At 42.4% G+C, this 141,924-nt stretch overlaps 8 protein-coding genes, 1 long non-coding RNA gene and 3 other non-coding genes across 20 annotated transcripts in view; 5 read left to right on the forward strand and 7 right to left on the reverse strand.

Moving 5' to 3' along the window:
• Positions 1-19,583: 19,583 nt before the first annotated feature.
• trnah-gug (transfer RNA histidin (anticodon GUG)) lies at positions 19,584-19,655 on the reverse strand. Its single transcript has one exon. It is a non-coding gene; the product is annotated as a tRNA-His (tRNA).
• Positions 19,656-19,986: 331 nt separating this feature from the next.
• Positions 19,987-20,058, reverse strand: trnah-gug (transfer RNA histidin (anticodon GUG)). The gene has a single exon. It is a non-coding gene; the product is annotated as a tRNA-His (tRNA).
• A 344-nt stretch (positions 20,059-20,402) lies between these two features.
• On the reverse strand, positions 20,403-20,474 carry trnah-gug (transfer RNA histidin (anticodon GUG)). The gene has a single exon. It is a non-coding gene; the product is annotated as a tRNA-His (tRNA).
• A 3,573-nt stretch (positions 20,475-24,047) lies between these two features.
• On the reverse strand, positions 24,048-24,609 carry LOC146246692 (uncharacterized). Its single transcript, XR_014732248.1, has 2 exons — positions 24,333-24,609; positions 24,048-24,152 (listed from the first exon to the last, which is right to left on the reverse strand). It is a non-coding gene; the product is annotated as an uncharacterized LOC146246692 (long non-coding RNA).
• On the forward strand, positions 24,456-35,798 carry alpk3b (alpha-kinase 3b). Of its 3 annotated transcripts, none has more exons than XM_084682095.1 (15): positions 24,456-24,561; positions 24,839-25,088; positions 26,141-26,179; positions 26,379-26,500; positions 26,624-26,741; positions 26,836-28,768; positions 30,492-32,658; positions 32,980-33,127; positions 33,251-33,378; positions 33,467-33,502; positions 33,603-33,877; positions 34,030-34,118; positions 34,215-34,432; positions 34,535-34,583; positions 34,746-35,798. In XM_084682095.1, the coding sequence occupies exons 2-15, from the start codon at positions 24,955-24,957 to the stop codon at positions 35,053-35,055; spliced, it is 5,766 nt and encodes a 1,921-aa protein (XP_084538221.1). In that variant the 5' UTR covers positions 24,456-24,561; positions 24,839-24,954; the 3' UTR covers positions 35,056-35,798. The 3 variants fall into 3 exon arrangements, with proteins under 3 accessions (XP_084538221.1, XP_084538220.1, XP_084538222.1); XM_084682094.1 differs by having other exon boundaries at positions 24,471-24,708; XM_084682096.1 differs by lacking the exon at positions 26,141-26,179 and having other exon boundaries at positions 24,479-24,708.
• A 4,944-nt stretch (positions 35,799-40,742) lies between these two features.
• sec11a (SEC11 homolog A, signal peptidase complex subunit) lies at positions 40,743-43,229 on the forward strand. Of its 2 annotated transcripts, XM_084681998.1 has the most exons (6): positions 40,743-40,918; positions 41,540-41,649; positions 41,916-42,065; positions 42,243-42,362; positions 42,686-42,743; positions 42,833-43,229. In XM_084681998.1, exons 1-6 carry the CDS (start codon positions 40,868-40,870, stop codon positions 42,881-42,883), a joined length of 540 nt encoding a protein of 179 aa, XP_084538124.1. In that variant the 5' UTR covers positions 40,743-40,867; the 3' UTR covers positions 42,884-43,229. The 2 variants fall into 2 exon arrangements, with proteins under 2 accessions (XP_084538124.1, XP_084538125.1); XM_084681999.1 differs by lacking the exons at positions 40,743-40,918; positions 41,540-41,649 and adding an exon at positions 41,693-41,812.
• A 1,395-nt stretch (positions 43,230-44,624) lies between these two features.
• On the forward strand, positions 44,625-45,891 carry nmbb (neuromedin Bb). Its single transcript, XM_084682642.1, has 3 exons — positions 44,625-44,871; positions 45,065-45,252; positions 45,359-45,891. The coding sequence occupies exons 1-3, from the start codon at positions 44,706-44,708 to the stop codon at positions 45,413-45,415; spliced, it is 411 nt and encodes a 136-aa protein (XP_084538768.1). The 5' UTR covers positions 44,625-44,705; the 3' UTR covers positions 45,416-45,891.
• Positions 45,892-48,689: 2,798 nt separating this feature from the next.
• On the forward strand, positions 48,690-51,382 carry LOC146246696 (tetraspanin-3-like). The gene is made up of 7 exons (XM_084682817.1): positions 48,690-48,826; positions 49,319-49,510; positions 49,620-49,694; positions 49,835-49,936; positions 50,025-50,177; positions 50,284-50,367; positions 50,563-51,382. The coding sequence occupies exons 1-7, from the start codon at positions 48,764-48,766 to the stop codon at positions 50,653-50,655; spliced, it is 762 nt and encodes a 253-aa protein (XP_084538943.1). The 5' UTR covers positions 48,690-48,763; the 3' UTR covers positions 50,656-51,382.
• On the reverse strand, positions 51,235-57,458 carry LOC146246697 (proline-serine-threonine phosphatase-interacting protein 1-like). Its single transcript, XM_084682816.1, has 15 exons — positions 57,335-57,458; positions 56,572-56,672; positions 55,962-56,036; positions 55,746-55,780; positions 55,551-55,657; positions 55,211-55,273; positions 54,741-54,842; positions 54,405-54,450; positions 54,230-54,309; positions 53,890-53,988; positions 53,673-53,769; positions 53,010-53,100; positions 52,767-52,846; positions 52,499-52,611; positions 51,235-52,390 (listed from the first exon to the last, which is right to left on the reverse strand). Exons 1-15 carry the CDS (start codon positions 57,365-57,367, stop codon positions 52,259-52,261), a joined length of 1,254 nt encoding a protein of 417 aa, XP_084538942.1. The 5' UTR covers positions 57,368-57,458; the 3' UTR covers positions 51,235-52,258.
• A 57,023-nt stretch (positions 57,459-114,481) lies between these two features.
• isl2b (ISL LIM homeobox 2b) lies at positions 114,482-118,731 on the reverse strand. Of its 3 annotated transcripts, none has more exons than XM_084682307.1 (6): positions 118,600-118,731; positions 117,950-118,139; positions 117,175-117,437; positions 115,949-116,232; positions 115,446-115,613; positions 114,482-115,195 (listed from the first exon to the last, which is right to left on the reverse strand). In XM_084682307.1, the coding sequence occupies exons 1-6, from the start codon at positions 118,655-118,657 to the stop codon at positions 115,079-115,081; spliced, it is 1,080 nt and encodes a 359-aa protein (XP_084538433.1). In that variant the 5' UTR covers positions 118,658-118,731; the 3' UTR covers positions 114,482-115,078. The 3 variants fall into 3 exon arrangements, with proteins under 3 accessions (XP_084538433.1, XP_084538431.1, XP_084538430.1); XM_084682305.1 differs by having other exon boundaries at positions 115,949-116,235; XM_084682304.1 differs by having other exon boundaries at positions 115,937-116,235.
• An 807-nt stretch (positions 118,732-119,538) lies between these two features.
• LOC146246699 (electron transfer flavoprotein subunit alpha, mitochondrial-like) lies at positions 119,539-129,338 on the forward strand. Of its 4 annotated transcripts, none has more exons than XM_084682300.1 (12): positions 119,539-119,685; positions 120,388-120,537; positions 120,830-120,911; positions 121,028-121,140; positions 121,754-121,853; positions 122,545-122,655; positions 122,789-122,890; positions 122,987-123,055; positions 123,215-123,297; positions 126,116-126,181; positions 127,828-127,908; positions 129,088-129,338. In XM_084682300.1, the coding sequence occupies exons 1-12, from the start codon at positions 119,647-119,649 to the stop codon at positions 129,124-129,126; spliced, it is 1,035 nt and encodes a 344-aa protein (XP_084538426.1). In that variant the 5' UTR covers positions 119,539-119,646; the 3' UTR covers positions 129,127-129,338. The 4 variants fall into 4 exon arrangements, with proteins under 4 accessions (XP_084538426.1, XP_084538428.1, XP_084538427.1 ...); XM_084682302.1 differs by having other exon boundaries at positions 121,028-121,110; XM_084682301.1 differs by lacking the exon at positions 129,088-129,338 and adding an exon at positions 128,263-128,393.
• A 1,625-nt stretch (positions 129,339-130,963) lies between these two features.
• The window catches only part of LOC146246700 (transmembrane protein 266-like), a 29,747-nt gene continuing 18,786 nt past the window's right edge, over positions 130,964-141,924 (reverse strand). Inside the window, exons 4-11 of the mRNA XM_084682338.1 lie at positions 140,539-140,693; positions 139,621-139,694; positions 138,791-138,847; positions 138,463-138,601; positions 135,909-136,024; positions 134,704-134,920; positions 132,590-132,652; positions 130,964-132,494 (exon numbers count right to left, since the gene is read on the reverse strand). Of these exons, the coding sequence (XP_084538464.1) occupies positions 131,815-132,494; positions 132,590-132,652; positions 134,704-134,920; positions 135,909-136,024; positions 138,463-138,601; positions 138,791-138,847; positions 139,621-139,694; positions 140,539-140,693 (1,501 nt within the window). The 3' untranslated portion in view covers positions 130,964-131,814. The remainder of the gene's footprint in view (positions 132,495-132,589; positions 132,653-134,703; positions 134,921-135,908; positions 136,025-138,462; positions 138,602-138,790; positions 138,848-139,620; positions 139,695-140,538; positions 140,694-141,924) is intronic.

Raw genomic sequence — 141,924 nt, forward strand, 5'->3', positions numbered from 1 at the left:
TAAGCCACAGAGTGAAATTGTGTCCTGTAGCCTGAGCCTCTGGATACCTTGGCAACCTTGAATATATTATGTATATACTGTATATTGCAAAGGTGTTTCTCAGGTCATTCAGCATATAGCCCCAAAAAATTTGTATAACTCGAAAAGATTAAATAAAAGTCAAGTTGTCTTAAAATATTTTTAGACGTGACATCATGTCTGTGAAGTAAATTCTCTGACATTCTACAGCCTATCATGTCTTTCTAGAAGTAGTCATATAGTAAACTAGTTGAGATCCCATTGGTACAATTACCTCACAATATCCAGTCTTAAAAGTAATTCGATTATTTTTGTGGCAAAAATGAGCGGCTGCCCTAACAATGCAGTGAGGCTAACGGGAGCAAAATGCCCAAGGGGCACTTTAAAAAACAATTACACTCCGCGTTAGGCAGTGTAATGACAGTCCATTTAAAAGATTAACTCAGGGATCATTTCAAAAAGAAGCTATTACAAAGCTGAGTGACTACCTCTTCTTCAATCAATGCTGAGGCTTTCAAACATACCGTTAAGCGTGACACTTGATAAACAAAATGCAGTTAGCAGTTCTGTCCGACTTGCCTGTCAATCCATCAGGAATTTTATTTCACTGCATTGTAGTTAATTCCATAATTAGTTTCCCCCACTTCTCATAATTAGTACATAATCTATTCACTGTGCCTCTACAGCAGCACCTGGTTAATCTACAGTCGTGGCCATGCATTTTGGCAATGACAAATGTGTTTTGCAAAGTTTGCTGGTTCAGTATTTGAGGAAAATGTTTTCACATGTTTCTATAGAATACTGGAATACAATAAGGCACATTTCACATTTTTAAAAGCTTTTTTGGAGCAAAAATGTTCAATATATGCAAATGGTCCCTTCTTTTAAAACAGTCAATCTGCTCTTAAAATCCAATCAGAATGATAGAGTGATTTCACCTGGCTAGAACTAGTTCACACTTTCCCCTGAGTTGATGATATGACTTAGTGAAATTATGTTAGCCGTCATTTTAAGCCAAGGCCCAGCAAGCTTTGCAAACACAAAATATAAGTCGCTCCCAATACTTTTGGCCACGGCTGTACATCTGAGAGCACTGCAACTAGAGGCTGTCTGACACAGTAGAGGTCCTTCCTCTGTAAAAAAAAAGAGCCAGCAGTCAATAACATTGCCCTGACAGAGCAGTCAGCAGGTCAAACATGTTACTGATCACAGCCCATGATGGAGAGTGCCCCCGCATCTGCTGTGCTTGCAACCTGACAAGGAGCCAGAAGGACATGAGAGCCAAACCACCGGCCCCAGATCCAACAATCAAACACTCTCTGAGGAACAAAGAGAAACATCAACTCTTTTTTTTCTGCACAGGCTGTAATTATTTTGGGGGAAAATTCCCTCTACAAAATAACATACTGTATCTTCAGCAATATCGGTAGTACAAGGACGTATGCTGTTCAGTTGTATCTACAGCTGATCTTGTCCCATCTTTCTGTGGACAGTGTGAATGTCAATGCATTGTCTAATACTCGGGGACGCTGCCAAAACATTCATTGTGGGGAAACTGAGCCAGAGCAGCAGTGAAACAATTTACACTCTTGCACCAATCTATTACAGGGTGCTGTACATGGAATTGTAATAGGTGGGGAAACCTGAGAAAAATTACCTTGTACCTTCAGGAAGTACACACAAGCTTGAGCAAAGGGCATCTGTTTTCTACTCTTCTATCACTTCAATAAATTTGCTTCAAAAGTCCAATTCATATACAGATTCATACACAGATTAGGTTATGTATATTGAGAACCGTTTTGCCTCAACATGAACTTATGTAAATGTGTGATTTGTAATATAAAGACAGACATTACAATGGTAGAAAATGGATGTGTGGCTTTTATGAACAGTGAGTTTGGGCACAACTGAGCCAATTGCCTTGCGGTTAATATCAACCACTTGTGTGGGTGTGAATAGCAAGAGTCTAAGGAAGATTGCTGCCCTGTGTGTATCTCCATGAAGTAAAAAAGACTAATAACCCAGATGAACTAAAGCCTACGCACCACTCTGCATGACCCACAACCATTCAAAAGTGTGGTAGCGTTGTTTAATCAATCATTACTTTTATCTGTAGACAGTCTTCTTTAGTCTTTTACAGATGAAAGTCTAAGAATTTCACTTAGGAGATTCTGTCAGTGTAACGCTAATGGTTTGTCTAAAGCCATGGTGACAACCTAGACAGGAGAGTAAGGCACATTCCTTCCAGAATATGACTTGACCATTTGTTATATGTACTTAGTAGTGTGATGTGATAGTGTGACCTGTTGTTTCCTTGATGCCTTCAAAAACAATATGTGTCTCAGAGATTTTTTCTCATCAGCGGATCTCAGTGAACCAAATGCGCATGTTCATTCTTTACCTCAAATTTTAACCATGCGTAACTTCATCCTCGAGTACCAAAAGAAAGCCAAGGAAACATACACTAGCCACGATTTAGTACTGTCTATTGTCTGTGAAACTGCTGGCAAACTCACCCATATGACTTCCGTGCTGACTGGAATAATAATAACCACCCACACAAGACCTTTAACACTGCATATGGAACATAGTCTTTTTTGAGGCTAGCAAAGCACCCAGTCTTTGAAAAGTAGGATAGTGTAGTATCTGGAAGCACTACAAACCTGAGGTTGATCAGAAAAGCCGAATGGCGAACATCCAACATGAAACTAACTTGATCTAGGTCAGGTTTGAGGAGGATTGTTCCAGTAGGCTGGCGGTCTTTCCTGCATGCTCACTGTGTTCTACAGATTGCGTTTCCCCAGATTCCTCAGATCGGGAATGCTACTTTGCAAACAAACAAGGAATAAACGAAACAAACGTACATGAAATATGTACAAATTTAAATACATGGTCTAACTATACTAAGGATACATAAACTAGCAATACTAAGTGGAATACAATTAAAATAAAATATACAATAAAATGAATAATATGATCAAGAATACCGGTAGGCCTATGTGATTTACGGTAAGATTATGTTACCATGGCACGTGATCCTCAACATCAAACACCTGCTGTGCCTATATGGAGCCCCAGATAAGCACAGGTCTTTGTGCCCAGAAGACAAACACATTATCAAAGCACTTTTATTCTCCCTTGCATTTTGTTGAGCTGTTTGTGGGCATCCAAATCTTCTTGCCCTCATTTCAGAAGTATGCCGAGGGGCACTGCTCTGAACATAAAACCTTTTTCCAACCAGGCTTCTGGAGTTGTATCGTCTGGTTTATTTTAAGACACGTTGTGTATTATTTCCTGATATCCTTGGTGTGCCTTCTTACGTACAGAAACAACATTCCATTTAACACTCCAGCACTCTCATTTGTCTCTGTGCTTACAGTACGACAGGAGAACAAGTCAATGTTGAGGTCGAAGGGAGAGAATGTGGCGAGGGTATGACAGGATGACCAAAACCTTGCCTTGTCGTCTCCAGGGAATCAAAGCAGGGGAAAGAGGCAGAACCTGTTCGAGGACAGGGTCAGTGCTCAAGGAGCTGCCAAGAGGGGAGACGTATTGCTTCTGCTTGGCACGCTCCAAACAGGGACCTGCTTGAAAAGGCGCTTTATTTAATCTGGGTGGTGGGGGTGGGGGACTCTGCCAGTTTGTGGGTAAACAGAAAAAAGCCAAAGACGCGATCAAGCGAGAAAGGGGCACTGTCTCCCCTCTTACGTTCTGAAGCCTGGGAATAACTTCACCTAGCAAAGAGCCGTGCGCAGTGAGCGCCCAGTTTCCTTTTGAAATTCAGGAAGAGGGTGGCATGTACTTGACATGCTTGGGAGAGCAGGGTTCTATCACTGTAACATACACTGCCACACTGTGCTGTAGTCAAAGAAAGTGAGTCCATTTTGTTCTTTCTCATTTGTTGGACCAGAGTTGATTTTTCTCTATCTCCTTCCAGCTCCGGGCTTCTTCCAACACTGTCACATTTCATCCATAGCTTACTGCATATCTTTGATGACAAGGCTTCCTCCAAATCATGTCGTCTTACAAGATAAAAGTCAAGTCGAATTTTGTCAATATATCCAACATGTTAAATAACATTAGTGACTTGGTTTGAGATGTTTCAATTTTAAATTACGTGCTCACCCAACTTATTCAGGAATAAAGTTGAAATTAAGTTAGTCTGCCTACAAGTAACTAAACTCTGCCTCAGATTTTCTATATAATTCAACAAAATTCATAAAAAAAACAGCATGAAATGCCAGATTTCAACATTGGTTGAAATCCGAACCCCCACATCCCTTGGTATACAGCAAAAATAAAAACCAAACATGCACTGACGCAAGCCTCTGAAAACAAGGTAAAGGAGAGGGATGATTGGGTCCCAGTTGGTTGACATCATGTCTCAGTGTCCATTATCACACTCTTCAGTGGTCCTGGCCAGTGCTGGTGGTGTATGAGGATAACAGGAATGGACCTGCCTCTGTGCCTGAGACGTTTAATAATGAGAGCGGAGCTGGCAGGCCCACAGAGATTTATCTGCGCATACTCCACTCCGCAGCCCATAATGAAGAGTGACACACGGGAGGAAGACATGCTCTTAGATTAGCGGCACAAAATGATCTTGCCTCACAATGGTGCTCTTCTGTCACCATTGAGAGATAAATTGTGTTTTTAAATGAGCAGTTCAAAAATAAAGGCAACTCCATCTGGAGCTCAAAGCCACAGCAAGTTCCCCTTTGAACAAAGCATTTCCATAAAGTATCCATCATCAGAGATAGGTGTTATAACTTGTCAGCTAAGGTCCCAAAACCTGATAAGTATGAATTAATATATTCTGGTATGCTAGCAAGTAATTATGCTGGAGTACCTTTCTATTGTTTATCTGTCATACAGCCTGGGCTCCAGTCAACGAGAGGCAGTTTTGGAAATAATTAAGAGACGTTTAAGAGACGTTTGGTTGAGCCGTAGTGTTCCGCTACATTCCCCAAAGGACAACCTAGAACACCTTCAACAAGTTAAAACAATATCCAAGCCACAATAAAATGAACATTTGTCTGTTTTTTAAGGCAAACTAAAATCCATAAAAACGTTATTACATTTTATACTATGCATTTTATTTTAGTTTTAGTGTCCTCAATTCAATTCAGTTCAATTCACCTCATTAATCCTAAAGGAAATTCACACCTTAATAAAATAATTAACACAAAATATAATATACACAATATCATCTATCAAATTTCAACATAATTGAAGTGTCATATTCTGAAAACATTTTCTGAAAAAATGTTGGCCATACAGAATATATACTTTTATATGTTTAGAGAGGTAGTAATCTAGACATAGTAATTACATCAGGAGGTCCTTCTGTCTCTGTCTCTGTTTGATTGTACATTACATATTGGTCTGAAATGGATTAATTCAACTGGAATTGAATCCGAAGAACCAGCTTCACCCAAGTATTCTGCCAGCTGGCTTCAGGAACAGGGCACTGCCCAGCTGTTTCCCTGCCATAGCAATGTGAATTGGATGTTTCTGTACAGGCACAGACCCCCACCCCCCACACACACACACACACACACTCAAGAGCAAAGCCAAATTGTGGCAGTTAAAACTCCACCGAAATTCCAAACGCGAATGCTATAGTCCCAGTAGACCTCAACAGAAATGACAGACAGGTAAAACAGGCACAAAACCCAATTTATTTTTCCAGAAGGAAAATGGGACGGTTCCAGAACTGAATTCATTTGTGAGGGGATTCTTTCCTGACACATCTTGTCATAGTCTCTCATATCTATCTGACAAGTTAATATCTAATATGTCACTGCAAAGTTAAAGGCAATAGTTTCAAGGCATCTGATTCCCCATGCTGTTTTCAATAAAATCCCTTGTGGATAATGGAAGACGAGTAGCTAGGCTCACGTCACCAACTAAAGGGAAGTGCAATCACTGTGAGCAGGCACTCCATTAACGACAGACACTTAGAACACCTTTCAATTAACAACTCCAATACCTCTAAGACTGCAGTCAGTGGACAGAAGGAGGATTGAGGAGAGGAAAGGAGAGGAGAAGAGAGTTGGGTAGTACTGTAGCTAGGCCATATTATATCCATGCCATGTTACAAATGTGTAGTTATTTCGGCATAATACAGAACTAGTGTTATACAAAATAACGAGTCAGTGTAAACCCCCCCACTTAAGAATCAAGAACATGAAGCACATTATGAGGCAAAGTACAAATAACAATGAAAGTCCTGTCAAAATGAAAATGTTTCACCTAAAAACACATAGCTAGAAGAACATCTCATATATCATTTTATAACAAACTTCACAAGCCAAAATTATTATGATTGTCACAGTCCGCCAGACAAAGAGCTTGCCAATTCAACAAACCATGAATCTGTATGGTTTTCTGTCTTCTTCTTCTACTTCTTTTTCTTCTTATGTCTTTGGCCAGGCTGTGACATGGGGAACCTACAGAGTTTGTCCTCATCCAGTAAGTAATGAGGTTTGAAGGTGCTTTACTGATGAGCTCAGATGTCAGATGAAGGGACTGTCAGGGACCAATCATGCTCACCTAAGCAGTCTCCTTAGACAGGAGCCAGATTTCTCCCATAAGCACTTTCATGGTAGTCAGACTCCATACGAGAACAAATCAATTTTCCATCTGTCAGGCACATTTGGAGGTGTAGGGAATCTGGAGGGGGGTGTTGCCATTTTGCATGGTCAGCTTACTCTAGCGTTTGGCATGAGACACTGACCTCAGCGTGTGTGCTCGCCTCACTTATTGTAAGCCATGTTCAATAATTTCTGTATGTTCACACGGAGACAGAAAATTCACACTGAAGATACCCAGAAAATCCAAATGTGCCAGGAATTTAAACGCTATGATACATATTTCACATCATTCAGACAAAACTAGACTGCGGTCCCTGATGTGTGACATTGTGAGTCAAACAGTACATTCAAGTAGGAGACACAGTACGCACATGTACATTTTGCGAGGTATTTTGCATTTTGTAACCAAAGACAAGACCTTCTATTGCTTTCAGGAACAATTCTTTGCATGCCATTGACAGTTGTGCAACCACAAGGTTTTCATCAGGTCTCCAACAGAGTCTCACCACAGCCTTCCTTACAGGTAGGCCTGAAGAGAACGTTCTAGTTATTTAATTGCTGGGTTATGCTTCATTACAGCAGTGGATGATATCTACACAGATAAGACATGTTACCCTCTCCTCATTACAGATGAGCTGTGTTCACCTGGAGGTGCAGTCCATAATTAACACATCTATCCATTTCCTCCCCAGTACAACCAGAATATAGAACAGTAATAGGCTTATCCCCAGACTAACTCTACTAAGGTCCATCTATGCTTCAATGAAGCAGTCCCATCTGTGATTGATGACTGGGTGATGGATTGATTTTAGAGGATGACTGAGGAGCTTTAGACTTTAGACACTGACGCAGGACGTGTGTGGGTTATTAATGGTGGATATTTATATCCGGTTTGGCTATATCTTTATCTGTCTGGGAGTCAGGTGGCTGAGCAGGTAGAGCATGGGGCTAGTAATCTGAAGGTTGCCAGTTCAATTCCTGGCTGGTGCACACATGTCATTGTGTCCTAGGGCAAGGCACATCACCCTACTTGCCTTTAGGAGAATGTCCCTGTACTTACTGTAAGTTGCTCTGGATAAGAGTGTCTGCTAAATGTAAATGTCTCTCTCTTGGTTTGCTTGACACTCTAACCATGGAGACAGGGGCGAGGGCTGACATAGGCCTGCATGACACAGCCCTCCACATTCTCTTTGTGCTGCTTTATTCTCCTCTATCAGGCCATTTTTATACATTTTTAATTTCCCCCCCATAATTCCCCCTCGCTGCAACCACACATGCTGACACCCCAGGTTTTTGTGGGGATTTTTTTTGCTAAAACATCAGAACCTGGGTTACATAAGCTGTGGATGAACGAGACGTAAGAGATCTTTCCTGTCATCAGAGCCCCACACACTCACACTAATAGGGGTTGTCTGAGGTCCCAAGGCTGAGGTGAGGCTCCATCCGACACAGCTCACCTGGCTTGGGTCTCCTCCCGGAGCCTGCAGCAGCTGGACGCAGAACACTCTGTGCACATGAATGGTTCATGAGCAGAGAAGGCGTGGTGAGGACAGTGTCCAGTCAGGCAGCAAGGTCGCAACGACCTCCACAGAGGAGGGATGCATGAGGAGCCCTTTGGGGAGGAAGTGTACTGTCAGAAGGATGATTGGCAAGAGCAGAGGGCGTGAGACAAAGAGGAAGTTCTCAACCTTGCTTGATCTTGAACGAGCAACCAGCCCCGGTGGGTGCAATACACAGTCTTCAAATCTGAGGTTCCAGACAGCCAGACAATCTCTGTCTGTACGGGAGAATAACACCACCACACCCTAATAGAACCTCTCTCACACAGACATCCATCAAGTCCCCTCTGTGGGGAGGCAACCCACTGGAAATTGGGCTACGACAGAACATTAACCCCATTTAGGAAGTTGTTCATTTAGGGGCTAACCTTCCCCGAGGAAAGATCCAAGTAGATAAACTGGAGCACCAGACTCTCGGCACAGATGACGGTTTCGCTGCTCAAATGCTGTTGATGGGTCATGGGGAACATGTGCTAAGCACATGTATTATTTGAGTGGGTGAGTAGGCTATGACTACAGAGTTGTGAGGTGCAGTCGTCAACATCAGGAGGGCCAATATGCCTCAGTGTGTGGCTGAAAGAGGCTGCCAGATTAGGCCATATTAGGATGGCGGGGTGCTTGGCATGCACGGTCTTGTGTGAGCAGCATGTCACCGCTGGGCGTCCGCAGAGTCTGGGCTTATAGCAGTCTGACGAGAGCAGCTGGAGAGCAGTGACGTATTAAGCTTGTTGCCATGGAGACCTGTGGTTCCCCAGCGTCACTGAAATCCAAGGACAGGACAATGTCATCATCACAGCCTGGTATCTTGGGAGGCATAACTGTGACAAACTGATTAACGTTCACTCAAACAAACTGTAAACGTTATATTGTGCCATGGTTTATTCATTGGATATTGTTGTAAGCTTATCTTCAAGCTACAACCTCCATTATGCAATCCAATACAAAGTTATCTGAACTGTCAAAAACGTAATTATTTCATTAGACAACACTTAATGCAATGTTTACAAGAGCTTGCGGGTAATGTTTGTCATGGAATGAATTTGCTGTAGCCACCTCAATCTGTTCAGTGAGAACCTTATATAAGGTTTTGTCAAAGCATCATAAACGTCATGTTTTTCTCTTCTTCACCCAAGGTTTTCTGTTCATATTGCATGAGAGCACCCTGCCATGTTAATAATATCACCATACACAGCAGTCACAGCACCCCTGTTAACTCACAGCACTCCTGTTAACTCACAGCACTCCTGTTAACTCACAGCACCCCTGTTAACTCACAGCACTCCTGTTAACTCACAGCACCCCTGTTAACTCACAGCACTCCTGTTAACTCACAGCACTCCTGTTAACTCACAGCACTCCTGTTAACTCACAGCACCCCTGTTAACTCACAGCACCCCTGTTAACTCACAGCACTCCTGTTAACTCACAGCACTCCTGTTAACTCACAGCACTCCTGTTAACTCACAGCACTCCTGTTAACTCACAGCACTCCTTAACATCATCATCATCCCTAAAATACTTTAGACACAACATCAATTGTCTCGGCCCAAGAATCAAACCGGCAACCTTCAAATTAATAGCCAATTCTCTTACCGCTCAGCCATCTGACTACTTTGTTTAGTTTATGTTTTTTAGTCTTCATGCTGTTTTGTTTGAACCCTGTAAGGCCGGGCATGAGGCTCTTCTGTTGTAGAGGCTAGGATGAAGTGTTTCTGTGAAGCTCATTTGAGAGCCAGATGGGACTGGAAGACGGGGACAGCCATGGACAACATTGCCTTGAATGTCATTACTGTACCAATGGAAACATTAAAATTAGGTAAAGAAGGGGGTCTCATGTTACTGTTGATGCTATGCAGACCTGGGAGGATTCATTTGAAAAAGTCTGTTACATTCATTCAAATGCTGGGCAAGCCTGTTTCATAACAAAGTATATAGCCCGTTGTTGTACAAACCCATGTTTGGAAATCACAATATAGAACTTGGCTGTTCATGAAACTACTCTTTAATATACTGCAGTCGAATGGCTGGAATATAATGGAGGATTCAAAAATAACTTATATAAACTTACAGTAATAAAATATCAATAACTTGTTAGTTTCCTTCTATCACTCTTGTTACATGATGTTCTTCAAAAATCACAAAGAGAGAAATCCACCGCAGCACAAATTGCATTACATTGCAACACATTATTACTGATCAGTGCGGTGCCAATCTATCCAATTTCTGTGGTGCCTCCCGATCTATATTTGATACCGTGGCCTGCAGTAGCTGCAGTCATTAAGGAGATGATGGAGAACGTGTCTGGAATGTATTCACCCCCAGCTATGGCACTGATGATTTACAGTCCAACTATTGTGTCTCTGTGTAAGGAGGAGGCTGGAAGAAGTTATGGAACAGCCAGAGACACACACGTACACACATAAGTGCACACTCTCACACACATACTTACACAAATACACTCACATCTACACTACAACTCCAGTACTCCGACAGGTTAAGCTACACCTTAGAATCAATACCATGACTGTACTTAGCAGATATTGGAATGACAAATAAAGTAAACTGCTTGATCTAGTCTGCTGTATACTCCTTTATGCACCTCAACAGTATGTCATACAAAATGTCAACATGTAAAAAAGGGAAACGCCAATACAGTACTGTATATTACAATAAAGAACCAAGTAAAGCTGTCTGTGACTGTGAGTCATTCATGCCATCCACCTATCTGAGCTGAAAGAAGAGGATCTTCTACAGGCCCGGCAGACAACCACCCCCTCCCCTTTCATCTCCTGCTCCACGCTCACTCCCACTACACACACACACGCGCACACACACACACACACACACACACACACACACACACACACACACACACACACATGCAAGACAAGAGAGTGGCTAAGCAGCCTATATAAACTCCCTCTCCCAGGGAAGTTTGGGTGTTACGAAACAAGCCCCTCTCCTTATTCAATGCAGGGCCTGTAGCAGGAATAGGCGTGGGAGAGACTAGCCAACGTGAGAGACAAGACACATTGACAAAGAAAGAAAGACAAAGACAGACATAAAGAGAGACAGAGAGAGTGGGGGTATGCAATGAGTGGGGGGAGGCCTAATAAGAGAAAGATAAACACAGAGAGAGACAAAGTGAAGTGTCTGTGTGTATGGAAGTTGGATGGGTGAGTTATATCTATTGAGGGTTGGTTAGGGAAGTTCCTAGCTAGACGTGCCTTTGTAGCGCACCCTAAGATAAAAACAAATTTAGCAATGGTGAGCCCCAAGTCCACATATTATTACAGAAATATTATTAATCGTCCCCATAATCATGCAATGAATAATTGGGTATAATGGTTCCAACACACTGGGATTGCAAACAGGGATCTCTATACATTGAGCTTTGTACAGTGAAGTAACACTGCCTAAGAATCCAAGCACTGGAGAAGTTTACATTGGCACACAAATTAAACTCAAAATACACATTGTTACAAATTATTTATGTAAAATTAGGGAATCGGGCTAGTAATCTGAAGGTTGCCAGTTCGATTCCCGGCCGTGCCAAATTATGTTGTGTCCTTGGGCAAGGCACTTCACCCTACTTGCCTCAGGGGAATGTCCCTGTACTTACTGTAAGTCGCTCTGGATAAGAGCGTCTGATAAATGACTAAATGTAAATATAAAATAGAGGCAAAAAGACAACAACAAAAAAACGATACACCCCTATACAGTATAATATCTTGCCAGAGTGATGATTTTTCACGTATTGACTTATTCCTTGCTCAAACCACCAGGGTCCACCCAAGATCCAACCAAAAATGTCATGCAATGCCTCGGACACTGTGTGGGAAAAAAAAAACGGAATTGATCTATGTACCAACTGCAAGCAGAAGTAGAGCCTTTCCCTGCTGAGTTTGGGAAATCTCAACACAGAAAACTGAGCAACTTAAGAGGAGTGTTTCAACTTGCGTTCATTACGTTTCCGAGGAGCGGCAGCTCCAGATGCCAGAAACACTTAATCCTAGCCTCGACAACAGAAGCCAGAAACACTTCATCCTAGCCTCTACGACAGAAGAGCCACATGCCCGGCCTGACAGGGTTCAAACAAAACACCACGTAGACTAAAAACATAATTTTAAAAAAGTAGTCAGATGGCTGAGCGGTTGGAGAATTGGTTATGAGTCGGGAGGTTGCTGGTTTGAATCTCGGCTGAATTGATTTAGGGTAATAGGAAGGAAAATGGATGGTGGGATCTTGTCTTGGGTAAATGGAAAAAAGATAATTTGTAACTCTGTGAGAAAAACAGCTCTCATGCTTTCCATGTTAATCAGTTGAATATTCACACAGATGAGGATCATGAGCATGACCACCAAACAGACTAAATCCTCAAAAGGCCCAACATATTCAGATCTGATGAATTAAACATGAAGCGCGCAGAAACAACACTATTTTCAATTTCAGTAATATTGCCACCATCATTTCAGAATCACCACTGTCTCTTAGCTGTTTTCCAATTTTCAAAGACACTGTCCTCCACAGCAAATTGCAGCACCCTCCAATCCGCCCCGTCACTCCTTTCAAGTTCAACATGAAAGCAAGCGCCTCGGCTGTATCGCCGAAACACTAACACTGTACTACACTATGGGATAATATGTCATTTCTTTTTGCAAAATGGAACCACTGAATGCATTTTAAGATGTTCTAATGTGCTTTAATTCCACCACTGAAGGACAGTCTTTCAATTAATGCCAGTCGTGGTGGGAATCTGCTGTCCACTTCTCCAGCAGTCTGATCGCTATCAGTCTCTGAAGATCTGCAAAACCTCTAACAAACACTCACCTTGGTGAAATCTAGTTTTGTCATCCTCAGTACCATTACATATTGGTCTGGATTTATGTCTTTTGGGGTTTATGTCATTTTCAGTTTCTGCTTTTGCTTCACGAAAACCTCTGTCTCCAATGGTGTGGAACAAATTATATTTGGAAAAACCAAGGTTCATTAAACGAACCCAATACATAAGACCTTGCTTTTTTGGCAGTATTTTAGGCAATAAAAACATCCCCACGTCTTTTTTAGGACACAACTTGAGAAAAACATTCGTCAAGCGAATGACCCTTCCACTCCAAATGCTTCGGTTTAACAGGAGGAATGTCGGACCAGTCTCTGTGATGGATAGGGACACGTACTCTGGTGACAGAGAACACGGCCTCTTTCTCTAATAAACCATACAGTGGGAGGGGACATCAATGGAGCTTCCATAACCTACATGTAACCAGGGACTCAGAAGCCAGCTTCGAGGCTCTGACAAGGTTGGCACAGGAGCTAACCAAAAATGAAATTAAGTTTTATTTCTAGGCATGTGTACAGAGAATGCATGATATGAAAAGGAAGGGAAAGGGATGACAATAAAAAAGTCAAGAATCGCAAGAAAGAATTTAATATAAAAGCGAGTGTGTTTCTGTGAGAAAGAGAGAAGTCATTACAGCATAAGAAGTAATCCGTTGCTCAGATTTTCACAGACCTGCAATAGGTCTGTAATCTTTGAGATGCAACAGTTCTCATAAGAGCCCAGAGATTGTTTAGCAGTTCTGCTGGTACTTTTTCCCATTTTCTCTTGCATGCTTCCCAACATAAGAAATACATTTGAACATCAGCTGGTGAAATGAGCCAGGGAGTTAGATGCTTATAAGGTAGTGCACCAAATCAATAAGTAATAACTATTGTAATTACATTGCATGAAAATTTAATTCACTAACCCCTTCACCAAAAAATGTATTATTTGGACTAAACTGTTCGGCATGTAATTGTGAGCTTGTGATTGGATCACCTATGTGTAATCACGTTGCCAGACTTCCACAGTGTGTGTCACTGAGCATGTGTGTGTCAGCACACACGTTTTGAAGTGTGTGTGTGTGTCTGTTCATGATGAATGATAACAGTGGGACAATGTCAATAGTGATGAGGACCACCATGGTCCCGAGCCAAACATAGGCCATCTGTTTGGGCCGGGCTGGAGAGGAAACAGTCAGAGGGAGGCCAGGTATTCTGGGTCACTGGCACACAAAGCTCTACGAGGATGGAGACTGGCCCCAAGAACGGCATAACACAAGAGTAGGCAGGTCATGTGATTTATGCATACATATATTAAGGGTTATATACAGTATATTTATATCATTTATGAACTATATATACATGCACTTGCTTTATTTGATCGTATCGGAAGTTATGTTTGACAAGAGAGTAGATTTTCCAGCCATAGCTTTGGTTTGAGTAATGATATATGTCCTCAGTGAACAGCACGCAGTGTCTTTATTGCTGTGTCATGTACAGTGTGTGTGTGTGTGTGTGTGTGTACTGTAAAGTCCTGTGGTGTCAGGTTCTCTGTAGGATGGCTCATTAATCTGCAGAGCCGCAGTGCTAGAGAAGAGAGAGGAGGAGGGGGTGAGACAAAGAGAGGATTCTCTGGTGCTCAGGGGCCAGCCAGGGACCAGGATCTTAGGGACGGCGAATGGGAGAGGGTGACAAAAGGGGTAAGGAGGTTTGGTGTGACTAAGTTTCCAACTGTAAGTGAAACTTTCCTTAGCGTTATTCATATCTCAAACGTACACTCTGCTATGGGGACGTTTATTGGTATGACGTGTGCCTTGCCTTATAGTTAGTCTAGAGAATGTCAGACAAGACTAATTAACCCCTGAAAATGATGCAGACAAGTCTATTTTTCTCCAAATAAATGGGCACCTCTTTTGCTGCTCTGTGAAAGTACAGTACAAACCGCCACTGCTGACTGCTGAATCCTTTAGGCAGTGCAGCAAAGCTGCCTCTGTGACATCACCATGTAGGAGCTGTTGCAGAATGAGGAGGCAGATTATCCTATTGCTGCTGCATCCCAGGCTCAGTGTAAACACCACCAGCAACATGTGTGCTATCGTAGCACTCGAAGTTAAGGCCCCATTAAAAATGTACTCCTGGCACACATTTTAATAATTAATGTCCGGCAAAGCAACAACGCTTGAACCCTTTAGCACGCTTTTTTACCTCACTCTCAGCCATAGTTGCTGAAAAAAGCATGACAAACAGCTAACTGTTATTTGTGTTTTGTGTTTGTGTGTGAGCACATACTGTACATGGACATGTAGTAGGAAGCCTTTGGCTGTCTTGAAATGCTTCTGGATCATCAGGGAATGTGTGGTTAAAGGTTCCCTTCTGGTATGTTGGCAAAATATGAAGGTTTAAGGTTTCGCATTTTTTGTCTTCCCCAAAGCTGGCACTAAACCAGGACGTTCTCGATGTAGTCTTGTGTGCAGATACAGTCTGCAGCTCAATATTAAGACAGAGCACAAATCTCTTCAGATGCATTTTTGTAGAATGAGGAAAACTGTATTCACGTATCAGTGGCTTCAGGACCAAATACCCTGAGTGGTGAACACACCACAATTAGCAACATGTAGCACCAAACACGCACTATACAGAAATCTGGGAAAAAAAAGGTGAAAGGTCACAATTCAAACACATACACATAAATAATAAATAAACTAGGAAAAATAGGATGTTGGGGGTGGGGGTTTTGGCTGAGATCAACATCCCGAATTTCAATAATTTCTAATAATCAGAGCATATTTGCTCAATGGAGATCCCTGGGCATCATCAGTACAAGTTACAGAAGTGACATCTTTAGATGTACACTGATGCACATCCAATATGTAGGAGATTGTTTTTCTTTTTCTACATTATGGATTAATATGTTATTTTGTGGGGTACCTTCAAATCTAAAAGACACGTATTTACCAAATCTCAGCTCAACAGCCTAGCTGGCTTGTCTAAAGCACATCCTACTTTTATTCTATATTAAGCCTGAGTGGTTAGAAAAAATCAATTTAAGGGTTCGGCATTAGCAGTCCATGGATTATTACGGTCAAAACGCTCCCAACTGAATACCACGTTCATGTGATATATAGAGTGAATATGATCAACGAGGCGAGTTTTTCGGACAAGTATATGCTGAAATGGATGACAGACAAAGCTGAAGTAGAATATGAGTTTTAAAAGTTTAACAAGACTTCTCAAATATTGGTAACATCCATCAAGATTAAAAATGGGAAGAACCCATTTAGAAGACAGAAATCCATTTCAATAATGCCTTCAGAATCCTAATGATAGAAGCTCCTTCCAATTTTGGCATTTAGCTTTCAGAGAAGTCGTAATTCTGTTTGTGCTACATAGACTGAGTCTTGACTGTGCCCTGTCATTTCTGCGCAAGGTGACTCAGTTATATTGATGTGCATTGCCTCTGTGGGATCAATATTACAACTGAGGCATAATTAATTTAACGGTGTATCCATTTATGAACTCTAATATCAAGCAACAGTACAAGGCCTCAACATTGCATGGAAATACATTTCATTTGTTCTAGTTTGACCAATGTAAAAAAAGAATAATAACAATAATAATGGAATTCTAGAATGTTTCCCTGTTCAAATTCTATCATTCTTAAACTGGTTGTTTCCATACTTGATTGTGATTGGCTATATCGCGTTCCATACCGTTGTAAAATCCAGCATAACCTTACAGATTGTCCTCATAACATTCTTTAACGTTCCATATTACTGCGCATTGAATATTTCCAATTAAAAAAGACGGCAAAGGTGTCCATCTGGCTGTTGCGTGGCAACGATTTATTTAGGAACTATACTTTGTAGTGGCGGAAGAATGACGGTTTATTATTAAACTATTTTGTTTGTAATTGTTTTTATATATGAAAACATATCAAATATTTGTAGTAACAGTTTTAGAAAAGCAATAAGCCCCAAGAGGCTGTGTTTTGCGCTGTTTTTAGAACAGGTAAGGGGGTTATCGGCACTCCGCGAATCAGTGAAGTCCACTCACATGCAATTAAAATGCAATATACAAAGTTGGCTAACATGCACTCAAATCAAGAACTGGAGAGCTAAGGTAGTGTTCAGGTCAGCTGATTATGGACATTTTATAAAAGGACAAACCTCTTTAGATGCTTTCACCTCAATGTGTCTACTCTGTATCAGGTCCTTCTTGTCCTATCTTCCGATCCGTTCAGTCCATATTTCCCTTCCTTTTCTATACAAGAGTAGTGTGGATTGACTACAATGTTCTGCTAAGATTATAATTTGACCAGCAGGACAAGGAGAATCCCTTCGACCTTTTCTTCTGCCTCTGTCTCTCATTCACCTGCGGTCTTCTCGTGGGGCCAAAAGGTGTGTTGTGCAAACAAGGCTTGTGCAACATTCAGTGAGACACTGTTTGATGAGTAGAAAACATCCTACTTCTGCGTGACTAAATGGAACTGCTTCTGAGATGGATACTAGGTGGGCTGAATGGAGCTAATGAGGTGTGGCCCCTGTTCTGCTTTGTCGCACCCCAGGAGGCCACTCATTCTGGGCCATGTCTCCAAAGGGAGTCAGGAAAAGAGAAAAGGAAGCTCTCAATTTAAATTGCCATAAATAACTGTATGGGCAGCAATTCACATTGTCGATTATCTAACAACTGATCATAAAAGTCTAAAATTGATTATCTCAACCCCAATTGTTCAGGCACTGTTTGTTCACAAGGTGGCAAGGCTAGTAGACTGGAAGGAAATATAAGACGTTCACAAGATTGGTGTTTGATCCTGTTCCATTTATCTTCAGAATAAACCAGCTAAGTGTCCTTGTCACATTATAAAGTAGGCTTCTTTGCGTTTGTTGTCAAATCATACAAATGTGAGAATGGTGATGGTCTTTTAGTGTTATGTAATTTCAAATACTTGCGAGAAAATCTTTTAAAGTAACAACCATCAAAGAGCAACTGTTACATATCAGGAATCCAGGCAGACTAGAAGAACACAAACTATCTCTCTATCTCTCTTTCTCTCTCTCTCTCTCTCTCTCTCTCTCTCTCTCTCTCTCTCTCTCTCTCTCTCTGTCTCTCTCTCTCTCTCTCTCTGTCTCTCTCTCTCTCTCTCTCTCTCTCACACACACACACACACACACACACACAAACACACACACACACGTATGCACGCACACACAGCTTTTTACTGCTTCAGGTGTAGATCATAACTCTACTTATTGATTATTTCCATTCTAATATAACACAAGTACTATAATGTATCAGTACATTTTTGTAAAGCTCCGTTTAAAAGAGCAATGGGACGTTGGAGACACATATAAGGAATATATAACAGTCAGATTGTCTGTATTCAGTCACAAATATAATTGACTAGCCATACGCAATGCAGATAAAACGCATTCTTGTGTTCAGATTAATGCTGCCGTCATGTGATGTTCACAGGTATCAGCGTCTCTGACGAAAGCGGCATCTGTCCCATAAGCGCAGAGCGACAGGCGAACGATGCATAAAGCGTCAAAATAGGTTAAATAAATATTTGTGTAACTGACCTGAATCGTGCAGGTGTATTCCGAATCATCCAGCAGCCTGACGGTACAGTTGTATTCTCTTTCCAAATTCCTGATGCTGCCACTCATCAATCGACTCAGCATCTTTGTCTGCGTGTGGGACCACAATAAACTGTTCACAACAGAAGTATGTCAGATTAACGACGTTCTTCTTCTTTGGTCCAACACCTGGATCGCAGCAAATGCAACCTGGGGCGGAGATTAGGCATCGTTTTCAATATTGATATCCTCACAGTGTGTTCCTGGTTGAACAACCACTGAATGTATCAGTAGGTAAGTGAAAAGACGGTTATGGTTCAGTCAAACACTTATCATCATACCTTTACCCTCGTCTCAACTGCTTGAAATGATACTGGGCGGGTCTGCAGGCGCTGAATGACGTGCCTTAAAACCAACGACAAGCGACGCCTCACATTTCTTTTTGGCCACAGGTTGGTTTTCTACACACTGTAAGGCTTCCAAACCGCGGTAAGGAAACATTGTAACTACCTGGTGGATGGTTCATTACCACAGATATCCTCAACACTCATATTACATGTTCATGGCCTTATTGTGAGTAGCTATAAAGTGCCTATAGTTGACGTAAAACACAGTTTTAATGCCAATAGTTGCCGTCATTTTGTTGTACTCTGTCACAGTCACACGCATTTTTTTTAACCATCGAGCGCTTGATGACAAAAGACGTGATAGATATACTTGCTCTCTGATAAGTGATGCCCAAAATATGGTGTAGACCATATAATTTTATAGAAACAGATTTGAAAAATGAAGCTTCCTCACAATTCCCTGCGTAGCCTACTGGGTCCCTCTGGTGGTCAATGAAGCTATACAAACTAAAGTAGTCCTCATTTTGGAATGCGTATTTAATCTTTAGAAGTAGGCTAACTTTCCAACCCAAAAGAAGTATGACACGAGGGGACTACTGCTATTTAAAGAATTAGTAATCAATCTAGAACAAAAGTGAGCCCATCTGCCGTGACATTGTTTCGCAATGCCGTGACCCGGATTCGAACCGGGGTTGCTGCGGCCACAACGCAGAGTACTAACCACTATACGATCACGGCGAGCTACGATGGGCATGTAAAACATCTCATCAATTTAGACACTACCCCTATCGGTAGGGGTTCTACTTACGGAGGGGGGACATGTGGGGTGGGGTGGGGTGGGGGGTTGACCCCCCTAATTAAGACTTGGGGACCCCCCTCCCCCCGATTGTCATTGCATAATTCGCACTCTGCCTATCGGACACAAAAAGCTTTTGGATATAGTGGACCTGAACAACTGAGTAATTTCGAATGTTTGCCGAATGTATTAGTTCATCATGTTCATAATCGTGATCTAGGAATTGTGTGCTTGAGCAAAACTGGATCCATCTGCCGTGACATTGTTTCGCAATGCCGTGACCCGGATTCGAACCGGGGTTGCTGCGGCCACAACGCAGAGTACTAACCACTATACGATCACGGCGAGCTACGATGGACTTGCTGTTGATGTCATCGATTTAATAATTACCTCTACTGGACTATCAAAGGCGTTTGAATTTCGTAGACGTGAACAAATGAGTAATTTCGAATGTCTGCCGAATAGATTTGTTTATCGTGTTCATTTTAACCGTCATAAAGACACGAGCATCGCCTACCGGCAGTACAAAGACATAGCAAGAAGAGGACACTATTCAGAAACATTCAAATGATCCAAAATGCAGAAAGATAATGAAGTTTGCCGATTGACATATTTATCTCGTGTTCTATAAGACTACAATTGTGTGCTTAAACAAAAGTGAGTCCATCTGCCGTGACATTGTTTCGCAATGCCGTGACCCGGATTCGAACCGGGGTTGCTGCGGCCACAACGCAGAGTACTAACCACTATACGATCACGGCGAGCTACGATGGACTCGGTTGTCGACAGCGTCAAAGATGGCTTTTTGAAACTCACTTCCATTTTGTATAGTATTTTAGTTAAGCTAATACTATAATGAATAACTGAATGATTGAAATGGATGATAATGAATGATCTATGATTGAATCTAGATCACCTTTGGTCATACGTTATTTGCTATTTTACCAAGAAAAATTACAACAACATTAATTATTAAGGATTTCGGAGATTCTTCACTTCAGTTTACCGATGACAGAAACAGATTAATCACGCAGCCTTGTAATTATATGAGAAAGTAAAGTTTGCATCTAAATGTGCCAGGTGCTTGCTCAAAAGAAAATCATACAATTGATAGAATGCCAAATAGAAGTCAGTTATTCTACTCGTGGCATAGCCTACAAACTTGTATTGTTTTCCTTATTTCGCCGCTAGAGGACCGTCTATTTCAAATAGTGTCTTTCATCAAAAGTTGCTGTCGTCATTCTTTTAAAATCGACTTATCAACCTCATTTACAGTTTTTAAAAGAAAGGTAGCTTATGTTGTTGAAATGACGAATGAGCGTGCAGACATAGCTATTTTTATTGTTGTTGCAGTTTCACCAATAATTAGTGTAGCGATATTATCCCCAACCGTTTTGCAATTAAATCATTGTGACAGACTGGGACGTAGGCCTGTATGTTGCACCATTCTGGTCAAATAATAAATATATATATCAGATTGCCGTTTTCAAGGAACCATCGTCAACACAGCCCTTGCTTGTGATAGTGTTTGTCATGTTATTGGTTAATGGTAGAATGGTTGTTTATAGTAGTAGTGTGTGTGACAGTAACGCTGTGTGTCTAAGAGGGTGAGAGTAAGGGTGACGCTCAGCTGTCAAGTCATCTCCTGTTTCTGCTTCCTTGGAGGTAACACTGGTGTGAATATTCAGTGGATGATGTCATAGTTTTAACACCCCAGTCTTACAAATCCAAGCCTAGTTTCCACAGAGACTTGTCAAACATCAAAATAGGCCGCAGAATGGGGGTGGGAGTGGGGGTAGGGTGGGGTAGAGCACCCCAGGCCAGCCAATGACTGTAGGGCAGCCAATGACGGTAGCTCAGATGTCAACACATCATCATGCAAACAAGGTAGAATCTAAGACGTCATGTCCATTTAGAACGGAACAGTCTGTTCTGTTGATGTCCCCAATAACAAATCATATGTGCTGGGTACTACTGAATTATGTTGGTAATTCAGTATTGCATCTTCATTTAAGGATCTATTCCCTGGTATTAGCTTGTTTTTTATATTGTATCATATATTTCTCATGATCTCTTCAGTGAACAATGTATACACGCTAGAGTTTGTCAGTTTGGAAACCCTCCTTTTTCTCTGATGTGAAAATCGCGTCAGAGAAGGCCCTTTCCAGGACTAGTTCCTGTAGTGGTGAAACAGCACGCAGAAGTACTGCCGGCTCTTCACACACAGCACCTGTCGGAATGTCTGTAAGCTCTTTACAGAGGTTGCACCTGCCTGAAAGGATGCAATTGCTCAGATTGTATAGAATTGCTGGAGTGCTTTTTTGTCCACACAAAGTTCCCTTGGTTTAATTTGCTTACGTTGTAGGTGGCCCACACCTGTTTGTCTGATGCACTGCCATGCTGTAAACGATATATTCCAGATGGCTTTGAGGGTATTCATGTAATCAAAACTAAACAACAATGTGTTCAATTAGCAGAAGTTTGTGTTCAAAACAAAGGGGTATTAAACCTGTGACATTTTGTTTTGCAGTCCAATGCTCTACCTCTGAGCTGCACACATCCCTTCCTAGATGAACGACCTAAAGAGCACATCACACAGTATTCCAAACTGATCAAATAAAAATAACATTGGAGTTTCTCACTGTGGTTGGAGTTCCCTGGATGTACAAATGCTTTGTCTCAGTTGAAAGAAAGTTTAGTGAAAATGTCATAGCCACACAGTAAAGGTCACTATTTCGGATGTCTATGTAGTGAATTAGGGCTGTAGTGGAATCGAGATTAAATTACAGTGGTTTGGTCAGCCACAAAACCTGCAGCCCACGTCTCAGTTTCTCCTCCGGGCACAGTCCTCTGCTCATGTTAGACTGTAATTATATGGTTGCGTGAGGCCTTTAGGTCCCCAAGGTCCTTGTTCATTAACTGCCTCCTTGGAATTGATGAATCGGCGGTTTACAGTATGCGTCTCAAATGGCAATTTAGACCTCTTATCTACATTTAGGAAAGACACCCTTAGATGGTTTTGCTGTAGTACATCCTGTTTGAAGGAGACTAGTGCAACCCAAGTTTTGAATTGGCAAAGTTTTATAATAAAGCTAGTAATGTTGTTCCTACTGTATGTCCCCTATAAATCTGTCAAACAAAGCCTATGGACTATAGGAACTGCTATATATAGCAATGCATGAGGCAGAAAAAAAAAAGTCTTTCTATGTGACCATTTATAGCTATTTGCTTCTAATGAGTTCATACGGTAAATTACTATGGAGAATTCAACACATTATAAATGTTTTTTTCTTATGCTGTATGTCTTGTCACCAGATCAAGTTTGTTGGTGAGTGACTTGTGGGAGAGAAAAATTAAACTATTCCTTTCTGAGGAAAGGCTGTGCCCCATGGCACGACCTTTCAATGTCTAAATGCTTTAAACACCCTGTTGTGCTTTGATCAGACCCAACACACCCCTTCAAGAATTCCCAGCTGAGAGCTACCATCTTTGTCCCTGTGGCTCCAGTCAGAGAGCACTGAACCAGCTGTTGTGGGAGGCTCTGCAGATCATGTTTGTCCATCATACGTTCCATTGGGTAGAAGTGTGCGGAATGATTAGGCTAGATCGTAAGCACAGTCACTGCATAGGCCTCCTTATTATTAAAAAAACGTCCTTGATGTTATTAAGGACAAGATAGAAATGAAAAAAAAAGTTTAAAAAAATTGCTGCACCGTAGTAATAGATGCATTTGTAATTTGATAAGAGTTTATGTAAAGTAACATTAGAGGAATTCTGATTAGTAGCTTTGAACTTGATTTATGTTTCAAACTTAAGAAGGTGGAATTCATAGTGATAATTCCAGTTACAATCAGTGCTGTGAGATGTATATGTTGAGTTGTCAGTATGCAAAAGAATAAGATGAAAAGTGGTGGTTTCAAGTGAACTTTGAGTGCTATTTCTTCAAATGTAAATTACACAACATAAATAGCAAAGTGGCACCCAAGTGTTCTTGAATAGTTAGAAGAACTATATAAGGCTGTTCTATTCCTATTGTTTCTCCTCTGGGGGTCTGTGTCCATTGCAAGACAATTAGACTGCAGGCCAGCCGATGGGTTGTCCCACATCATGTCATGACGACTAACTCTGGGGCAATTGGATGACAGAAATGGGCAACAATTTGATCGCATTTTTTACAAAGTGGTAGTATTTCTTTTTAGTCTATCCTAGGGCTGTTGTCGTATCTCACTGTTTTCCAAGAGCTGTTTCAGAATCAACAAGCTCTCCTTTTCGCTAGGAAGGTCAGTGTAACCAAGCACTTTTATTTTGGAAAGTAAAGCAATGTGACGGGATGCTTAAATTTACAGCTCATTTTAATGGGCTTTTAAGGAGGGTGATCCTTCTGATTGACAGGATCATATGATACTTCAGTACAGACCTCATCCAGTCCGAGGCATGCCCTTTGAGGAAGAAAAAAAACGGGTCACAAACATCCTGGTTTTAGAATGAATTGACAAACGAGTAACCACATTTGCTGACGATCTAATGATTCCATTCCATCTGAAACTACCTTGATTTACAGGAGCTTACCATGGAATCAAAACCTCCAAAATGCTGGAAAGAAATATAATTATACTCACCGACAGGCTGGTTATAAAATGCGTTTTCTTTTCAGTCCCAGGATATTGTAGTTATCAAAACATTTGGAAGACCAGTTTTGGAAAATGTGATGTGCTCTTGTGCCTATTTGCAGGCCTGCTATAAATAGGGTGAAAGGGCTACGCATGCTCATGTTTGATTGTAAATTGCAGAGGCTTGAGCTGAAGCAAAGGGGGTTTCTTCTGAAGGACAAAAAGCAACTTTTGAGTGGTGAGTTGACTAGTTACAGAGATCGTATGGAAACTAGCTTGATTACATTTGGCAATGTCCTGGATGTGTCAACAAGTGAAGGACTCATTCGAGCAACTTATTTCTGGAAAGCATCTCACATTTGGATGTATGATTCAGTGTTGTGAGGTATTGTGTTACAATTGAGTTTCTGAGTTCCTGCTCCTCCTATCAATCCAAAATTCTAAAACAGTTTTTTTTTTACATCAGTTTGAATCAATTATCCAAGTTCTTATTGTGATTTTTTCTTTTCTTTCAGTTGCTCCCTGGTTTACATCAGACAGGGAAAGAAGATAAACACTTTGTAACAGGACATCTGAGGAATTTCTCCTGAAAACAATATCGGTGGTGGCCTAAACTTTTTCCTGGGTGGATATGGGTTCCAGGAGGGTAGTGACACGCTCTTACTCAGGAGATGGAAGATCTGGTTTTAACAATGGGGATGATGTCACTGGAAGTAGCAGATCCAGTGGTCTCAGTTACCTCTCTGGTGTCAGACCAGAAAACAGGTAAAACTCTCCATTCGGATAAATGATTGGGACAGACAAAAAACTTCTGTACCACATATTCACTTTAAATCAACTCAATGGTTACTGTGAAACTATGTTTGCATACTTTGGCTGTATTGATGTGTTTGGTTATTTGTTAGTTTCCATGGTGTTTGAACTGTTTGAAATGCATTGTTGATAAGAAACACTTTAACACTCTGCACTTGCTTGTAAAAAAGAAGTGACTGTGAGGGTCAGCTATTTATAAACTTCATTGCATTGCCTTTAAAAAATACTAAACATTCAGCAAAATGTCTTCAGTACAGTCTATTCAAAAACAGGACAAAAACCTTACAACAGCCTTTTTTTCTACTTGGGCTTGGTTGCATGACCAGATTTAAGTAGGAATAAATAAAACACATTCATTGTAATTGAACTGAAAATGAATCTGGATTGAAAAACAAGAGGCAGTTATGTAACACCTGACAGCATTAATAAGTGTTTATTTTTTCATTTTTAGAGTTGTTGGTTTGTTTGGTTTCCATGCAGGCAAATGGCAATGTGAAGTCATGCAACATTAACACACTGTCCTTAAACAGCACCATATCAGAGTTAACTGCCCCTGTGACTGAAATAGATGACAACACCAGACAGAGATCAAGTGACCATACATAAGCACCGAATTAATGATGCAGTCCTCATTATAGGCTTGAAATTCATCAATGTTCTGTCACCCATGGAATGTTAGTTACCGCATATAAGCATGCTTCAATACATTCTGTATTGAATTCATCAAACAGATGAGCATGTATGTCTCATCACTGTAAACATATTTCATATGGACAAAGAATTGGCACAGTGTAAGCGATTGAAAGATCTACACCTAAGACCATTCAAATGTACATTACAAACGTACTACAACAAAAGTGTACAATTTGTTAATAACTGACGTTGTTATAGATATCGTTAATGTTATAAAATATATCTTTGTCCATATGTATATCTTAACTCATGTCTAAACATACATGCATAGTGCCTGATAAGCTGCTTTTATTTGCCTCCCCTCTGCATAGCCAATCACGTCACAGGTATTCTCAATACAGGCAATCAAGGTACTGTAACTAAAGCAATCGCTCAAAAATCTATTTGACCTAACCCTTTCACGTTGTACTGACACTTGACATATATAGTGTATGTGGTGCTACAGTATAAACCAAAAACAGAAAGTAGAAGATGGTTGCAAAACTGCCTGAGATTGAGATTGAGAGAATGTGTTTACAGTTGAGCTAACCAGCTGGCGGTGTTTTTCAGGAGTACCTTCTGTAGTGTTATGGCACATTTAATGGAGGAGACCCAGCCATCCTTTGAGTCAACCTTAAAATCTAGAGCAGTGTCTGAGGCCAGTAATGTGAAATTCATCTGTGTGGTGACAGGTAAACTCTCAACGGTGCAACACTTTATCTGTACCTATGTATTTGTAATTTAAAATGTCCTTTTTCAGATTTTTTCTGTGTCAGTTTATTGTAACAATGTACTGTCTTTTCCTTTATTTTCAGGTAATCCTGCTCCCGAAGTCACATGGTATAAAGATGACATACAACTGGACAGATACTGTGGACTTCCTAAATATGAAGTCTCCCGCAATGGACAGAATCATTCCTTGCACATTTACAAGTACGTGTTTTGACAGTTAAAATGTTTGTTGTTTAACGTTGATGACTGCAACATTGTTTGCATTTGCTAAAACATAAAACGATATTCCCTGTAGATGCACTTTGGAGGATGCAGCCATTTACCAAGCATCAGCGCGGAACAGCAAAGGTATTGTGTCTTGCTCTGGGGTTCTGGAGGTGGGAACAATGAGCGAATACAAGATCCACCAGCAGTACTTTGCCAAGCTGAAGCAGAAGGCTGAAAACAAGCGCAGGGACCTTGAGGACCCCAAGCTTTGGGAGAAGGAGCACCATGGGCCTGGACGTCAAGAGCAGCTACGGACCATCAGTCCTGACCGCTCCCAACGGAAACGGCGGTCCCCCATGGAGGCCAGCCTCAGCACCCCTAGTTCCATCGAAGAAGAGGGGGCCGAGGAGAACATCTCTGTCCCAGACAAAGAGTTAGAGGTTAGGCTACAGGAGACGTCTACAGAGGGAATAGATAATTCCATACCGGTGACTAATGGGACCGCATCCTCTATCTCTGATGGACAGCCTGCAAGAGAAAATGGCAGCAATGGCCTCACATACATATATGATTCAGTGCAAAAGACCTTCTCTGCACAACCACCCAAGGCACCGTTTGCCAAGAAGAAGATAAAGATCTCTAACGGAGTGGGGCATGTGAATTCTGATAGCCAGGTAGAGATAGTGCTTGAGGACAGAGGCACAAGTGAAGAGGCCAATGTGTCAACATGCCAAATTGATTCTTCATACTCACAGAGAACAGACGATGAGGCAATGGAAGTGGAGAGTTCTGCTCCCGATAACATACAAGAGAACAACATCAGTGTGTCTGTGTTGCAGGAAGAGGTTCAAGTTGAAGGGACGTTGCCAGCCCCCTTAAACAAGGATCCCTCTCTTGACCCTTTTCCTGCTGTGTCCCCATCAGTGAAGGAAATCAGAGGAACAAATAGTAGAAAGGATGTGGAAAAGGAGAACACTCCGAATATGGAATCTAAGGAACCTAAGGTGGAACGTGAGGTAGAGTCTAAGGACATTTTAAAGAATGTGGGTGCAAATTCACCCATCTCGTCAGAACCAAAACCTAGAACTTCAGTCACACCCCTACAGGTTTTGAGTACGTCAGTAGTGGAGGTTAAAACATGTCCAGAAGATGGTTCAACCATGGAGGTAGATGTGAAGTCATTACACAAGCCCTCACAACTAAACCCCATAAACAAGCCCTCATCATTGGAACCCACACACGAGTCCTCATCATTGGAACCCACACACAAGCCCTCACTACTAAAACCCACACACAAGCCCTCAGCTTTGGAACCCACACACAAGCCCTTAGCATTGGAACCCACACACAAGCCCTCAGCATTGGAACCCACACACAAGCCCTTAGCATTGGAACCCACACACAAGCCCTCAGCATTGGAACCCACACACAAGCCCTCAGCATTGGAACCCACACACAAGCCCTCAGCATTGGAACCCACACACAAGCCCTCAGCATTGGAACCCACACACAAGCCCTCATCAGTGGAACCCACACACAAGCCCTCATTACTAAAATCCACACACAAGTCCTCATCAGTGGAACCCACACACAAGCCCTCATTACTAAAATCCACACACAAGTCCTCATCAGTGGAACCCACACACAAGCCCTCATTACTAAAACCCACACACAAGCCCTCAGCATTGGCACCCACACACAAGCTCAAAGCATTGGAACCCACACACAAGCCTTCAGCATTGGAACTTTCTGAATTAGAGTCTATACACAGCACTCTTGTAAATAAATCTAAAGTTACTGTGGAAGACCCGGCAACAGTTGGTGTTGGGGGTCTGTGTTCTGATACTTCCATTAATGGAGCCACAGCTATCACGGGCCCAGACTCTGTAGCGGCCCCATGTGACAGAGAGAATGGATTTCCCCAGCATCCATGTGAACAGTCAAGAGATCAGCTGTCTGGGAAGGAAACGAGCAGCAGTCCAAAGAATGCGTCTGTGTCTCTGCCTCCGCTGCGGGCTGAGGTGAGTGGCCCTGTTCCCTATGAGCTCATGAGCGCTTTGCGTTTCCAACACAAGCCAGATCAGTAACACAAGCACCCCAGGTCTATTTTTAGACTTTACAAGTATGCCTCGAATTGACAAGACGTATGAGTTGTGACGCATGCGTTAACAAATGTAATAGGTATATTCCCGCTACACATATCGCATGTGGTTGAAGAGCACGAGCACAGATATCAGTGAGCACAAAGGCCACAGGAGGTATTTGTTTACAATATGTGCTTTGTGTAATCTAGATTTAGCTATTAGTAATCCTTGTCTGACAGCATAGCAACTGTTGGTAGTCTTGGTGAAGAAGCATTGAATCACAATGGAACAGATGGTGTTGTGGTGATGCTTTAAAAGGTCTCAGATTTGCTACGAGAGGGACCACTTATGACCAAGACATGTTCTACTCTTGAGTGATGAATATTGTTGCACTGTAGTTAGCAACTACGTTTTTAGTAACATTTGGCATCAAACCCCCTCCTTTGTCACACTGCTGTGATTCAGATGTATCTTATTGAGGAGCTCCAAAGCGCTTTATCTACATTCCATTCTTCCTATGCTAAGTCTTGAAATACCCCCTCCCCCAACTGAGTCAAGGCACGGCTTGTCCAGTATACCCTTCAGTGTGCTAAATATGCATCAGTGAACCCCGAGTTGGAAAGAAACTGTTGTCCACTCCTAAATGTTTAAATGTATATGAATCACTCTGTATCTCAATGTATTCCAAATGTAATATTTGGTATAATGTATTCCTAACTGAGTTTGATTCAAAACTTGATGTATTGCCCCCCCCCCCTCCTGTCTTCAGCCTTTGTTTGTTTATTTGTTATTATGGCTCAGGTAACATAACATAGCAGTGTGTCAGTTGCATGCAGGATTCAGGGGTTATCCCATCCACAGATGGAGTGACATATGACATAGGAATCCAATTAAAACCTATCGTGCTCATCTTAATTTCAGCTCCCCTGCTGCTGTGTTGAGTGTGGATTGGAGTCAATCTTAAAACAACTGGTTACAGCTTTTCCTGGTTGTCCCAAGTGTGACAACAACATAAAACATGATAATCCTGGTGGCACTAATATTTTCATATTATTCTGGATTATTATAGTTTGATCGCTGGCCTTGTGCTGTCTATCCACAGTGAAGTATAAAATCTGTGTTTGGACATTGAAGCTAATTCAAGAACAGACTGTGCAGCTGATTTACAACTTAGGAAAAAAGCGTTGCACCATTTTGTTGAGTAGGTGCCAGTTAGCGTGCTTTTCAAACGGAGTAGTGCTCAACACGTGAAATAAATAACAAGATGAATTGCGCATTTTAATAGATGTAGATGGATCATCTTTCTCCTTTCTGCTTTAATCTCTGATTTACTGAAACCATAGCATCAGCCAAAAACACTTGATATCCCTTTCCACTGAACATACACATCATAAAGTCTAAGCAACAAACAATTAATGTGTATAAATTGCTTGTATATTTTAACATTTTAGTCTAGAATGATAACATTTATCAGTTTCTGTTATAGTTTCTTTTATTTTATACTGACTATGACCAGTGTCAACTGTTTTTTCCATTACTTTTGATATCTGTCGCTTTGGCTATGTTGTTACCGCCTTTGTGTTTATGCATGTCCAGCATAGTTATGGATAAAGGAATAAGTATTTACAGCATGGAAACCTCTGCTTGTTTGTGCCTCAAGGTTACACAGGCCCACACACAGACGGAGAGGAATGAAGCACCTGTCAACCCAGAAACTTTAACCACCCGCAGTGAGCTGGATGTACAATCCCTGCCACAGCCTCCATCGGAGAGCGAGGTCATGACAGATGCCGACCAAACTTCCACTTTGCACAATGCTAGCCGAACTTCCAATGACGAAATGACGCAGAGCACATGGGATCATTCCGGAGGATCAAGAGAAAGTCATACAGTACCTTTTAAAGAAACACTTAAGTCACCCCTCGAAAGCCTGGGGGAGAGTGAGAACTCCTTAGGGTGTAACATTTCACCCACACTCCTGCCAGGCCAAATTGAGAAAGCTATAAAAACTGTTGGTGGGACAAAGATACAAGATGAAAAGATTGTAGAGGGTACTGGTGGACTACGCGTGCAGAAAGACAATTTTGCCTCTTTGGGGGAAAAGGCTGAAAACAAAACTGACGTTGAAATGGAAAGAACTGTAAATCAACTAGAAAAGCAAAATGGTAACAATAGTGTGATGGATGTAGCAGGTGTAGAGATGGAAAAGAATGTAGCAGTATTGAAGACTAAGAAGTGTCCGGTTATACAAAAAAATAATTGTCCACATCCAAGCCTTGAGACTATCCCCGACAGCACACAGCTAACAGATACACATTCAAACCCTTCAGCACAAAAACCAAATGACTCTAAAGACCTTCCAAAACCTGTAGCTAGTGTCATTTCAGTTGCTGACCTTTTAAGGGCACAATTGAAGGCATTTACCTCTACACTGATTAGCTCAGCGACACCCATACAAAACCCTGTTCACTGTTTTAATCCAGATCTTCAACCAACACTCCCCCAATCAGCAGAAGTTCAGGATATTGAACCAAACCCAATGATAAGAATGGATGACACAGAATTGATTAAGAATTTGGGAAAACCTAATATTGTGAAGGAGATCAACAATTGTTCTCTTTCTGCTGGTTCTGATGTCCCGTCAGGCCATGAGGAACATAGACGTGATACTGAAGTTAGGCTAGTGCAGTCCACCAGCATTGTCAGTCCCATAATTGAGACCTTAACCACTGAGTTTGATATTCCTTCTATTTCTATTAGAGACAAACGCAACACTTTTGAAAACAGAAATCCCAATAGGACAAAGGAAAATGATTGTGTTATGGATACAGGACAGGATGCACCTTTGGAGAATAAACCTAATGTGTGTCTAATTGGGTCTGAAAGCATACAAACAGACTCTGCTTTACTTACTCAAAATCCTAAATTGGCCAGTGGCGTTACCCTAATATCAGTTCCGCCGCTCAATATTTTCCAAGAGCACAAGCAAGTCCAAGAAAATACCATAGAGGAAATTGATTCTTTACAGTCTGTGCTGCCAAAGGTCAGCAGTCAACATCATCAGGTTTCTTGTCCTTCAGTTTTCAGTTCACTTCCTTGTGACACTGAAAAACTTTCATATACAAAGAGACCAGAATGTCTAATAAATACGACCCCAACAGTTTACGACCCCAACTGCTTAAAAAACATTCAGCCAGATACAGCAATGTTTGTAGACCAACTAGAGGGACATCAACATCATATGCCACAACTCAGTTCACAGACAATACAAAGACTGGACTCTCATGTGCCTGCTTTAGGTCCTGAGACACAGGAGCCAAAAGTTCCCACAATTAATCTGCCATGCTCCAAAACCAAAGATATCAAGTTGGAGGATACCAAGATGGACTATTTGGTTTCTGTTTCAAATATCGAAGAAAACTCTTTGTTTCAGAAAAGAGATATTGCCTCTCCCCTTCCCTCAGCCACGCCACAGGAACTGGCCTCTGGGGCTCGCCGCAAAATATTCATCCCCAAATCTAAAGGGGATGATGCAGACACTACACCCCCACCTGACAGCCAAAGTCCAAGAGAAGAGGTTCCTAGGCGGACCAGCAGGCTGTCCCCTGAGACCCCTTCCTTGTCCCCTAGTTTGTCCCGCAAGTCACCCCTGCTCCAGCCTCCGAGCGGTCAGGCCAACCCCTTCCCTGCAGAGAAACGCTCCCCTCTGCCCAGCAGGAGAAAAGTAGCTTCTGACGCCCCCAAACAGATGCAGGAGCCTGCTCAGATGGACACTGCCAAACCTGAGGAGAAACCAGCAGAGAAAGACAAGCACAACCCATTTAAAGGTGAGACTTCTGTTATGTTGATGCAGTGTCAAAATGATGGATTGTGTTGTTCTGTGTTCCAGAAGTGGTTTCCTCAAATGAAGGCAACCACTGCGGCATTCTTTCCTTTGGCTCAGCTGCAGTAGGAAGTGTTATGAAGAGCCTCTGTGTACTCTCGGCTTGTTTGCTTTGACACTGTCACGCAAAGGGGGTCAACTACTCGTCAGAGATTAACGAGATAGCCTTTCATTGATATGGTATCCACATTTTAAGAAGGTGCAACATGAGGAAATGTATATGTTTACCTAGTTGTTCCTGCTGGGGGTCCCTGTCTCATTGCAGCTCCTCAGGTTATCCGTAAGATTAGGGGGGAACCTTTCTCAGATGCTTCAGGACATCTGAAACTGTGGTGTCAGTTCTTCAACGTGCTCAGCGACTCTACTATCAAGTGGTACAGAGATGATGTGCAGATTGCTGAGGTTAAAAGAAGGTACTGTAAGCCTCAAGTCGGCCTTTAATTATTATTATTTTTTAAGTTGTACCCTACACCCTTTTTACTTGTACTGTACACCATTTGCCGTTTTTGAATCAATATCTCCCATTTCTTTCCCAGTGCAGGAGATGAGACTCTAGTAGCATTAGCCATTGTCCAGACATCAAGCAGAGACTGTGGCGTTTATGGATGCACAATCAACAATGAATATGGAACAGACTCAACAGACTTCCTTCTTAGTATTGATAGTATGTTGTCTGATTTATATCTATATAAATTCAAAATAATTATCATTACGTTGGAAGTGCCATTAATCCTCATTAATCCTTTCTCCAGTTCTCGCCGGCATGTTTTTGCGTGAGGATCTAGAGGGTAAGAAAGCATTCTCAGTTAATGTGATTGATATTGTGCTAATTTCTTTTTCATTATTTCCCCCTATAAACGATGTCTTTGTTTTTTCCCCTCTGTGTAGTGGGAGAGGAGATTGAGATGACACCTATGCTGTTCAACAAGGGACTGGTTGACTCCGGGCTCTGGGGTAGCAAGTTCTTTGGGCGAATCATGATGACAGAAAATCATATTGGTGAGGGCTGCTCCCACAAGACCTGTAGGGCAAAGGTCATCTATGGCCTAGAGCCTGTGTTTGAGTCAGGGACCACCTGTATTATCAAGGTGCGCAACCCGATTGCCTATGGAGCCAAGGACGAGGGCAACCTGATAGAAAGGAACTTGGCGATCACCCAGTTGGTAAGGCCCATTTATTATTTTGTTCCTTTCCAATGCAGTTGTGCATGTTGTACATTACAGACATAGATATAATAAGACATGACACAAGTTGTAAATGCTGTGAACCTCTCAACAGAATTGTATTGCAGTGCAAATATTGTGTTCCTCAACAGGAATGTAGAATTCACAACATTGCTCGGGAATACTGCAAAATCTTTGCTGCAGAAACCAGAGTAATAGAAAACTTTGGGCCGGCAATTGAGTGAGTATGACATCATGTCAACACTACCCAAAGTATATACATTACTCATTTACTTTACATTCAGTATTCACTCATACCCACTATTATGTTTTGAAGAGTGATTCCACTCTACTTGATGTACCGGCCTGCAAACACCATTCCTCATGCTACAGTGGAGGCCGATCTGACGGGGGTCTATTTGAAGTATTGCTTTCAAGATGCTACAGGCAGGCTCATCATGAGGGCAGGTTCAGAGGTAGAACAGAAGTGCTGTGCTCTCCAACACTGGGTCCACCAATGGACCAATGGCAACCTACTGCTCACTCATCTGGAAGGTACAAAGTGGAGTCCAGCTGAGCTGATTAATATAACTTCTCATTTTAGGTATGAATGATGAAGGCTGTGATTTCATTTTGTTTTGTGAAATTACATTGCAGGTGTTGACACCAAGATCACCAACATTGGAATTTCCATCCAAACAAAAGGGTTGGTATATCGATTTCCTGGTCTGTTGCTTTCATAGAAAAAAGAGCATTTGACATCATTTTAACTCTCAAACGTTTATGCATATTTATAACAAGTTGTATCTTCTTGTGACTAAACCAAACATTACTAAACTAACAAAATTCTCACTATTGTCCGACACAGGTATCAAGGTCTCACTGCTATGGGGAATCCCAAGGTTTTTGAACAGTTTGTTTCTCAGCATCAGTGTAACTACTACTGCGGCCTTCTTAGCCTGAGAGCCCTAAAAGCTGTGGAATCGCTGCAGACACCCATCAAACCAAAGGGCTCCAGGAGCCCCATGCTCTATCGCAAAATGACACCTGGCTCCTCCAGTCCCCTGACACCCAGAAAAACCACAGCCAGTCCCAGAGTGTCAAGAAAGTCCGAATCTGAAGACACCAAGGCCAACACCAAATTCAGGGTTGAAGAGACTCCCAAAGTTGTTGGGTAGAGTTATTTTATTGTCAAAGGCTTGATGAAATTAAATGGATGACGGTTATCTTCATGCGTAAGCCCGGGCGGATCTAGAAGCTAGCCTGAGACCAAAGGCTGGTGACCCTGCCCCCAAGCTGTGACTGAAATATGCCGAGTCCTGGATCCTCAGAGATATCGGAAGATGGAAGTATTAAAACAACATTACAATTCAGAGACGATGGGTTTAAACAATGATGATGATAATAATAATCTTTATCACCATCCAAATGTAACCTGTTGATGCAGTCATTTCATTGCATAGATTCCCTGTACTCTAAAAAAGGTTTATATTGTACTGTATAGCAATTATCATTGTTTATCACAAAGTGTGAATCCCAGCTTTGCCTCAGGTCTCCAAAGGTACATCAGGTTGGTGTTATTTGTACTGTTTTGAATTGATCTAGCGGGCTGATTTATATAGATTTATGAGGAGCTCTTTTTTTATTCAAATGGGTAGCATTGGGATCAGAGCGAACAATCTTTAAAAGAAAAAGTAGCTTGGACTCTTGATTCTGCAAAAGTAACAATAGTATGTAAGCTATAGCTCATCTCAGAGTCATATTTCATGTTGACCTATTCCATGACACTGTTATACAGTGGAAAATGACTGTGCTTTTTATACTGTAACTATTCTAACTGGTCATGTTACAGAGTTTTCCATTTTTAGAGTCTCGTTAAATAATACGCTGTCAAAATAAAATACATCAAATTTAAAATGAACTTTTTCACGTTTCAATGCAACTCGTTTGTTGATGAGTTTCAAAGAATTTGAGCGACCTGAAAAAACATTTTACATGCATCAGTCATAGGAAATATGTAGCAGGCAATACCAATGTAATCAAAAGCATCCTGCCTTGCCTATCTGACATAGGTTGCCTTCTAAATGCATTGTCTCAGTAGGTGAGGTTCTCAGTATCTCACTGACCTCTGTTATCTGAAAGGGCAAAGTCACATTCAGTTCTGTCATCACATAGCCTTGATATACTGCACCACAGTGTCTATGAATAGGATTGCTATACTAAAGCATGCGACTGATGATAACCCAATCGTTTATTATCAAACTTTTTAAAGCATTACAAGCATGAACAACATGTGTGAGAAACAAATACTCAAAAGTAATACAATACATTTTCTAGGGACATGTAGAAGATAAGGACATTTTCATATTTGGTGTTCATTCTCAACAATAACACTACTGTAATACATAATTTATGCATGTATCCACTCACTCAAATGTTGACATCTAAATTGCTAAGGTTGGCTTCACATTATGCCCAAGAGCACGTATACCATATCTTCAATCTGAATTACATTCTGCACACTAGATGTCAGACTCACTCAAAGTCAATTCAGGTCCGTTTGCTAAGAATGTTTTTCAATTGCAATTTAAATTATCCTTTTAACCTCCTTGCTTGTATGACTGTTTTCCTTTTTTTATTGTGTCATCCCAAATTACTAACTTCGTCACGATCATCATTTGTAACTTTTAATTGCGTATGAGTCATTGATCACGTAAGCTTTGGCTGCGCTTACGTGTGTCTACCACATGGTGTTCCCCTCCTGCTCCTCGTCAGAACGCTGTGTCACATGTGATAATCGTTCTGTTAGATGGGGTCAGGGACTGTCAGCAGGAAAACATGATTGACTGACAGATCTCCTTGATGCTGGAGGATTCCATTAGACAGAAGGCATTACTCACTTCAGGTTTGAATGGATTTGTGACACATCTGAAGGGGATCTCCTTGAAAGCCGTAAATAATATTGTCGTAAATAATAGAGCTGTAGTGTGTTGTTTGTGGATGTTTGGTCTGATAGCACTGCTAGCAGAACAAGAGGGTTCGTACTGATGAAAATCACAGGCTGAGCAGTCCAAGACAGATCGATGTCATTGCCTCATACTGTACTTTCCACACCATTATGTTTATGTTGCACACTGGTACAAGGCCGTAATCATAATATATATTGGGGGGGGGGACACATCCACTACATATACTGCACTTACCAAGTGTATATAAAAACGTTTACAATTAATGCTGTGTAACTGCCAAAAATATCAATTTTTTTCAAAGCTGTATCATTAAAATACAGTTCTCATTAACACAGGTCTAAAATAGTTCGCACCCAGCATCTTTCTCACGGTTCATTAGCAATGTGTGTTTTTCCAACAGGCAGGATAAGAGGTGTTGGAGCCGATGACTCAGTTCTGGAGTATAGGGACTAGAGAGCCTTTTAGAGATTAAAAACTAGACCGGAGGTGTTGACAGCTTGGGGATATTCCGGCTACTGTGGAACATGACACGTCTGCCATCTACTGTTAGTGCACTCACTGTGTCATTATATAAGAAAGGTAAATTAAAGGCATGTGTAGACACTTTATTGATTGTAAACTTGCTTTGCTAACTGTCCCTCTGGTCCAAACAGAATGAAAACATACAGTTAGTTTTAGGAAAGTAAACTTTCCTTCTTCACTTCCAGACCAAACTGTCTCTGCAAATCCAACTAATGTGATGGTAAAAGCGTTTGAAAACCATTCAAGCTGGAATGCATACTAAACTATATATAAAGGAATTCTACCACATAAATACTCATTTAACTTCCTGGTGGCCAAAACCTAGCCTGGCTGCCAGCCCAACTTCTCCCCGCCCACAAAAAAATTTGGTCGGGAAGTTGGGTCTGGAGGGTCTCGTATTGGGAACAACTACATAAAACCAGGATCTGGGCGGACCAATGAAATTGCCAGGGCGGGCTTTATACGATGATGGACAGATGATCAACAGTAACGTAATCAATAACGTCACGAAAGAGCCCTTGGGTTGAATTTGTTTTCAACAAACAACATATTACGTTGCTCTGATTGGTTGTACGTCAATCCAATTGAGCGTAGAGGCATTTGTTTTACGAGTTCGGTTGAAACACGCCCCATAGTCACAGCCCAGAAGAGAGTTTTCAGACTCATATTCTGACAAGAATTATGAGTATGACAATGTCTGGCTAGCCAAAACCACAATTGTGATGCCTAGAGGAACAAATGTTTGTATTTACTTAGACTTAGATTGTCTTGGTGAACCCACAGCTTCCAGACCATGTCCCCATCAAGCCACTCAGTTGTTAACTCAACGCATTGCATTTACTGTACTGTTGCCTTGAATTTTCAACAAATTATTTTCACTGAGCTTTGGTTTAGGGGTTCTTCTCAATGGAGCCCTCCCCCAAAAAAGAACATTACGTTGATGCAAAAAATTACTGTCCTCCCATCTTATCTACTCACTTTGTTCAGCGGAGAACAGAAAAATCTTATTTTAGGCCCACTCAAACATCTGAAAATTAGACATTCCTTAATCCAGGCAGATTTCTGTAGGCAATGATGGTGTGAAACATGTATTAACATAACTATTCACACTGAATTTAGTGAGACTGATTGGGAGAGGTAAAGAGCATTGACTCAAGTCAATTATAGTAATTTGGGAACAAAGATTCATAGCAAGACACTGCTTAAAGTGAGTATTTAACATCTCTACTGATAGAAATACCACATGTACTTAATTTAAATAATTGTCGCCTCAGTAGACCTCAAATGGTCGAGGGTCCCAGGCAATCTTGACTAATAGGGACATTTTGAATTTACATATGATTCCATCTCGCAGAAGGAGGAATGCAATGAACATGATTATGATCATCTTTGTGATTATTGTGTGACATTTTATTAACAATATTATGAATGTATTCTTTGTGTTGTGTACAGTGAATATGTACACCATACAAACAATAAATACTGACATCCCTATAGACAATAGCATTAGATTTCGGCAGAACTATAAAAGAAAATGTATAGATGCATAATTTTAATTATAATAGCAGTAGTTATAAGCAGTAGTTTGCATCAGGTCACACATTTAATTCAGAGCAACATCAATCACACAGTGTGACACAGTGTATTGTCATTGCATTGTATTTTCACATATTGGAAAAAGGAAGACTTTTATGTGATTCATAAGGACATGGGTCAGGACATGGGTCAGCTGCAACCGGTTGGACGTTGAACTCACATTGCAGTGCGTGTCCTTAATTATAATTGGATAGAGGATGTGATTCTGACTATTTAAGCAGATTGCATGGAAAGTATCACACGCTCCTAAATGTCACAGAACAGATGGCATTTGAAAAACTTTTATCTCTAATCCACAAAACGTTACAGGCTGCCATTGTCTCCCCACTATCCCTTAGGCTGACTGTCAATGCCAGGGTAATCTACTTCAGTGCAGCCTGCTTTTGCTGACTAGGAAATAATGACATTCTGATACAGATCTCTTAGCCCATGCGCCGGTCCCTCTCATGATGGAAAAGGCTAAATGTGGCAGGGAAAACTAAATATGAACTAATTATGCATTACGGAATTTTGGGGGTAATCTTCAGGGGGGTCATCTGTTCTGAGCTATCACAAGATCTAATCGAACTTCAGGATTTCTTTTTTAATTTAATCTTCAACTCAGACATAATTCACTGAAAACTCAAAATGCTTCCGTCTACTGGATCATCTACAGCATTTTGTGCATAAAGTAAGCAAGAACGGTTCATCAGAAGAACGTTTTCTTCTGCATGTTTAAGAGGCATGTCAGAACATCACCATAACAAAACTGTGTGTTCAGTATAAGCAGTTTTCTATGTCAGGATTAGAATAGTTGTTTTACGCAAGAAAATATCTAAAACAGTAATTTTAATTAAACTTTTACGCCACAAGTTTCTATGCATATCCAATATACTTGGGATATTCTCTCTCCGAGAAAGAACTATCTAATGTTCAGACTTTTTGTAATGTAAAAGGTGTTAATGTAGCTCAGGAGGATACTGCACGTTTCATGCCAACTCCTAACACTGGCTTTCTGTGTGGGCAGTGCCAGGAGCTCTCTCTCTCTCTCTCTCTCTCTCTCTTTCTCTCTCTCTCTGTCTCTCTCTGTCTCTCTCTGTCTCTCTCTATCTCTCTTTCTCTCTCTCTCTCTTAGAAATGCATTCGTTAACAAAAACACCAGTTCTATGCCCAAATCAGAGGCTTAATGTAAACCTAAATAAATGATATCATCACGTTACTCAAACACTGACAGATGCTTTGAAAGTTATTAGTCACCATAATTAAGTCAACATCAAAATACGACAGACTGGTTAACAATTGAAGAAGGTCAATGATTACATATGCGTATTCAAAATGAACTACTCCAGGAAATTGGATCGCGCACATGTGTGACAAAGAATATTTACTTGATATTAATTATTAATCATACTGTTTACATTGTCTTGTGATTGAAAATATATCATATCATGAACATTTTCCACACATTGAAAATACACTCTGCTCAAAAATCAAGCCAAGAAGAGCTTTGATTATCATTATGCTCAAGGTAATAGACAGTTTTATTTTTTATAGGTGATGCATGCAAGTTTTATGTCTTTTTGAACTTAAAGTGTGATTTTTTTCTCCTAACGATGGTTATTAAGTTATCAATAAGATAAATAATTATCAAATCAAATACTAATTACAAGATACGTAATTATCTTCTAAGTGCCCAAAAAACCTACTCACTTGTTAGTGAATCAGCGTTGGTTCCCACGTTTGCTCGAGCCCAAATAGAGAAGCGACACCTCAACAAAAGACATTTCATGTGGGCGGGACTTCCGACTGAGTGTACCCGGAAGATTTGGATGCAAGTTTTTCTGTAACGTGCATCCATATGTCGACCTATTTTATTATAGATTAAATGTAATATTGTTGATTTCAGAGATTTATATCCGAAACAATGTTGTCTTTAGATTTCCTAGATGATGTGCGTCGCATGAATAAGCGGCAGGTATGTGGCTACCTAAATATCGTTCATGTAGGAGTAGTGCACAAATGAAAGAAGCTAACGGCTCGGGCTGGCAAACAGGGAAGCTAGCTAGTATTAGAAGCTACCTTGCTAACCAGCTACTAGTCAGACAAAATAGTAGTATCCTACTGTATGACTAACAAGTACCCGTTATTCAAGCAAGCCTTATCCAGTTCGTTAGCTCATTTCAAGTTTGTTGATTTCTCTTTTTGATTTGTGTGAACACAGCATGGTGATGAATAAACAGGGCTTGCTGCTATTTTTAGCTACCAAATAGTACTGTATCTAGTTCGTTCGGCTAGCTAGCAGTTGTATTCATAACTAGCTGCTTCTTAAGATGAAGAGTTTCTATTTACGTGTCTGTTTTACAGTGCATACTCATCTAAGGTATTATCAGAAAAAATATATATAACTTGGAAACTCTTACATAACTTGCTAGCTATGTAAGTCTAGTCTTAAAAGCCTGCATTATTATGGAGCTACACATTCTAGAAGAATAACGTAAATTGCATCATGCTGGTTAGCAAAATAATTCCATGTGTCTCAACATCACACATAGTAGACAGGACTAATAGACTATATGTCTCTCTTTGTGTTCTTCAGCTCTATTACCAGGTGCTGAACTTTGGTATGATCGTGTCCTCTGCGCTCATGATATGGAAAGGATTGATGGTTGTGACGGGCAGTGAAAGCCCCATTGTGGTTGTTCTCAGGTAAAGTCCATGTATGTAGGGAGTCAGGTGGCTGAGCGGTTAGGGAACCGGGCTAGTAATCTGAAGGTTGCTGGTTTGATTCCCGGCAGTGACAAATGACGTTGTGTCCCTGGGCAAAGCACTTCACCCTACTTGCCTCGGGGGGAATGTCCCTGTACTTACTGTAAGTCGCTCTGGATAAGAGCGTCTGCTAAATGTGAATGTATGTAGTCGAGAACCTTGAAATCCTATATTCTTACCCTCTAACAATCATGTATTGTTTGCAGTGGGAGTATGGAGCCAGCTTTTCACAGAGGAGATCTCCTTTTTCTAACAAACCGGGTGGAGGACCCCATCAGGGTTGGAGAGATTGTGGTCTTCAGGATAGAGGGCAGAGAGATCCCGATAGTACACAGGGTGCTGAAGATTCATGAAAAGTAGGTTGTGTTAACATTCACAATTTTTCTCATGCATAAATTGACTGCGTTATATTGTAAATACTTCCCTTGCTGTGGTGATACCTAGCATATTTGCAGAGCATAGTGATGCTGTTTCACAGCATTGATAGCATTAACACTTAACAAAACAACCAATGAACACATTTTTGTTTTAAGGGACAACGGAGACATAAAGTTCCTGACCAAAGGTGACAACAATGCAGTTGATGACAGAGGGCTGTACAAGCAAGGGCAGCACTGGCTGGAGAAGAAAGATGTGGTGGGGAGGGCCAGAGGGTAAACCTTTCTCTTATTCAAATACAATGGAGATATCTCAGTGGTACAGCTGGTTCTAATCCCTGCAGAAACATTGCTTTGGATAAACGTGTCTGCTAACTGAATATACAATATAACAAACAACATTTGTGTCTTGTACAAAATCAAATGAAATAATCAGGCTGTTTGCAGAATGATCATATTGAATAGACTCCAGGGGTAAATCAAAATATCTGTGCTCGTTAGTTGGTACTTATCTTTTAATCAAGCAGAAAGCTCACTAGGTTGAAAAACTAAATTGGGGTAATGTTCTGTTTTACGGTTAACGTCCATTTTATCTTCAGGTTTGTGCCATACATTGGAATTGTGACTATTCTGATGAACGATTATCCCAAATTCAAGGTAAGGTGACTGATATGCAATGGCTGTCTACAATTTAAAAAATCTGTGAGGAACCATCAACTCAACTTCAGTGTCTCTTTTATCCCCAGTATGCTGTCCTTTTCATGCTTGGCCTGTTTGTGTTGGTCCATCGAGAGTGAGGGGATTACCAGACCCGTACTGATCGATCCTATGAAGGAAAGCTTCACCATGCCTTTCAAGACAGAATTATGTTTATTACAAAGAAGAACTTGCTTTCTTTACCATCTATTTGGCTTTTTTTGTAGAAATATGGATTGTGTGTTTATATTTCAAAGTCACAGGTGTAGAAGTATGTTGTTAAGATTTAAGTTGTAGAATAAGAAGCCAATTTCTTTTTTCTCAAGATGTGAAATTAAATGGTTAATTGAATCCCGTTTTACTAAGGAAAGCATTGCTTTGGGTAAAAATGAACTTTGTATGATAAATGAGTATGTGTGTGACAATAAAATAATCTGTTACCTTCTACAGTTAGGCTTTGATTCTGGACCATAAATATTCACTCCATAATAACTTCTTAGGTGGTGGGAGTGGGTTTAAAAATATGAATGGATAGAGAAAAAGAGAGTTAGAGTAAGAGACATGGAAGGGAGATATGGTATCTCTCAAAGGTAACCCAAAAATAACGTTAATCTCTATGTCTATTCCAATCAACATATAGTGGTAGGTAGAGTACCTGTTTTACTATGACTTTGAAATTGATCTGTTACTCAGACTCCAGCTATTTCACTCTGCCTAATTATAGTAGATCTAAGGAACAACCTTTCAATACTATTCTGATTACGTAAAAAGGTACCCTGATTCATGCTTGTGACCTTTTAATCTTTTAAATCTGACTATATGTCAAGACTGTATACTTTGACAATTTCACAATTTGTCATGTTGCAATGCTGAAAGGTAACTCTGTCTTGAAAATGGATTTAAGCTTAAAATTCTATACTGAAATTCTGTTTCCGTGATAGTCGTGCAGTAGTGCAGTTCTGACTTTGTGTGATGCAAATGACAACAGCAGGGTTAACAATGAATATGGTGAGACTCTGAATGGCAAAGGTTGAGAAAGGGACAATGTCAAGCAGCTTCTACCCTCTGAACTTCCAACTTAGCACCCTGAAGTGACAAAAAGGACGGTCTGTCTAAACAGTTTTAATTATGTGGTGATAATCAGCAGGTCCTCCTGTCCTCCGATGCAGAGGCTGGCTACAAGAGCGTGCCACAACTGGTCAAATGTCACGATCGTCACAGAAAAACCCTGCAGGGTATCTTGGCAGGAAATCCAGTTTGTACCAAAGGGAAAGCTAAACCGATAATGAAGCATGTTTACACCTTCAGGCACATATACCCCAGAGATAAAATGCCATGGGTAATAACTTTTCATCTGAATAACAACAGAAAAGGAAGGACTGTGATGTTGTGGGCTTTATTATTACAATTGTAAACTACAATACAAGTGCTGTGTGCCAGGTTGGTCTAAAATACAGTATTTTGTCTGATTTATCACATTTTTCAATTTTGGAATTAGCTAGACAGATGTTCACACAATCTTTAGTGACGTTGCCTTGAAAAACGGTTGTCACCATACAAACTAAACATACACGTTTCACATGTAGGTTACTTTATCCATCTTCTAACGAAAAGAGGACATTTGGAAGCAAATAGCAATACATGCCTGAAAACTCCACTCTTGCGTAAAGGTATTCGCGCGCACAAATGTGATCCAGTAAATTAAACATTGAAAATAAATGACAGCCTGTTTGGTCAGTGGTCACCACTTAAAATTGCGAATTGCTCTGCATAAAACATGACGCTAAAGCGCAATCCCACCCCGACCAGAATGATATAAAAGCAGGACCAACTTCAGTCCGTCACGAACAACCGCGCCATCCTCATTTGGAAATCTGCGTCTTGAGGAGTTCAACATTGAAGTTCAACATTTTTACTGTCGACATGCCAGGGATAAATTTGAACAGTTTTTGCCAATTTGGTTTCTTTACTTATCTTTTAATATTCTCTTACATTTCTGTAACATCTTCGGTAAGTTTTGATTTAACTGAGCTAAGAAATAAAGTTGCGAAAATTAAAGTCAATCCGAGAGGGAATCTATGGGCAACAGGTAAGACATTTTGTAGCATCCAAGGTTGTCCTTTTTGCTATACACATTCTACACACGACAACACGCACTTGAAAAATATATTGTTCAAGTGGGTCACTATGTGGCCTTTCACTTAACAACATAATTCTCAAGTAACTGCTAAAATAGATGCAAGCAAATATGTTAAAAAAAAGTGTTTTCTGTCAACTGCAAGGTCATTTTATGGGCAAGAAGAGTGTGATGGATAACCCAATGCTGCCGTCACCAAACGGACAAGGCGTTGATGCACTGGAGGTGGCCATGAGTCCCGAGCGGAACGGGCTTGGAGACCTTTTTCAGGAGGTTCTTAGAGTGGCATTGCAAGCCCAGGTAGACACAGAAGAAAGTCGCTCGAAAAATCAGGTGAGCTTGGTAAACCTGCCAAAAAGTCTGGGGCCCATTGCTTAGGAAGAAAATGAAATGTGGGGCTACGTTTGTTACTGACATGATGGCACACTTTCTATTCTAGGAGACTGGATTGTTGATGAAGATTTTAGAGAGCTACATTCAAAACAGCAGAAAGTGACGCAGGAGCTTGTCGTGTAGCCTACCTGCATGCATGGACCTGGCTGAAGTCATTCGGTCAGACTCACTCATGGGTTGGCCAATATAAGACGTTCATCGATATCCAATGCTTAAATCATGATTGTATAGTATTAATATAAATTCTAATAAGTTTACAGTTCATCAACATGCCATCTGCAATATAAATGGATCACATGAATCACAAAAGGAGATATATATATATATATGTATATTTATTTTGCTGTGCTGCATTGTACTGTTGTTTAAAGAAAACATTTATATTCAATAAAACTAATTATTTGCAGTCTGTGACAAACATGGTCATGAATGTTACTAATGACAATTTATTTCTCTGTAATAGCATGTTGTCTCTGGTGTTTTGGTTCTGGGGCTAAGTCAATTGATTTGGTTTTCCGTGATAGCTCCACTACAAGTTTGAGATCATTCCAACATTAAAGATATCTAAATCTCAAAAAACATGACTCATTTCATACGCCTTGAACAATAGGTGGTATTGGCTTCACACAGCATTCACTTCAACACACAGCATGAGCGAGAAATAACTTGCATACTATGGGAAAATAACAGTAAATAAGTTAGTACTGCTTACATAAATACCAAATGTGGGCAGGTTATATAAATGTATTCATGTGTTAGTTTTAGATATTTTCTCGAAGTGAAAAATAAATCAATATCACATTTATATATTTCCCTGTCAGTATCCAACCCATATTCCTTTGGTTTTTGCCTGGAAGAATGATCTCTACTTCTCTGGATCAATAATGCAAATGTAATATATTCCGGTTCTATTTCTGCTGTAATTCCCAGTATTATAAATGTCATTGATAACATATTATTGTGTGTTTTAAGTGTGTGTGCTATATCATTTGATCTTGAGTGACAGCCATGCAACAGTGTGGTCACTAAGTTCCCTTGACATGTTACCCAGCAACACAGTATATGACTCATTCATAAGTCTTTTGTGGCTTTGTATACAAATACTGACTCAAAGTAGGCTTCAACCAAGCAAAACCCCTAAATCAAAGATGCCATTCTGTCACAATGCTGTATTGCTCTGTATCCCCCATGTTGGCAAGAACAATTTGAATTACTCGCTTTTTTGACCAGAGCTGTGGTCATTGTGTGGCACAATAATATCTGATAAGAGACACCCAGGGTCGGTAACATTCTCACCAAGTCAGTGATGCCTGTTGGATATGTATTCTATCTTGATTACTGTGCAGACTTCTATGCAGAAGGTTTCTATGCCTTGTGTCATATATTATATTGCTCCCAACTGTGTGGTGTACAATGCTATGAACAAAAAGGGCCAAATGTAATCTCACTGTTAATCCCTTCTGTTGAAAGGCCAAAATACATCATTATCTCAAAACCACAAGTTCAATCATTTACAAAGTTAATATTTTTCCGATGTTAATTACTCCATTTATTTTTCTTTAATAGTAACCTAGTTATGATGGCTGTTGAAGGAAGTTTATCAAAATGTAAACACAAAAATACTACACAAAAAAACTAACACAGACTTATCATCGGTGTGCCTCAGAGTCCTATATTTTATGTGTGGTACAACATAATTAAAAAGTATTGTATGTAGAACAGTGGTATTTTACCACCACTAGTTTACTGGGATACATTTTTCATGATTTAAAAGTGCATGACTGAATGTCATTAGTGCAAGACTTGTTGGGTAGGCGGTGTTCCCAGTTAGGAGTATGGCATGTTAGTCTGGCGACAACATAGATCTCTAATGACATATGCCCTGTCTCTCCTTGGGTGAGAAAGATTGAATTTATCCTCTCAGTAGCCTCTCGTTGCTTCCTTCCCACTCATTATACAAATCACAGATATCATTCTCTTGCATGGTAAAGCACATGCAGTAATCTCTGTTTCCTCCAACATTTGCATGCACAGCTGTGACACTATCTGCTGCAGGCACGGCAGATATTAACCAGGTTAATGATAGCAAACTAACAATCTTATGGTAGAAGAAGCAGCTATTTGGCATCTCAGGAATACATTGATGTTGATTGGATGGTTAATGCAAATAGAGACTTTATTTGATACATGTCCTATATGTTTATCACACACAACTTTGCACTTTAATATTTACAGTATTATGATTGTCCTAGCATAAATGAGAATGTCAAATTATTCATAATAACAAACAAAATGTCAAACCTGCCTAAAATTACATAAAAAGTAAAGAGTAGGAAGTGGATAACATTTCAAAGACTACCTCTTCTTATGAATGCTTGCTTCACAGATTAACGTTTTATGATTTTTGCATGACTGACATACCAATTATTTGTATTTGTATATTTTATTTGCCTTGTTTTGCCAAATTACCTTGTCTAACTCAGCCATTAACATTCTCTGAGGGCTTCCTTTCACTGCACGCTCTCAGGTTTTAATACCCGTGGCTGACAAAGATTAAGTTAGCCAAAGATTTAGCTCAATAAAGATCCACTTACGTTTTAGTCCAATACCTTGATACCTATCGTAGTGCCAATTTAGTTGCATTTCCTGTGTGATTTATCTTCATTTTTTATTTATCGTTAGCTGTAAGTTCTTATCCTAATGATTAGGCTGCATCTTGGTTGTAACTTATATGGTGTGTAACAAATTGTTATTCTAATGTAACAGACAAATCTCCTCAAAAATATTTCTGAAGCTTACAACTTCCTACAAAAAAAAGTATGACCACTCTCACTCTGCATGTCAACGTTTGAAAGTTTATACTGCCACCCTGTGGGGATTTTTTAAATTATTTTTTTAAGTGATGAGTTGTCGTTTTGATCGTTGAGTCTAGAAGATGTAGGCTGAACACGTTCTAACAGGATTAGGTTTTAGTCCCACGGTAGGCCTACCACTGAGCTGGAAATAAACGTATTTCCAGTTTTGTACCAACGTCTTGGCATGCCTTGCAATTGCAAATCTCCTGCGACTGGAACTACAGTTGCCACTGCAACTCGTAGAGTTCACAACCATATGCAAGAGTAGTTTCGGTTGTTTCAGGAGACTGCTTCCTTGTTTTGTTTGCCCAGTAGTCTGTTTTAGTGTATTGGGATGTGATGTGTTAAATGGTACCTTATGAGCAGCTATTATTTACATCACAGTTGAAGTTGAGAGATTTTTCTCAAGTATCAGAATTTGTCACACTGTTATTGTTTTGATGATCTCACAGGGGCATGTGACTTTGCCCAGTGTATTTGCCAACATGATTGGTTGAAATGGGATGAATTGAGCCAGTGGGCTGGAATGTGACAGCCATTTTATTATCATACAACCGATTTTATGCAGTAAATCTCATTTTAATTGTAACGTAACCATGGGGCAGTGTGGGATTACTTCATCTAAAACCGTCTTGGTTTTTTTGAACCTCATATTCTGGGTAAGCAAGCGAACACAACAGCTAAAAGCGATGTGATGCGGCGAGGTTGTTGATCTTCGCATGAAAAATCATAGCACCAGCCATACCGACGAGTTTGCTAATCTAGTCAAGGACTAACAAAGCTGCAAATATATTGCATACAGTATTGAAAGGAATTTTTCTAATATCTTTATATTGTATTATATTAAAGGTTAAATAATATTAGTTGAACGTTTGTGCATTCATGCGATGGTCAGACTGCTGCAGTATTCCCCTGTTACTGGTTAAGTTGTAAGGTTTTATTGTGTGATCATGATAGTATCAGATAATTGGAATGCTTGGTAGTGATTTACTCATCTCATCTCCAGTAAAAGTGCTCTTCTGCATGTGTCTGTATGCACGCAGATTTGTTTGGGTGCAGTTCCCCAGCCGATATAAGAAAACGACACAGGCCTACTGCAACGACTACAGATTAAATCCCCCCCTTCTCATTATGTTTTTCTCTCACTGTAGGCTGCAGCTGGAATTCTGTGTTACATTGGCGCTTATGTGTTCATCACCTATGATGACTACGATCACTTCTTTCAAGATGTATACACCTTAATCCCAGCTGTAACAATAATAGTAGTGGGGACTTTACTGTTCATAATTGGCTTTATTGGTTGCTGCGCCACAATACGAGAAAGTTCCTGTGGACTAGCAACTGTAAGTAGCTTTGAAAAACAGATGGTTGACCTCAATATTGAGACTCTAACGTTACATAACTTAATATTTCTTTACATCAGCATCATAGTGTCATTTGTATCCGCTACAGTTTGCTGCTATACTCCTGCTGGTGTTTGTCACAGAAGTTGTTGTGGTGGTACTTGGGTACATATACAGGGCAAAGGTAAGTTACACGTTGTATTTTATATTGTCAGGGCGTCTTCATGAAATTTGTGGTGTGTCAGCAGTAGTACTTTGTTAATCATGAGATTAATTACATTGTTGTTTTAAGCACATTTTCCACTTATTGACACGTTATTTTAGGTGGAGGATGAAGTCAATCATTCCATTAAGAAGGTGTATGATGAGTACAATGGCACTAACACTGATGCTCCTAGTCGTGCCATTGACTATGTTCAGAGACAGGTGAGAATACACCTGTCCTGATCACTAAACAATTGTACCATATTCAGGTTTCAGGAGCAGTGTCCTTACACTATTACTTTAACTTTAGCTTCATTGCTGTGGAATTCACAACTATGCTGATTGGAGGAACACCACCTGGTTCAAGGAGTCCAAAAACAACAGTGTTCCCGTCAGCTGCTGTAAACCCAACATCAGTAACTGTACTGGGACTCTGACACATCCAGGAGACCTCTACCAAGAGGTGAGGAGAGAGAGAGGAGAGAGAGAGAGAGAGAGGGGGGGGGGGGGGAGAGAGGGAGAGGGACCAACCAGTTTTTTTTTATTGTACATTTTTCTTTTTTATCTAGGGTTGTGAGGCTCTTGTTGTGAAGAAATTGAAGGAAATAATGATGTATGTCATTTGGGCTGCCCTGACTTTTGCAGCAATACAGGTAAGTGTAAAAGTCTACTTAATTATTGGATTTGTTTTGTAGTGTCAAAACCACGGAGACATGAGAGTATAGTGACCTTTCACCTGCAGTAATTCCTTGCAATGAAAAATTACTCTGCAGGCCACAGTGGCATGATTTTCAAAATCAAAACGTCCTTTGTGTTAATACCACTGCCCTCTTCCTGTTCTCTTCTAGATGATGGGGATGCTGTGTGCCTGTGTGGTGCTGTGCAGGAGGAGTCATGACCCAGCTTATGAGCTGCTTATCACAACAAACACCTATGCTTGAAGAGGACCCTTATTCTGCAATTTATCCATAATAATAAGAAAGCCCCACCAGACACATCCATATTCGTTTTCAACTGTTGTCAGCTCAAGAACACCTTGCACAATTCATGAACATAGAGTACACTGGTGATGGGTAAAGGGCAAAGGTCACTAAGCTAGCTATTTATTTATTGTTGAGCATATTATTACTTTTCTTATTTTTCTATTTTAAATGTGATTACTATGACATACTATAAGGCTGAAGTTGTAGGTCTACATGGCAAGTTGATATTCATGAGTTGTCTCATTTGCCTCTTGATTTCATCCGGCCAAGTCTGTGTTTTTTTCTGTTCCCACATGGGGTACATAAGGGATCTGTCAATGAAACTACAGTTTAGCACAGTGTAACGAATGTATCCCATCCTCTTGTGTCAGTTTGCACTATAGAGAGCTCTGGAGCTGTTGAAGGTGTTAATGACTTCTCTAAACCTTTATATGGAAGCCAACCCAAATACTACTGAAGTTTAAGTCAATCCCATCACCAGCTCAAATCCTGTAGAAGTACTATCAGTGTTACCTAAGAAAATCCATGTACTGTAGGTATTGTTTTGTGTAGCTATATTTTAGTCACACAAATTCCAGTTGGGAAGTGGTTCAACCACTTTGATGATAAAAAAAACAACAACAAAAAACAAACATTTTTACTACGTGGAATTGTGTACTGTATTGTTGAAACATACCCTGGAATATTCAGTAGATTTTTGATGTTCAGTTGTTATTTAGGATTATAGTGCAATAGAACAAATGTGAAAAATGTAACCATGTAAATAGATTGGGAGACATAAGTAAGACTGAAATAAACGTATACATTTAAACAAGATATATATTTTAAATACTCATTCTACAGTGTGGTTCAGTGGAGTTGATCTTATTATTTTCCCAACATGGTAATATTATATTATGTGTCCACATCCAAAACATCGGTCAGTATTAACATCTTTAACATTTTTAATGGTTATTTAAATACTATTTAGTTTACAATGGCCATTAAATTTGTTAGTTGCAGTTTGTAATTTGTCACAGCAAATTATTTTAATGTTAACTTGATATGTCAGATTTAGCTTGTATTGGATAAATCATGGTGACATACATGACAGAAACACACGGGGGCGATGTGACAGCGAAGTTATTCATGACGTCCATAGATGACTCATTTTTCACGTCTGTTAGGTGAGTCATCTTCACTGCTGTCATCTATCACTGGGAGCCCCTGAATGAAGCACTAATTTAATCTTTGTCCCTATTGAAGAAGGTGTTAGATGTTCTATATGTTGAAATGGAATAAAACAGTTAATTTTCCTGTTAATGAGATCATTGGTTTGAGAAGGGATAATACATAAAGGAGAGGGATCTCTTACGCAAGTCAATATCCTTATAGCCTGATCTGAAAGCAAACAAAAACTAAACAAAAAAAATATTACTATCTATCAGGGAAGCCTATTATGTGACTGTAGTTCCGGTGCTGAATGTGTTGTTCTTTTTACACACTTGGGAGTGTGTATCTGTGTAAGAGTCTGAGTATGTGAGAGTGTATATACTTTCCCTCTGTGTGTATGAGACCATGACTAGATTTTGGCTAGATAAGACCCAGGGACTAGACCAGTCTGACCATTCCTCTCTGCTGTCCACCAGCCATCATCCCCTTGCAGTAGCACTACCAACACGTCCCCCCTGGTCACAGATAGCTCATCTGAGTCCTGGGGGTGAACAAAAACACGGAAGAGAAAGTCAGTTCTGTAAAACAATTAATTAACATACACTTGGTAAACATGATGATGTTGGTTATGACATCAATGCATAGTCACCTGTGCAGAATAGTTATACTGCGCCACATAGCTGTCTTCGTTAGCGGTTCTGCTCACAGATGCTGCTATGTGTTGAGAGTCTGGTACTGGTGTGACTACTTCATCTGGATTAACTAAAACAGCCAGAGAATACAGGTAGCTGTTGACGCTTAACAATGCCATTTGTTAAACAGAAAGATAATGGAAGAAGAAGAAGCTAAAGCTTGTGTAGGTGGTATTATATTGACACTAGCCTACATGGTACACAACGTCAAGTGCTTATACTGACCCGTAGAGAGAGTTGACTGTAAACTGTCGTTGATGTTAAGCTTCAAATCATTATTACTCCCTTGCAGTACACTGGAGAAACTGAAAATGCAACAACCTTAAAGACAAGTTGTGTTTTGAGCCGTGTAGATATATGTATTGTCATTTGTGATGTCTAATGATGTACACTCGTGAAATGTGAATTTACAAAGGTCATAGTTCAACAGAATCGTTTTAAAGTCATAGGTTCATGAATCTTGATCACCTCTTTGACATCTCTCCGCGTTCAGGGCAAATGCTGCCCTCGCTTTCCCTCTGTTGCATGCTTTGATAGTAGTCCTCAAAGACTATAGGACCTACAAGTTAAGGTAAGTCTTTTAGGGTGTCAAATACATGTTTTTTTCTATTTTGGTCTAAATGTATTATGGCGAAATCTGTTGCAACTTCCCGCGCTTGTCCGTTAAGGAAATAATTCAGACCACAAACCCATATGAAACACATGCTTACACGTAGAAAACGTTCACACATTCATACTACTGAAAACTCACATCCACTATATGAAATGCTCTCATCGACACATATAAAATGTGTGAAATGTTCACAGGCGCATTCATACTGAAAACTTACACATGAAATGCTTGCACAGACGCATGTGAAACACATTCACACACACTCATATATACAACGCTTATAAGACAGGTCTTAAAATGAGTAATAAGGAAGCTATTTCAGTTTACGGAAGTCAGTTCAGTAGTAAAGCAATTTTAGAAACAGGAGCAAAAACGTTTTGAAAGGTTGAAAAACCTTTTTCGAAAAAGGTTTTAAAAAAAAGTTTGCATCATTGATGAGGACTGTAGTGTTGTCTGTCTCTTTTTTGTGTGTCATGTGTGTGTGAAAATTGTTTTTAAACATTTGACGTATTGTTCACCTGGTGGACTTGTACATGTTGACTTCATCTCTATAAAACTGTTGTTGTCAGTTGTGATGTCACAGCTCTCCAGTGTTTTCCTCACCTCCTCATAGACCTACAAGAGAATATTACAACACATACAACACTTGTGCATACCCGGTATCCTTGTACTAAATTAACTGATCGTTATTCATATTAATATTGTTTTCTAATATTTTATGCTCATCTAACTAACTTCATCATCTTGGACACACAGTTGGGAGAAGTGATTGCAGTGATCCCACAAAGCACTCCTTAGCAAACTGATGCGATCTCCCTCCTGCTGTTGAAACACCTGTAACACACACAACCTTGATTTGGCAAAATACATGGGTGACAAAGAGCCTTATTTTGATCATGATATGCTATAATAACATTGTATTATTTGGTTGTTTAATCACACATACACAATTTATTTGCCCTATGCTTTGTTGAGTAGTTCACACAAAGGGGATATGGTGAGGTCATCCTGTGTTTCCAGGCAGTATTTATGCCATGCACAGTAAAGTTGTGACAAGCTCTGTACAGATAACTACCTCACATGTGCTCTTGTGAGTGCCCTCCCAGTCCTGCCGGACTTCCTCTAGATGCTCAACATTAGAAACATATATTTTCTCTGTGGATGACAAGGCATTTTATAAATAACTTGTCAATTTCTGATCTGATGGTATGAATGTCAACAAACATCTGAATATGTAAAATGGCTCAGACCTGCTTCACTGGCTGCTAGTCGACACTGCTTGGCCTTGTGCTGCACCTTAAGCATGAGAGTAAGAGAAGTTAAGATCATTGGTTTTGTTCAAACGTACCAAAAATGGACCTCCCTACAAGGAACAAGGCTGTCTCAGTTCTCCTTTAATAGAAACACATCATCATTCCCGTCATTAAACTCTCTGTTCCTGTACTGAAGTTACATTAAACTGTGCACAAAGCAAAAAAATACGTGTTCCCAGGCCATTGAATCGTTTGACAAAACTTTAAATTAAACCCAGCAACTGCGGTGCTGGGTCGTGATGTAGGGGACTGGAGGGCTAAGTTCACCTGTACCTTCTCTGACTGCTTCTGTGTTGTGGCTGTGCAGGGGATCCTCGCCAACAATTGTTCTGCTTCATCTGCCTCTTTGCATTTCTGCTCATAGGTCCTCTTTGACTGGGAAGGAAAGAGGCTTCATGAGTCCTTCATGAGGCATTCTTCAGTACACTGCTGACATCTGGTATTTATAACCCATGTACTGACCTCAACTCAACCCTTTGTATCATGACTATTATTTATTGTAAATACTTTCTGTGATCTGTGTTTGTGTGTATAAATGTATGTTTGTATATGTGTGGGTTTCAGTTTCCTTCACAGGCACGGATGCTGTAGCCAATTGTATTTACCACCCATTTGTCTCTGTTGACTGAAATTACACCTTAACATCCTAATCCTGTTCTCATTCTTCTTTCTATATAAGAATGACCTTTCATGTGTTTTTTTGGCGCAGCTTCTCAGTTGCTGTGTAATTTGTGTGGATGTACCTCCATGGTCTTCCTGTAGAAGGACACCTTCATCTTCTGTACCTTATCCATGATCTCTTCGAACTGTGAGCAGAAATCAAAAGTAATTTCAGTAGTCCCAGTTTTTATATAAACAAAGGACAAAGGACTAGGGGGTATTCCAGAAAGCAGGTTATGCAACAAAACAAGGTAAGTTAACCCACCAGCTGATTCACAATGTTGCAGCAACCTACTGGGCATTTTGCTACAATGCTGGGTGTCAGCTGGGGAGGTATCTTACCTGGGTATGTCACATAACCTGCTTTCTGGAATACCCCATGGGCCATGGGCATACAGTATGTATGTCTTATGTATACAAAACCTTTTTTCTATGTTCCTTCTGTCGTTCTCTGAATATCTCGATCTTCTTGATCTCATCTTTCAGTATTCCAGATAGGTGAATATGCAGATTTCCGATGTTCTCGATTTCTTAAAAAAGAAAAAAGGAAAAACTACAGCCAAATGATGGTTTGATTTTGTGACATCATCATGAAACGTGTTGTGAGGTCTCACTCACGGGTTTTTAGCAGATTGAAAGATGTCCTTAAGGTGCTGAGAAAATGAAAGTTGTGAAAATCAACAGTTTTTTTTTTTTTTTACAAATGATGCTGCTTTTTCACTGCAAAGAGTAATTTATTGTATACACAATATCTGACTGTATGGATACATGCTGTATTAAGAGACCTGAGGGTTCTGATGGGTGATGAATGGAGGGGCAGACACCCTTCTTTACCTGATCTCCGTTTGTAACCCAGTTTTACGCGCTATCATTAGCAGGTCCTTTCCGTACCTCTCTTCAGCCATTGCCCTGTGCATAGCAACAGACTTGCTTTATAAGTTGTAGTTTCAGTTATTCTTGTGTCAGTCTAGACAAGGCTAAGATTAGGGAGTCCATTTTGAGTATCATGTGCACTGCCCATTAAGGCAGTACTGTTCACGATGTAATAACTCTTACCAAGGGCGATTTTAGGATGAGACCTTTAGGGTGGCTCAGCCTCCAATGAGAATGTAACATGGATATAGTGCCTTACAAAAATGTTAAACCCCCTTGCTAATAAATCACTAATTTCACTGATAACAATGAATAGGCTACATTTATTTATTATTATTCAAAATATTGAATGAATGAAAAAACTAAGAAAGTCCCTTTTTTCATGAAATACCAGCATCAAATGAAACGGTTATGATGTGCCAACAATAAATAAACTTGTTTAAGATAATAATAATTCATAATAAATCATTTAAAAATATATATTTTTCATTATTATTTTTAGGGATGCTGAGATGAAATGTAGGGGTGCTTGAGCACCCCTAAAAAGAGTCTAAAATTGCCACTCACTTACCTCATTTTTAGAAGCTCTTCAACGTCTTTGCACATACGTCTGCCATCACGAAGCTTTTGAATCAAAATCTCATAGCCAGAATGGTTGGTGAAATCCGTTCCCTTCAATGACATGGCCATATAAGGACTTTTTACAGTTAGAACACCATGCATGTTACAACACACAAGTCCAGTGATATATTTTGTCTGAGCATGACACATATTATCCTGCATGATTAAAGACAAATGTGGAACTTGTTTTGAGAAGCCATGGAACTTGGGTGACTAAAAGAAACACTTGTCTATATCCAAAATAACATACATAGATTGATTATGATGCCCTTATATGTCAACATGCAAAGCTCAACTTAAACTTTTTGGAAAAAACAAGGAAATTAATATAAATAATTCATCTTGTTTTAAAGCTTGCTCTTTCATGTTAAAAGAAGGCAGGCTGATTGCAGAGGTGCCTGAGATGCAAATAGGCAAGTCAGGTGGTAAGTTGACCAAACCATTGTTAAGAAGATGAGGCCTTTCTCAGTACATAGCACACTTGAGAAAATTCAGAATCAAAAGTACTGTGTTTGAATCTCTTGGTTACTCTTTCAAATAGGAAGTTGTTAGATGGATTAACATATTGGTTTGATGCTGTAAAGAATTGCAGTATAGTTTGTTCCTGAAATATCCCTTACAGACTGAAAGAATAATACATGACAATGCATCTGTATGACAAGAACAAAAAAAGAAATGCTTGAAAGATAAGTAACTGAATAAACCAAACTTACCCAAAAAGCGTCTTTAAACAGTAAGGGTTTCATTCTGTTGAAGTTCCTCAAATTCCTAATAATATACTTTTTAAATTAAAACTGGATTTAGCGATAAGGTTTGAACTATACACGAGACTTGATTAAGAAAAGGAGCCTGAGCCGGCGAGTAGACGAGTGAAGTTGTTTTGTGGCCTCCTCTGTGGCTTCTCTGTAACTTTGAGGGTGAATGAGGAAGAAGCACAGTATGATGTCACAGACCACAGACAGCTTCTCGCTTACTATAAACAACTGGGAAGCTGAATTGAGTGTGAGTTAAAGAATCCATACATATCCATATTCATTTCAGACCCAAAATGATTATGTGAATTACACATTATGTTGGGGAAGATAATGTAATGTCTAATACTGGTAAGAGTTGAAGGGTGAAAGTTACATAGTTTAAATTAACCTGAAAGTGACCAAAAATAGAAAGAATTGACATTAATATTATCTTTGAATATTTTATTTTAACAACATGCATTTAATGTATTTGCAGTTGTTCAAAATGACAGCATCTGTTTTTATCAAGAAATCTACCCTGCCATCTGGTGGTTGGTAGTAATACCAAGACAGATAATCTCAATTTGAATCTAAAATATCCTAAATGAAATGGGCAGCCATAGACAAGAAGTATCCTAGTCACATGTTTACCAACTTATCGTATTTGAGAAATACACTTTGTGCGGACTGATTAGAATATACCACAAGAGGGAGACACAGACCTGCCCCTAGGGTACAATGTCCCAAGTCCTCATGTACAGATTCCCAAACCCTCCATTTACCCCAGATCTCCCAATCACAGTGACTTCTCTAAATTGTGCCCCAGGCATCACTCTCAGCGGACATGAAAACACATGGATGAGCACATAAAAGCCTATTGATTTTCCAAGTGAGAAGGAAGGACTATGGGTGTCTCTCACTGATCGGTCAATAGGATGTGTGAAAATCTGAAGGCTTTCTCTCTCTCAGCTAGGAAATCACTTGTCACGATAACACACCTACAGACAGGTTAAAGGGGTCGTTTACGATCAATAGAGACAGTCTGGAGCTGGATTTACTGGGCTCTTTTGAGCACGACAGTAGATACCAGGTTTGAGAGTAACAATTTTAGATTGGTTGGGTCAAGGATTAAATCAGCATTAAGCAAAACAACCTCAGATAACTTTTTAAAGAACCTAAAATTGTTTATATTTGCCAACTGTCCCGACCACATTCTTAGGGATATTGTATTTTATACAGTGTTCTAGTTGTGCCTACCAGCTCCGTTCCCCCACCATGTTTAAGAGCAGACCAAGAAACAGACAGGGAAGTGGGGCTGGTGGATCTGACCCCAGTGCGGAGCTCTCTAATGGAAGGGGATAATCGCTGGGAATCAGCTGTGCTGTTGGTGACCGGCCCACATGCAGGCACAGCCTCCTTTCAGAGTGGCAGTTATTGAACTGTGACAAACGGGCCGTGTCAGGCCCTCCTCCCTCTCCTACCTGAGGGATTCACTAAATGACCTTTCCATTGCTAAACCACTGGTGTATAGAGTTACACTCACGGCCTATTTGCATGGCCCATTGTGACTTCAACCTCTTTTTTGTATTTTTTTTGTTTATTTCTGTTTCTGTTGGGTTTGAATGTCTACCCTCCAGGAAATACGGTACAGTACTTGGTGATGTATATGAAGGGTTGTATGAACACTTTCAAGCCAAAGTGTACTATACTTTGGATTTTGAAGGACTGTGGTTGCCTGAGCGCGTATACATGTGCGAGGTAGTGCTCTCTTAAGCAATGTGTGACATTTCTGGTTTCACACTTTCTTCCCCCTTCATCCCAGATAATCCCCGGTTGAGCGTTGGCACCGATTCTTTGTCCTGTGCTGTACCCTAGGAGCCAGTCAGCTGTGGGTATAGCCCCGCTGGCTGGCCACAGTCCTGCTGAAGAGGAATGCAGTGAAATGAGCGTTAGCCACATTAGCGCAAACCTGTTAGGATCCTGACAGATGGATAGCTAATGATGTGTAGGCCGCAGTGCGGGGCCTGTAGTTGTTAGTGAGATGATCCACAGTGGCTGTCATAATACAGTTGAACACCGACAGCTGGGGCAAGGGGTAAAGGGGGGCGAGCCCCGAAAACCTCCACAAAGCAACGAGGGACTTTTTTTCCACATTTGATCTAAGTCTGGCTCGGAATTAAACATTTATTAGCTTGGCTGATTCAACTATGTCATTCCTAAAAGCACCAGGCTTAATCAATTTGATCCTCTGTGTGTGCAACTCCCTGTTATGAGTGTAGCCACCAGGATCTGTGCAGTGCTCTACAAACACACACACATGCATGTAGACACACACATCCAACGTGTATGTTTGTTCATATGGATTTTCTGTTGTATAAATATTTGATCAGCACTGATGTCACAGGATGCACACACAGCCACAAAAATATGACTGATACTTTTATTGCGTTGTGTTCTCTCCTGTGCTCCCAAAAATGGAGATCTGGGTTTTGTGGAGTGAAGACAACAAATAGGGCTGATTGTGCCAGTTAACCCCATGAGGGGCATGCCACAAGCAGTATCCTCCCCTCTCTCCCCCCTGCCTGGTGCTCCTGACAGACTTGATGCTGGTGTTGGACTAATTTGTCCTGCAGCCAGTCTCTCCTGAGGGACCCCTGTCCTCTTCTCTCCCTCCGGCTCTCCATACTGCCCTGCCCCTCCCCCTCTCCCTCTGTCCTCTACCGTCCCATCCCATGTTTCCAGCCCCACCTGACCAGATGCTTCTGGCCTGGCCTCCTACCAGCCTGGTGTGTGCGTGAGAGTGTTTGTGTGTGTGTCTTTGTGTGAGTGTGTGTGTGCTGATTGAGAGGGAGAGGAGCAATGCTGCTAATTTGCTTGGTGAATTCATCAATTTGACAGTGGACAGAGATTCTGCTTGAACTATGCTATGCTCTATGCTATAGAATTCAACTAGGTTTTGTCTGTGGTTTTTTGGTCTGTGATTGGATGCCCAACTGTACAGTTTACTTTGTATATATTCAAGTTGTTCTTGAAAAATCAAGTAAAAATGCAAGTTGCCAAACAAAGTGTAGTGTACATCTGGCATTATGCTGTATTTCAATCGTCTTTCTCCCGGTCGCACTTGTGATCATGTAAAGAGCTCTAATAGAATCCAACAGCAGGTGGGGCTGTTGAGATGTTTCAATGTTTCACGAGACCTTTTTCCATGTTTTCCTCAGACATTCCTTTTGTTTTCTGGTTAGTATCACAGAATGCTCTGAAGGCTCTTGGTGAGAGAACTATCACTGGCCACTCCCCTGGTCATCCTGTGCAGGGGAAGATTGATGACAGAGGGTAAACAACCCACTGCGTGTGTGGGTTGGTGTGCACTTGTGTGTGTGCGTGTATGCATATGCTTTTGAGGAAGGAGGGAGAGAAAGAATATTAGCAAAATAGTAAATTACTAGATTATTTTAGTGACCACAATCAGAACCACCTGTACTACCAGGAGGCTGTAAACAGTGTGTGTGTGTGTGTGTGTGTGTGTGTGTGTGTAGGTGTGTGTGTGTGTGTGGAGGTTGCGGGTGGGGTATTTGTTTGTTTCTAAGAGTGTTTCTAAGAGTGTGTGTACAGGTATGTATATTTGTGGACAGTATGTATATTTGTGGACAGTATGTATATTTGTGGACAGTATGTATATTTGTGTGCCAAGGGACAAAGGGTATCTACCTTCCCCAGTATGTGTGCCTGAGTCAGACTGACAATCCTGAAAGGTTTATTTGACATGCCAGTCTCTCTGTGATGGTCCAGGCCTCTGAGCTATGCAGGGTTCCAGGCAGGGGATGGAGAGCACTAGATCACAACTTTTATTGCTGTGGTAAAACTGAACACAGCGATTCATATCTGTTGCAATGGGTCATCTGTGTTTGACTTGAGGCGCACATGTAATTAACACGGGCCAGAGGTAGCCTAAGTGTTTAGCTTACCTCCCATCTCTCCAACACGCGACCTCTCCGAGGTGCACAGTGGGGCTGTCCCTGACTCAATATTTCCACTTCTCTGTTCCCGCTTTTCATTCCCCATCGGCGGTGAGTTTTCTTTCCCCTGCCTCTTATAACGACAGCAGTGTATATGAACAAGCGGTTTATTGACCTATTAGACTATACTAAATTGTAAGTCAATGTAGTCAGTATACTGTACTGAAGTATTGGACCTCACCTGATGACCCCGATGAGGAAGTTAGCCAGATGGATGTGTGTCCTGTCTGTCGCAGCGTGGCTCCATCCATGTGTGTTTGTTTACTGCGGGACCAGGTATTCCTGTTACACTGGTGTGTTGTGCTATGCGGCGGTGTGCATGATTATCGACCGGCGTGTCATGCAGGATAAGGCCCGGTGTGCCTCAGTTGACTGCTTTGCGGTCAACTCTGCAGGGCTCAGGCCTGTGGTTAGGCTGCAGACAGCCAGGGCTGTGTAAGGAGATCAGCTACTGTGTGTGTGTGCGTGCTTACACGCCCCCACCCAATCCCCCCTCTCTCTCTCTCTCTCACCCTCTCGCTCTTTTCCTCCTCTGTATCTCTCTCTCCTACCCAAATGTCTCACTCTTTCTCTCTCTCTCTCCCTTTTTTCCTCTCGCACCGTCTCTCCTTCTTTCCTGTTTCTCTTCTTTCCATCCAAACCCCCACTCCTTGTACCTGTACCAACCCCCCTCCTCCATGCCTCCAGTGCTTGGGCAGTGCCCCAGGCTTCACCTCAACCACCCTTCCTAATGGCTCCTGCTGCGTGAAAGCCTTCTCTCCAAAGCACAAACACACACAAACACACATACACACCCAACCACAAATGCATCCCAGCCTGTGCCCTGAAGCTAATGGAGCGGTCTGATAAATGGTGGAATTAGCCTGAGGGAAAACTGAGAAGCATCTACAGCGTTGTGATTCAGCACTGTGCCGGCGATACCGGTGAGGTTTCATCAATTCTGCATGGGACTCAACGCTGAACGCAAACAATATCTGACTAAGGTTTGCCACAAGCATACCCAGAGCTCCATCTGCCCCCCCCCCTCCATCCCTGCCTTTGTCTGCTCTCTCTGTGTTGTTCAAGGTTCAGTCGTTTTAACACAATCCTAAAGGAGGGATGACATCGTACTACATCAGACCTTTAGTTTGATATGATGTTTTATAGTGGCTGCGTTCGATTTCTTGTCGTAAACCACAGCAGTTGCCGGTGCGCTGGTTGGTATACTGTAGGGTTGCAGTCTTTGTTGCTGTAGCACTAAACACAAAACTAAACACGCTTAGTATGATGGGATGTACAGACACTGACTAATGTATGCTGTCTGGTATGCAGAATGGGTCAGAGGATTTATGAGTTTATTTGAATAACACTGAAACCTCTTTAACCCAGAATTGAAAGGCCTAATTAGTTCTTATCAAGTGTTTGTTCCATCTTCCATCCATGATTTATGCCACCTCATGCTTTACAGAGGAGTAGGCTTGGTCTACTGTCTTGAGTCATATTAGCATAATTTGTGTCTTAGCCTCAATGGAAAGAAATGCATCAATTCACATGAGTTCATTTCTAAGATCTTTTGCAGTTTGTTTGCCGTTCAGGTGTCTGTGAGGTCATAACAGACTGCGTCAGTTTGTTTAGTTGATGTTGTGTTACAGGAACACCAATGACATCAGTCATAGGTGTTCGATAGGATATTGTCATGATATCGATTTCATCCATTGTCTTCGAGCAAAGGTACCATCCATCCGTCTCTGTTGACGACAAGTGCTGCAGAGATCAGAAGTGTGGGCCGATTCGATTTGTCAGCGAAAGTGGTAATTTCTCAGTCCCGCGCCGGGCAGGGCGTTTTAACCGTTCGCTCCACGGTCAGAGCCTCTTGGCAGGCCATTCCTTCTCAAGCGTGGCGTGGCACGCATTCATTACCCGATGACTGTTGGCCGGCTGGGGTCCTCCGCTGTTAACCAGGCCTAATCAGCTGCTGTGGGGGCCGACACATCTTTCACCAGTTGACTTGTCATTAACTAAAAGCACCACGGAGCTTTACTCTCCATTACCACTCCCCTCCCCGCTTGCATAAATCATGTTTGTCGTCTTTCACAAGCTCTCCTCCCTCATACCGCTCTCCTCATGGGACCTGCTCAGGGTCTCGCACTTCGCTCAGGGTATCATGCATGATGGGGACAGTAACGCTCCCCTTTTTATATTCAGGCTAACCAGCCGTTTGATGGTAAAGGACTTGGGCCAGAGCAACAATAGCAACCTCATCATTTAAACTGTTATGATCTTTTAATGTCTTGTATTACTGCGTCTCTAACCCAGTCATCGCCACAGGCGATGTGATATCGCTTTCAATGAGAAGAGACTGGGATCATTTGTAATTGCGTTTAAGTCATTTGTTGCGTGTGTTTTTCTAGAGGAAGGAGTCCCTGTGTATTTTTATCTGGCACATCGATCTGGTTCCCCCCCTGCCCCTCTCTGAGTGGACGCCTTGACCTTCAGTGTGGGAGGTATCACTGAGCCATGTGACCTCCGCGCTGGGCCATTGCCGTGCTCCCCTCGTGAGCGCACACACACACCCAGACGCACACACACACGCACCCACATCCACACACACACACACTAGCATCTACACAATCACACCCCCTCTTCCATGGGAAGAAAAAAAGAAGGGAGGGTGAGGCAAGGTGGGGAGGGAGACTTGAGAAACACAAGGTTCCTGTTGTCTTTGTTTGTCGTCAGCACCTTCTCAGGCGGTTGAGGTTTCGCCCCCTCTCCATGCTCACTCGAGCGCTGCGAGGGGCTGCTGTGTGTCTGCGTGTCCGTGTGTGTGTGCGTTCCTGTGTGTGTATGCGTGTGTGTGTGTGTGGAGTATTGTACGTGTGTGAGGGAGGGGAGGAGGTGGGGGGCTCTGGAGCTGCAGGGCTATGTATTGATGTCCGCTGCCCCCCCCGGGCCAGGCTCTGTGGGATAGTGTGTCAGTAGGACAAAGACATGGCGCCATCAGTCCTGCTCTACGCGCCAGTAACTAGAATTAATTACAAACCAATCGAATCCGTTGCAGCCAATTGGTAAACTAATTGGTAATTTCAGCTGGACATCTTACTGTGGTGATTGGCGGGGTCCTGGACGGGTCCTTTCAGAGGGACTTTTGTTCTCCACGGCCGTGCCTGAACAGAATAGCCCTTAAGGCCGCCGGGTCGGACGGGCCCTGGTTCAGTCGCAGGGACCTGCTTCTGGCCTGTCTGCTGCAACTGCCCGTCTTCCTGTTGGTGTTTTCTAGGCGGTGGACCTGTGGTTCATGTTACAGCCACTCTGGAGTGGCTTGCGATGGGGACGCGATACGGCCACAGCCACCATGGCCCACCAGACATTCCCCTTAAATAAGGCCCATTACCTCGGAGCGAAGACCTATTCTTCCAGCCCCTTTCAGGGTTGTTCACTGTCTTTCAGTTTTTGTTTAGCAGTGGTAATGGTTACTAAAGCCAGAGGGGGTTTGGAGGAATGGGGGTGAGGGTAAATTGGTGGAAACTGGATAACACTATAGCAACTCCTGCTAAAAAGTTGTGACCCCCCCCTCCCCATACACACACACAACTAAACAGCTGTAAACTCTAACACTATTCATTGCTATCATGTCCTTGTGTGATTTGTAAACTCTGATAAACTTTCTAAAGGGCATCGCTGTGTTTCCATCAGCTGTCAACGTGTCTCACGGTGCGTCTTTGGGAGGAAGTGGATGAGAAAGAGATGAAAGGCATGTGAAGGTGCCAGGTTTCTGAGAAGCATCAATCTCCCAATTAGGCCTGAAATAACCTGGCCAGCCCTGGCTCTTCCTGCCTGGGTATAAGAGAAGGAGAGAAAGGGGTGAGAGAGAGGGGGAGAGAGAGAGAGAGTGGGAGAGGGAGAGGGGGAGAGAGAGAGAGGGAGGGAGAGAAGGGGAGAGGGAGAGGTAGAGGAAAATAGAGGAGAGAGGAAGGAAGACAGATAAACAGAGAGAGAGAGAATAAAAGAGGGGTAATGAAAGAGAACGAGGCAGAGAGAGAAGTATGGGTAGGGGGGGGGGGGGTTAGAACCCTCAGCCTGTCAGCTTTGGAACAGGAGAGGCCAGGCAATGTTTGTGTCTCTGTGAGTGTGTAAGTGTGTGTGTGTGTGTGTGTGTGTGTGCGTGCCTGATTCTATGTGTGCACGCTTGTTTGCAAGTGTGTGTGTGCATGCGTGCGAGTGCGTGCGTGCGTGCGAGCATGGCACTGAGAGCAGCGAGAGGGAGTCTGGTCGCCCTGACAGTTCCACATCTGGCTGACCAAGGAACACTAAACAGCCATTAGTGTCAGATGAGCGACAACTGTACTCACTTCCAATGCAGATGATTCCTTCATCTGACCATTGGCTAACCTTTGGTTAATGGTTTGGTAAATGGTTGGTAAAAGTTGAATTTTGCTGTGCCCTACTCGAGTTCAGCATATCCCTGTAGTATGGCTGAATTCCTTTAAACCCAATAGCACATTTAGTCTACGTTTTGAATAAGGATTGAAATAGTTTGGACAACTTCCAACAAAAGTTGAAACCCAGATGCCCAGACAAGGGAACTGGCCTATGACTGGGTAACTGGGTCCATGAATAAAATAAATAACTGCAACCCTCCACCCCCCTCATCCCCACCTCAAACTTGCATCATAAACATACTCGGTCAATGGAGTAAACTGTAATTCATGGTAATCCACCAGTTTATTGGTTTTAACAGGATGACCGGTACACCCATAAATTGATTAAAGCATAAAAGTGAAGGCTTTTAAGCAGACACCCCAATTTCTGCTTTTAGAACAGACTGCACATTGATTGGTTTACCAGTGTTTTACATAAGCGCATGGGTTTGTTTCCCTTAAGGGCAATAACTTAGGTTACTGGTTGTAGCAATGTTTTACATGAGCTAGTTGGGAGCATAACATGGGGGAGGTAGTGATGGTGATCTCCAATCATGGTGATCGTCTCAATCAGTTCGCCAATGCTTTTCAGCGTTTATGCTAGCTTTCTCGTAACTGGGATCAGCAATCACACAATGTGGCTTGGAGTTTTCACCCATTACATTAACACTGCTGATCTATGCAGGATAAACTGAATTGCAAACTGGATTAGCAGAGCATTCCCGTCGTAAATGCCCCAGTCTACACTTCTAGAATTCTAGGCAGCCCATTGAAGCAAAAAGAGGGATCAATCACTGCCCGAAAATAATTTGTTTAATTTGATTTGTAGAGATTTGCTCTCCTTAAGCAAGAGAATAGTGGAGGGCTGGAAGAGGGGAAAAACTGTGGTTGGAGTCTGCTGAAACATTGGTTCAATATGTACATTATTCTGGAACCTGACACCACAGGAAATAGATATTGATCGTGATGACCATTTACTCACTTTGTGTGCAAGTGGGGTGGTTGGCTCATGAAACTTTGCCAGTGCATGAGGCCAAGCCTCTTTGTACATACAAGAGTTCACTGTTTCCTCACCTACAACCGACTGTCGGCTAAAATGGGATTCAGATAGCTGGTTGGGGTACAGTCCTGTGCTCCTGCAAAGAGTTATTTATGTATCCATATTCTCTGGATTTTTACATTATTCAAGTCATAGAATAAAAAATAAAAAAAACCTTCTTTGACCGGGGCTCTCGTCTCGCATTAACGTCTGCATTTTTATCAGCCCGCAGTACCCGCCATGTTGAAAAATTAATCCAGGGGCAAATGCATCAACTAGTCATGCATGTGAAAAGCCTCTAAAACAGCCACTTGGCTGGTGCAGCTCGTGGGCTCTCCTTCTGGCTGACATCATCCTCCTGCCTCCGTAAATCTAAACACATGCCTGCTCCCTGCTTCTGCCACCAGGCCAGTGTAACTCTGATTTCTGTGGTGAATACCCTAATATATGCCACCGCAAGGGGAAACTCACAAAGGCATATAGACACAATGTTTAAGGGTGCTGTGACAATAATTTTACTTTCCAAAACACCAGTTTACTTTTGATTTCTTCTGAACTTTCTAGAATTCCCACAAATGACACAATAAACATTCCTTTCTCCACTGACTCGTTAATGAGCCATACCCCTGTAAAAGAACAGACCCACAAAGGGTTTCAAGACATGTTGGTTCTCAGCCCTCAGCCCTCCTCACTGATGATGTCACCCAGCAGTCAAACAGCCGATGTAATGTATTATTCATGGGGGAAAATGTATAGTTTTTATCAGTCTCATCCGGGGAGTTCCATCAGCATTGATTTGCAAATCAGACTAAGTGGATGTACAGTACAGGATGCAGGGAAGACGGGGAATCCAAGAAGATTTGACCAAATGATACTGGAGTATTTAGTCTTGATTGATGGCCTGATAGATAGTTGAGGATTATATGGTGTGTAACCGCTCACCAGACCTACAGTCTACAACAAGAATGTACATATGATGAAAAATTTCTGCTTTCAATTAATTCAGAGAATTATCATAATTTTCATAGTGTATAAAAACATGACCGAGTGTGTAAAATTTGGCCGGGCCTGTTTGTGAGATCGAGATGAATGAAAACGACTGTAAGACAACTCCATAGCCACCACAGCCTAACCCAGCAACATGCACGCCAGACCAGACTCACACCCCAGAGGTGAAACTGGAGAGTGGCCTAGACCCCCACAAACCCCCTTAGCGCTGAGGACGTTGAGCGATGGACGAGGAGGGAGGAGATGGGGGGGCGGGGGTGTAACAGAGTAAAGACGAGGGAGGGTGGTGGTGGGGGTCGTGCTCGGCCCCCGCTGGGACTTGCAAGGCCTAAACAAATCCAATCTAGCCCCCCTCACCCCCCAGGACTGCTGCACTGACCTTGCTAAACGGACCCCTTCAAAACAATAGCCTGAGCAGGCCGGCACGCAGGCAGGAGAGCAACAGCTCTCACAGACCCACCAGTATAATGAATGAGGGGTTGTGAATGGATGACTGTGTGCACTTAGCGACAGGCGCAGCGAGCCTGCTGGGAGATGATGAATTGACAGCAGCTCTGCTGGGCTGACGGGCCCAGTCCCCCCAGTAGCTGCCTGCCAGGAGGGACGAAATGTTACTCTGGATGTGGTCTGCTAGGGTGAGAGGGGAGAGGAGAGGAGGATTCCGTGGGGATGATGATGAAGCACGACTCTCAGGTTTCCTGTCTCTGATGTAAGGCTTGCCTGGATCGATGGCCCCATTGGGTCCCGGCCCAGCACACTCCCCCCCCCCCTCCTCTCCGCCTGCTCTTCTTATCTCTCCCTGCACATCTCTCTCTATCTCTCTCTCTCCATCTCTCTATCTCTCTCTCCATCTCTCTTTCTCTTTCGCGTGCTCTCTTTCTCTCGCTCTTTTTCTCCATTGCTCTTTCTCACTGTTTCTCGCACTCATCTCACTTCCAAACCTCCCCCCCCCTCTCTCTCTCTCTCTCTCTCTCTCTCTCTCTCTCTCTCTCTCTCTCTCTCTGTCTCTCTCTCTGTCTCTCTCTTTGTCTCTCTGTCTCTCTATCTCTCTCTCTCTCTCTCTGCAGCCTCTCTGGCCACCTGCTCTCACTTAGTCATGTGAGCGGTCCCACCTACTGGCAAAGAATTTGGGGTTTTTACTTAATGCGAATCCATCATATTGCATTGTAGTATTACAGTAACATGCTAATCAAATATCTTTATTTTTCTCTTCATTTTACCTGATGGAGTATTCCATTCTCACAAGTTCACACTACAGTAACACTCAAAGAATAGTGGCACAATGGCAAATTGATGCTTCTCAATTCATTGAATGTATTCATTGTAGTCATTGAACGATGGGACAGTGTACTGTGTAAAGGACTGAGGCAGTCTCATGTACTGTGCCATCAAGATCAGTATCATTGTATCCTCCGTACTGCAACTTCCTTGGACATACCTCCATGAAACGTAATATTAGAACCATTGTGGTCCTAACGAGATTCCACAGGGTTAAATAAAGATCAGCAACACTTGGGCTGCGTATGAAGGCCTGCCTTAAGTATTGAGATGAATGGCTTTTTAATGGCCTTTGGGGAGCTCTGCTATCTAAAGCCAGATCAAAAGGGGCTGTGGGGGGTGGTCTTGTCTTGGAGTGGCCCAGACGCACTCACTGGGTGGCTTAGATAACCCCCCTCCCCGCCCCCGCACACACACATCCGTGCACCCCCTTCCCTGTTTAGACTCCACAGCAGCACTTGTTAAAGATGAACAGCCTCTGTGTCGACGGAGCACTCTCTCTCTCTCTCTCTTTCTCTCTCTCTCTCTTTCATTTTCCTCATTAGCTTAAACTAGTGCACAGTGCCAGTGATGCAGTTGGTGATTACTATAAGATGTTGGTGACTTGGTGTTTTGGCCAAAGCTCCTACCTTTCACATGCAAACACAAACACACACACACCCACTGCACAAGCTAAACAGACTTCCAAAGGTGTAGAATAATGACCACATCTGTAATGTTCTATATTGCTCAATAAAGTTATGTCGTGTTTGGAGGTGTTTCCCCTCTGGTTTATTTTGGTTTGGTGCGTGGGTTACGGTTGTGAGGGGCCTTGGGTTGTTTGTCTGTCTGATGGACATGTAGCCCGAATGTAATGTTCCTGACAGGGTGTGTGGAGACTGAGAAATGTCCGTAGCCTTGTGAACAGTAAACAAAGCTGAGAGGGAGAACTGTTTGGGAGAAAAGTTTGAGAACATTTTAAAACGCAACATGATGGAAGTTTGTTTATGAAAAATGACACATTCAAAGTTTGAATTAGCGATTTACTTTTTTGTCTCGTCGTCACATTAATTTCCTTACTCAAGTAAAGACAAAAACAAACACTTTGGTGAGGTTGGAATGGTTTGGGCTTCGCCCCTCTCTGAACACGTACAAAGTATCATCAGCAGCTGGTGCAGTAGTCTGACAAATTCATTACATCTCAGAGACACCACAAGACGGTTCAGAACGAGACAGCCTATCTCTTTCTATTTGTGCACACGGCCTCATGTCCTGCCTTGATCTAAGTCTCTCTGACATGTGACATAACCGTGGCGGACACACTGGAGCGGATCGCACATGAGAGCAAGGCTGTCTGGGTAACGATCTCCTGTATTTGTGGTCGGCATGTCTCCCACGAAGACCATGGGGCAGCCCAGGCACCCTTCTGTGTTGGCACCAGTCGCATAAATATTTCACCTCTCCCAAACCAAGCTGTCAGGGGGCTGGCTGACTCGGGCAAATAATTCATATCATCTCCTGTCAAACATTTCCTGTGTCCAAGAGTGTATCTGGTGGGTTTCATCTCCAAGAGGGCGATATGAGGGGGGAGAAATAGAGAGTTATATTGTGTGGTGTATAACCAGTCCTCTTACATGCGGTAAAGTTGTATCCCAGAGCCGGAGGCAATTTACCACAGCCGAGGTGCTGTGTGAGGGGCTTGTGGGTAGGCTTTTTTTTCTTCCTTCACCCACAGCACCGATGGTTTCTCCTCCATCTGTTGACAGAACCGTGGCAGACCCGGCCTTGGAGGAGTGACAACTAAAGATGTAGAGTTAAGGCCATAGGCTGGACTGTGTGGGTGGGAGGGGCCCTGCTTCATGTTAGAGTAAGCTGCAGACGAGCAGCGCCTTCATTAACAGGCGCGGAAAAGGCCAGGTCTGAAGCTGCTGACTGCCGTGTAATTGGCTGGATTGGGGAACACAGCGCTTATTCACGACAGGTTGGTTGGAGAAGACCCCAGCTAAGAAACAGAGCAGCAGCAGTCTCTCTCTCTCTCTCTCTCTCTCTCTCTCTCTCTCTCTCTCTCTCTCTCTCTCTCTCTCTCTCTCTCCAACCACTGTGTGCTTTTGCCTCAGGAGCTGGAAAGAAGAGAGAGGTCTGTGATAAGCTGCTGTATTAGCTGTTTCAATAAATACACTGTGAGGAGAACATCAACAGCTGGTCTTCCATGCATGCCAGGACGGCAGAGCGGAAAGTGGGCGCGAAAGGCAATATTTGAGAAGAGATACATGTGCTAGTCAGTGAAGGAAGCCCAGTGCTGACTCAAGTCTTTGATATTCTTCTATTAGAATTCCCTTTCCTCTCACCGCGCAGACCTTTTTTTTCTTTCTTTCTTTCTCTCTCCTCCCTGTTTAGCTAAAATAGAAAAATACGTTGATTTGACAGCTATTCTTAACAGTTGCTTATAGATTTGGACCTCGTCACATTTTCAAATGGACATTCATATTTAATCAGCTGCAATGAAGATCTTCACACTTTCAGGGGTCCTGAGACGCAGGCAGGTGTGTAAAAGGCTGTCTGTACACCTCCTCTGAGCCCCCTGTCTCAGGACCCTCTCCCGGGTCTGGCCCTCCTCAAGGTCTGACTCCATTAGTTCTGACTGATCTCCCTTTCGCTGCTCCGTCGAGTGTGAGAGGATATGAGCAGAGCTTCTCTCTCCGTCAGGGGGCTGCAAACACACACACACACAAACACGTACACACACACACACACATACACACACAAACACTTACATACAGGCACACATACACACACACACACACATACTCAGCTCCTCCAGTGCACACATAGACACAAACACATACAGGCGCACATACACCCCCCCCCCTCCCCCTCCAACAGACACACACACACAGCACACACACAGCACACACACAGCTCCTGTAAGGCCTCTCATGTCCCCACATGGACTGGGGGCTGCCAGGCAGAAACATTCAGGCTGCTAATGTGTTCCCGTCATCCAGTGAAGCAGATAATCTTCAGGCTCTGTGAGACCAGGCTCATCTCTCCCCCTGGTGTTGGTCTCTGTGGATCTGTCCTGTCGCTAAAACAGTGTGTGTGTGTGTGTCTGTGTGTAAGTGTTTGTGTGTGTATGTGTGTGTGTGTGTGTCGGTGTGTTTTTGTACCTGTGTGTTTGTCGTCTGTGGGCGCATCCATACTGGATATTGGTTTTAATCATATGTTCTTTAAAAGTGTAGAATTGTTCAATTCAATGAGAGTGATTCGATCAGTAATCGTGTTTTATGAGTTGGGGAGAACATCTAAGTCGTCTCTCACAGGGGATAGTCATATAGCTCTTCATACAGCAATATGATCAAATCAATGACTATCATGATGACAGACACTAGAAGGACTTCAGAGCGCACTGAAGCACGTACAGTACCCATGCAGTCAATAGTGCTGTAGAGTGACATTACTGTTTCACAGTTTCTGCTGAGCACTATGTATAACAAGCTCAGAACAATACAATGCATGATTATTATCGAAATGATTGGGGCCAATAATGTTAATGAGTGCTTTGCCAACTGCGAAAATATACAGAATAGTCCCTTGCCCCTGTTTCAATGCCTTGTCAATTCATCAGAATATCTCTATTTAAATTAATAAGCAGTATGCAGAGAAGCCGTGTGGAGGTGTTCCCCGTAAGGTTCATTGCGGTAGACAAAACATGCAAATGAGTATTTAACTACATTGATTAAACCTGAACCGTGGGCAGGATGATTTATGATCATTTGTGTTTATGCACTGGGAGAAGACAGCCAGGCCACAAATCAACACGAGCATCAACATCTATCTGTGACCGGCCACAGGACTTTGAGAGCATGAACGTCACTAGTCTTCCATCAGATGGAGAGGGAGCACAGCAGAGATACACAGAGAGACAGAGGGGTAGAGTGGAAAAGAAAAGGAAAGAAGGGGTTGAGAGAAAGATTTTAAGAGAGAGAGAGAGAAGGAAGGAAGGAAGGGGGAGAGAGAAAGAGAGAAGAGGTGGAGAGAAAGAGTGAGAGAAGAGAGAGAGAGAAAGAAAAGAGAGAGATGACGACCACAATGCGATGTAAAAACACAAAAGAAAAAAAAGATACTGGGAGAGAAACAGAGAGAAAAGACAGAGTGAAAGAGGTTCAAATCTTGTTAAAATGTCAGGTGCCCTTGGCCAGTGGATGACACCAGTCATAATCTTTAGGTCAGAGACAGGCACTCTGTTTAATGACATTAGCCGTGACCGTAGAATGACTGCTTTGTTCCCGGGTGTGAGAGGGGACACAATGCACTTCTTCAATGTCCAGTCCACTGTCATCTCATTTTATATGGTCAACCAGTCACCCCCCCCAATTTATTACCGTTTGTAACCTTTTGTTTTGAGAAGTGACGGGCAGGATATGGTTCACCTGGGAAAAAGCCACTGGTGATATTTGTGTTTACATAGGTCAAGTATCTTAAACCTACGCCGTATAGTGTCTGACCACTTAAACAAGATCTCCAATGACTTATCATGATAAAAAAAGATACACGTAGATGCATCTTCAATTACCATCGCGGCATGAGGAAATGACATCACAACACACCGCAACTATCCTCTCTAGTGGCTGACCCCGGATATTAGTCAGATAGCGTCGAGAAGCCTCATTGGCTTTTATGACGTCGTCAAAGGTCTTCCTCGCCGTAATGTTTCACCGTTAGAATAACAAGCTCTCTGTCACAGCCAAACACAGGGAGAAGGTTCAGACGGCGTTATGGACTGCCAGTGCAGTGACTCAGGACTCTGTGTTTGACCTCTCTCTCTCCCAGCCAACGCTGGGGATCAGACTCTGTAACCATGGCGCCTGGGGAGAACTTCTTTGATGACTGCAGATTTATGGAGTTGTTTTACTCCTGCCCGTAGCGCTCGCTAACCACAGCTCAGCACGGAATCCTCCTCTGTCACACGATTTATACCTAAGGAGAGTTTTTCTTTACAGAGAATGCTGACTTTGTGTGTCCATGCGACCGTCGGAGGGGCAGTTGTGATGCTTTGGTTAGATTGCGTGTCCACAACGTTTTCATTGAAGATAAGATCTCACGAGGACTTCTGGACCTCTGCTTCATTTCCATTTGACCTTTTATCCGGCTGTTGTCTGTCACTGGTCTCTCGGGCCATGTCCCTGTGCACCGTCCCTGTTCATAGACTCATAAATGAACGCATCGCTGTGGAGACACATTTATGATTGTAAACTTCAAACAGCAGGGAACTGTCATTGGAATCATCAATTTTGAAATGATGACTTTTTTGTGTCCTGCCCAGTGTCACGTGAGAATGACTGCTGCTTTCACTCAGAGATGTGACTCTCTGGCAGCGCTATACTAGATTGCCCGGGGATAAGCGTGCTGTTTCCACGCGTGACAACTGTTGGTGGTATATGCCTCACCTCTGAACCCTGGCCCTCTCCTCACTGGATCCTCACTGCAGGCTAATCTCTAATGCCTCAGTGGTTCCACTCTAATTCATTACTTCCCTCTCCTCTCCAGCCATGCCCACATAAACAAGATGCTCCCCCCTGACCCACCAGTGGCCCTTACCAAACCGTGGCCTGAATTTGATCTTCAACACAAACCCGTCTTTCCATAAGGAGATGCTGGTTGTTTATCGGTTTCTCCAATGTCTTGGAGACTGCCATTATGAAATCATACTGATGTAGAAACAAATGCTTTGTTTCTCTAGTTCTGAGCATTAACTGAGGCAGAGAAACAAGGATTTCAAGGGAAAGCAGAGGCCTAGCTGGTTGAGTTATAGCGACATTGAGAGAACTCCAGTCTATTAAGCTCCGGCAGGGTTGTATGATGGAGGTCTTTGGAGAATGAACTTGAATAAATATGACAGAGTGCAGCAGTTTGCTGGAGATATTTGTGTTGCATAATGTAAGGCTCAGTAATGGAAATAGTAAAAAGTGACCAGCATGATATAAAACCAACCATTTATTTTCTTTCTTTTCCCCCCTCTAAGATTGTGTATGCTTTTGAGGCATATTTCTCAACAAGAGTAAAACTAGATGAATCTACATCTGATGTCAGTGATGTTACCAGCCTAGGTCATTCACTAGGTCCCATTTACTGCATTAAAAATGTGATTTGCAAATATAATTACTCACACATTGTCATCTACTTAACACAAATGTTGAGGAACATCATTGGCATTTTATATTGAGTTACATGACTCCACACCCAACTGCTGGCATGTGAAATGTGCAGGTTTACATCAGTGCAATAATTATGAGAGATACGTGATTTTATTGAGACGCACGTAAAAGTATATTGAGCATCATTTTTTTATCTCATTTAATCTCTGGAAAATATTTGTATTCGATAGCAGAGCAAAGGAAGGTAGTGTCGACAATTAGTTTATATATTCCAGCCACACAGTAGGATTGATGTATCTGTTGCTTACTTGATTCTCACACATAATTTGTTATGTGTTTTTTTCCTTTGCCGGGCTGCCAGCGGACTCCCGTGTCTTCCATAACTCTTGCCAAAGTGAAAGATTTTTAATTAAAATGGAGACGGCCGGCTGAACCGAATGGATGTCTCAAATAGTATTCCCACCTAACGAAGCCCATCAAGACCTCGGAATCTCAGGTATCAAGCAATTCCCGCTTCCTTAAGAACTTGTTAATCACATCTCCTTCTTAATTCAATTATCAACACCTACAGATTGATACATTCATATAGGGCTGGATGTGGGGGAATACGGTTTTCAATGGTTTCCAGCTCGCTTCTGGCTTGTCATCTGTCCAGTTTTCTGGGTTATATAGTGATATGTCTATGACCCCAAGCATTTGCCATATTGGATTTCTTTATTGCTCACCTTTGATCCTGTTCGAAAAAATTAACACTGATCTCTCCAGGTGAACCCTGCATGTGTGTCCATCTGTGTGTGTGTGTGTGTGTGTGTGTGTGTGTGTTTGTGTGTGTGTGTGTGTTAGTGAGTGACAGTAGGTCCCACGTTGTACAAGAAACCATGTTGGTTGTGCAGTGCTGGTTGGTGGTGGGGGGGTTGATGAAGCTGGGGGTGGGAAAGGTTGCAATTCTGGGTGTAGAGGAGAGGTTGAAGTTGGAAGGTCATGTTCATAAATTTGAACTAGTGGGCCAGGGCCTAATTGAAAAGGCTGGAATCGGAGCTTGACCCCTTGAACTGTTGCCCCCAGCCCCTCCCTCGCTGCTCCCTGGCTATTCAGTCATAGCAGTGAGATCTGTGGGGTTGGGCCTGTGTTTTACAGGTCTGTATCACCCCTATATTCAAATGGTAAAGTTATCGTTTTTTCCATACCTTTTTCCAAGCTTTTGGTCCCAGCTTTGGACTTTGACATTTTTCAGACGACAAAGAAATCAGACGTATAAGCAGCCAAAGCTGTGTAACTTCAAACCGGCTGGTCCTCACATTGTGAGCATATGACACATCTCAGCCTTTTGAAGGGTGACACCGAACCGAGTGGGCACTCGACAAGAAAGGACTCAAATCTGTCATTTCACACCCAGAAGGAAACCCATCCAGGGAGGCCATTGTATGGAACAATGGCTGGGAGATGGTTCTTCATATCATTTTGACACGTTGAGCTTATGACAGGGACAGTTTTACTGCTGCCATACCTGGGAGGTTGTTGGGAGAGCTCATGTTTCTCTCTTTCTCTTCCTCCTTCTGTCTCTCTTTCTGTCTCTTTCTTTCTTTCTTACTTTCTTTATCTCGCTGTGTCGTTCTCTGTGTCTCACTCTCTGTTGCTATGTCTTTTTCTGTCTCCCTCTCTTTCTTTCTCCATGTGTCTCTCTCATTCTGTTGTTCTCTACCTCAGGGTTTTCTTGGCCTTTGTATTTTTTTTGTGAAAACGGAACAGCTGTCGATCACACACTCCCGACCCAAACAGAAGACACTGTCAATATCATGCATGAGCCACCCTCTCCTGGTGTAGATGCATGTAACATCTCAGAAACAATTCTATTCTACCAACCCTCACAGCCCTTATCAATATGAGCATTCTGCTGTGAGGGACGCTTTACCTCTGACTCCTCCCTGATCCCTCAGCTGTTGAGTCATGGGAAGTTGGAACTCACTCCAGCGCCCCACTTGTCCACTCGGGGTCTCAAGGCAGTCGTAGGGCAGGAGGGGGGGACGGGGGGTGCTCGTCTTAAAGGTGTAACAGAAACAATCCCATTAAGAGGTGGATCGCCTTTCACACAGATTACTGAACATCTGCCACTCTCGCAGGCCAGGGGCAAAGTCCCCCGACTGCTGGACAGAATAACACACACCCGAACACAGACGCACACACACACACATCCTAATTAGAGACTGTGGCCCTTTGACGGCCTGTTCCCCACACCTCAGCCGAAAGGGATCCACATCACACAAAGTGTCGTGACACCTGCTATTTGTATAAGCCCTAACCCTACACTTTACAGAGGCAGCCACCTTTGATTCTCCTTGTCATCTCCATGTCCCCTCGATGCTCTATAGTGTCAGTCACCGTTTTGTACCTGTTGTCTTTCTCCGACAGCAGCTTCCTATAGCCTTTAGCCCCGGTGTTGTGTTGTGCGCTGCTCTCTGTGGAGCTGTGTGTGTGTGTGTGTGTGTGTGTAATGTCGCCTCACGTTTGCCTTGGGTGAAAGGTGAGAACTCTGAGAAAACGTTCTGGTCTGCCGGAGAGACCTGCTTGTTCTGCACGGTTGAACGGTACCAAGGGGATTCTGAGGGGGACAGAAAAGGGGAACAGGGGGTAGGGGGGGGGGGGGCTGAGAAGGAAGGGGGACATACAGAACAACAAGGTTCCGTTTGGGTGTTTATCTAGAAGGGTGAACACAGAAGGGAGAAGAGGGAGAAAATGGAAGGCAGAAGGAGGAGACAGGGAGACGAGGTCAGCGGTGCCCCTCACCTTGGGCAGCTGTGTGGCTGCACGGCCGGTCTGTCTTCGGCGCTTCTGCCAGTATCCGTTTCAAAGACAGCTTCTGTCATGTCACTGGAGCCTCGGGGAGGGGCCGGGGAGGAGATGAGCCCTGCGATTGAGACGTGTCCACCTGTAAACATCTCCACCTCTCCCAAGCGCCACCCACTCTGCATGCTGAGATTGATCTCAGCCTCTAGGGCATGTCACTATTTACAGGTATCATGGGATAGTGCTGCTAAAATGTTTACATGTGTGAAAAAGATTCACTGTCCAAGACAAAGACCTCATTGTGTCGTTGTTTCCAGTGCAGGCATATGTCACTCCTCCATGCCACATGCTGACGGCATAGTTGGTTGCTGTACTGGAAAAGAGGATCTAGGTACACTTTTTTGTTTATACGTGGGAGAAGAAAAGTTTGATGGTGAATTTACATTGTGTGAGTGTGTATGTCCAAGAGAGATGTGTTGGGTGGTGGGTGGGTGGGTGGGTGGGGGCTGCTAAAAAAGTGGGGACTTTCTAACAAGCCCGTAGGTGGGGGAAGCGGGTTGAGGTACTGTGGGGTGTAAGGAATAAAAGTTGCATGCCTCACGGCTGTCTTCAGAACAACACAGATGCGCTTAATTTATGGCCACTTTCTGTGATTGGAGAAGAAAGCTGGGGATCGATCCGGGACCCCTCTCTTTCACCTGTTAAGAGCTTTCCTCATAATTGGCTGCCGCTTCTCTGCCAAACCAGCGTCCTTCCCCGTCCCACAATTGTATGTTAAAGTATGTGTAAACCAGGCCTATTTTTCTTCCCTTCAGGCTATTGATTTTTAAATGAAGTATCAAAGAAAATCAATAGTAATCAACAAATAGAAGGCAACGTGCTGTAGTGTCACATCCAAGGGCTCAGCTTAATCAATGTTGCTGCCTGTCACAACATGGAGGGGGGATGGGGGGGGGTTAAGTTGGGGACTTGAACTGAATGGAAAGCAAGCGGGACGAGGTATCTGTCATTGGGGGAGGGGAGGGAGGTGGGCGGAAGGAAGGATGGCAAGTTTGTCTGAAGCGCATTTCTCTACATAACCCCCCACCACCACCACCACCACCACCACCAGTCTTGTTCCGTTGGCCTGTGACAAAAGTGTCTCCACCTGATTAGGGTCCTGTGGTGTAGAAACATTACAGTGCCCTCAGGCCCCAGATCATGTTACCCCCACAGTCAAGCCGCACCAAAGGATCCTGTCCAAGATGCTTAATGAATCTACAAGTGAACTGTGAAACAGGTAGTCTTATCTGCCACCGCCTGTCAACACCTCACCATCTGTCACTGTCAGAGGTCTTGTTACACGCTGCATACCTGAATGTTGAGAAAATGTTGTTGGCACGTCACCTCAGAAACATATTCAAAAAAACGTTAGCAGAACAAGCATATTTGGAAGAAAGTACTCATCCAGGATGAGGTGTAGGTCATCGGTCAGCGAGGGTGATTTCCTGGCACTTTGCCGCTCCCCTTTTCTATAGGCTGGTTACTTTTTTCTTGCTCACACAACACATGCTATCTTTAGTTGTGGTAAAAGCTTTTTTGCTTTTCAAAGTACATGGATTAACATGTCACTTGTCATGTCACAAATGTGTCAACGAGAAGTTCATAATGAAGCAACACCGCTCTCCTTGAAGAAATGGAAGAATGACTAAATAATTTAGGGGATGTGCTGTGCTTCAGGCAACGTCATGAACTATTCTCCTTGAAAACGTTCGGTGACAGTGCCACAATGCCGTGCTCCAAATGGACCGATTCCACGTCCACCCAATGAAGGAGCGGTCAGAGTGTGTCCAGCTGTGAGAGTGGTCCTAAAGACAGCTTCGCCACCCATACTTCCTGTGACTCCTACGTCCCTCCTACCTGTGACTGTGACCCCCGGGGTAGACGCAGCACTCTGGTGTTTATCAGAAAATGGCCGTCAGGTTGACTGCTCTGCCCCCCCACACACACCCACCCTGGTCGGCCAGCATGCTGTGCCAGGCCCACCGGTGAGAAGGTGACAACATAAGGGGGATTCTGTTCCCTGTCACTCGCAACCCCAAGCCTGCTGTTAAAAGGAAAAGGCTTTTAGAGGTTGTAAATGGGAATGGGGGGTGAAGGGGGTGAGACTGTGTGTGTGTGTGTGTGTGTGTGTGTGTTTTAGGGCAAGCATGTGTGTGTGTGTGTGTGTGTGTGTGTGTGTGTGTAAGTATGACTGTGTGCTGGGACAAGCATGTTTGTGTGTGTGTTTGTGTGTGTGTGTGTCTGTGTGCGGCTGCTGCCTAGGTGAGTACAGGAACACTGTGAAGGCGTGATTAGCCTTTTTAATGGAGCGTAACAAATAAGTTGTGAAACACTTCTTACTGCTTACACAGAACTATTGTCTGCAGAGATTACTGTCACAGGAGCATGGCAATGTTGCTGTGTCCCATGTGCTTCAGTGCAGAATCTGCTGCATTCTGAACATAGCATATTCTACTTTGCCAATGCACAACCTTGTTCTAGCATGGTGTGCTAATAATAATTCAAATCATAATGGAATCTTGAAAAAATGCCTGAAATGTATGTCCACACAGAATACTGTCTTTTAAATTGTTTATAATGAGGCATTTGCTATCTCTGCACCTAATCTCCCCAAGCGGTATGACGGCGTGGTCCCACAACATTCTCAGAAATTTGCCGTGGTGAACGCAAGTGCTCACAGGGCCTTTAAAGTAGATATATGAGATCTGTCACTTTCTTGTAAGCAGCATTAAATACAAAATTCCTCACAGAGCCCTTTTTATGACACACGCTGTCTGCATACATCTCCAATAGAGGTGAATGGAGGGACAGCTCTTGATGAATTGATTATTACTCTAGCTTTGAAGCCTTGTTTTTTTTTTTTTCTTTTGCCCCGACTGATTACTAATATTTATAACCCCAGCCTATTTTACTGGGCCTGCTGTAACTGTAATATATTGCTTAGCAATTGGTCCTCATTTAACCTTGGGGATTGTAAAGCTGTCAGGGAGGAATAGTGTAATATTCACCTTGATGAAGGGGCCAAATATGGTTCTCACTGGCTTGAAAGCTGGAAACTTTGGCGTTTTTTGTGTCTGAGGGAGATTAGAGAGGAAGCTCAGGAGATGGGCTGGTCTTGTCCGTGTGTGGCTGACTAGACCTGAACTCCCTCTGAGAATTCTGAGGGCCTGAGTCTCTCATTAGGTACTTTTGAGAGCCCTGGATGAAAGAGAGAGCCTTTCTCTAGATTGCTGTGACTTCCTGTGAATATGTGTCATTGTTGTTGTCAGGGTAATGCATGATTTACTGTTATGAGAATCCATTTTTTTGCACTGGATGATTTGAAAGTGCGGAGTGTGTCTATGAGCAGTCTTCCTCCCTCTCTCTCTCTCTCTCTCTCTCTCTCTCTCTCTCTCTCTCGCTCTCTCTCTCTCTCTCTCTCTCTCTCTCTCTCTCTCTCTCTCTCTCTCTCTCTCTCTCTCTCTCACTCACAGACACACACACACACACACACATATATTCACACTCACACACTGTGTGTTTTCATTCTCCCTCTGTCTGAAATAATGAAGTAATCATTCCGTCTCTCTGTCCTCCATTTTTGTCTTTCTGAGTCCATATCCACTTACCACGGACAAATACATTAGAATTCTTGAGTTTGTCTTGGTCTAATGTTGTTTTCTTGCTTTGTGAAACGTGCATAATTCTCCATTACTGTAATTCTCTTGGTGTGTGACAGGGATCATACACAAATGCTGCCATAATCAGAGCAAGGGAGAGAGCCTCGGGCCTGTTTATTAGATTACAGCTCATCTGCAGAATATAGCACACACACTGGCCTCTAATGCCTTTCTCCACTGAGACTGGTCATGTCTAATGGTGCTGTTGTGAGACTATGCCGATTGCTTTAGCCCAGACTAGCAACACTGACTGCCTTGCCCAAATTACCTTGCCCTGCTTGCCCTTTCCCAGTGTCCAGCTGTGTCGAGGTCTACCCGCCAGTCCGTGGTGTCATCACTATTGGGAGTGTGATTGACAAGTGAAGGCCCTCACCTGTCACTGGCAGGGCGTTGTGGACTGGCTGGCGCCGGTCCAGTCTAAACAGGACTCTCCCCTCAGTGTCTGAACAGGTCTGCTCCATGCTCAGCACGTCCCAGCGCAGCCCAGCACAAAGAGAAATCAGCCATCCATCACTCACCCTGCCACACACACACACATACACACACGCACACACACACTACTGGGTCACAGTGAGTCAGGGGCTATCAGGTCCCTTGTCTGTGTATCACAGTGAGAACAGTTGTGTGTGTGTGTGTGTGTGTGTGGGGGGGGGGGTGAGTGAGTGTTGCAGGAGTTGGACCATCTGTTTGGCTGGTTCTCAGTGTGCTGGATATTCCCTCCGTTTTGGCCGGCATGCCGGTTGCGCAGATGTTTTGGTTGTTTTTAGCACCGCTTTGTTTTTGGTTTCCACTCCACTGTTTAGAGTTGAGGGATTACCGGGTAGTTCACCGTGGGACATTTGAAGGACTGTTAGATCATCAGAGACACAGGCACCCCTGTAAAGCTGTTTTGCGCCAACACATTTACATGCTGTTGATGGCATATCGTTCGGATGGATTCACGATACCTTGTCAGATGAAGGAGAGCACGCTCAACCCCCCCACCCCTTATCTGCTGTGAGCGTTGGAACTCGGAATCGATATGCCGTAAAGCATCATGCATCTCCAGATTGTTTGTCTTTTATTAGTGTGTGCGATAGTGCCTGTGAGCTCATACTTAACCACGCCCGCTCTTTGTTGCGAAATCCATCTCAAGACTTTCAGTTGTTCGACAGTCCATGTTAAGAGCTTCATAACCGTTGCAACCTTAGCCAACATGGCCAACAACAAACTGCTGGTCGAATCAGACAATTAACCAATCATGTTTCATCTACAAGTGGGTCTCCATTTATGTTCTATGACATCCTGACACAAAGTTTTTCCAAGATTTTAGGAGACTTGTCTCAAGCATGACATCCATTGGCCTAATCCATCACATTCAAGAAATCAGTCTTTGGCAGATAAAATGTTTATCTGTATCTTGAGAGCAACAATTCATTAGACTTAAGAAAACTTTGTAGAGATGTTCTATGACGATTGGCTGGTCCGGTTGACCTCCCACCAGCTGATAGCAGATCTCAGAGCTGGAGTGGCAGTGATTGGATGGTCTTATCTGCAGTGACAGGTCAGCATACTGACAGCTATCAGCTCTGGCCTACCTCAGCCCTCAGACACAAGATATTCCACACTGGGGAGCCAAGTGGGATTAAGTCAGATTTAAAAGATAATATGCGTCTATATGAAATATTAGCAAGTTTCCTGAATGTCTGACATATTTGTTGTTGTTGAACAATGCCCCTAGACTTAGTTTAACCCTGTCTCAATCACTAATTAGCAGTCGTAGAATAGCCTTCTAGAACAAATTTGCTAAATGTTATTCTTGACCGGGAAGTGTAATAAGCCACACGTACTCCATGTGTTTTGAGTTGTCCTAAGTGGAGTTGTGTGTAGAGCAGTATTGACTTACTGGTAAGAAACAACCTTGATCCATTACTGCATGGCCATTTCCAGGTCAGGCCTAGCCAGAGACGACGCAAGGGCAGAGGGAGAAACCAGGAAACCAGAGACAGGGCAAATAAACAAACGTGTCAGCCATAGCAAGGCCCTCTGACCTCTCCTGTCCCATCTGTTTTCTTATCTACTCAAGGGCTAATACTGAGAACAAGTGACACCTCTCTCTGACACTCACTGTTTTCCTTCCACTTACCCAGGGTGAAGAAGATATCCTGGTGATATGACAATGTAAAGCAACAGTACGTTTTTTTTTCTCCGATCTTAGCATAATTTAATCACCAATGGCAACTTTTCTCATAATTTTTACCCCCAAAACGGGACAGTGAAAAAACATATTGACAAAGTTGTGTTGGGGATGATGATGATGACTACTCAACACAGTAGCTCATCATGGTTGGAGACATGGAGACAGCAGTGTAAAAGAGGCTGCAGACAGATTCATGCTCGATTTCGGCACAAATCTGTCCAGGGGACAGGACAGTAGCCCTTTGACGGTGAGCAAGGGGCACGTAGCACTGTCCCCTGTGACGAATCATTGCCCTTGTCTCCCTCTAATCAATAAGGTCAGCTGAGATGGATTACAGCAGCTGCTGGTGTGTTTATAAAGAGAGAAATATACTGTCCTTTCCCCCATCCCCTTTACCAGCTGTAATTCTCCGTCTAACTTGCTGTTCAAGGAATCACAAGACACATTGCCCATGTCGTGGGGCGGATGGATAGAGAGTTGATGGTGCCAATCATTGACAAGGGGGAGGAGCACCGGCGCTGTTAATGGATTTCCCAAGAGAGAGAGACAGGAGATGGGGAGGGCGGGCCAGTAGAGGGGGGGAGGGTCCGTAACGAGAGAGGAGGAGCCCAGGAGGAAGCAGTAAGTGTGCAAGCTGTCAGGGTGGAAGAGAGTCTGCTCCAGTGAGCTGCATCTGCCGGCGGGCACGGAGGGCCAGGCCTGGGGGGGTCGGGGGTCAAAGGGCTAGGCATCCCTCTGTAGGGTCGCCCAGATCACATATCCTCTGGAGTCAATAGACTGCTATCGGCGTTACACCGCTGAGCTTTCACAATAGCCACGACTCCTGTCTCGAGGAGACACAAAGAATGCAAGAAGTAAAGAAAAACTCAACTTTTTGTTATATTCGATTGTGTAATGGCGGAACATTCTGAGAACAGTTCTTCGACTCTTGGACTCACCCAACATGACAAATAGATGGTAACCTATGATCTCTCCTTGTCATTACTCTGAGTCAGACACAAGGTTTCTCCTTAAGCCTTTTGTCATCTTTACTCTGTAGTTGAGTGTCGTTCATCTTCCATCTTCATGCCTGGGTCTTTGGGGGGTGGAGCAGCTCTGTGAACCAGACAAGGCAGCACTTCCTGTTCTAATCCCCATCAAGGTGTAAACAAACACAGTTTCCTTTCCCAGAGCTGGACAGCCAACCAACCCCTTGCCTGGCTGCCTGGCTGCCTGGCTGTCTGTCTGTTCAGGGGTCAGGACCAATCGCTCCTAGTTTGACCTAACCACCATCTCTCATGTCATGGAGCCACCCTACCTTAGGTTTGTTTTCTCTTCCCTATCTGATTCAGTATCTACTTTCTGTCCTCAAAGGCATAGGACAAAAACCGAGCAACTCCCCGCCCCCATCAGTAACTGCCAACCTCCCCCCCCCCACTCCCCTGACTCTGTGTCTGTGACCCCTCTACGTTGCTCCCCAGGTGACCGCTAATGGTTTATTCCGTGTCAGACCACATTTTGCCCCCCCCACTTCAAAAATTCAGGACTAATTTCTCTGTTGCCGGACCCTCACCAGTCATGAGCTCATTTGTTTACGTTTGGGCCCCGTGTGTTTGTCACACCTTTCAAATAAAAGGTAGCCGAGATGGACAGTGTTTACCACACGGCGGGGACTGTCAGAAACCCGCTGGTGGTAGATCAGTCCTCTGAGGTTGGTGTTTGCTCTCTCATTTGACAGTTGTCATGGTCCCTGGCTCCCTGGTGTGGCTTACTGGAGCCTGGCTGGGTCCAAGTAGAGCAGGAGGCAGACTCCTTATAGATACAGACTCCTGCTAAACATAGACTCCAATTGAAAACAGACTCCCGATGGCCGCACACTCCTAATAGATAGATTTCTGTACGACAGACTCCTGTTAAATATTGACTCCGCCTCAACACGCTCTATAGTCACATTTGTTTGTCTGCTGGTGTGGGGTGAGTCAGATCAGCACTGTACAGTCCTGACTCAGGGACTGTTCATAGTGCTACTACTTCAACACTCGATAGATTGATGTTATCAGCGTAGTACTAAGAAGAAACCCACTACATCTCGACCATAAAAAGGAACCACGACGCGCTGCATGCTAAAGAAGAGAAAAGCTCTGATTTGGATCCCAAGCCCTCATCTCTCTCCAGATCTCCACTAGATGGCTCTGTAAAGATGAGCCACAAGCCCCCCCCCTCCTTGCTGAATTCTGACCCCCTCTGCAACAGCTCACTGTGGTCCCATGACACTCTGCACTGTTGAGACTAGAGGTGGGGGGAGAAAAAGAGGCAAAGATGGACAATGTTTAGGCATTCCCTTACCGTGCGCTGTGAGTTTAGTCATTCCCTGCCGCCACAGTGAGAAGGCTTTTTTACCCCCCCCCCCCCCTTCCCCTGTTTTGGAACTAGGGCCCTTGTTACCAACTGTTTGTGTGAAGGAGCTGTCAGAGAGAGGCTCTATTGTAGTGCTGTATAGACAGATGACCTTCTGTGTGGGGCGCCCTTGTAAACCTGAATTCTCTCAGTCATGGTTGGAGTAGAAAGGGGAACAGGACAAAGGAGGGGCAGAAACAAGCAAGACTAGCAGCAGGCCAAACACATATTGAAATTAGATTTATGGAATTGTGGATTCATGCACTGAGGGTGTTGTAAATTTGTTAAGCAAAAATGTATACAATATTTATTGTTGGCTGTTTACATTTTGACAATCACACACACACACTCACTCACGCACGCACGCACACACACAGCTCCTTATTGTAAATCATCATATTTTTATTACCAGGTTATGTTTGTGTACAGTCACATTGGCTAATTGGCAGGGGCATTTATAATTTAACACTGTGAATTCAACAGATGGTTTGTGCTGGTGTTGTTTTATGGAACACCTCAGGGCTTTTACCATGGCTTGGATAAGCATTTGTTTAGGTCTCCTCAAGTGCATGCCATAACATGTCATTTTCCATAACACCACAATAAATTTAGCTAGTATGGACTACCTAAGAACAATGAGAAGTGTGACTCCTATTTATAGTTGCCAATTAACCTTGCCAAATATATTTTAGGAGCATATTTTTTAGTTGGAGTTTGTGTGTGGGAGTCTGTGCAGAGTGTGTGTGTTGTCGTTTGCATTACGTTTTTGCACTTGGGTGAATATGTGGATGTCTGCTTGTGTGTCTCCCTGCATTTTTGCATGTGTGTGTGTGTTTGTGCATATGTGTGTGTGTGTATGTGTGTGTGCGTGTGTGTGCAGGAGGGTGTGCTTCTGTACGTTAGTTGAAACAGTAGCAGGCTGTCAGGCCTAAGGCACAGTGTTCACCGGGCCACCCTGCACCACTCCCAGTCCCTCTAATGAACTCCCAGCCAGTTGTTCCCCATCTGTTGCCTGAGGTCTTAGGGCTTGGGGACTCCTCCTCTGCCCCTCCTTTCACCACTCCTCCCTCCCTCCTCCACCTCCCCTCCCCCTCCCGCCTGGACCAGCCTGTTGGCTAATTAGAGTTCAGGGCTGAGGAAAGGGGAAGGGAGCAGGGGAAGTACAAAGACACGTCTGGCTGCCCACCGGCCCTGCTCCGCCCAGAGGACCGCTGTCATTTCTGGCCATTAGCCTTTGCGTTAGCCTTCTGATTAGCCTGTGGAACAGACACAAAGGGGCAATAATTGGATCTGACTCCTGAACTGTGTCATTCTGGGTTGGGTTGCTCCTCTCTTGTTTGTCTGTAGTCTGAGGCCCCTGAAAAGAGCCACTAATCTCAGTCCCCAGGTCAGTCCGTGCCTGGAGGAGAGAGAAAAGAGCAAGCCTAGTCAGCATCATTTCCTGTGATCTATACCGTATGACCCTATCGGTTGTGCTGGTGATACATGCTTATGAAGACGCTCTAACTTTCTGACGGGCAGTATCGATTGGATGGCAAGACATGGCTGTTCCGGCCTGTTAGCTGCCAGGTTGATGTGTTTGTCCTGAAGCTAGCTCCAATATATCTCACACAGCTTGTTCAGTAGCCAATAGCGTGAGCGCTCACTGAAACCCGAATCCTTGCCCCGTACCAGCACGGCATATTTTTGGCTACCTCATCACGAAGAATCTTCTTTGCACCTTCTGTGATGGACAGAAAGGAGCTTACATGCGATTGAAGCGAAAGCTTCTTCCACTTCCAAATTAAATGCGTTCAGGCTTGTCAGGGTTTAGAACAAAGCGCCCACACAGTCCCAACTGTCATGTCAGGAAATCAGGATTTAGATTGAGTGTACATCTGTGGATCTTTTAGATCTGTTTGAGACAAAGCATTTCTATCATCACCCATACGAACTCCCCCCCGAAACCCAGGAAGTGTGATACGACACTGGCACAGAAGGGCCCAGGTGCTGAGGGAATCAACCTGCCTGCATTAATCACTTTATGACTAAGTCTATAGCAGAGACTGATCTGGTAGTATTATTGCAATGGGGGAGCTACCATGAATGGAAACCAACCGAAGTCAAGGGGAACCCATTTACAAATTCATCTGTCGGCCTTCGTAAACTGCTGTCACTCCATACAGAGAACTTTTAGCCTAACGGAATTTACTGGAAACAGGTAAATATGTCAGAAATGTAAACAGATCACTCAGACTTACCTGTTGGGCCACAGAGACTGAAAGTCCCACTCTACATGGCTAATGCTTCTACCTTTTAGTCAAGATGTTGGAAGTTAAGCTTAAACACATGACACGTTCAAGTGCCTGGACAAGCCAAATGTGGCAGTTCTCTTCTTATTCTAAATGTGATGAAGGTGATCTTACTTGATGGACAGATGACAGTTGCCAAAATATTTGAGTTGTTACAACATTTTACAAATCCTTGTCCTTGATATTAATACACATTGGACAGTTTTTGTGATTGTGTTGTGAAGATCCCTTAACCTGACTTGGAGTAGAGATCAATAGTTGTGCAAAACCAAACAATCTAAATAGATTATTTGGATTGGAGCCTTTGCAAAGATGAATGTCCTTACTGAAAATCTTTGAGTATGGACCTTGAATAAATAATGAGGTCACTTCCTGCCGAGTGTTTTTAATTGCAAGTTAATTCATGCCCGAGGGCAATGGTACTGTACAGGAGTAAAGTATTTTCTGTGTCAATGGCTCATTGCCCTTCTTTTGATAGACTCCTGCTTCCTCTGCACTCTGTATCGAAGCAGACGGCTGCTGTGTGTGTGTGTGTGTGTGTTGGGGGGGGTCACTTTTGAGATTTACCAGGAATGTTTTAGGGATCGCTGTGTTTCATATTTCACCTCAGCTCCCTCTTGGAGGTTGTAGGGGAGAGGTAGGAGGGGGAGGGGAGTGAGGCAGGGTAGTCAGGGGGTGAGGAGTAGGAGGAGAGGGAGGTGTGGGGGGGAGGGGGGAAGGGGGGGAGGGAATTCAACGGGGGAGGTGGAGGGGAGATCTTTCCTCTGTGAGAATAATTTGATCCCCTGGCTTGGCTGGCTGTTCTTGACTGTGTCTTGTTCTGCCCGTCACAGAACAATGCAGATGGAGTTGCATTTCAGGTCGGAGGGGAACAGTGATTCTGCAGACAGGTAGTTACTGCCCTCTGCCCCTCCCCTCCACAGTCCTGAACATTCCTCCAGAGAGTCAGTTGTAGTGAGCGTCTCTCCTCAATAAAACCCACCATTCTTTACTTACAATCTTCCCTGCTGCCCAGGTAAACCTCTGACTCGTTTTAAACCTGTTTTACAATTTGAACTGTAGAAAATGTGCCTAGATCCTCAATAACAACTTAATTTGTGGTTTAAAGAGTGGCATTATTGTGGTTCCTATTGTCCAATATCTGCTTAGGAATGATCTGAATAAATTCTATTATCTTCTCGACGTCCTGGTTAATGTCTCTCACAAAACTGCTTTCCTTGCAGATTCATAAACCATTTTACATGAAGAACAGACAAGAACTGACTATCAAACTATCAAACGAGTGTCCTATTTGCATTTGTTCAAATGTTTTCCATTTACTCTCCTCACACACTCCCCCCCCCCTCCCAACACCAGCAGCACACCAACACACCCTTTGGATGAACAGAAAGACCATTAGTTCCATTCATCACGTGTGAAGCTCTATGTTTGTAAGTTGTGATACCACAGTTTAGTGTTAGTCTTTCTCTCTCTGAACACAACCATTTCCAGCACTAAGAGCTCTTAATGGACCGAAATGGCCACTCGGAGGCTCATTACCATTAGCTAGTTTCCTTCTCCCCATTAAAAGAGAAATGCTCTTTATATTTATAATGCTTTTACAGAGAGAGCCAATCGATATCATCTCAGCTGATGGGGAATATGAAGTAAGGTTTTCGCATTAGGGAGAAAAATATACTTAGAAACAAGAAAACAAGAAATCCATCTGACCAGGGTGTGGCCTTCGTTATGTATTAAAAATGTCTCATGGTATGTTGCAGTAGGATATTCCAGTTCAGAGGGCGTATCTACATATCTGTAGCAGACCTGAATTTGCCCTCCATCCTGGTGCTAGCATACCAGAGTTAGCCCCAGAGAGACTTATCACAGAGTGTAGGATAAGCTGATAAAGGTGGTCTCTGTTGCATGGCAGAGGGGGCTTCCCTTGCACCTCTACTTCCTGTGTCTGAGTGGAGGACTGGTGGGTGGGAGTTTGTAGGTGCGGGGGGGGGGGGGGGGGGCTGATTGGGCCCACCACCACCTCTCCCATCTTATCTGTGGTGTTGAGAACTCAAAGCCGAGGGAGGAGTGGCAGGGGTCGGTGAGAATTCCCAGCATTGTCCTCTGCTACGTGGTTTTGTGCTGGAGCTGTGATAACTCTGTCTCATGGTTGTGCCTTGGGCCCCTTGCAACCTGTCTCCTCGCACGCACAGGGATATGTATACGCGAATACTGTACTGTATGTCATAGATACATGTCAATGAAAGATTTTTTTTTTTTTTTCATGTCAATTTTTATCTTTATATAATCACTAGGCAGTGATGCAGTCCAGAAATGATTCTGTATGAATAACGTGACTACAGGAGATGTTGTTAAAAAGATGTGCTTCCAGTTTGTATGCCTTGTTTTTTAACAGTGTTTGGACATACAGTATCTAGGAACTTTATCATTCTGTGCACCATCACACACTCAAACACACAAACACACTCTCACACACACAAGGGAGCTGTAAACTTGCAGTCCTCATGGAGGTCCAGAGAGACAGACCCACCCCCTCCCTTCTCCGGGTGCTGGATTTAGGGTAATGGACTCTATAAAAGGTCATAAAGGCTAAAACAGGCCCATCATTAGAGCGGGTGGTGGTGCTTTTATTCTTTTTTTCTTCCTCTGGTTGCACTGGGTGAAAACAGCAACCCATGAAGTGCAAGGTTGTGATGCTCTTCTGTTCTCCAGAACCACGGTCAGACCCAATCCTGGAATACGAGCATGGATCAGCCTCTGATATTCCGTCACCTTCTTTGTCTTTCCGCCAAACAGTTTTGATCTGCAGTGAGAGACACAGACAGACAGTGACCTCAGCAAGTTTACTTCCAGCCAGTATCGACCGGCACCTTTTAAATGAGTCGGGTGATTAATCAGATAGAAAACAATGGCGAGGCAAAGACAATCATTACATTTCCCTTCCATTAATGGAAAGATAATTATTTAGTATAATTTTAGTACTGTGGAATTAGTATAATGTACTGAATGCACACACACTTCCCCTTACTCAAAGACCCATATAAATGAGGACAGATGTTCCACAACATGTTGATTCTCTCACTATTTTCTCATCTTTCATTTCTTCTATACTTTTCTCTCTCTGTCTCTCTGTCTTTAATTCACTCTTTCGCTCTATCTAATCTAACAAATGTTTATTTTGGTTACTCCCTCCCAGACTTTCTTTGGGCTTACCCAGCAGATTGAACATGTGTTGTTGTAATTCATAGGATTCACGGGGGGAGAGATCATGAGATGCCAAAGGATAGATTATGTTTGGAATTAAGAAGAGGTGATTTCATACTGTGGTAGTGTAATTTGCTCTCCAAATGGATATTCTCAATTGGAAATAATACAGCTGGACTGGACAAAAAAGACAATATTCATGCATAGTCATACTTACACATTAATGTGTATGTATGTAGTATGAGTAAAGTACATTTGGAGAACAAACAGTCAGTTAGTACCAATTTCAAAGGTAAAAGGATGGAACTACTTTTATTACAGAACATCAAAAATTTACACATTTTCAAAATAAGGTCCATCCCAATAAGAGTTACAGAATGGCCTTTTATGTGTATGTGAGAGAGATTTAGAAAGATGGGACTTGTGCACGTGCGTTCCCACTCCAGTAGGTGCTGCTGGCGAGCAACTGTGTGTGTGGCCAGTGTCAGAGTCTCCCCCCACTGTCTGGGCTCAGCACCAACCTTCTGTCAGCAAACAAGACCAGTACTCACCCACCATCCAGAGATACTACACCTGACAAAGTTACAGGGTTGCTAGGCACGTCCGAGAAGCAGAGCAAGCGAGTGGCACTAAAACTCCAAAAGTTCCTTTTTTATTTTTAAGTAAATGACATGACTCAGAATGTGGTTGAAGATACAGTTGGGGTGAATTTTTTTCATACATATTAGTTATGTTAGTGATCATCAAGAACATCTAACTTGCTTAGTCAGTGGTGAAAACAAACTCACCATGCTCAGTGCCAGGAAAACAGCAATACCAGCTCTGGCTTTCGAGTAATGTACAGTATGAGTAATTCTTTCTTGTAGATGAGGTGCTATTTTCTGGCCTTCTTCCCACTAAGCTATATCCACGGAAATCAGGATCAATTCAAAGTAGGAATCGTAATTTGTACTTCCTTTACTGCTCTAATCCTTCGCAAACCCCCCAAACCCATCTGTCTTGAAATTCTGATTGTACACCAGAACACAAAATCAGACTTTGATATTGAACTGTTAGATCTAATTACCATTACATCACCCTCAAAACCTCTGACAGTGCAATTAACTGTACTTGCTGTACATACTGAGTTTGAGCAGTCTAAACAAATCTGTCTAAACAGTACACCCATTGAGGGGTCCTAGGTCAGTCCTGCCCACTGCCTGTACAGTTTACAGTAGAGTCAATATTAACCCTTCCTATGCTGGGGGGCTGCTGGGACAACAGCCGCTGACAAGGTTAAGCTGTTTAGAGTAGGTGAGGAGATTACACATCTTATTATCTGCATCTCTCTCCTTCTCTCTCCCTCTCTCTCCCTCTCTCTCTCTCTCTCTCTCTCTCTCTCTCTCTCTCTCTCCCTCCCTCTCTCTCTCTCTCTCTCTCTCTCTCTCTCTCCCTCTCTCCCCCTCTCTCTCTCCCCCTTTAGTCTGGCAGCATGGGGCCGCTCCGAAATCTAATCCCATGTCTACAAGATAAGGCTTTATTATGGAGAGATTAACAATATGCCCGTTGTTTATTGCCCCCGTGCAGTCTGTCCAGGCGCGGGCAGCGCGGGTACCAAAGCAGAGAGTCAGGTTGTCGGAGCAGAGCGATGTCGGATGTGAACTCTGACAAGGGGAGCAGGGAGGGAAGGAGGGGGGTGGGGGGGGGGGGGAAGAGAGAGGAGCGGAATGCAGCCGGCTCAGATGGACTGGCACTCCCGGGTCAAACTCTCGCATACTTCCACCAGTAACCAGAGAGGAAGGGGGTGGACGGCGGGGGGCTGGGGGGGCTGGGGGGGGGGGGCATGTCACCAGCCAAATTGCCCCTCAAAGTCACTGACATGGACTGTCAGCAGTGGAGGGAGAGACGGAGGTTGGAGGCTGGTATTACGCGCGGGGTTAGTCATGGGCAATTATAGAGAGGGGGAGCAATCAAGTGTCCGTGCTGCCTGTGTGTTAGAGTGTGTGGGCCATGGGACTCAGGTGTCATAAGCCAACACGTTTCAGCTCCACAGTGTATCAAGCATGAAGCAGGTTACTATACAGTACGCTGTAATCCCTGGAGGCTGCTCAAATGCATCTGTCTATGGCTGTGCGTTAATGGACGGGGGACAAATTGTCGTAAAGGACTGATGAGTGTGACAAAGCACAGATATTTTTTTGGGGGGGGTGAGGTTTCTACACCATGCCAAACCCAATTGACACACAACTTGCATGCATTTTAGTTTTGTGCCGAATTTGTTGGTGATTTCCTTTCACAAGTGGTTTCAAACCAATTAGAATCCATAGCGACCCTTTTTTTATAGTCATGTCGTCTTTGAAATACCCTCTCTGAATTTTATGTGAGTAGATGGTGTGTGTGATATTCCAATTTGTCGTTGATGAATATGCATGGGGGAGATGGTGTGTGCAGTGTTGCTGTGCACCCCGTCAGTGACGGGTCATCTTCTGGTCTGGTCACAGACCATTTGTATTCAGATGGTGACAATCGACAGCTGTTTTTCCTTTAATAAGATTAGGGTAAAGAAATTAGTTGTGCGCTCTTTAATCTGCCATTTAACAGTTCAGACCACCTGGGGCCTGCCTTATCCCATCCCCTCACAGTGGCTAATGAGAGAGGGTTTGAATTAACCCTGGAGAGAGGGCACTCCTCTCTCCTCTCTATCTCTATCTCTATCTCTTTCTGTCTATATCTCTTTCTCTATCTCTCCCTCTCTCTCTCTCTCTCTTATCTCATTTCCCTGACTGACTGTCTCTGGTTGACCATGTAAAACATGTTCATAATCATTTCTGACAAATTTATCCCTGAGAATTTTTTTTTATCCATATTTGATGTTTTAAAACATTCCCATACAGATGAAATACAGTGCCATTCAATTAAAGGTAGATCTGCCTAATTTGCGCACAGCAGGGGTCTGTGAATGTGGGTTAGTGTGGTCTCTGGCGACCAGCAGTAGCACTGGGCTTGGGAGAAGCAGACTCTGGCACAGCCACACAAACGGGCCTTTTTCTGGGCAAATCAATCAGACAGCCCCAGGGCTGGGCCACTGCCCAGAAAGCACAGTTTGGAGGGCGGCTCACCTTACCTCTGTACTCTGACTGAAAGGAACCAGTATTATCACTCCCACTCTCTAGCCCTCCCCTCCTCTCCTTTTCTCCCTCTCCTGCTCTGACTTTCACCACCACACTCCCCAACTCAACAGATTGTCAGATTGCGCTGATCAGGGGAGTGTGTCATATTGTCTCCTCGCATTGGGCGCATGCCGTCAAATCAACTATGACAGTTTCCTGTTACGACGTCTGCTGTTTCCTGCAGACAGAGGTAGTGGTAGTTTCACAATATTCACATCTCCTCCGTCTCTGGCTACCGAGAATCCAGTAAACACACTGCTTCAGCAGGGCCCAGGATGCTGTGATTTGGGATCGCAAGCCCAAACTAGCTAGCCTGACGTTGTCGTACTCATCATTCTAGTCAGAATATGAGTCTGAAAACTCTCTTCTGGGCTGTGACTACGGGGCGTGTTTCAACCGAACTCGTAAAACAAATGCCTCTTCGCTCAATTGGATATACCTACAACCAATCAGAGTAACGTAATATGTTGTTTGTTGAAAACGAATTCAACCCAAGGGCTCTTTCGTGACGTTGTTGATTACGTTACTGTTGATCATCTGTCCATCATCGTATAAAGCCCGCCCTGGCAATTTCATTGGTCCGTCCCGATCCTGGTTTTATGTAGTTGTTCCCAATAAGAGACCCTCCAGACCCAAGTTCCCGACCAAATTTGTTGTGGGCGGGGAGAAGTTGGGCTGGCAGCCAGGCTACAAATGAGCATTAGGTTTAGAATGAGGAGCGGCTGAGGAATGCTTTTGTTTGTGTGGAAATGTTTATGATAAATGACAGTCAAGGATGACTATGAAACATCATCGCTGACTGCTCCGTCCGTTTGTGATAGAAAAATTTGTCGATTCCAATGACCTGACAGGGGTGTAAAGTACTGTTTTGAGCCAATATTGTAGTAAACGTCTTGGTGTAAAAAAATATGGCCAAAGATTTTGTTGCTCAAAAAACAAGACTATTTTCCTCAAGTTTTGAAATTAAATTCACTGGTCTTGAGATCCTGACAATGTCATGGGTGTGACTACATTTGTATCGGAGGCTTGCCTGTGCTTCTGGGCATGATGGGATCTCTTGATTGCTTTTTATCCCACTCTTATCTCCTTGGCTCTGAGTGTCGGTCATTAGGTCATTGGTTAGGCCCGCTGTGTAACCAGGAGGGCGACCAACCTTTCAGCTGTCCAACCACACCTCCAGACCCTCAGACTTCCTCAGCCAACACATCTCCTACTGGCGCTTCCTGTTTCACCTCGGGCATGTGTCAAACTACGCTGGTGTATCAGCCAAACAAGGAAAGGCAGAAAGGAAAATATTCCACCAGAATTCTTGCAACTGTTGATTATGATCATGCTTGGAAAAGTCCATTATGGTATATTCTTCAAACACAACGTCAATATTTCCCTGACCTCGTCGAGCCCTCGTGTGTCAGCTGTCAGGGTCTGACAGCTGTCCAGCTGGACTGCTGACAAACAGGACTCTGTCCACACTGACTTTCGATATTGCTTACTTAACATGTGTGTTATGACTACTGGGATTGCTTTCAATACAGGATAATGGATGTTCATAAAGTTAATTTAAAAAAATCTATTTTTTTATACAGAAAATTCATAACATTTTTTACTTATTTTCAAAGACTCAATATCTAATCATATCTAATAAAATGGAATGATGTAATCTGTTGTACAGATATTATCTATGTTGCTAAGATACTTGCTTATGAATGCTCGTCATTCTTTGGAGGTGACTTCTTCGTTGTTACTAGCAACCTGCCTCAAGAGGGATACACGATTTAGTCTGCTGTTTAGTTTTTCACCATGGCAATTTGTTAATTGAAAAGTTATGTTCTTGACATGAATAATTTAACACGGTGCCTCCGGAATTAGCACAGCATTTGAAGGTGCAAATGAATCCTTCAGAAAACCCTACAATGAAGAGCCTCACAGTGCCAAAGCAAGAAGATGTTTGTCTTGTATTTTCATACACCCAGTACACTCATAATCAGTATACAGTTTAAGTTGCAGTATGTACATTTCACACTTCAATTTTTCCATTGCAATGTTTCAAAGCAGCAGCCTATCAGGACCAACTTTGCAAGGATCTCCTTAAATCCTTCTGCTTGGCATTAGCTGGCATGTTACACTTGGAGCTTATCTGTTCATCTAAAGAAAAGTTAATGTAGAGAACTTGAATCTGTCACTTTTTGGGGTGAAAACCAAACCATACAGACTAAACAATGTGAACTTTGCAGGGCTCCTTTAGATGGGCAACTCCATTGGCAAACAAATGGAACACATGGAAAAAGTTAAATTCAAACACAAAAACAAAGAATGGTATTTATTTCAGTGCAAGTCAGAACCTTGTCATAAAGTCATAGCAATGTGTTATAACCAGTCTAACTTCGATTGAATGTTCATTAAATCTAATCAAGGCCTCATCCCATATATAACACACAGACGCGCACACACACACTTTCCTGTGCTGTTCTTCTTAGCTGGGACTCTGTTCTCGGACCCTGTTCTGGGAGTCTCCTGTTCCCCGGTTAGTTCCAGTGGTTAGCACCAGTGGTTAGCACTAGCATCAGTGGTTAGCACCAGTGGTTAGCACTAGCACCAGTGGTTAGCACCAGTGGTTAGCACTAGCACCAGTGGTTAGCACCAGTGAATAGCACTAGCACCAGTGGTTATCACCAGTGGTTAGCACTAGCACCAGTGGTTAGCACCAGTGGTTAGCACTAGCACCAGTGGTTAGCACCAGTGGTTAGCACCAGTGGTTAGCACCAGTGGTTAGCACCAGTGGTTATCTCAACAGGATGACAGGAGGGCAAGGTTTCTTTTACACCCTACAAATACTTTGGAGACCTCTCACTTGCCCACTTCTGGCACAGCACCAGAAATCATCTGTCACGGTGAGCACTAACCACCAACTTTAGCCCAGAGCTAATGAATAATGTAACAACACCGGCTATTATTCATGTTACAATGTTGCAAGATTCTCACCCTGACTAATCATCTCAGAAAGGGAACAAAATGCTTCTCATCTCGGTTTAATTAATTTACTTGATTACGTAATCCTGTTAACTGTTGGAAAACGTCCACAGCCTGATAAGAATAAAGAATGTTCCCTCTGTAAATGTAGCGGATATCTGTATAAGTAGCTGAGATCCTAACTTTGTCTGATTAATAAGGTTATTGAACAGCCTATAAAACTTCAGGGGTCTAATCAATATCAAAAAAGTCAAAGTAGAATACATGATTTGCCTCTACATAAGTGGTGATAGAAGCAATCCAGATTCCTGTTCTGTAATTATCTTGTGTGTCCTTCGCATACAACCTGGCAAACTTTTCGACTTGTAAACGCTTTCCTTAAACACCTATCGCTTAGTAACAACAGATGTGGTGGCCATGTCCAAGGCTCTGCCCATGCTGACGAAACAAATCTGTGCCATGTTGGTATGAGCCAAACATTTGTACTGCAGCCTCAGTGTGTTTGCTGGTGAAGTGCTGCTCTGGCTCATTGCCTACTCCCCGACTAGTGGGCTCTGGAATTACAGCAGAGCAGGCCTCCATAGCCAGCAGTGTTTACAGAGGACATTCATTTAGATGTTGATACCCTGGGGTTACAAGAGGATACATCATTCACATGAATAAGCTGTTGATAGATAATGTTTAATATTTATGAAGGACTTTTAATTGAGCCCACTTTTCAGTCAGGGCTGGCAGGTTGTTCTGTGATGAAAGTGATCCTGGTTGGCTATGTGCCCCAGGTACTCTGGTAGTTTTGCATGGCTATCACGCCACAGTGGCTAAAGACGTACATGAGATCCACGTGGACATCAGGGACAAACATGTGTTGGAAAAGAACCTAAAGAGTCACTTCAACCCCTCTCTCTGAATATCTCTCACTCACACTGTCTCTCTCTCACACACACACACACACACACACACACACTACTAATTAATACCTACCCCCTAATTGCTTGCTTGGCTGCCTCCCAAACAGTGCGTTGCCAATTTTGTATTTCTCCATTCTAAAAATATCTAGGTTTAAATGGTGAGCTTCCGATTTCTCACAGTGTGTATTTTTAGTGGATGCCTTTTGATTTGTGGCTATGCTTCCTGCAATTTTGCGTTACCATCATAACGGCTTTTCTGGAGATCTCTAATGTGCAAATCCTTCAGAAGAAGCTATAAATATGACAACACAATCTCTGAAAATATGACGCGCTTGGAAGGTTGCCTAAAGAAAATATCCTTGAATGCAAGTTGACCTTTTTTTTCTATCTGTTCTGTCTTATTCTGTGCTTAGTTAAAGTACATATTGTGAAATGCACCATTTGATGTTGCTGCAGTGCAGCGCGCAATTGATCTAATAGGTCATTTTACTGTAAACATGTTGTCATATTGGTTTTAAGCATACAGTTGCAACACATCAGACAAATGCTGTTTTATAAAGGCCATAATGACTGCAGTAGGAGTGGAATATAGCTGGACAGTAGGATGAGAAAAGGCAGTTAACTCGACTTTAAGACTGTCCTCTGCATTTTGTGATGTTGATCCCAAGAGCCAGCCAGGAAAAAAATGCAAAGAATACCCTTTTAGGCACGCTCTGCCTGTGTGTGTGTGTGTGTGTCTGCGTGTGTGTGTGTGTGTGTGAGTGTGTGTGTACCAGTGAAACCATAGTGGAGAATGTCACAACAAGAACTTTTAGTTCAAGTGACAGGTGACCTATTGAGTGGAGGGAGAAGAGATAGAAATTGTAATTGCCTGTATGTTGAGGGCCTGCCTTGACTGACAGCTATAACAAAGAAGGGAGTGTGAGAGAGCAGAGGGTTGGAGGAGTGGACGGGGGGGGGGGGGAGGATTGTGACATACTGGGAGGTCTACTGATTGACAGCTTTCTCTCACAACAATCTGTGTTAGAGGAGGAGGGGCAGGTCAGTGTTCGTCCTGGGGGCAGACATACCTGAGGAATCTGGACAAGGTGAGACAGATCTTACTGCAGATCCTGCTAGTTCCTCCCGGGCCCCGGTCGCCACAGCGATTCAAGCAGACATGGCGACAGGGTAATGGGCCAATTATCAGTGATTTGTTACGGAGTGGGCGGGGAGAGAAGGCTCCCCGGACCTGTCATTGGCAGACAAATTAGTGATATCACAATAATACATCGCCTTGGTGGGCTTCAGCTTTAAGGTGAAGGTATCGAGTGTCGTCTCAGCCATTGTGGGTACAATTACAGGGAATTCTTTTGTGACTTTGGAGAAGGATTTTTCTGTCCCACTCTAAGCCCAGGTTTTGCATTCAGTTCAAAGTTCAAATAAGTCAAACTAAACTGAATATGTAGAAGTCAACATTTTTCCAGCCAGATGGTGGATACCTCGGTTGGCTTCTATCACTCTATTAGAATTCTCTTCTCCTCCACTTCCTACTGTAGACCGTGGCAGAGCAACAGCAGAGTGGGGGTGACAAGCCTATGTTCCACTTCCCAGACGCTATCATGTTCTTCTCTGTCATTCATCCAAAGCACTTTCAAAGTCTGTCTGTCATCTGGGGGAAGGTTTTTTACTGGTCCAATGAAAGGTGCGAGCTGCTGCTTTTCAAATCTGGTGGTGGTGCTGGACGGAAACACTTCCTCTCTGCTGACGATCTCATTTCCTCTGCTGCTGTTGCAGTCCAGGCCGTCCGTCCTGGGGTGGAGATGATTGTGATCTGCGAGGAGCACAGACAACAGGAAGACGGATTGCGTTCTCAATCACTCACCATTAGCTTTTACTTTCGAGACCTTGAGCTAGAGAGCTGAGGTGTCTAATGTAAAGAATATAACAGACTACGATTTCAATGTAATTCATGTAATTGTGTATTTTTCTTTCTGGCTTGAATCTTAAATTCAAAACCTCACTTAAAAGGAAACCAAATCTTATGACGTCATCGATAAGATCATTTTGTTTTATACTGTTGTCATTCATGGAATCTAGCCGACACTTATAGCCAGCAATGTGGGGGGGGGGGGGATTTGAAACAGCGACCTCTCGACCTGTTGTCAAATGCTCCACCACTGAACTGTACCTATCACTGTTCATAAAGCCCTCTTATTTGTGTGGCATCTCTCCCATTTGTGTGATGATGTGTGCAATAATGTTTGCTGCTCTTCAGTACCGTGCCCACTCCAGCTGCTGTGTGTGCTGTAATGACAGCCAGCTGTTTAACACCATGTCTCCCTGCAACGCTGTACGCCTGTCACTGAATATGTGTGAGAAACGTCCAACGACTGCCTGCCAGCCCGCTTTTGGACTCCTTGCCTCATTCCGCACTCTCACAATCCTCCTGGTAGTAGCCAAGGGAATCATCACTGTTTGTGGTGACCAATATCTGATACTCATTTTCTGTCCAGTTGGATTGTCTGTCTTGGGCTTTCAGTCGGAACAGGGTATTTGCTTGTGGGTAGGGTTTTGTGTTGATTCAATTACAGTTTTTTACAAGAATCAAAACTGCTAAGGGAATTTCTTTCACAGACCAGCCACCAGTAAAGCCTGCCAGGGTGTCACCTAAAGCACAAAGACACACTTGTCTTTGGTGCTGTCTGTGATGAGGACATCAAGTGCTGACCTGTGACCTTCAGAGCCCTAATGGCGGCTCTTTAGTGCCATCTGACAGCCCTAGCCCGCTAGTGTCCGGGAGACGCATTGATTTCAGCACAGGGCCAAGGAAGTGAGATTCCCCTGGCTCCTTGACAGAAGACGGCAGACGAACGGAGGAGACTTGGCTGCCGTACAATAGCCATAGCCATGCCCAGGTATCTCAGTACAGCATTAAGTGTGACCAGGCAACCCTGCACACAATCAGGCCCTTACATTGTGGAGGTATTGGCATACAGGCCTCCATCCTGTGCTTAGCATGCAGCACGGTAATGGATACCTGTGCATGGCATTTGTAGAAGGAAGTCAGACTCACTCATTGGAGGGGAAAGAGGTCCAATTTTGTAATGAAAATGTTTGCTGACTCATTATAAACTGGTCCCGGGCTTAACTTGGTCGACTCTTCAAGATCAGAAGGGTGGATGTTTGTTTGTTTATCTGCCTTAGACGGCTTTGACATGTATAGGGTTTACCTGAGGATTGACCTAATTACATAATGAGTTTATTAGAGGTAATTATGTTGATTTAAATCTTCCCTTTTACGTCGTTGTTTCCTGTCATGCTGGGTACAACAGGGTCTTTTCAGGATATGTTCTCCAGAAGTCTGGAGTGTGCAATCGTTCAGTTAAAAACTCCTCATCGTCCTTCTTGGCTTGTCTTTCTTGCACGACCGTGGAGTTATTTCACACCCTGATAGGCATTAGCTAGAGGAATTCCATTAAGACTGTGGAGGGTCTAATTGGCTCATGGCTTTTGACACACACACTGGTCCAGTGGCTCTCCTGCAGTAAGAGAATGCAAGGACTTTGACAGTCAGGAAAAACAAGCTTAGCGCTCCTCCCAAGGAAAATCTTGTTACCTCATCCGTCTGGTGAATCCTCCATGGTAGTCATGTACACTATTTAGCCAGAGTTGAACTGGTTAAATGCCTCTGTATAAATCCACTACACCAGTGAATTGCTTGCTTTTCGGTAGTGTAGCTGGCAAAGAGATGCATACAGTATGTGATGTGGTCAGTGGAGGGCATTATTAAGAGCACCCAATGTCAATATTGGAGAGGGCAGTGAGGGAGGAAGTGTTACTGACGAGCAGCGATTGACACCCGTGATAACTGCATAGCTTCTGCATGGTGCGGCTGTGGTGCCCATGCCATTAGCTGTCACACTTCCATTCCTTTGGGGTTTATCCTTCGCAGCTTCTGCTCCTGCAACACTGGGGTGAGAGTGGGGGGGATGGGTCTACGCTCACTTTCAAAGCAAGGCACATCTCTCAGAATGACCAAAGGCATGTTTTCGATTTCAAGTTTTTTCACCATGTGGGATTCTTTGTCTTGTTCCTGTTTCCTTGCGGTCTAACCTAAATCCTATTTAGTTCTAAATGTTTTTATTTTACAGAAATAAACGTAGTCATATGTGAACATCCGTATAAACAATATATAATCAGTTCAGCATTTACATAATGAAATCCTCTGAAGCCCATAAAAACAAAATCTGTTATCCTATGTTAATGTGCAGTGTAGAAACTAGGTGTCCGATGTAGATGGACAAAAAAGTCCTGGGTGTTGGCATTTGGTTTGTTGCTGGAGAGGGTTTCATTTTGGTTAGTCTTAGTTAGTCTGAATGAATAATATCAAATTAATGGTGACTTCATATTTTGGGAAAGGGCATGGGGGGGTCAAAAGTCAATCATCTTTCCACAGCAAGGGTTATTGAGTGAGAATGTAATCTATTGTAAGAGCTTTGTTTGACATAGGGTACTTACACCCTGCACCTTGAATTAGATCAATTCAGAGAGGCTGTCCTGGTCAGAATAACCCAAACACCCACCCAGACAAGACATCCTGGTAAACCACTGGCAACCAATCAGCTTGGGTTTCTTTTCTCTCCGACAACCACAGTCTCTGTGGTGGAGAGGACAACCAACACTCTAAGAAACACAAATATAATGTCCTTAATTAATGACAATAAGCAGGTTGTTATCAGTATTTATTTGTTTGAGTTAGATTGTTCATCCTTCTCTCAACAGCTGTCATGGAATGAGACTCATGACATACCACAGTTATGTGTTCTGCAACTGTTCCATTGATTCTGGAACAATTATGTTCCAGAATCAATATGCAGCTGCATCCTTATCATATAGCTGACCACAGACACCAGTATCAGCTTGTAGTCAAACCTGATGTGCTGGTAATTGGGAGAGGCATTCTCAACGTGCTCCTGGGTTGCCAATAGGAAAGGAACATTTCCTCCTGGACCTTAAACGTGTGTGACCCCTGACCCTAGCTAATCCGTCATGGGGAAACAGAGCAGGGCGACCTGGTCACATAGCTGGTGGACATGCCTGGTCGCCGCTGGAGTCAGTGTCTCTCTTTCACTTTCAGGGGCAGACCGGGAGGAATGACTGGACAACAGGACAGCACTTTATCAGATGTAAACAAACCACTGGGAGGAATGAACCCTGGATGTTATTCATACCTTGATGTGTCACTTTAATTAAAGCAAACCGATCTCCTGTGACTATCCACTGTTTTGACCCTATTCAAACCAGCTGGTGGTCAAAGCCTTTTTTATGAACATTTTAAATAACGGACTTTGTGTCTGCAGGGGTAATCGCCTTGTGGTTCATATTATCCAATATTGAGGCAAGCAAATAGGCGCCACTGCCCAGGTTGAGCTTGCTTTCCTCTCCTGACAAACTGATGAAAATCTCCCTTGCCTCTGTGCTCCCAGATCATGTATTGTAGAAAACAAGGAAAGGATTAGAGTGGATTGAGGCCTGGGGAACCTGAAGGTGCCATGGAGCTGATTCTCAGGTGGGCTCAGCTTGGGTGTTCTTCGGTAAGCTCTTACTTAAGGGTATATTCTACTACCCTTTAGCGGCCTTGTACTTTTTGGTTGTACATGTCTGGTGTCTTTTATTTTCTTCAATTTGAATCCCGCCTCTGAAGGACTGCAATAAATATAAATGAAATAGATAAAAGACATGAAATTACTGAGGTGATTTGTGAGTGTATGAGGAAACCATTTTTTATCTCTGTCCCTCCAAGATGACATGGCTGGGAGACTTGGATTGGTTCAGAGTCATTGCTATGTGTGTGGCTGTGTGTCAGTTTAGATGCCCTAACACACTTTCTCACACATACTCTTGATTTCATCTGCTGTGCTTCTGACCCATTGCTGCTCTGTCACACTGACATGTTTAGCAAATACTGTCTGGCTTGGGGGCAGGGTTTACCATAGGACCCGGTGGACTTCTGGTGTGGGGATGGAGGGGGGAGTTGTTGTCTGTGATGAACTGAATCATGCCATTTTGGTGTCCTCGTTTACTTAAGTAAACCCCAAAATGTAGAAAAAGTTTTCAAGTTGTGGAGAATTTAGCAGCAAGCTAATTTGGGAACAAGCGTGTTGCCCTGGAGATCAATGCAGTGCTACTCTCTACTCTAACGCAGTGGTTCGGCACCCAACAGCCCTGGTAGGATATACTGCTAGAGGGGGGCTAAGGCCCTGGAGTCTCTACCTCCAATCACTCAACACAAAGGCAACAAAAGCAACCTCTAAATATTTCATTTACTTTGGCACCGCAGTCAAGTCCAGCAGCGTGCTGTCTGCTGCCCTTCAAAGTGGCCTATTGTGTGGGCCGAGGGAAGGCTGCATTGTGTTGGGGGGAACGGGCCTGGCCAGGCCCCTTGTAAGGAGGCAGCAGACCCTGCATGCATGCAGCAGAGTGGAGGATTAGGCCCTGGTCCCTGTGTCTAACTGGCTTACATGGACGCTCCCCGCTCCGTCGCCTTGGCACAGGGGACACAGTGTGCCACAGTTGGCCGCCAGCGCTACTTATGTCAGCCGTGTCCCCTGATACCTCCTCTATCAGTGAGTCTTCAGGGAGAACTTTCCAATAAGAGTAATGTCTTCTCCGCGAGCAGCGACCATTCAACAATTTACGGGCAGATTATAGATTCTAATAAAAAATGTTGCCGTCTTAATTAAAGAATCCGCTTCCCATTTTATGACAGTTCAGTTCCCCTCTGTCGCTCCTATCCAATTTAATTATTCTGATGTACATAATTAGCATGAGCTGGCCATTGTTCATCTCATTTGCATATTATATTGGATAATTGAATGAGAGAGGCTGATGATTAAATTAGGTGGAATGACAGATGAGTCCGCTTGGTCTGTGGAAAAAAATCAGGAATGACCAAACTGGGAATAAGCTGGTGGCCTTTTGCATATTCATGTTCACCAGCACACTCTGCTAATTTAAAACATGTGCTGCTGAGAGGTAGCTAAAGGCAGGAGTCTGCTGCAGGTCACAACATACTGTTCTTTAACCCTCGGCTGCTTCACAACAGTTGTTATGTAGGGAAATGTTATGATAAAAAAAATTACTGAATTTTAACATGTTTTGAAAGCATAGCTCCATCATTTAGGCAACACATTTACAGAATGATAAGACAGATCGCACCAGTGTGGGCTGGTCATTACCGAGCACTTCCAGTGTAAACACAGACTCCTGGTGCCTGCAACATGAAGGCATGTCCCTGATGACAGCTGTTAAAAAAATGTATAGAGCCTGTATTTAAACTTCAACAAAATATTTGAAGATTCCTGGTGGAAATCTTAAGAAACAAATTTAGTGTAATATTAAGCAAGTACACATTTGATTGTTATTAAAACAATTGTACTTTTTTTTTATATCCCAAACTCATTACTTTAAACCATTCGACTTGTGGAAGCATGCATCTATTGATTTTCTTTGACAATTTCACAATTTTATTAGCGCCTTGATCCCTGGTGTTACAACATAAAGATGGCCCTGGACAATGTTGTCTGCTTGGAATTTTTCCACGCAGAGTCTACACAGGATAAATGTTTAGAGGGAATATTTGGAACAGCTTTAGCCTTTCACATGTTAATGTAAGCACTGGCGGCAGAAGAAAGCGTCTCTGACCTAGAGGCCACACGGTGACACAGTCGGCTGATTCAGTGCCGGCAGCCAAGGCTTTGTTTATGTGTGTGCACAAGAAATAATGCAGATCATAAAAAGGAGAACTTTGAAGAGGAACCACTACCCGGGTTGATAAATGTCCCATGCTCCAAGGGTATAAATAATTCCCCCAATAGCACAAAAGCCATTTCAGGAGTGACTTATTCACCGTCATTTGTACAATAACACCGGCCTGCAGCGTGTTTCCGTTTGGGGAACTCACACACTACATGTTGAATCATCCTCAGAAAGCTCCAATGGAGTAATAATAATGAGGGGAAGCTATAACTTTAACATTTTGATAGTTTAAAAATGTCCTGAATTTCTGTCAGGCATATTCAGTCATATTTGAGCAAGATAAACTGGGTTATGGGTCTCCTGTTTATCTTTATTTTTATAATCATTTTTTTGTAAGAATGTTAGAAAAGATGTTGTTAATTTTATATTAGTTTGCTAGGTTTAAACATGAAACAACTATTTCACAGTAATTTTATTATTTTGCTACGTTCAAAGAGACTCTGCAAAATAGGGTTGTTAGATGTATTGTTTGCTTGCTTTGTCTCACCTCTACCATTGTGCCTTATACACATCAATACACAGACTGCCGTCTCATTGTCTGAACAGGGACGTCTCAGAGGCCAGAGGAATTTACACAGTCCCTGCTTCCATCTCTGGATCTGTCAGTAGGTGGTAGGAGCTGTTAAGATAAGTCCTTACAGCAGTGACTTCCTTTTCACTGGGGCTCTCGGCATCTCTCAGATCTCACAGATACAGCGTGCCCTCGCTCTTATCAGTAACTTGACCGTGCCCACTTCCAGCTAATGCAAATGTTTGGAGAGCAGATGAAGATCTGTTGTGTGTATTTAGGGGGGCTGAGGTGAACCGAGCTTGTATTTGTGGAGCTGTCTGTTGCTCAACACATCTCAGCTATCAGAGTAAGGGATGTCCAAGGTGTCTAGACAGGAATGGGAACAGGAGCTTGCTTGTTGCTATATATATTAATATAAACCGATGTATAATGCTGATGTATGTACCTTATCCTCCAGTATAATTTTTGTCTTACATTTGGTCATTTTTAGCAAACGCTCTTATCCAAAGCGACTTGTCTTTATTCAAGAAATGTGTCCTCTGCAGCATCTACAATCAATAAATCATCTACATTTTATTTATTACTATTTATTTGTAAATTACAATTAAAGATTTGTAAACATTTTATGTTGCTGTTTCGGTTCCAATACACCCCCCAATATACCGGTTCAGATAAATCAGATGTATATCTTTACTGCAACACCCTAAACCCTAGTTCACAGTCATTGAACATCAGCTCTAAAACCAACTGGTCTGTTGAGGGCCCATCAACCCTTTTGAACTAGGTTGTCTGTTGCTTTGTTTGTGTTTCAGAGAGTTAAGTTTACTTACTCTTTGTTTTCTTTGAGTAACTTTGTGTTATGTGAGGGTACGCTGTATAACCTAAACACAGCCCTGTTTGAAAGTGCTGTTTGTACTTCAGGATGGGCAGCTCTGTTGGGCCAGAGGCGTTTACGAGTACCCATGTAATTGAGGTCTGATTCATCGGTTCAAACGGTTGTTGTATTCCTTTTATTAGCGCAGGGTCTGGAGAGATACCTCTGTGAATGAGGTATGGTTCAGTTCTGTGCCGAGGGCCTGTTTGGAACGCTGTGAGCAAAGTCATTATTCTGCTCTGCCTGGGAGTTGGGGGGGAGATGCTGTTTTAGCCACAGCTCTGGCTGGCTGGCCTTGTTTTATGTCTTCCCTGGAGCGCACACTTAAGGAAGGACAATTTGTTTAGATGTTTGATGCTGCGGCACTGGCTGGCGGAGGATTATATGAGATGGCCCAGTGATTTGTGATGGGTTAGTGTGTGCCTTCAGGTTCCAGGCCCTCGCCTTTACACAGACATCAGTTGTCCCAAGTGCTGCAACTCTTGAATGCTCACATTTACAAGGCTGGCATTGCCACAATCCTTTAGGGACAACGGTTGTTCTATGTTTTTCATAGATTATTACGTTAAATGTCCTGCTGAAAGATTAATTTTCCAGGTTTTTATTTAGGGATTTATGAAATGCCTCTCTTGCCAGGTCCTCTTTTAAGCATCTTGGCAGCCAGTCGAATCATTGATTCATTCTGTGAGCCCCATAAACTCTCACACACAAGCAATTTCTACTCTGAAGATACCCAGATCACACATGCTCAAAAATAGTTTTTCAGTTTCACTTTTAGAAGAAGACAACATTCCCTGGGTTCCTTTCAGAAGGAATTCTGTGTTTTCTTTAGTCAGCAATATCTGAGTTGGTAGAGTTCCCTTTCCATCATCCTTAGATGATTCAGGACTTTGGTATAATTTCATATTCCTGAATGGGGGGTGTGATAGATGACACAAACATAGAACTAATATCTGGATATTTCAAATCACAAAATAAAATGCAGTCACATTGATAAGTCTCATCATAAGACTGAAGTTCTTGTTCATCTGTATTTGATGGATACAAATGGCAGAAATCCACATTTACTGGTTTCCAGGAGCATGAACTGTTGCGTGCTTATACTGAAGAGAGAGAAGAGGTCAGCAGCTTTGTCTTAAATGTTGTCCAAAACATCTTCAGACAGCCCTTCATTTGATATGTCTGAGACCCTTTGAACGCTGCTGTAGAACATAGTCCTGAAGGGTTTCACCCTCAGATGATAAAAAAGTGAATTATTGGTTTGTTTATCATGCTCTTAAACCCTAAAGTGCATTATTAAACAGAGAACGCATTAAAAGGGGGTATTGTTAAAAGTGTTTTAAAAATCTTGTAAATCCCAGTAATTTATGTCACTGTGGTCGAGAAGCCTCACCCTGGACTCCTGGTTTCAATTTGTCTTGAGCTGGGCTCCTGCGGTCTATACCTGTGATGCAGCCTTTTCCCAAATACAATTTACTGATGTGACATGCAAAGGAGTCCTTCAGACCCTATACTGACCACAGTGTTAGGCACAGCCCTCTCTGGCCCACCCTGCCCTACCCTGGCCTACGCTGCCCTGCATTGGTCTCTAGGGAGAGCCAACAATGGGTCACAGCCATGCTTTTGTTTTGTTGTCCCTATTTAATCAAACTAGCCGGGGAGTGATTGGATTTTAATATTGCTGGACCCGCCATAATGGTGTGATGGACGGACCCTGGTGAATTAGAGCAAGATGTCGCCCAGTGAGAGTTCCATTAATGGTATTGCTTCATTTCTTAAAGTGGCGAGAACGCCACAGGAGTAGGGGTCACCGCGGTTGGCGGACCCTTTTCTCCCCAGCTGTCCTGACTCCTGAACTGGCCTGTAGGGACTAGATACAAGCCTCTGATGGATACCTGACAATAAAAGACATTCAAACACAATATTCAAGCGTCATTTAGTTTCGTTTACACTATGCTTGTACAGTGTTCAACAACTACTGTACATTTGATTGTATAGATTCAGTGATATGAAATGTGCAACTCTACGTTTTGATCAGGGTTCAGAATCTCAGTTCATGTCTTGACAACTGACATAACTTTGACCCCAAAGGATGCCAGAAAGTCTTCCAGACACTACCCCTGACTGACTTGTCTTCAATGAGACATTTCATTACAATGACAGGTGCTTGTGTTTCCCAACACAATAATAACAGTTTAGTTCCGTACAAGTGGAAGTAAAGGTAACCCTTCACTGTGTTTTATAGCAAGTAATTGTTAAGTGGGTGGCTTTGACCTTTATTTCTCCTCTTAATGGGCGTTTGTGTGTTGTTTTTGCTGTAGATTTACGTGTGGGTGGGGCGGTGTGATTTACGGCGCTCTGACACTGTCGGCAGTGGGACCCGAGTGACTGACTGTGCTCCGTGTGTGTTCCAGGTGATCCTGCTGTCTGGCCACCAGCCCAGCACTCTGCAAACTCACGGTCACTCTCACTGTCTCACACAAACACACACACAACACATACTGCATCTGCATCTGCTCACCTGAATCTTGACTCATATACTTGCAGCAACATTTTCTGTCTTTAGGTCACACATAGCAGGATATCAAGATGTTGAATATTTAGGCTTCACACAGTAAGCTGGGAGAAAATGGAGGTGTTTCCCTCAAACTGTGATACTGCTGAAGCTGCCAGTGTGCACACATTCTATAAATAAAGTGAATTACAATGACGCAATTTCTAATGATTACAAGGATAATGTGTATTTCTAACCTACAAACCATACTGTAATATAAACAGTGGTGGTAGTGGAATATTTGTTTACTGAATCATGCTACCCTAATTTCACAAAAAAATGGTATTGCAAAAAAAAAAAAAAAAGCACTATTTGTACAGTTTTACAACTCTTAAAGATTTGAACTGCTGGTCCCCCTGCTTTTAAAGGACAGTATGAGGATATTTACTTCTGGTGTCAGTTTCCCATAAAAGCAGCCTCCATTCTCCAGATCGATTGAACACAAGTACCCCAGTCTTACACCGAGATGTTGACACTGCCCTTTCATTATCTGTGTAACCTAAGAGTAGAATGATTAAATTCTTGTCACTGTAAGTTAAATTGGCCATTACAGATCTAAGATAAATTGGTCCTTAAATTTCCCATTTAAGAGACCTGACAAGACATAGAGAAAACAAAGTGCAAACACTGTACATCTTTTACTTTTGTTTACAGAGAAGTCCAAATATGATTTTACTACACTTTTCGATGGAATATATATACGTAAAAACAATACTGTGAATATTATCTGAATGTATATTGTGAATATTTAAACAACCATTTTCAATAAGCATTGTATAAAAGTCTTTGAATGTGTGGATAAATGAACAACTAGGAGCAAGGGTTTTATTGCTTCCTCAGACCTTTTCTCCTAAACCATATCTCCTGTCTCGCTGTGGCCATGACCAGCCTTTTTAATTCAATTGGACATATAGTAAGCTATGGAGACCCTCCGTTTCCCAAACACTGTTGCTTCTCCAGTGTATGCTTCTCTTTCCCTCTTTCCCTCTCTCCTCCCACCCTCTTTGCTCTAAACCCTCAACTTCTGTCTCTTTCATAGAATAGGCCCCAGCCACAGCATTACCTCAGGCTGTCAGAATCTTTCCCTTGAGAGGTCGGGCTTGCATCGTGTCCTCCCAGGTCGGCTGGTGGCCATTCTCCCACACTTCTGCAGCACATAGTACTGTATAGACGATAAGAGACGTCGCAAATTAAAAATCAAGATATTCGGGACAAGTATTAGGTATTTTCATAGTTTCTTTGAGGTAGTAATTAGAGGAAATTATTTATTGTGAACCAAATCCTGAATTATTGTATGTGTCAATGCCAAAGTCAAGCAGATTTCCATTTTAATATACCTGGCGCCAACCGCACATCCCCTCCTTTTCATTGAGTTTGAGTCAGAGTCATCTATATGATTATCTAGGTTTGGATGGGCTTCATTGACGGAGATTCAATTCACTCCACGAATGGGGGCGAGTATGGCTTACTGGACTCTGTCCAAACTGGACCGGATATTCGATTACACATTGTCCGCCAATTAAAGTGTTACATCACACCTTGTATGGAATTGGTCCTGCTCAAACATTTATGATATGGTGCAACGTAGCGTCCAGTTGCACTACGATTAGTTCCTCCACACGCTGATCCTTTCTGGTTGGAATGAGTCATGTATAATTGTTTTTAGTCGTAGTTAATTCATACATTAATTCAGCTAAAAATGCTTAGACAGACTGTCATACACGCGCAAACCGTAGGTTATTTAATCCTCAAAGTAGGCGTTTCTAAACAGCATGTAGCCTATTGCATAATGATGTATTTCAGGTTAGGATTACTCAATTTATTTTCTTTCCCGCGCTGTGTGTGTGTGTGTGTTTGTGTGTGTGTGTGTGTGTGTTAGTGTGTGTGTGTGTGGGTGTGTGCGTGTGTGTGTGTGAGAGTCCCGCGAGCAAGGATCAACTCTGTTTGTTTTTGTTCTGGTTTGATACAATGAATGAATGGACACACCCCTTGAGAAAGCTGATAAGAGATAAATCAACACAAGTTGCATTATCTTATTTGTCAAAAAAATCCTATAAACTGAACCTACATAAACATTGCTTGATCTCAGAACAGATGCCTTTAGTGCCCAGTCGACCGAGCTTGTGCTGCTTCCCAGCCTGTCCCACTTCAGTCACTGGCCAACTACATTTCTGTAAGAGTGCAATCAAGTGACTGTAGGTCATGGCTTATCACTATGAGGCTTTCAAAATACAAGTTAGTTCTTTTCACCAGCGTAAACGAAATTATTGGGATAATTAATAACAATAAAAAGAATACAAACAACATTTACATTGCAACAGCGATGGTATTATACGATTTTAATAATGTGTCCTATTCGACTTAAACTAATTCGATTACTGAAAATGTAGCCTATCCTTATTGTGAATGGGATTGGATAGAATAATCTTCTGATAATGTTAACGCATTTAAATGGACTCCTCGCAATGTAATTATGCTTTATGGCTACCACAGTCATTTCTCTAAAGATGATTCAGGGAAATGTGGCGTCATATTAATAGAATATCTCTAAGTAATTCCTGAATAATAACAAATATATCTGTAATGGTTTCGTGATGGTCGTATTAGTCGACGCATTCTTGTGCCAACTGCATTGCTAGCCTATTTCTTCAACACTTAGGCTATCTTGTGTTATCTCAAACTGCATGCATTGTCATCTGAAATAGCTCAATTACAGATCTATTATCTACCCGTTGTCATTATAGACTTCTGTTTAAGACATCCCAGTTGCGTCATAGGCTAAACAAACATCGTGAGAAAAATCATACTTCCAGAGCCTATAGCCTTGGCTTATAATAATTTTAAAGGACCTGTGTCGTTTTTTTTACGTAGCAATTTTTACATTAACCTAGTTATTCACTTTTTATGGATGCTAATTAAGATATTACATATTTTCCAGTAAAACGTAATTTTTATGTTTATTGTGTCAATTTTTCTGCCCATCTGAGTAATAAAGCTTACTGGAATGAAAATAAACCAAAGGCAGTGCGTTTACAAGCTGCCCTGTCCTACAGCTACCTTCTTTCAAATAGAGTTAGTTTGTTGTGGCTTCATTCAATACATAGTTTGCAGATGATGCCAAGGGTAGATAAGAGGTCGCCGATTGCTGTTGGCTGTCTAGACTTGTGACTTAACCAGTGCAACTGGAGTGATCACCATAGATATTTGGCTTAAGAAAGCGAATAGCCATTGGCTATAACCCACATTTAGTCAGGATAATTTGTTACCAAACTGTAGATCTTTTTTTTACAATCCATAGGTAAATCATCAACTATTTTAATGCAGTTTTGTATTTTACCTTGGTGTCTAATTCTCAGACGTTTTTCTGAAGACGTTTGATTTAGTTATAGGCTAGTCCTATTACATCAGATACAATTTTATTGTAACCTATACAGATTATATTCCAAGGCAGAAATTATCATTGTGTCATTCACAAGTCCCAAGGGCGAAGCTTGGGTGCTCTGTGACAACATTTCGTTTTAGGTATTGGTCAAGTTTTATTCAACTTCGAATAAAACCAGAGTGAGACCCTTAATTAATTAAATTGGGTCTTCGTAATGCGGCAAGCATTGATCAATATTGCAGTCATGAACAATCAGTGAAAATGTAATTAACGAAACCATTCTTTCCTCTTAATAAACACGTTTCGCGTCATAAAGCTACTGCTAGGCCTATAACATTTAAATGCGATTATAAACTTGAAATAACAATGCAATTGTTTCTTTAGGAAAAAATATGATTAGGTAACGGAATTTGTATAATAAATGATGATGAATGGGTCCACATTGCCATCACATCAAGACACAGCGACGTAGGCCACCTTAATGTGTTGACATTTTGAGATTCATCCCAATTCATCTCCATTGTTGTTTACAAAAGGTTTCATGTAGACATCCAATACAGTATATTTAGCTGTTTATTTCGATCAGTTAATAATTCCTTATGAATTGTTGTCCTGACAATAAATAACAATAACTTACTTTTGTTCGACAATTTCAAACAACATAGCCTACCCCCGACCATTAAGATAAAGTATTTTACAACAAGGGTCTGTATGATATAATCTTGGGACATCATGCTCCTTAAGACAAACACACGAGCCACAGAACTCGATAACGAAATAAATGTATCAAAATCACATATTGAAGAAACAAGACATATTGATCACAATGAATTGCAAAATTGTCATCTGTTTAAACATCAAATGGCTCCAATTTAGTATTAAGAAGGTCGGTTTGTATATCCATCAAGATCTTCCATCTTCTCTCCAATTCAATTCATGCAACAAAAGTCTGCTTTTTGTCAAATGGAATCCTCAAAAAACTTGAACTGAATATACGCAGTAGTCCAGAGAAGTTCCATCGCATCGTAGTGCCGTAGGTGATGTTCGGAATATATTGCATGTCCTCCATGTCAAAACGCTCCTCTTTTTATTTTGGACGCTGTGATGAGCTGGTCACATGCAGGGGACCGGGAACATGCTAGGCCTGGGACAGAGACCACAAGGCCCGGTTTCACGTATCGACAGGACTGGGTACCATGCTGTTTGGAGTGTCAGGTAGTTGCGATGACAGGGAAGTCACGTCGCTGCCCGAAGAGTTCCCTAATGACCCAGATTCGGAGAATGACACCTGGAAGTTATAAATTACGCAGGGTGAATTTAATGTGGATGTCTTAAATTATTTCATTAAGTAATAATTAAAATCAGGCAATCCTAACTCTGGCATCACTTTAAAGCAAAGATGCAAAGAAGTAGCCTACACTTTAACATTAAGACAGGAACTTTGAATCGATGGCTCTGATTTGAGATTTGAGAATTGAAATAAGCTTTTGAACTGCACTGTAATTTAGGGCATGCGCGATCCTTGATTTCACTCTCACCAATTGTTGAAAGGCTGGCTGGTCCAAGTCACTCTGCAAGGCGAATTCACTCAGAGCTTTCCAGGGCGGCTGATAAGTCTGTACCTCCACTTGGTTGCCTTGAACTGTGTTGTCATGTCTTATTGGACTCCCAGCAACGAGAGGCGTACCTGTGAGGCCTTGTAGATTCTAACAAAGCAGAAAACATTCAGAATGACGTGGTTATGGAATAATTATATGCTTTGTTACTTTTCTGTTGTTCTGTTTTGAAGACGTATATTTATTATTGAGTGCTCATGAGACTGAACATAGAGCACAAACTATAGCCTATTATTTGATTAGTAAGTTAGTAATAGTGGTGAGTAATTTAGGCTACATTTGGTGAGGGATGCTGCTCATGATGACACTTGATGGTAAGCAAAATGGAGAACAGTATTCACCAAATGAGTTGAATGAAATGAAGATGAATGGGTAAAAATGGGTAAAAATAGAAGTTTTCTAGATTAACTTACGAAGATGCTTACAGTCTTATCACTGTGGTGCTGTTGCTGTAATTGCTTCATGAGGATTGATCTCTTTTTATCTTTGCATCTTTTATTTTGGAACCAAACTCGAATGACTCTTGGGCTCAAGCCAGTCATCTCCACAAGTTGCTCCTTCATTAACGCATCAGGCCGCGGGTTGGCGTTGTAGCAGGTCCGTAACGTGTGAAGCTGTTTCTCGTTCAAAACAGTCCGAACCCGCGTCGTTTTCTCTGATTGCTTATGGACGTGATTTCGATGAGGTGCTTGTCGAACCGTGACAGGGTCTGCTAAGAAGAAACACAATAAAAATAAGCCCACATTAGAATACATGCTCACCCTTTTTAAGTTCACTGAACGGAATCTTTGATTATTGTAAGTCTGATGTTATGGGTTTTGTTAGGCACAGTCCAGACGTCGACCACTTTTTGTCATTGTTAGACCTGTCTTTGTTATTTATTGTATGTATATCACTGTTGTTATTATTATTATTAATAAAAGGCTACTACTAGTTGGTCTATTGTTAATGTTAGGCTATTACAATTATTATTATTATAATTAGGCCTACATTTCTAGCCTACATAAATGCTTATTTTTTCTCTTGCGTTTAGCTTAACTGGTCACAATAACAATTGAAGTCATTAGTTTTGAAAGTTTGACTATTCTTGTTATATGCGTCAAAAAGCATGAAACGTCACTTGCATCACTTGTAAGCTATTTAGCATTAGCTACTATTCTTTACAACAAAACATTGTGCTGTGTCCGTCTGCAGTGAATACAAGAAAAACATTAAATTGATCGATACTTCTTTGACATTAGCACGTATGACCTAATGTTATTAGTGTTGACCCTCCATAATATCGCCACCATGAGAAGCAGGTTCGAAGCCATCATAGGTTCTGATTTAATTTTCTAAATAATAGGCCTATTACCCTACTCTGTTTGGAACATGTTTAGTAAACAAATTATAAAAATAAAAACAATTCTAACTATCAGTAGCCTATCAGCACTCAATGCATTTAAATGTTGGGTACAGTGTAATTTTTCACACAACTTGAATAAGGCTTACATTCAGGATATAGCATATAGGCTTAAGATATTAAGCTACTAGAACATAGTGAAAAGGCCTGTATAATCTCTGGCAACCTTTTTCGAAATTCAAAAAATATGATCAACGATGGTATGAAACCAGTCAGACTTTTGTTTTAGATGTACAGCCGATAACTGACCTGCCATATGCAGTGATCTGCTTGAGTGAATGTGACCAGGGCTTATAGGACTTCCCGCGGAGCTCCGTTCCATCAACAAGCTATGATCAGCCCGGCAGAGAAGTTCCTCGTCCCGCAAAGAGAACTCGTCTCCCGGTAAGAGCTGCCTGCTGCACACCGAACATCGGAAACACTCGATGTGATACACGTTGTCTCTAGCTCGCATCACTAAATCGCTGCTGCTGAATCCAAGGTTGCATTTTGCACATTTTATCCCAAACAACCTGCAAAGTAAAGCAAGAAATTAATCAATCGTATCTGAGTTACTGAGTTAATAATTGCAGTTTCCTTGTTTAGGACTAGACTAGAAAATAAGCAGGCCTATGCTAAAAAAAAAGGGCTTAAACATCTTTGTCAAAATGAAAATCACTTACATTTCGGTTTTACAGTAATAAATGGTAGATAAATAAATGCACTCATTGTTGCAATCATATGCATTAAAAATTATAAATCTAGCCTACATTAGACCTGTGAAGCTTTAAATTATATGCTATTAGCCTACATTATAGTATGTCAACAGGATATAAATACAAAATGTAAAAATCTGACACTACTCTACACCTTCGTTGCGTTTTTGTTTGTTAGTCAAGAGGACACCACGAGTTTTTATGGTCTCACAGTTGCCTCTCTGCTAACATTTTGGGCATCTCATATTTTGAAGCAAATGGGCCTACATTAGGCTCCACTCGAGTTTACTCTCTCAAACACAAATACAGGTGAATAATTTCAATCCTACCTTACGTAATCTCTTTTACAGTAAGTCTTGCCGTCCCGAACGAAGCAAGTGCATGTCTCATCCAGGTATTGGCTGCATTCAGCACACTTCAAGCAGGCTGCGTGCCACTCCAGGTCCGGGGAGACTCGCAGTATGTACTGGTCATGTATCTGACTTCCACAGCCTACACACATCGCGAATCCGGACTTCTCTGCAGAAAAACAGCTGTTGTAAGCATATAGGTACTTACCAATTTTAAGCATTTGAAAACAACAAGGCCTCCATCTGACAGAGTCCAACTTAAGCAAACAGCTCAAAATCTTGCAGATTCGCATAGTTGCAAGGTAGACCACAAGTGTGTTATGCCACCAACAATTTTGCCAACAGTCATCACTGCTCAAAATTATTGTATTTTCAAATAATTTCCAAAAATTTTACAAGATGACGAAATCTGTGATTTATAGATATAGGCATATATAGGCGATACATATATATTTTACAATACTATTGAAAATGTATATATTTTAACCTACCTTTCCACAATTACCCTAATATAAATACAGAAATGTACCTAAAATAAGATGGGCTGCAAAGAAAACGATACTAAAAATGTTACTTCACGCTACTCAATTCTTTCCATGCAGTAAAACATTTATAAAAGGACAGCTTACTTTTGGAATGATCCCCCATATCACCCAAGAAAGAAGAGTTGAAAATAATATCCACCATACAGGAAGGATGAGGGAATTGCAAAAGCTGCAGAAATGTAGTGAGAAGCTGACTGGCCCGCGCCTCGCTGCCTGATAACTTCAGCCCGGACTGTGGGACGGGGAAGAGTCTGCAGTGTCCCATACGCGCTCTGACGTCACACGTAAAACTGGACATCCATTCGTCCTGCTGCCTATTCTATGCATGCCTCTTGACATTTCAAGTGCACGAAATGTAAAATTATAATTTGACTTGAAGCAATGCTTTGTCAGTCATTGAAAAGCATGGCAGTAGGTTTTTTCACTTAAACTAATTATTGATATCTGTTGTTGTTAGAATAGTAGTTTATGGCCTCTATAAAGCCCCTGTCTCTTCGAGGAGCAGTCTATTCAAAATGTATACAAATATTTTTTTGATCGAATTACAATTTCCAGGCTCATTAGTATAAAATCTTGATTTTAGTTCGTTTTCTATAGCTAGACTTGACACTTGACACCCCATGTGGTGTAGAAGCCTAGTCAATCCATCTATTCGAGGATAAGGACATCTACTGGATGAAAATAAGAAGTGCATTCATGTAGCGTGTGGGTCAAAACTGCAAAGGGGTTAATAAGGCTAATTATTTCAGTCAATTGAATTGTATCCTGGACATCTTGCTGACAACTGACCTTCAGTTGTGTCTTGTGCTCCATGCATGCCATTCTATTGAGAGTCAGTTTAATAAAACAAAAAAAGATACGGGAGCGAAATGTGCTTTGGCAGAAAATAAAATAATCTGAGTCATGATGACATGATAAAGAGTTGCATTTCTTGGTTAACTAATCCAGTTAAGTTTATAATGAAGAACCATTAGGTTCCAGTAGCCTTTATCATACCTACACTAAAACTCCGTGACTGACGCAGTGAGGTCATGACTAAAGTGGAGTACTCGCGAGAGACGAGAACAGGGAATCTGCTGCGTAGTTCGCTGTTTATCTGTCAGATGTGCTGCTTGTACTATAGTATTAGATATGTATAAAGCAATAAACAAAATTCGTGTTGGACAATTGGTAAGTAAATCACCATAGTCTGTGTTCGTTAATATTGCTATATTTTGGTGACAACGTTTAGCTGTCACTGCTGTCTGCTGTCTGGCGGTGGAGTTCTGGGGTTAGTTAAGGACAAAACACACCAGATACATGCTATCTAATTAGTAAGCTATAAAGTTTGTAGCAAAATAGACTTGCTAGCTGCTTAGCATGCTAGCTAGTCATGTTCAACTGAAAAAAAAAAAGAAAAAAAAAAAAATATAACTAGGCTACTCGTTTATTTACTTTTTTTGTCTAATGCCATATTATACTAACACTTCGCGTTGGGAAGCATTGGAGCCTGAACAGTGCCATTAAATGTGAATTACACTTAGCTCTATCTGCCACGGTATTAGGTTGCTACATTAGCTAGCCATTTGAAACGAGTTATTCTCATACTAAGAAAGGGGAAGCAAGGACATTAATGCGAAAGAGAAAATCAGGTGGAGTGTGGTCAATCTGATGTATGCCATATACACACATAACGTTTACACTACAACAGTAAAATTGCAGACTCAATTAGCGTTATGTATTGATACAAATATGCTTTGATTGTCAGGTACGACCAGGGAATTGATACAAATGTATTAAATAAATAGCTGCAGTAACTTGAGTAACCAGGGTACAGTGCCGCTAAACCCTACAATTGAACAAATCTTAAAGTTGTTTGACCTTTCTCTGCAGCACAATCTCTTTCAAAGGTTCCAAAGCACTCTAGTTGTGGTAGAGCACAACAATGTCAAGCTGACACCCATCACACTGAATGCCATCACTGCTGCCAACAAGGTGGGGGGTGAGGTGTCCTGCCTGGTTGCTGGAACTAACTGCACCAAGGTATGACTTCAATGCCCATCGGCGTAGATGTCTATACATATTTATATCAGGGGCATAGCCACAGGTAGGCCTGGGTAGGCACAGGCCTACCCAATTTGTTCTAAGGCCTACCCAAAAACGAAAATATCTCCGAAAAATATGCACAATTTACAAGTAAAAAAAAAAAAAAGAAAAGATGCCTATCCATATTTTTCTAGGCCTACCCAAAAAGATTATTCTGGCTACGCCTCTGATGTATATGTGTTCATGTTAATGACTAATTATATTTTGAATGTATGTTTTATTCATACAGGTTGTAGAAGAGATCAGAAAAGTCCAAGGGGTCAATAAGGTGCTTGTGGCTCAACATGATTCATACAAAGGGATGTTACCAGGTGATAGTGGAGATGCTTGTTTTTGTTGTTGCAGGGGGTGGGAGTATTATTAAAAGCATATTACTTTTGGTCCATAGAAAATGTAAACCTGATAACGCCTCGTTTTCTCACTTCAGAGGAACTGACTCCTTTGATTCTGGCCACTCAGAAGCAGTTTAACTTCACACATATTTGTGCTGGTGCGTCTGCCTTTGGAAAGGTAACTTGCCTAGCATTGGGTCAAGCTAAAGTAATGGATGTCTGTTTTAAGCAAATTCTTCAAATACGTTTATTTAATTTTCAGGCCATGTGTGAAAGGCCAAATATTTTAACGACAAAGCCATGTACAGTTATCTTATCTTGCACTTGCAGATCAAGTCTAGTCTAGGCCTAATGGGTCTGAAAGTTTTTCCCCCAAACATTTTTGCAATAGAATATCTGCAGTTAGCGTAGTACTTGCCTCAATTACTAGCCCTTGTAATCTGTCATTCTGCTATTGAACTGTCAAGTTGCTGATCTAATGGTATTTCAATTGAATTAGGATGCATTAAACAATATCTTATGTATTGTAATCCAACTCATATTGATTAAGGGTGGATGGTTTCGATTTCAGTGAGTAGATGAATGCTATTTAGGCGCATCCTAATCCCCTAGATTTGATTTCATTTGTTACTAAAACAAGAACAGTCATTTATCAAAGATGGCTTGGAATACTAGCCTAGATTGTATTTATGAGGTAAACCTCATCCAGTTTTTGCATTCGCAAGTATTAATTGAGCAGAAGATGTCTTAAACACCAACAAAACATATTTTGACCTAATCAAATTGGCTGTACCTTTAACATGCATAACTTTGGTGTTCAGAATCTTCTTCCCAGAGTGGCTGCCAAGCTTGATGTGTCTGCCATTTCAGACATCATTGAAATAAAATCTCAAGACACCTTTGTCAGAACAATATATGCTGGTGAGGTTCTTGTTTTTTATATATGTCATTTAAAAGAATCATATTTATACAGTAATGCCTACTTATTATGTGTAACACTGCATTTCAAAATGCAATGCAATAAAACGAATAGGGCATATACTGCGGAAGGTTCAAAATAAGCAAATAAATCAGCTTCTGTGGTTTGTGATAGTCACTGCCTCCATTATTGTAAAGGTCTAAGGTTAAATGGAGGTGGTTTTGCCATGTTTATTTGTAAAGTGATGAAGCAGTACTTGCATGTTATTATTTTTGACCTGTTAATGATTCCATGATCTACCCCAGGGATCCCAGCTGTCACTCTAAAAGCATCCAAGAACCACTCCAATCATAGTTTGATTGGCTTCATCACTATCATGAAATATATATGAGTATGATAAAATGTATCCACTTAAACTTTGGCAAGAGATCCTGGCTGGAAATCAGTTGGGTTTTCCTGAACTTCTTACGGAGGCGCACACTTGAATGTTTTAGTGGGTTTTGGCCTATTGCCTTCATTGTCATACCAATATGTAATTTATTCTGCAAAGGTTTTGGAATTCCCTTAACGTCTTCCAAGTGTTTCAGTATTCTTATGCTTTAATATGCCACATAATTCATTATTCCATATACCTATCATAGGTCTTTGCTCTAATGATATTGGTATGATCCCCCATCATGTTTTTTTCAACAGGAAATGCCCTGAGCACAGTTAAGAGTGGTGAAATAGTCAAAGTTTTCACTGTAAGAGGCACGTCATTCGAGCCTGCCTCTGGAGAAGGAGGAGATGCTGCCACTGAACAGGGTAATGTAGTTTTAAGACATCTTGTTTCACATTTCAAAACACTTGTTTTAACATTTATCAGACATGTTCAGATTTTAAGATAATTCTTGTCAGCATTATGTTGTGTTTTTTTTCCCTCTGTTGTCCTGATTAGTTGGTTCATCAGCTGCCATAGGGATTTCTCAATGGCTAGAAGAGACCCTGTCCAAGAGTGACCGACCAGAACTCACCAGTGCTAAAGTGGTAGTGTCTGGGGGTAAGGACTGTCTTGCAATCATGTCTCAGTGATGCAAATGTTCTGGTGTCTTCTTCCAGGTCGTGTGACTAAACATATGGTGTATTTTACATTCAGGACGAGGCCTGAAGAATGGTGAGAATTTCAAACTGCTTTTTGACCTGGCAGACCAAATGAATGCTGCAGGTACAGTAACACAAATACATGGACAGGAACATAACCCCATCAAATTCATTACTGTGGGATAAAGTGTGTTTGTGCGTGTGTGTTTTGTTTGTGTGTGCCTGAATGCCTTTTATTATAAGAGCAAACTTATTAATAACCCTCTGTATGTTCTGAATGCAGTTGGTGCTTCCAGAGCTGCAGTTGACGCTGGCTACGTCCCCAATGACATGCAGGTTGGCCAGACTGGAAAGATTGTTGCACCGGTAAAAGAATAAAGGCGCACATAAACATATAACAATATAAGTTTAGTCTATTTAGTTATATACAATACATCTTGTTATTTATGCAGTGTTTTCATTATAAAGTCAAGCTAATTTGTTAAAAATTGTAAGTGTGTGTGTGTGTGTGTGTGTGTGTGTGCTATGCGTGCATGCATAACAATGCATCAGGGGTATTTTATTGGCATCGTTCACGAGCTATCAGACAGATTCTCAAATAGCAAGGGAATACCATAAACGTGTGCTCGTTTACTACGTTCTAAACAATGCAAACACAATGTGTTTGTTGAAACAGCACAGTGTCATACCTTTAATCATATGTATTCAACACATTATTTCAAATTGAATGAGCTTATAAAGGTCAATTAGCAATGTTGTCTGAAAGGAGGGCAATCCCAGCTGTCATCATCCACACATTAGGGCATTTAAAACCTTCTGAAATGTAAGTAATATCTGATATAATTCTTAAATGATTTACAAGACTCATTAGTAAGTGGTCTAGTAAGTGCTATGAGCCTTCCCTTTTCCCAAAATGCGCAGGCCTGCCAATAATTCCCAATGTAGATAATGTGTAGAGGATCTGCATTAATTAACAACAACATCTTTATTCTTCTTCAAATATTACAATCTGATGACACGCAGGTCATTATAATTGTAATTAGTGTTCTGGCATTGAACCATTTCTTAATACAGTGGCAGAGTGCCTATGTCTATCCCTAACTGTGATAGACCCTCCAAAATATATCTGAAAAAAATCCTCGTGCAAGCTTCTTTGAAAGGGGAACCATGTTGCAAATTTATAATTCATAATTCTTCAGAGTTTATGCAGTATTCACATGATAATTAGAATTAATTTTTGATTGTTGCCTGCAGGGCATTCTGCATTGTTGGGTGGGTATGCTATGCCATTATTGCCTTATTAGTGTAGCTGTCAGTTGCCTGTTTTATTTTACAAATGCATGTCTTGTATTTTGGCATCAACTGCATTCATCAGCATAAACCTTCATTGTAGTTACTTATTAGTAGTTTTACAAAATGGCGTGTCACTTGATGTTTGATGATGTTTGCAACACCTCATCTTGACACAGTCAAAATAGGACTCATACCTTATTGTAAATAAAAAAGCAGCTTGTAACAGGTTCAATAAATTAGGTTTTTCATTCATCTCTATGTAATAATAATAATCCAAACAGTTTGCTATCAAAGGTAGAATAAATGTGTGGTTATTAACTTATATTACAATAGAAATATAAAGCTACAGTAAATCACATCGATGTGAATGTGTAGTCCTGTATCACTTGAATGTATGTCACATTCCAACTAATATTGATAGTATTTTGTCATTTTGTCATGACATACTGTAGCTTATTTGATTTTTAAGGAAAAGTCTACATTTTAAATTGACAAGGAAAAGCACCCATATAGTACATGTTTAATCGAAATTGTGCCACCAATCCATGTTGTCAAATTATCAGGATATTGTTTTAATAGAACCAAGTTGGTTGTGCCATAAATTTTAAAAAATGACACAACACATAACAGATGCACTATGAAGCCATTTACAGTGTTTTGTATTGTAAACCAACCTGTTGTTTTGCTTTAGCACATACAATACTATCATGCTAGTATCACCTGGTTGATTAACCCCATAGTGTCACAATCTGCGTGCGCTGCAGAGAGCTTGTGTTCTCACACCTGAGGAAAGCCTTACTGTGTGAATGGAAAGGGTTCAGCATCACTTTGGGGTATTTTATGAACAGGACAGCAGGTGCTGCTGGGAGTGTGTATGAACACCAAACGGCAGACAGCAGACAACCAGAGCTTTGGGAAAACTGACCAAGCTTGGCAAATGGGCAGGTCACCGGTCTCTCTCCTCTGCTCCCCAACCCCCCCCCCCCCCCCCCACCCCCAAAAGAAAACTGCCCACTAGTATGCTAGTTTGTAATGGAAAACTTTCAGAAGCTGTTTGTATGTAGCTAGGGACTAGAGAGACTAAGAGGGAGCTTTTCTGGATTTCCCCTCCTGTCTCCTGAGTGAATAAAGGGCCCAAGATTGACAGCGCCTTTCATACTGTATTATCCGGCCTGGCTTTTAACTCTGGGAGAACTGTGTTCACAAATTGATGCTCTGCTCCTTTGGGGCTGCAGCTGAAACATTAAATTGTACTGAAATATTCATATGTGAGTGCATTTAGCTGAAAGCAATTGATGTGCGGCTCTCCAGAGAACAGATGGAAATGTTTTCAGGGGCCCCCAGCACACTCTTGCAGACACCCTAAGCTCTGGTCAGGACAGTGATTACACCATCTACCTGGTCGGGCAGGGTTGAGAAGCTTCAGGGAGAACTGCTTCTGTAGGGTGTCAGTGGGTCGGAGGTCCCTGGTGGTGTCCTTAATTCTCTAATGACCAAGCAGTGCACTCTTGTGTGTACACACATACAATGTGGTCATCTATTTTTGAGCTTGGAACAGTCCTTTTTCCTAATTGGATCAATAATCGATTGACTTACCGCCTCCTGTTGAAGAAAAACATTCAAGGGAATGTTTTCATTCAATTATTCCCTTATTTGACATTTTCAGGGATATAGTTTGTTCAATAATTTGTTACTGTCATTGTTTTTTGGGGTATTTGTTTTTTTCAGCATGTATGAGTTTATGTAGTTTAATTTTATACAGTTGACTAAACATGCAACCAAATGGGTAATTACTGTATACAAATCTGATTGCATTAATAGTAACAGTAATTTACAGTTTATGAAGACACAGCTATGTCTATACTATAAAAACATTTTCTTTAATTAACAGGACCTCTACATTGCTGTTGGTATCTCAGGGGCCATTCAACATCTGGCTGGGATGAAGGACAGTAAGGTACAGTCACCTCCTGTAATATCCAAACGTAAGCTCACCCTGGGAAGTTAGTATTTAGTATTTTACATTTAGCAGACACTCTTATCCAGAGCGACTTACAGTAAGTACAGGGACATTCTTCCCGAGGCAAGTAGGGTGAAGTGCCTTGCCCCAAGGACACAACGACATGTGTGCACCAGCCAGGAATCGAACTGGCAATCTTCAGATAACTAGCCCGATGCTCTACCCGCTCAGCCACCTGACTCAAGTTAAAAGGCGTCAACCAAATAATTGTCTTTCTCTTTTCAATTTATATGGAATATTTCCTTTTCAGATAACATATTGTGGTTGGGGTGGGTGGGTGGGGGGGGGGGGGGGGTATAAAAACTGAAATGTAAGTTATTTAAAATGTATTTTAGTATGAAAAGAACAAAAAAAGTGGATATGCAACATGGCTTCCCTGATGACCCTATTGTTTTACTTTAAACATTAGCTAATTTGGCAGCCGCAAGTCATGCATAACTACACAGAGTTTAGACCTTGTGCATCTGATAGCTAAGTTAATTTAGGTGTACATTATTTTATTCAGTTCTTTGGAGCTCACGAGTTGTAGTGTTTTTCTCCCAAGAGGACACTCAGCCTTACCCTCATGTTTATCACATGATTGAATGTCGTGAACCTCTTTCTTTGATTGCTCAAATGGAATAATGTAATGAGCTTGCTAGTAGAAATTTGAAAGAAACTTTTTTTTTTTTCTATAATGCTTTAAGCACTAATATTAGCAAATATAAATGAGCTATTAGAAGTTTAACATATTATTTCAGCCATATTTGAGTGATTTGTATTCCTTTAGCAGATGGCTTTATCTAAAGCAACGTACAAATATTGTGTTTAATACTGTGCTTACTATATATGTATAAATATTGAACAAGAAAGATTATCCCAAAATGTACCATCTTATTAAAAATGATTAAAATACTATATATAATATACCATAGACCCTTTATGTAAAATAATTTTCCTATCATTTATTTTTTGCTGATTTTGAAGGATCTTAACAAACTCAGGACGTACTCTGCGTTTTTGTCTGCTTCGTTGCCCCACTTTTATAAAAAGTAATGGAGGGGACAAAACAGGAAGAAAAACAGTTTTATGTAAATGTAGTAGGAAAAAAAAACTCTCCTGTAGCCATGACAACAGTCTCCTGAGTGGATTTCTTCCACCAAGTGAACCATCCACTTCTGGATCCCGTGCACTCAAGAAGTATGTTTAAAAATGGGAACCTGAGAAGCTTTTTAAAGAATGATGTATAATTTATTTGTATTTTTCTCTTGCCTCAGAGCTTCTTGAAAGACTTCCCTGTGTGAGATGTTCTGAATATGTCAGGCTACACATTATGCAGTCTTGATCTATTTGTTTTGTTTAAGATCGACCCTTTACATATATCCAGCTGGTTGATGTCACAGACCTGTTTTCAAAATCACTTTCATCCACTAAATACTTACAGTATGTTCATAAATTAAATAGCTTGAACGTAGTTAAATTGGTTAGAATACCGTTTGTCAACTCAAAACATCATAACAGCAAACTGTGACGCTGGGCAGAAGCAGTGGTACACCTCCATTGCTTTTGAAACTCACTTTGTGGTATCTGGTTTTTATTAACAGACAATTGTGGCCATTAACAAGGATCCAGAGGCTCCAATCTTCCAAGTAGCTGACTACGGCCTAGTGGCTGATCTTTTCAAGGTAAATATTTTGGCACTGCGATACGTACAATAACAATACTTCCTGAATCCTTTAAAGATCATTCGGACACTTGAAAATATTTGTTAGTCAACTATTTGTAAATGAACACAGAACCGCTATCAAGGCAGAAAGGTATATAATCAACCTCATATCATTCTATTGTTACGCTCTAGTCAGCACCACAGCCATATAACATCCTATCTATGTATTCCTAATATTTGCTAATGATTTATCAATGACCATTAACCAATTTAAACTCCACAGTATTAAGACACATACAAAGATATCCAAGAACAAGGCTGTATGTTAACCTGTATATCTAATTCATGATATCATTCAAAATGTCCGTTTTAGTTTCCTTCTGACCTGGGCAGTCCTGACAAGTAAATGGGGTGAATAATCCTTAGGGACATGCTAACCTGCACTTCTACAAAACTATTTTACTTTTGATACCTCTAATAAAACCCTCAAATGGTTTTATAATATTTTGTGTAAACATTTTGTCCAATTACTCTTAGACAGAAATACACACAAACATACTTCACTGACTGCACAAGTCTATTTCATGCAGATTATAAGCCCTCACAAGGAACATAAACTTCATCTATTGCTTTGCATCTAGTAATGAGAATGAAGAGGGATCATGTAATGTTAATGCCTTCAAAGCAGCTCTGAGCCATTAGAAACATTTTTAATAATTGAAAGGTAAGTGTCTAATGGTCACTGTTAAGTCACTGCATATACTCTGAATGTGACAATGGGAGTTCTTAGTGGCTCATATTGGAACTCCCATGTGCAATATAATCTTTTTCATGTGATATACTCAGGCTCCCTGCCAATGAAAGTTAAATGCTCATTAAAAACATTGCATGTGTTGACATTGCAGCAGAGTCTGCATCACAGTCGCTCCCACATACCTAGTATGATGCAGGTGAACGTGTTGGCAGTGACATACCTGGAGTCTGTCAGCCACTTCCAGAGCTGTTTGTTATGCTGAATGAAAGCCATGTGTCTTTTTGTCCATTTTGTTTAGCTAAAGATCATCTTTTATTTACTCATGCAGTGGGATGTGATATCCACTGGTTTTACTAAGCTCAGTTAAAGTGATATGGGGGGGGGGGGGCGGGGGGAAGGTATGGTCCGGTGTTTCTGAAGAAAGTGTTTTCTTTGTACTTTCAGGCTGTTCCTGAATTGACAGAAGCATTGAAACATAAATAGATCTTTCAGATAGAGAGAGAAGACTGAAGATAATACTAAATCCTTTCAAAATCACACACACCTACACACACACCTACACAACCACCTACATGTAAATCCTGCCTTATCTGGATTTTATCCTTTGAAATTAGTGCTTTGTTTCTAGATGTAATATATATTTGATTGTATCATTTTGTAATTATAATAAAACAAACTGCACTTGCTAAAACAAACTGTCTGTTTCATCTTAACTCTGGTAAAGGTCAACTCTAGTAAATGTGTACAGGTAGGATTTCACAATAATTTGCAGTAATTGGACAGTTCTGTTTGATATGATTGTCAGAATACAGTTTCAATGGACAATATATGCTATTATGTTAAGTATTTAACATGGTTGTAAAACAAAAACCTCAGTAAATGCAAGTAACAATATCCATGAGCTGTACAGTTGTTTTGCTTTAAAACAATGCTGGATTTTCATTAACATGAATGTGGTTGAAAATTACTTAATTAAATACTTATGATCCATTATGATTGCTTGATTGAAGCCTTGGCTGTTATTAACAATTACACGTCTAAATACTTGCAAACATTTGACAATTAACAAAATGGTGCAGTGGTTTATTCTTTGAATTAATTATATAAGTTAATTAGGGGTTTTAATTGTAATCACTAGACAATTATAACAACTTAACCAATTAGTTTTTGTTGTAACAGGCTGGTTAATGTTAATACCCCTGAATAATTTACATGTTCTGAGAAATATGCAAATAGGACGACAGTTGCTAATGCAATACTGTTGTACTATCGTTGTCGTGTCTGAACCAATAGGAGTGCTCATATTCTATAAAGGGACGATGCGTTAACAGATTGAAGTTTTGGTACTCATTTGGGGTGGGAATCTTTTGGTACCTCATGATTCGATTTGAATCGATTCTTGGGGTCACGATTCGATTAAAAATCGATTCACAATTTAAAAAAATCAAATTTCAATTCAATATATGCTTACATAAAAAACTAGAAGAAAAAAAAAAAGGTTGCGTGGGCAAGCCAATAGGACTGAAGGCGACATGAATCAAACCCCTTCTATTGGTCAGATCATTTAAATTAGATAATTTAAAAAAAAAAACTTTAAAAGACAAGATGTTTTGTGGTTATTTCCCTCAGTTATTGAGTTGTGGATTGTGTTTGACATACTATACTGGACAGTTAGTTGAAGTGTGACAGGAAAATAATGGAGAAGGAGGAAGACATACAGAAAAGGGTGGAGACTGGATTTGAACCCAGACTGTTGCAGTACTGCCCCAGCTTTCAGAACATGCACACTAACCCAGTGAGCTAACGGGGGAGCCCTACTTTTTTTTGGTTTTCTGACATCCCAACTCTGCAGTGTGTTACAATTCAATAGTTCTATGTCAAATTTAAATCTTGTGTGGAACTTGTTATGATCCCTGATAGCTCAGTGGTTAAGGATGAGGGCTATTGTGTGAGGGGTCTTACATTCAAATCTGGCTGGAGGATCTTACAATTTTTGCTCTTTGTCTAAATAATAAAACTCAACTTATAAATAAAACTGGTAAAAGGCCATTTCTTTTTAGAATGGTTGAGTCTTTCCTGGTGGGACAGTTGGGTACCTAGAAAAACAGTTGGGAGAGGGGATCTGGACGGTTGGGGAGTGCGCTGCGGTTACAGGGATCTGGGGCCGCGGATGTGCTTGGCACTACGCTCTGTGCTGGATGTGAACCCAGGTCGTTGTGGTTTAGGTTCTTGTTCTCAACATTTCACACTCCATGTTCAAAGTAAATAGAAAGCAAAGCTTGAAAGTAATGTAATACACAACCATAAGAATGTCCACGTACAGAAGGCAAAATACTATTGAGTAGTCTTATCTATCAATTTTGGAAACTTTTATTCAAATGATAACACCTGCAGTTGACAATGAGTTCTCCCATTTTAAGTTTACAAAAACGTGTAAACATGAAAATGCACAGAATGGACATGCCATGTTGGTGGCCCAGATCGTTGTATCGGTTCACTCCATGTTTCCCCACCTCCAACCGGCCTTAACTTCACAATTTATTTTAATGCCTCAATTAGGCTTTTATTCAATCCAAAAAACGTCACACTTGCTATCCTAATCTTCAGTTTCAATACAAATATCTTTATCTCAGTTATATATAGACAAAGGTAAGAAATTGGCTGTTGGCAATGGTCATTCAGTGTACCCTGTGGCTGTAAGAACAGAGAGACTGGCACAGATACCATATCTTGAACAAAAAAAAACGAAAATCAAAACACTGCTTTGACCATGTAAAAGCAGAATCATACATAAGGAAGTAACACTGTTCTTGAAGTTTGTTCTCTATAGGCTTGGATATGTCCCCTTGCTGGTTTAATCTCACAATTGAGACCCATTTAGTAGAGGATTTCCTGATTTCCTGACAGTGGTGTCTAGGCTTGCATTAGTCCCTTTCTCACAGGGTTGATGTTGTGCAATCATGTTGCATGGCTAGCAACCAAGGATCCCTAACGAGGAAGAAGGCAGGCTCGATCCGCCGATCGACAGAAGGATTAGCAGAGCACGAGAACGTTGCCAGTGTCTCGACCCTGCCTTACTCATGGAGGATTTAAAAGTTAGGGATCAGTTACAACTGTCTGAGGAGGAACAGGTTGTCCTGTCTGTGCTCCTCGCTCCACCCACTGGGTGGACTATGTGTTGGGCATGCGGCTCAGGGGCGTGTCAGCCGGGGCTGGAAGCCTGTACTTCTCCTCCAGAGACGGTTCAGTGCTGCTGCCATGCAGGTGGATGAGAGGCTTAGTCTGGAGCAACACGCAGCCCCGGCCCCGGCCCCGGCCCTCCTCATGGTTCCTCCTGTTGTAGATGTTGACCCTGTGCTCCTGCTCGGGACTAGCCTTGGTGGAGCCTGTAGGACTGGGTAGCTTCAGGTTGACCGGGTCCACTGGCAGACCCTTCTGGGCCAGGCAGGAGTCCTCCGACAGGGAGCACAGCAGCTCTTGCACCACCACGCTGGGGTCACGGGGAGGTGGGCCAGACAACGGCAGCTGCTGGGTAGGGCCCCCGAGAGAGCTGCAGTAGGACTGGGGGACACAGCAGTGCTGGGAGTTGTAGTCCAGGCAGAGCTCCCTGGCTGTGCTGCGGCTGCAGTCTGTGGAGGACGACCCTAGGGTGTGGCTGCTCAGGCTGTGGGGGCGGGCTGTCAGGCTGCCGCTGGACCGGGATACGCTGGTGGATGTGTCACTCAAGGCGCCGCCCACTCTTTCAACACAGAGCAGAGGGTTGGAGTGGCCGGGGTTGGGGTTAGTGGGGAGGTGGACGTCGATGGCCGCTGTGGTGATCACCCTAATGCCACCTGCTGAAGCACCCCCGTCTGAAACGATACTTCTCACATCAGGCTAGGAGGATGCGTCACAGCAATATGGCTGGGAATTATGACTGTTCTTTTAAGAGAATGCTGTCACTTACCACTGCTTGGCTCGCTGTAATACTGGCTGATATAGTTGTTCATATCATCTCGTACAACTGGATCTGGTGAGCAAAGGCAATATTGTCCAGTACTTAGTTGTACAATCAATAACCTAGATATTGTACAGGTACAGTATCTACAGTGCAATACTCAGTGTACAGTCTTCAAATGTATACTTCAGCAGTCATAGACTACAGAATGACTGAATCCCTTGTCAAAGAGCCAAACTGAAATGTAAACCTTTGAGTGCATCTACCACATACCGTCACTTAAAGTAACATACGGTATACCCTTCACTGACATACAGGTGCTTTACTGGCACCACTGATGTCTGAAAATCACACCGTGCTAGCGTAGAGAAGTACAGCAGGAGTGAACATGAGAGAGGCCAGACTTTAGGAAAGAGAGTGCTCTTTGTTTCAGCAGCCGGTTGCTCTCTGGCGAGCGGCTCTGATCCGCTCCACTCTGATCCGCTCTGCTCGCTTGATTGGCCCTGAGCTCAGTGTCCGCTGAGTGGAGCCCAAAGTACCCTGAGTGCTAGCCCCACTCCCCCAGGACTACTGTTGCAGACTCTGACGGGTAATTTCATTTATTTTTCAGCCTAAAATATTAATCCGAGACCCACCCCCGGAGAGGAAGCATTGCACTCACTAAAACACGACCAAGACAATCACTCTGCAATTAATAACACATGAGCTTCAGAATAGAGAAAGAGATGTCCGGCGTACATAAAATGCTGTCTCTCTGACAGTCAGGCTATCGGACTGCCAACCATCTATACATTCACAGAGGTGACGCGGAGAGCATTCAGTTCATAGCTAAATCAATATACATGCTCAATGTATGTACTGGTTTGCAGACGAGTCTTGCATTGACGGTTCACTAAAAGCTATGTATTTGATTGGAAAATCATTTTTACATGTTTTACAATACAAATGGATTAGAAAACCAATCAAGCCTTAGAGTGATACTAATTGCAGGCAACTACAATTGTAACACTGTAAAACCACACCGACCACAGCTACTGAATCTCAGTAAACTACCCCTGAACATCAGAAATGGTGAGTGTTGAATTATCGACAGGTTTACCGGTAGTTCTCTTGTTCTCTTAAACAGTACAAAACCACAAACCCCTTGAGACCTCCTCACAAAATGTTTGTAACCCTTTCCATGTCCTCCCTCAGCCTTTCCAGTTCATGCCCAACAAGAAAAGAGTCTTAGCAGCAAAGTGCCTCAATGAGAATGAACGACACTTTGATGGCTAGCCCTCGGGCGAAAGAGAGAGAGAGAGAGAGAGAGAGAGAGAGAGAGAGAGAGAGAGAGAGAGAGAGAGAGAGCAACTCTAGCTGTAACCCAGTCTGCCCGGGCCTGGCCCCTGCGGCCTAAGTGCCTCTCCTGATGCCCATGTTTTGGAAAAAGCACTGCTTGTTCCTCTGAGCCAGATTTACCACAATCCCCAGGGAGTGGCGATGTGGCGACAGCTTTGGCGTCTCTCTCGGTGCCCTACTGTGGTTTTTAGGTGAAGGGAACAGATGTTCACAGGGGCCAGCTCTCTCTCCCACAACAAGGCCCAATGCACAGAGCACTCTGTACCTGAAATAGCCTAGCTGGGCGGAGGGCGGGGGCCAGTCGAGGGGGCCAACAGAGATGCCCATGCAAGCTGACGTGGTGTGGGGGGAACATGCTTGTTTTCCCTCGGATTCACCAGATCCTAAAAGCTTTTTTTGCCCTCATATTGATCCTGAAGTGCCTGCGGTCAGATGGGTGTTGTGTGCTTGCGTAGGGAGAGAGAGATAGAGGGGTTTAAGAGGTAGGCCTCGGAGTTGCTTGGGGGCTACTGCGCTAGATTAGCTTGACACTGCTCTGGCATCCCATTCACCTGATGTTGCACCGTTTGGGACTTTTTTGTCCCACATAATTATGTACATAGTTTATGGCACACCTCTCTTTCACCTCTGGTTTGTCAGGCTGCTTTCTCAACCAAACATTTCATGTGCTACATTTTCAAATGAATCAAGTTCATGCTGCTGTGGTCTGCTAATTCACAGTGCTGTTGTTGCAAAAAAAAAACAAAAAAAAACAACAACATTAGAAGTATATTAGAGTGGTGCACCTGTGGGGGCTCGGGGCTCCCTGTGGTTCCCCTGGCGGCCCCCCTGGCGGCCCCCCTGGCCCTCGTCGTCAGACTCCCCTGGACCCAGGCCCTCCAGCACCTGGAAGCTGCTGCTCTGCTTGCCCCACACATGGTGGATCTGCATGGCCGCCTCCCGCTCCGCAGCCAAGTCCAGGTCCTGCTGGGCCAGATGTGCCCTAAGCTGCCTGATCTCAAACTGAGGCAGCGGTGGAGGGGTGGTGGGAGGGGGAGGAGGGCGAGATGACGAGAGTATCAGACGAGTTGGATGGGTAAAGGTTGGAAGCAGAGGGAAAGGGAGAAAGATAAGATCCTTGAGGGTTTAGATTGGTTGAGGGGCAGTTCTATGGGTGTATGTGAAGCCCTCTGTGACATTCTTGCGTGTAAAAAGGGCTATACAAGTAAATTTGATTTGAAGGGAGAAAGATAAGGAATAGGAGAGTGAGAGATATTCTCAAAAGATTTATCCCGATCTAAACACATATATAATGTTTTAGTGCCTACTCTAATAACATCTCAGTCAAATAAATGTATATGATCTGTAAGTGAAGTAACTTACGGAATACATGTTGTACTTTCTCTACAGAGTGGACAACAAATACTGACAGACACATTCAAAATAGATTAACCGTTTTCAATTTAAACTATGTATTCAATTGTGGCTGGAGTGCTTTGTACCAACATGCTTGCAATGATATACAGTTATGGCTTCTGTTGATATTGATTTTGAGGTTGGGGGCCTGGGAAAGAAATGATGCTGACGTGCAACACTAATGTCTGTGTCACCATATTCAGACAGTCACCATACTTAAAGATCTCAAAGATATAACAAGCTGAAAAAAGATATGTCAAGCAGATACCAGTAGAGGTTTTAACATAAAAAAAGACCTCAAGGAAGACACATATCTACAGTAGTAAGGTCTTACTGCCCTCTTCTGGTGGTGTTTAGAAACTACAGCATTACAAGCAACAGGACCGAATGATGTAGCATAACAGTGTTTTTACACAAATCTCAGATGTTTCAACACATTTCAAGATCTGTATGTATCGTCCAAATAGACTGGCATGCCACGTATGGTTGTATCGCAGCAACCTATCAAACAGACTCGCGGCCACAGCTGAATCTTAGGACGGCCTCTTCGACCGTGTCTAAGCCGTCTCTGAGGGGCGTTGGTGTGGACACTCACCGCCTGTTCCTGGCAGATCTGAGTGAGGCGCTCCAACTGCTCCTCCCTCATGGCCTTGGTCTTCTCGCACTGCTGGATCTCCAGCTCCATCTCCACCTTCACCTGCAGGACATAAGCTGTCCAGGGGAGAGGAGAGAGGCCCCCTCAGGAACCACACCCACTCCAAATCATATATATATTTCATTGTGTTAAATAAGTTAAAGCGCTCATTAATGTTGGAACTCAATGTCCAAATTTACCGGCTTGTCCCGCACTGTGGCCTCCTCAGTGACAGTGACTCGAGGAAGTTTATTAGATGTTAAATGTTTGTGATAATAATATCATTTTTTAAATTTGTATAATGTTTAGTTTGACGTTAGAACATCTTAATATATTTTAAAAGCTGAATATTGCAGTGCAGGCCTAGTCGACGCTTCTGCCCCGCTAACTAAGAGGGAGAGTTGTGGCTGGCGGTACGTGTGGAGCAGTGTAATTCACACCCTGGCTGATTCCACAGCTTCTCCTTCTCAAGAGCTTGTTTGATTCTCCTCTCGGCTCAAGCAAAGTGTTAATCCCCTAGCAGATAGTCCTCACCCCACACTCCCCACCCCACTGCTCAGCCCACACTCTTCCCCACCCAGAAACCTGCAGGGGCCTTAGCACCAACCCAAGCAGCCCAATGGCTGTTTAACACATACAACAGGTGTGTGTTATATATAAAATGTATTTGTTTATATGTATACATCTTTTACTAACACTTTCACCTATCACCTATTTGGTTAGTCTCTCACCCCTTCTCTTTTTCTCTCTCACCCTCGTTCTCTCTGCGCTTTCACTTTCACTTTCTCTCTGACAAATATTTGTTCAAGCACTGAACTTTGAAAGGCTTGAAAATATCTAAATAATCAGAGATGGGAAGTAACAATGTGCAAATACTTAGTTACAAGTTCTACTGTTCTTAAGTAAACTGAACTATTTTTCTGACAACCTTTTACTGTCACTCCTTACATTACAATGTTGTTACATTGTTGTTGTGTTATTACACTTTTTACTGTTTTTACAACGTTTTTACACTGTTATTACATCTGTAGTATGTTATTATTACACTGTTATTACACTATCATTACACTGTGATAACACTGTTGTTACACTGTTGCAGAGATGCAAAGTCTACTTAATCTTCTTAAGTATATTTTTCTAACAACTTTTTAAAATACTAAGGTAGTAGTAATGACTACTTTTGCCATCTCTGTGTATAATAGAGTACCCTTTAGCTTTGTAATCAAACCAGCTTGTGACTTTAAATTGTATCAGTGGCGAGATACATGTTCTTGCTGTGTGGGCTGGCCAGCTGCCTAACTCAATTACTTACACACATCAAAACAATCAGGTTAGAATAGGCTATAGTGAAAACTAGGAAATGATGTCCTTGAGATGGCCACTCAAATAAAATGCTGTGGACCACATTCAACGTGACTGTATTGCATGGCTGCTGATTGGGTTGAGCGCCAAACCCAGAAATAGGTAAATGTAGTGTACAATCTTACCTAGTGTGTAATTCTACAGATTACATTTTCCTATTATACATCCCATAAACACAGATTTGACATCCTAACGTAAAGAAACACAGGCTAGGCTGTATCAAGTCTGTCCGGATTCTGTTCATCCAAGTATTACCACAGCCAGTTTACTTGTCAAACCATAAGATTAAATTGGAAGTCGATGGGTATATTCAACCCAATGTCCCCACAATGGCTTTGTGTCACTGAATGTACAGTCAGGTAAGTAGGATCAGATCTCTGGTGAGATAGACCTTTCTGGCTGCCAGTGCCTTCATGAGGGAATATAAAGGTTCACTAAATATAACATAACATAAAAAGAATTGCTGTAGCGTGGAGTGCTTGTGTTTGTGCGACACTGTATGTGTGATCGAGTCATAGAGTTGATCATGAAAACAGGGGCCTGGATGAGGGTGACCTCCCCTGTAGTTATCGACCGGACCTTCCATTAGCAAAGGAGAGAACAGCCAGTGGATTCATTATGGCCTCTGAATCTGTTTAACAAGGCCTGGCGATCAATACCAGTTTAAATAGGAGAACGGTGGCAATTTACTCTCAGGGACCGATCAATAGCGATATTGTTCTGAATAGTAAATAATTTGTATAATCATCAGGTCTATGGGGTGGTCCTGTCATTGTAGGATTGATTGGCCAATCCTGTGTTTGTTTACATATATGTCTTGGGTTAATTATGGCTTTAACTGTTCTTTAAATCCAGCTAAACCGAGACTGCTGAAACCACAGAAAAAGCACCTTGGCTAAAAGTTAGGACTTCAGTTAAAATGATCAGAACTGTAATTCTAACCGATGGTTTAACCTCTTGTGTCACAGCTATATGCTAAAATAGCCAGCCTTGCCCCTCATTCTCCCACAGAGCTGCGCAGCGAAAGAGCAGCAAAGGACAAGCTCTTGACTTCAATGTGGACAAGCGTCCGGAGACTCTAGGGAGATAGCTGCCAGCTGTCCAGAGACGAGAGAAGGCTGTGCTGAGCCCCATCCCGCCTGGCCTGTCTCACCGTCAATGATTCTCTTGACCCTCCAGATCCGCAGGGTGATGATGAGACTGATGGCGTCCCAGGGGCTGCTGGGGCCGTTGGCCACGGTGGAGGCCACCATGGGGGCCAAGGACAGCACGATGACGGCACCATCAAACACCTGCGGGCGGAACACACAGACAGGAAGCGCGTCACGCACGTGTTCGCTCGCAGGCAGACAGTGTGGCCCATCTCACCTCACCTCACTCTGATGGGCAAGGTCTTAACGTCATTGTTTTTGTTCGAGCTAACTATTCTGCATTGTGAGTTTGGTTTTAGGACTTTCTTAATGGCTCCACTGGAATCGTACCTCAACTTTGTTTTCGATGTAGTCCCAGATCCCAAGGACGACAATTCTGAAAACAGTCTGTGAAAGAGAGAGGGAGAGAAAATGAAATACTTTCACAATGTTCTCACATTCCCTGAGCTGTCTACATACTACATAAGATTCAACGTTTTAAAGGTAAGTATATCTGAATAAACAGTCAAAGTTAACCGTGTCTCTATTCATACAAATGCCCGTAGAAATGTTGCTCTAGTTTCTGTGACCCATTTAAATGTCCAGTGAATCTTGATATTCCCTTACAAAAGCGCTGGCCAAACAAAATGGTATATCTCTGTGATCTGATCCTACTCGACCGCACATACAGTGACACAAAGGATGTTGTTGAGGGTACCTCATGTCGAACACGCTCTTCGACTTACAATTTAATTAGGGTGGGTTGACAGGCAAAAGTGGCCCGGACAATTCATCATGGTGTAGCGCATGCACAACAACAGTGTCACTGTAAGTGAGAAGAGGAGAGGATCTCCCTTGCAGGTAGGGACCCTGCTCTCTGACTTGTGGACTTGGAGCAGCTGGTATCCATCCATGACCTCATCCATCTGACACAGGTCCTCTATGGTGTCAGGGAGCAAGGTGTTGGGTGTCTCATATCAATGTAACCAGATCGGTTGCTCGTTAACCTCTTCCATCATTATTACCTCTACCTGCCTCCTGTTGAAGCATGTTGGGTTCAGGTGGCTGAGGCTGTGGTATCGTACAAATGTACTGTACTGTAGGTGGACTGTATAGGACAGGACAGGACAGTACTGTACTGCATACAATGGATTGCAGTGTAGTCTTAGTCCAGCACTAACCTCAGAGAAGAAAAGAGAGAGGATGATAAGGCTGATCCAATGCATGATGCTGGCAAACTGGAACGCATTGGCAACTAGTGAGGAATATGACAAAAAGAAACAAACATTTTTAGCCAAAAATTCAATTAATAAGAAAAAGGATGTATATTTCAAGTTGGTCCAAAAAGGTAAGTTAGTATTGACATATGCGATGAATCCGGATATCTATCAGATGCTAGTCCGAGTGGAAAACAAAAGGGCTCAAGTGCTGTATCTCTTTATTCCTACTTTCCCAGCAGTATCGTATGCATTTCCTTCTCGTTCCAGCCATCTCCGATCTGTCCACCAGTCTTCCTATCCCTCCCCATATCTCCCTCTATTAATCCACATGCCACCCCCATGCCATCCTGCCGCTAATCTTTCGAAGTCTCTCTTCCTCCCTGCCCTGCCCACCCACTCTTATCATTTGTCTTGCAGGACTGGTGGTGATGCATCTCAAGAGGCTGCTGCCACGCAGTCCTTGGAGCGAGACTCGGCTATCATTACAGGGCCTCGTCTCCTGGCTCCGTGCCCATAATCGATGGGGACGTGTGCCCAGTGCCATGGAGAAGAGAGCGGCTCATTCTCACCTCTCTCCATCGGAGTCATTTACTACCCTGTTCCAACTGGCAGGACGCTGTGCGATTAAGAGACAGAGGACAGCGAGAGAGCAAGGACGGCTCCCCTCTAATATGCTCCTAATCTGTGTTGACAGCGTCCCCATCCACCACTTGGATTACCAATGGATTTTTGTTGGGCTTTAACAGCAGCCCACAGACAAATCTTCCTTTTGCACAACCACATAGCTGCAGCTCAAACACTTGGCAATCCAAGAAAGGCAGTTTGTGACAGAAAGGCAGTTAGTCAGTTCATGAAGGGTGTAAAGATAGATGTGTTTACATTGTAGCAGCTTGGTGTCGATGAGGAGTTCCAGAGTTAGGAAGAGCACCACCAGGATGACACAGGCCACCAGTAAGCAGTTGAAGCCAGCACTGAGCAGACACACCTGCCACAGGGCTACACGACGACCACAGCAGGGCTTCAACCAGTTAGACCTGGGGAAAGAGAGAGGCAGAGGAGAATTGTGAAAACAAAGTTGGGTCTATTGGGGAGTCAGATGGCTGAGCGGTTAGGGAACCGGGCTTGTAGTCAGAAGGTCGCTGATTCGATTCTCGGCTATGCCAAATGACGTTGTGTCCTTGGGCAAAGCACTTGCCTCGGGGGGAATTTCCCTGTACTTGCTGTAAGTCGCTCTGGATAAGAGCGTCTGCTAAATGACTACATGTAAATGACTATTGCATATAATGACCTCCTCATTTTGTATGTCTAATAATGTATTCATACAGAACATCAATTCCAATTAAATGATGTATTAATTTAGCAGACGTTTATTTCCAAATCAATGTAAAGTACAATGTAGTATCTCAATGTTTCTGTCAATTAGTAAACTTGATATGCAAGAAATTGCTGTTTTTCCTTCCATTCACCAGGAGAGGGCGCTAGTTCACACTTGCACAGACACAGGGTCAAATAATCTGATCTAAACCAAGAGCCAGGCTCAGAGACCAAAGCAAAGGGAGTGAACAGAGGCTGTATTAAGAGCAAGGGACACTGAGACTCTTTGAGTTAGTGACTTGTTCCTCTGTCAAAATGTGATCGGAATAGCAAAGCAAAACCCTTTGACATGAATGAAAGGATTTAGTGTTGAGGGAAGCACTCAAAGCACAGGGACCTTTGAGGTTTGGAGAGTAAAACATAGAGGCGCACACATGCATAGTCCACAGATTCCGTTGTGTATCTCTACTCGTATCAGATCAATTCTTTGTTAAGTATTCCATAATTCAGAGGTAACATGCAGTCTAAATTGTGGCCAAAAAGTTGTTTTTTATCCAGGCATATAACAAATATCTCTCCAAGATCCGAGCTTATCCCAGATCCCATCTCTCTCCCTACACCAACTGCTCCCTCGGCTGGCACTGGGAGACAAGAGAAACCATGCCCCCTCACCAGTTGTCCAGCTGGAGTGGAAAGTTGGCTTTCTCCTTCACACCTTCCATTCCTCCCCATGTACTGGCTACCAGTACACTTGGCAGCTTGTGCCCCTCTCTGTGATCATATCTTCATTCCCTAGCATGGTGCTAATTTGTGCTAAGTCAGTAGCGACAGAATGAGGCTGTGTTTTAATCAAGTTTAGCAAGAGTGGCCATTGAACTGTCACTGATAGGCCCTGAGCGTGACTGTGGACATGAGGGAACAGGGCGTGTGGGGATCAGGACATTGTTGTCA

The sequence above is a fragment of the Hypomesus nipponensis genome, chromosome 19 (assembly GCF_054491055.1).
Source record: "Hypomesus nipponensis isolate SF chromosome 19, ASM5449105v1, whole genome shotgun sequence".
NCBI lineage: Eukaryota > Metazoa > Chordata > Actinopteri > Osmeriformes > Osmeridae > Hypomesus > Hypomesus nipponensis.

What these genes read in the sequence shown, in the direction of transcription:
- alpk3b (XM_084682095.1), top strand. Translation starts at nt 24,955, where the DNA reads ATGGGTTCCAGGAGGGTAGTGACACGCTCTTACTCAGGAGATGGAAGA. An exon ending in TTTGCGTGAGGATCTAGAGG is followed by an intron (nt 33,503 to 33,602) that starts GTAAGAAAGCAT and finishes CCCTCTGTGTAG; the next exon opens with TGGGAGAGGAGATTGAGATG. An exon ending in ATTTCCATCCAAACAAAAGG is followed by an intron (nt 34,584 to 34,745) that starts GTTGGTATATCG and finishes TGTCCGACACAG; the next exon opens with GTATCAAGGTCTCACTGCTA.
- sec11a (XM_084681998.1), top strand. Translation starts at nt 40,868, where the DNA reads ATGTTGTCTTTAGATTTCCTAGATGATGTGCGTCGCATGAATAAGCGG. An exon ending in GTCGCATGAATAAGCGGCAG is followed by an intron (nt 40,919 to 41,539) that starts GTATGTGGCTAC and finishes TGTGTTCTTCAG; the next exon opens with CTCTATTACCAGGTGCTGAA. An exon ending in GTGGTGGGGAGGGCCAGAGG is followed by an intron (nt 42,363 to 42,685) that starts GTAAACCTTTCT and finishes TTTTATCTTCAG; the next exon opens with GTTTGTGCCATACATTGGAA.
- nmbb (XM_084682642.1), top strand. Translation starts at nt 44,706, where the DNA reads ATGCCAGGGATAAATTTGAACAGTTTTTGCCAATTTGGTTTCTTTACT. An exon ending in AGGGAATCTATGGGCAACAG is followed by an intron (nt 44,872 to 45,064) that starts GTAAGACATTTT and finishes GTCAACTGCAAG; the next exon opens with GTCATTTTATGGGCAAGAAG. An exon ending in AAAGTCGCTCGAAAAATCAG is followed by an intron (nt 45,253 to 45,358) that starts GTGAGCTTGGTA and finishes TTTCTATTCTAG; the next exon opens with GAGACTGGATTGTTGATGAA.
- LOC146246696 (XM_084682817.1), top strand. Translation starts at nt 48,764, where the DNA reads ATGGGGCAGTGTGGGATTACTTCATCTAAAACCGTCTTGGTTTTTTTG. An exon ending in GTTCCTGTGGACTAGCAACT is followed by an intron (nt 49,511 to 49,619) that starts GTAAGTAGCTTT and finishes TATCCGCTACAG; the next exon opens with TTTGCTGCTATACTCCTGCT. An exon ending in TTGACTATGTTCAGAGACAG is followed by an intron (nt 49,937 to 50,024) that starts GTGAGAATACAC and finishes CTTTAACTTTAG; the next exon opens with CTTCATTGCTGTGGAATTCA.
- LOC146246697 (XM_084682816.1), bottom strand. Translation starts at nt 57,367, where the DNA reads ATGAAACCCTTACTGTTTAAAGACGCTTTTTGG. An exon ending in AACATGTACAAGTCCACCAG is followed by an intron (nt 53,101 to 53,672) that starts GTGAACAATACG and finishes CTTAACTTGTAG; the next exon opens with GTCCTATAGTCTTTGAGGAC. An exon ending in CGCGGAGAGATGTCAAAGAG is followed by an intron (nt 52,847 to 53,009) that starts GTGATCAAGATT and finishes TTGCATTTTCAG; the next exon opens with TTTCTCCAGTGTACTGCAAG.
- LOC146246699 (XM_084682300.1), top strand. Translation starts at nt 119,647, where the DNA reads ATGTATAAAGCAATAAACAAAATTCGTGTTGGACAATTG. An exon ending in CTGGAACTAACTGCACCAAG is followed by an intron (nt 120,538 to 120,829) that starts GTATGACTTCAA and finishes TTATTCATACAG; the next exon opens with GTTGTAGAAGAGATCAGAAA. An exon ending in AGACCAAATGAATGCTGCAG is followed by an intron (nt 123,056 to 123,214) that starts GTACAGTAACAC and finishes TTCTGAATGCAG; the next exon opens with TTGGTGCTTCCAGAGCTGCA.
- isl2b (XM_084682304.1), bottom strand. Translation starts at nt 118,657, where the DNA reads ATGGTGGATATTATTTTCAACTCTTCTTTCTTGGGTGATATGGGGGAT. An exon ending in TGTAAAAGAGATTACGTAAG is followed by an intron (nt 117,438 to 117,949) that starts GTAGGATTGAAA and finishes TTTACTTTGCAG; the next exon opens with GTTGTTTGGGATAAAATGTG. An exon ending in AGCCAGCCTTTCAACAATTG is followed by an intron (nt 115,196 to 115,445) that starts GTGAGAGTGAAA and finishes TATAACTTCCAG; the next exon opens with GTGTCATTCTCCGAATCTGG.